Source organism: Lynx canadensis, chromosome X (assembly GCF_007474595.2).
Source record: "Lynx canadensis isolate LIC74 chromosome X, mLynCan4.pri.v2, whole genome shotgun sequence".
Taxonomy (NCBI): domain Eukaryota; kingdom Metazoa; phylum Chordata; class Mammalia; order Carnivora; family Felidae; genus Lynx; species Lynx canadensis.
The window spans coordinates 56,422,720-56,554,220 of record NC_044321.2 but is presented as its reverse complement, the minus strand read 5'-3'; the positions used below and the strand labels follow the sequence as shown (position 1 = coordinate 56,554,220).

The window sequence follows — 131,501 nt, the reverse complement described above, 5'->3', positions numbered from 1 at the left end:
GATTGTGTCAATCACGTCCGCTCCACAAATGACCTGAGAACCTTCCGGGCCTCTCAGACCGGAAAAAAGGGTCTCGGTGGGCGGTCTAACGGCTTTGAAATCGGAAAAGACCGAGCGCGAGTGGCCGTCCCCGGGGTCTGATAGCACAGGCAGGCTTCTCAGAAAGATGGCGTTTGCCATCAAGGTCACATTGCCGCTTTAAGGGACTAGACGAAATACTAGCTGAGAATAATAGGGACGGCCCCCGTAGGATCCAGATTTTCAGAAGCAGGCTCAGATCAGAACATTTTCCCTATGAGACCCAGAAGCACACTTTTTTGTCAGAACACACGTCCTATGAAACATCAGAACAGTATGTGAAGGGGTGGAATTTCACCGGGGCTCTTCTCTCTCAAGGAGCAGGCAATGGTCGGGGAGCCCAGGGGCCAAGGTGACTGCAGAACCAGAAGGCAGCACCTAGGGTTTAACCTGGGACCGCCAATCTCACCAGATCCACGTTAGGCTAAAGGCTAGGCAACTTGGTCTAACCTCTGACCTCTCACCTGTTTTGAAAGATTGCCTTGTACATTGCACCAGAGAAGGTCACGTACAGTTAGGCATTAGTTGATCCAGGATAGAATGAGAAATGTGAGTTACCCCATAAACTCATTTGTTTGTATGTGCTTTTGTTCATATTCTTAGCCCTTAGTCTCCTAGCACATGTTACTTTTGAAAAGTGGCAACCCTGTTGTTACTGAACTACGGGATAAAAAGGGATTTGTTAACTTCTTGGCCTGCCCAGATAGGGGGCCTCTGCTCCTGCTGCCCTGTATTGTAGACACCAGGGAAGAGTGGGGCATGTAAAAGTAGTGATCCAAGAATGGAATCACTCCAATCTGAGTCCTTCCTTTTGCACTTAAGCCGTTTTCATGCTCCCGCCCACAATGCACACTCCAAACCGAGCGCTGGCCCGGGACTCATCAGCACTCAGAAGAGCCTGAAAAGGCAATGTCTGAGAGGGTAGCGCACAACAGAAAATAAGACTTCAAGGGTACCTGAGAATGGAGGCAGCGGTGTGTGTGGGGGGGGGGGGGCGGAATTAGCCTTTTCACTAGCTCAGTCTTGTGCTTACTCAGCTCTGGCCATCCCAATTCAAGCCACCCCCTCAGTCTACCCTCTACTGTTGTCCCATTGTGAGGCATCCTCAGACCAATCTGCTTTTAGTTTGATTGATGGCTTTGAATCTATTCAAGAATGGGGCTTGAGGGGAAAAGGGGCCACCATGTATTCCATTCGGTGAGGCCCTGGCTCTCCCTCCCCTAGCCTTGCGGAGAGAAGGGCTGCAGGAATGCTAAGTGTGGCCTCAGGAGTGGATTTCTTTTGGGCTCATTCTAGAAGAGCTCAGGAGGAAACAAAGCGTAAACCCCAGCTCAGGGAGGGAACAGACCCTTTTACTATGACTCCCTTGGCCGCCCTGGGGGCACACAACTATTTCTCATGGTCAAGTCTGAAAGAGAGCTTCTATCATCTGTCACAGATATTCAAGCCATCAGGGGAGTGTGTGTGAGTGAGTGGTGGGTGGAGGGGGGGGGACATGGCAAACACAATCCTGTAGTACTTGGTGGGGGGAGGGAATACACATTCCCAAGGGTACTCTGAGGAAAAGAGAAACTTTGGTGGCAGAGGAAAGGATGGTTATGAGGCCTGGTGTAGCACTTTTCCTTTTTCTCTTGTATTTTCCCTTACCCAGACCCCAGAGTGCCCCCTAAGTGAAGGAAGCCAGCCCTATGTCTAGTAGCTGGGCGGCAGCTCGGTGCTCCAAACATGGGAAGGAGGCTGCGGCAGCAGCATGCTATATTCCATCTCTGACACCAGGTGGCACCAAATTATAACCATAACTCCAAAGAAACAAGGAAATGGACCTTGAGAGCCCTTGAACTATTTTCCTCTCCCTCCCTGCTCCCCACATGGAATTGAAGAAAAAGAAGAAGAAGAAGAAGAAGCAGCAGCCTTTTGGATATGGTGGAGAACTCTGCCTCAGCAGAAACGCTTGAATCCTTGAGCTAGAGCCACTTCCTGCTAAAGATTCCTAGGATTTAAATGTGGCCTTGCTCTCTGCCCTTCCTGGAGACCTGTTTCTCAGCTGCAGATAAGGAAAAAGGTGATTTTCCTGGATTCTTTCCAGATGCCTCCACCCTGCAGAAGAGTTTTTCTCCGAGGAGGTGAGCTGAAGAATAACAGACAGGAGACCGAGGAGGCTCTGCTCAAATGCCAATCCCCATTCGGAAGGACTAAATGCTCCATTGTGGGGATGTTGCAAATGACCATGTCCACAAAGGTGGAGATATAGCAGGCCAGCTTCATCGCCTCTTGCAATCAGACAGGACTGCTTCCAGCGCCTCAAACACACTCTTCAAATTGCCAACTCCTAGGCTCCTGCACCTCAAATGTCCTCTCTCAGCCATTTCTATTTGTCGGATCGGCCCACTAGATTTCCAAGAAGCCCTCCTGGATTTCCTCCGGTCTGAAGGAACCCCCACCTCTTCTAAATTACCATAACAACTTGTGCCATTTGCCCTATTCTTTTCCTTCTTAGTATAGCTATTTGGGAACAGACCTCCCCTACAAAATTGTGAGCTCCCTGGGGGGAAGGGCTACATCTTGTCTTTTTATAAAGACATGAACTTGGTAGTCATGAACTTGGTAGGTACTCAATAAATAATAATAATAATAATGTCTTACATTTGGATGGTGCCTACTGTTTACAAAGCACACTGACATCCGTTTCCCCCACTTAATCCTCAGGACAGCCCTACGAGGTAAGTGTTCCCATCCCTATTCTACAGACGAGCAAACAGAATCAGAGAAGTGAAACAACTTTCCCGAGATCACACAGCCAGGCAGAGGCAGAGATGGGTCTGAATGCAAGTTTTCTGACCCCAAATCCAGCTTTCAGCTTCCTACAGCTGAGCTGTTGGCTGGAAATTGCTTCGTGGAGACTGAAGGCAAGGGACTCATGGCGGTGACTGGGGAAAAAGAAGATCTAAAGGCCACATTCCTCTTGTTTCATTTCTGCTTCCTTCTCTCCTTGGTCCCTTGTTTCCTTTCTGCTTTCTTCTCTCCTCAGTCCCTTGTTTCCAAAGAGGATTGCAGAATGCAACCTTATTTTGTTTAAGAATGTCCTGGTGTGAGATGTCCTTGTGGATAAGAAGGGAAAATGTGGGGTGAAGACAGGACAGTAAGGTGTATTCACAGCTGGTGACTAATGGATCTTTGTCAGCCTGGAGGGAGGTCCCTGGCCTGTCCGATAATTTAAGTAACAACTCGGATCAGGACACTGATGGCATGCTGATCAAATTTGTAAATGACATGAAGCTGGATTCCGGAAGATCCAGGGACGCCATAATGAGCCAGGCAAAAGAAATGTAAAGCTTCATAGTCTAGTTTGTCAAACCAAATGCTTAAGTGCAAGGTAGGGGAGATGTGACTTAATGATCTGTGTGAAAAAGGTTTCAGTAGTTTGAGGTGCCTTTAAGCTCATTATTTTTTGACAGTCACTACCCCAAATGCTAATATGGGGGGCGGGGGGAGGCCAGGATGCAGGAGATCACAGCTGTGCTTTCTTCTCTGCTCTTTAGACCACAGTGGAAGGTTGTCTTCAGCCTCGGACACTACACAGGAACAGAGGCACTAGCAATCTAGAGCATGCACAAGAGAGAGAGACCAGGAGTGTGGGAGGATTTAAAATCATCATATATGAACTACCGGAGCTGTTTAACCTGGAGAAGGGATTGCCAGGATGGTGGCGGCAGTTCAGGAACTAGTTTTCAAATATTGGAAAGTTCATAATATAGTAGAGGGATTCGCCTTGTTTTCCTTTGTAAGCGGGTGCCATCAGGAGCAAAAGGGCGCATGTTATGGGGAAACGTATTTTGACTCAACCCAAGGAAGAACTTTATAATAGTTTGAAATGCCCAAATATTGTGCAATGGTCTGCGTTGAAAGAACAAGATTTTCACATCACTGGAGGTATTTAAGCAGAGGCAAGATAACAATTTGGCAAGGAGGTTGCAGAAGGGAATCAAGCATCAGATCATAAGGGAGGGGAATTAGGCAACCATTATGGCTGCTTTTGACACTGTAATTTTGAGATGGGGGGGTGCTGGAGGTGAAAATAGTCTTAGCCTTCAGAGTAGGTACCTCTTAACCTGTTATTATCTCTGCTTCTAGTTTCTCCTTCTCCAGCCTGCCCTGCACCTAGACTCCAGAAATATTTCCCTGAATACTCTACCATGAGACCTTCCAGCTCAAGTATCATAGAATCTCAGTAACCCTAGTCATCTGGTTTGGTCCTTTATCAGATGCTTCCATTGCCTTTGCATCATCCGTATGGAGTGGTTGTCCAGTCACTGCTTGATCATCTCTGGAGCTGTCTACCTTTTGGGACAGGCCATTCTAATTCCAGAGAGTACTACTAATCATTAAAAAGTTCTTCCTGGGGCGCCTGGGTGGCTCGGTCGGTTAAGCGTCTGACTTCGGCTCAGGTCACGATCTCGCAGTCCGTGAGTTCGAGCCCCGTGTCAGGCTCTGTGCTGACTGCTCAGAGCCTGGAGCCTGTTTCGGATTGTGTGTTTCCCTCTCTCTCTGCCCCTCCCCTGTTCATGCTCTGTCTCTCTCTGTCTCAAAAATAAATAAACGTTAAAAAAAATTAAAAAAAAAAAAGTTCTTCCTAAACATACCAATGCGCTTATATTAGGATGTTGAGATTAGGATCTTTTTTCTGCTGTGTTTTTAAAACTGTTGGTAATAAATTCTACAAAGACTTCAAGAGGCTGAGATCATAAGCTGAAACTTTTATTATGATTTTTTTTCATTATAGAAAAGAAAGAAAAAAAGAACCTTCCTTATGTTGAACCAAAATCTGCTTTCCCCTGACTTTCACCCATTAGATCTCAGTGCCCTTGGAGTCATACACAGAACAAATCTGCAGCTTCCTCTTCCCCCTTGAGTCCAGCAATGATTTGCTGACAGTAGACAAATCTCTCTCTGGATTTGCCAGTTCCCTCGCTGCTCTCACCACTTTTTCTCTGCGTATACTTTTGTTGACATCTACTTTGAGGTGTGATGCCTGCACTGAACAGAGCAGTGCAGAGTGGCACAAGATGATCACCTCCTTTATTATGGACAATATACCTTCAGTAATACAACCGAAGGTCAGAATACTTTTTGTAGCAACAAAACCGTGCTTTTGACTCATCGCTCATGATGAGCGCTCATTTACTCTGAAACCCTTTAAGCCATCCCTCACATCCTACGTTTGCAGTATTACATTTAGGAGTTCAAATAAATGACTTTATATTTGTCCCTAGTAATTTTCATTTTCCTATAGTGTGTCCATTACACCAGCCTCTTGACATCTCTATGAATTCTGGTTCTGTCATCTCACCTTTTGGGTCTCTCTTTCATTACATCATTACAAAATATATGTAATTTTCAAATTTGATCTAGTGACATGAAAACAGAACCCTTTTGTGTGTAGTCATTCGACTGGCTAATAACCCGCCTAAGTTTATCTTTATCCATTCCACATTTCTCCATATTGTCTCAAGACTGTCACGAGAGGACGTTTTGTTGCACTCCAGATACATTGGAGGTATAGGATTCTCCTCATCTACCCATCCAGGCACCCTAGTGACAGAAATGAGCTGAGTGGGGAATTATTTGTTTGGCCTCCAGGCGAGGGCCGAGAGATCTTTGCTTCCTTCTGTAAGTGCTCACCAACTGTTCTTTTAATCATTTGTTCTAGAATCTTGCCCTTGATCAATATTAAACGTATTGATCTGTAACTTGTGGGATTGATCTCTTCCCATTCCTAAGAGTGTGGAGTCACATTTGCCCATCTCTAAGCTGCAGTGTGCATCTTCTTTGCTCTCCATGGGGTTTTCTAACTTGAGGTGCAAGTCTTTGCGATGCCCTGGGCTGTTATCGACCCACACTATGAGATGGAGTTATCCAGAGCCCCTAAAGTCCCTCTTGGCCTAGACTGCCTTCAGGAGTCTCTCTGTGGTGCTGCTTTGTCCTTTCCACTCTGAAAATCCTTCTCCTTGCAGGAGAGAAGGGACAAAAGGGGAGCTGAGGGGATTCTGTTTTCTCTCTCTAAAGCCATTAGCAAAAGAGTGAGGGTGTCCTATCCCGTGTCTGATGACGGTCAAACGCTTCTGCTGCTTCTGCTGTTATGAAGACCTCCACGACCTGCCTTTCCCATCTGATTCCCCACCCTTTAACTTGAACCCTCTGATTCGGTGAAGCCAGTCCCCTCACTGCTCCTCAAGCGTGCCTAGATTTTCTCATCTTCCAAGCTCAGGCTGAGGCCTTTCTCCCAGTTTGGAGTGCCCGGTCTTCCAGCTGCCCACTCAAATGCCACCGGAGAAATGTCTCCAGCTACTTTAACCTTCACCATGCAACTGAAGTCACATGCTAGACTCTGCACTTCATTTTATCATAGTTCAGTTTTGTATTCCTTTTTAAAAAAACGTTTACTTATTTTCAGAGAGAGGGAGAGCATCCTAAGCAGGCTCAGCGCTGTCAGCGCAGAGCTCGATCTTCGGAACCGCGAGATCATGACCTGAGCAAAAATCAAGAGTTGGGTGCTTAACCGACTGAGCGACCCAGGCGCCCCTCAGTTTTGTATTCCTAACAGTGTACACCCCCAAAGGGGCTGTCTTCTATCCCTCATAGTATAGAAACTAGCATCGGGCCAGGTCTACAGTCCTGATAATCGTACTCACTTCCTATGGAGACTTCCACAGTGACCAACCTCTGGCCCTTCACACACACCAGTGGCTAAAATCCCAAGGTAGCTGTGTCCAGCTCCCCGAAGGACTAATCTAGAAACCAGATAAATTGAGGGATGCAGGCTGGACCCGGTCTAGGCACTAATGAGTTTTGGATTGTGAAATGAAATCCAAGTACACCCTTAGCCCCCCTGCAAACAAGGGGCTGGGTTTTTAGCTGGGACTCAGGGCTGGTAGTAATGGGGCTGAGAACACTCAAGCTAGTTGGGCACAGCATTGACTACCAATTAGATTGAAACCTTGCTGTCTTGAAGCCTACCTCTTGGAAAAGTGTGAAAGATTGACTGTAATGTATTATTGATGGGTCCGAAACACGATTGGATCTGGGTTTGCTACAGCACCTTCAGTTCTTCAGGGAGAGGCAATGTCTAAATCCTCCCCCAAATTGAGAGCCTTCTAATTTGCAGGTACGCACATGTGCGCGCACACACACACACACACACACACACCAGAAAAGGAGGCCCAGTTTGGTAATACCTGAGATGGAGCAGTCACAGGATCATAACAACAAAGTTTCTGAATTGACCTGAAAACTTCATGTAATCCAGCCCTCTGCTTTTAGGAAGATGAACACCAGTGCTTTCCTTAGTAAGTCATTTCATTTAGTCACTATTATAGAGGACTTACTGACTGCCTTAGCAAAATTTCTCCTCATGTCTACTGTAATCTTTTCCCTTCTGCCATTCTCAGAAAAAGTGGAGAAGAGACCATCAACTCTGTCCTTATCGAGGAGTTCAATTTTTGAAGATGATAGAGCACACTTGGCACATAGTAGGTCTCCACAATTATTGAGGTTTGCCTCATCAGCTTCTTCCTTTCTAAATAATAATAATAATTTATGAAGACCTAGTCCTTTGGCACATTGGTTTTGGTCTTCTCCAGACCCTCTCCAGCTTTTCCACATATGCTAGAAATGTGTTGACCAAGGATAGACCCATTAATGCTTTAAAAGGCCAAAAAAAGAACAAAAAATGACCATAGGAAAGGTCATATATGATTGGACTGGATCCTAGGTCTGTTTCTAACACTAACCGTGATGTTGGGCTTTTCTGGGCTCATTTCCCCAATTATGAAATAAGTGGGTTGTACTATAGTATGATTCTGAGGTGATTTCTAATTCTAAAACTCACACTCCGATTACTTCCTAGCAACTCCATGCCATATTTTTGTTATTATAAGCTAGTATTCACATTAGTTTGGGAAAGAAAAAAAAGGAGGGAAAAAGGGAAGGAGGAGAGGGGCAGAAGGAGGAGGGAGGAGAAAACCAGTTCTACACTATGGACTCATTCAACTTGTGACCCATCCTGTCACTCTCCCCCCAGTTCTTTCTTTCTTTTTAACTAAAGTGTGTCCAGCCAAGCATTGCCCAACTCTCTCATCCCCATGTACCATATTAGCATATTAGTTCTCAGTTTTGGTCTTGTGTTGATCCCATCTGAACATCATCCTGTCGTGTTGGTTCATCTCCCTCATTTTGTCAGGGTCACTTTGAAGAATTCTATTCCTGGTTTCTGAGGTGTCAGCAACCTTGCCCAACTGTCACACTTGATGAGCAGACTCCTGGTTCAGTCCTTCAAGTCGCTGAGAATAATATGAACTACCATAATGCTAACCCTGTGGAGCCCCACTGAATCTGTCCCCCGGGGTTGACAGGGAGCTACTGATGATAACCCTGGAGAGAAATCTCTTCCAGGGGCCCCAGGGCCTTCTCCAATTTTAATTCACCGACCAGGAAACAAGTATCCCTGGGGAGGAGAGGGCCCCTGCTCTGTCAGTCACCCAAGGCCAGGGGGCATCCACATATCTGATGCTACACTGGATTCAGTCATGTATGAGAAAAAATTTCAGCATGTTAGAGGTCACACCTCTTCCTAGCCTGCAGTCTAGGATGAGGGAAGGATGGTGGTGATGGGGGCAGTGGCAGAGGCATTGGTGAGAAAGTGGGGGAGGGGGAGGAGAAGGAGGAGGAGGGGAGGAGGAGGAGGAAGTGTTATTTTTGCCATTTCATTAGGAGACCTGTGGTGCTGAGAGAAGGCTTCAGCTGCAGGAACCCAGAGTGTTGGGGGGACTTGGTGGGGCGTGTTATGGGGGCAGCAACCTGCTTAAGATTGGACAGGCCTTGATGTGTGCTGGGGGGCCAGCAGAGTGCAGCCCAGATTTGTCTCAGCTTAAAGGCACGGGATGCAGAGGCAGGCTGGATTCCGAGCCCACAGGGGTGCCCTGCTGGGGGCATCTGTTGGGGCAAGGCCTGTGCAAGGGAGGCAGGTTGGGAGTGCTAACTGGATTTTTTATTTTTATATCAAGACACTGTGTTTAAAATTTTACAAAGGACAAACTCCATGGGTTTCCGTTAGTGTTTTAAGAACTTTTCTTTAAAAAAAAAAGCCAACAACAACAAAAAACACTGCCTTTTTGAAAGAGAAATGACAGACACAAAAGAGACTCTGTAAAGAAAATGGGGTGAATTTCTGATACCATTACCCCAAGGGCAGAGGCGGAACCCAGATTACACCCAGGGGCCCAATAATGACATGGCCTCCACTAGAACCTCATTCACCAAATCTAGGGTCCCCTGGTCTAGCCAGGCCAGTGCGTGTGGCCTTTGGGGAAAGCAGGTCACCCTGCAGTCTCTGCAGCCCTCCACGGGGGCACAGAGATGGCTGGAGGGTTCTCCCCCTATGGCCCTCCAACCCCATCCAGCGGTAGCCCCTTCCTCCTTCCACCCCATGGTCTTGCTCGAATCTGTTTCTTTCTTGGGGTCATGTTTCTTGGTCGGATTGTGTGAGTGCTAGGGGTTCCAAAGACAGAGAGACCTGGGCTTGGAGCCTCCCTTCCAGAGCCTTTTGCACTCATGGGTTGGAGAGGCATTTGTTCCAAAATTGTTTTAAAAATCAACAAAAACAAGACCCAGAAAAAAGACCAAGTCTGGGGGAGAAAGAGCTACCCTGCTCTTTAAAGCTCCCAAGTCTGGAGTTGGTCGGTGGTGCAGTTCCAAGAGAGGCGGAAGGCGAGCACCAAGGGGGGTGTCCAGCTGGTGCTTTCAGGCCCCCAGGAATGTCTGTGGTCAGGCTCAGGGAGCTAGCTTCAGCTGCTGTTCCACGGGTCCTCAGTTTCCCAAGGACTCATTTGCGTCCCCGTTTGAAGGGTTTGTTCAGGTTTACTTCCTTATTTGTGTTTTTGTACATGCGGGTGCATGTCCACGTCCATCTGTTTGTGCAGGTGGGTCTGCTGTTGGGTGTGGGTGCGTGCGTATACATATATGTCTGAATGTGTGTGTGTGTATGTGTGTGTATGTGTGTCTGTGGCTGTGTGTGTGTGTGCATGTGTGTTTGTGGATCTGGGAGGGAGGGAGCCAGGAGATAGGCTGTGCTCTAGGCTGGAGCTATACCCGGGTAGTGGAGTGTGAGTGGGGCAGGCCAGTACTGTTGAACCCTGCGGCAAAGGTGTTATAAGGGTGCAATGTCTGCAGCCCTACCAGGGAGTTGGGAATCATAGTGATGGTGTTGGGTGTCATGAGTGGGATGTCATCAGGGGAGCGTCGCAGGGTCAGCGTGTAGTCAGGCAGTGCAGTGAGGCGCAGTGTGTCATGGGGGGGACCAGACTCACATTCATGGTGGGTGGGGCCCAGTTGTAATGCTGCCAGCTCCTCCTCAGGAGCAGCTCCCAATTCAGGGGCCCCGGCTCCCCTCTGAGGGCTAGGCTGCCGCAGGGGCTCCTGACGCCGTTTGTCCTTGCGGTAGTAGAGGGCAGCGAAGGCCAGAACGTTAAGGAACAGGAGGGAAGCCCCCACAGCGATGGTGACACTCAATTCAGTGGAGTAGTCACGAGGGTTCTCCACCAGGAGTGGCCCTGCATCCTGGTCCCCGTTCCAGGACCCTTGGGCATTCTCATTGCTGTAGGCAGGGGAGATTGCTGGCCGCTTGGTGCTCCAGGTCTTGCCGTTAGGCCTGCGGGTGATGTGGGAGCTGTGGGTGGTATCCGGGGGCGGCACTTTGGTGGTTGTGGACGTATAGTGGAACATGTCATGCAGGTTGTATAGGTGGGGCACCAGGTGTTTCCAGAAGGCCACCTTAGTGGCCCGGTAATGATCGCGGACCCTTGGTTTCAGCCCGATGTGAAGGTAGAGCTGGTCTCGGGGATTGTATTTGGACCAGGCCACTTCCTCAAAGCGGTTGGCCTTGGTGTGAATGAACTTGGTATCTTGGGGGACCGGCTTGTTGGGATCCCTGAAATACCACATGGAAATCTGGGGTCACCACTCTACCTACATGAGGAAAGGGCCCAGAATTCTTCCTCTCACACCCACTTCTGAACCTCGTCCCTAGTCTGTAACTGCCCACCATTTCCATGTTTTTCAGGGTCCCTCCTTCTGTCCATACCCCTCCTCTTCCCCAAGCCCTGAATTCCTATTGCCCACTGCATCATGGAAACTCATCCTTCCCTGTGCCCATCCTGTAAAGTCATGCTGTAGATGCTTTTTCTTCTCACGTGCTACGTTGCATCCATCAATCTTTTCAGCTGCCTAGTTTTTTCCAAGAACCCTCGAAAGGCTCTTTATGCATGTACTTTATTCCCACCTCACCAGGCCTCTGACCATCTAACCTTGAACCCCAATAGGTCTGCTGGTAACTCTCATTCCTGCTTGGTCCTAGTGCTAGGTGAGTTCTGAGCCTCAACAAAATTTTCGAGAAATGGCACGACTCAAAAGGAGGAAGAAGGAAGGGGGTGGACGAGTTTACCAAGCAAGATTTTGGGAGTATCTTTAAAAAAGGAGATGATGGAAGAGGTTCAGACAGAGGAGCAGAGGGGAGGGCATGCTGGGGTCCCAAAGAAGAACAACCCCCCAGTTTCTCCTTACCCGGTCTTGGCAAAGTTGGTCCAGTAGGTCATGACGACAGCGCTGAGCATAACATCATTCTTGGAGAAATTGCAGGGGAAGAGGTCAGTGGGACCTACCATAGGGACACCAAAAACGTAGGGTACTTCATCCCCATGAGCTGCATCTGACCAAGCAGGCTTCATGAGGCTCTGGCAGTGATGGTAGAAGGCGTAGAAGTAGGTAGGTGAGCCGTAGCGGGCATGCAGATCAGCGGTCACCACCGAGGGCTCCACCCACTGGTGGTCAGTGAAGAGCGCCACCAGTGTTTTGCGGCGGGTCTCAGGATTGTCACGGTCTGCCCAATCTGTGTACATGAACTTGATGGTCTCCCGCAGGGTGTCCTTACCCTCAGGATAGCCATACAGATTGTCTACGAAGTTGGAGACTGAATAGTCAAAGTCAGTGCCAGAGACACCATCCTCAGGGTCCACCACCCCTTCCACAAACTTGAGCCCCTCGCCCTGGTTGACACCTAGCATGATGTCATAGTTGAGAAACTCGCCCTGCTCCATGAGAATCTCAGGGTCATCAGGAATGACATCGCCATCAATCACAGGGCCAAAGGCCACGTGGTAGCGGGCTGGCTGGATGTCCTGCTCTACCAGCTCCTTGGCACTCTTTTGACGAAGACAGTCCACCATGTCCACCGTGTCTAGCACGTTACAGCCTACCTTGTCTGCCAGCAGGCTGGTATACTTCACTGGTTGGTAGTTCACAGCCCAGCTGGACAGAGCAGAACCACTTTGGATGATGGCCCTCTGGAAAAGCCCTGCAGAAGACAGGCGGCACCACATCAGACCTGTCATGTCACCCACAGCCTAGGCCTCCCTTGCCTGTCCCTGAGGGACACACTACAACACTTCCTCACTCCTTTGTTACTGAGGCTGCCCTATGGGTGGAATGAGCTACGCAAGAAGAACAAACCTTTTGGCTGGGATGATGGATTAGGACCAGCAGAGGGGTTGCCGGGCCCCTGCGCCGACTGGACCCCTGCCTGCTTTCTTGCTTCCTTATTCTGGGAGGACGGTTGGTAACTTGAGGGTTAAGGGAATGCCAGAAAGAATTAACCCCTTGGGTCCCAGACATCAGCTTCCTTATGCTCCCTCTCTTTATCTGTCCTTGTCTTCCCTCCTTGCTTCCTGCCCAGCTGGGCCCAGCTCTGTGCCAGCGCACCACCAGGGAGCTGGCGCTTCTGCCACAAAGGGGTCTTTTTCATGAGAGATGAGAAATGCAGGCAGGAGAGAGCCTCACATTCTGGGAGTTTGGGGAACGATTCCCGAGGGCAAAGGCCTTGGGGTCTGAAAGTCTCCAGGGAACGTGCCCTCCCAGGGTGTAGTCTCCACAGAGAGTTTCCTTTTGCTGAAGCTACTGATGCCTCAGATCCAGTTTCCCCCTGGCCAACAGAGAGCCAGTCCCCCAAACTCAAAAAGTGGGTGATTTGTCCCCCCTCCCCGGGGGGGGGAGGGGTATCATGATCTCCTTGGCCCCAACATTCCCAAGTGAGGGATAATAATCTGGCCCCCAGGCACACAATTCCTTTCCTCTAAGAGAAAGGCAGTTTGCGTGGGTAGAAAGAGAGGGAAAGAAATATAGATTGCTACTTAAGAGACAGCCTTGCTTTTCCTCCATGAATCAATTGCAGAAAGGCAGAGACCAACCCTTTGCAGCAGCCAGGACCCTTAGGAGACAGAATACAGCACCACTCCAAGAAAGGCCTTCTCTTCTCAGGGAAATCGGAAGAGCCACCGTTCCGCTTTTCAGACAGGGACACCCTCACAGCCAGTCACTTCACCCTCCTTTGTGGAGAAAGAGATTCCCATCCCCATTACTGTCACCTAGAAACACATTCTAAGGCATGATGCAGGTCCCACAATGGTGTTCCCTCACCAGGGTAGTCCCTGGAGGGACAGAGACAGAATTTCTAGGTCAGAGAAGGTGATTTTTCTCTCTCAGAGTGACAGGCATTCTTCAAAGAGAGACTGAAAGTCTTCCTGTGACAATATCACTAACTCACAGGGTTGACTTCGACAAAAAACCTTGTCCTCTCCCACAGATTTCCTCACTTCAAAGAAGGGCACCTATTTCAGGAAGACCTCTTCTTCATGAGAAGCTCACGTTTGCCTCTCAGAGATAGAATGTGCTCTAGAGTCCAGAGGTGAAGAGAACTTTTCTTGCTGAGCCAAAAAGGGCCTGTTTGGCTCGCTTGGAAGAGTCACTGGCAGAGGGACCCATGGCAAGGATAGAGGCTTTCCTTCGGGTAAAAATGAGAGTCTCCCTTAGGAGGGTAATACAGCCCTGGGAGGAGGTCTGGAGTTTGCTAACAGACCCCCAATCCCTTAGAAAAAGCCACCGCGCAGGTCAGTGATCCTCACTTCAGACCCATCTCCTTGCTCAAGGACGGTTCCCCTCTTGTACAGACTTGCTTTTCAGAGAAAGGCAGAGAATGAGTGTTTCTTACACCTAAAAATGAATTCCCACCCCGGATATCTACCCTGAAGTCACATGTCCTTCCCAAACTGAAAGATTTCCCCTGCCCCCCCTCCCCGGCCTCCCAAAAACCACTGTCCCTTCAGAGAGACTGTCTGTTCCCAGTCACCCAAATCTGACTCCCACATCAGAAAGAGGATCTTACTTTCTCAGGATATAAACAGGATTGTCTCTTTCCCTCTCTCACACTGGGCGAATTCCTTCTTCCCCCTAGAGAAACATTTCCAACCCACATCTCCCCACAGGGATACCAAAATGTCAGAAGAGGGCCTGCTGATCCCCCTGGGCACGCCGGAGCCTGGGAGGCGCGACACTTCTCTAGTTCAGGTTTTGCCCCAAGTGTTCCTCACCCTCAGAGTGATGCGACAGCGTGAGGAGGCTGACACAGGATGCGCCGATGCCTGAGCCAAAGACGGTAATTCGGCGGGGATCACCACCGAAGAAGGCAATGTTCTCGCTCACCCAGCGGAGGGCCTGGATTTGGTCAAGGAGCCCATAGTTGCCCTTGGCAGCCTGATCGCCAGTGCTCAGGAAACCTGGATTCAACAGAGGGCATGAGGACAGTGAAGGCAGAGGGATGGCAGATTTGGGTTATAATGGCAGGCAGGAGATGGGGGCACAAGGACAGAGGATGAGCACGCAGCATGGTTCTTTCTGCCTAGCTACCGTATACCATTGCTTCTTTCTGGAAGGCCCAGCACCATCCATATAGGAAGGACCGGCTCCTGGTCCCCTGCCCCCCATTCTCCAGTTTGAAGGGAGGGGTCTGCACACTATCCAAGGGGATGCTTCCAGCTGCGAGTTGGGTAACATGCAGGAAGTGAAGAGCAGGGGCCCTGGAGTCAGATGGTCCTTGGTTCGAGTCCTGGCTCTACCGCTTACTAGCCATATAGCCTTGGGCAAGTTATTGAAAATCTGTGGGCTGTAATTTCCTCTTCTGTACAATGGAGATAAAAATGCTTCAAAGGGTTGGGTCACCCAGGTGGTTGAGTCAGTTAAGGATCTAACTCTTGATTTCGGCTCAGGTCATGATCTCACAGTTTGTGAGATCGAGCCCCGTGTTGGGCTCTGTGCTGACAGCACGGAGCCTGCTTGGGATTCTCTGTCTCTGTCTGTCTCTCTCTGCCCCTCCCGTGCTCATGCTCGCTCTCTCTCCAAATCAACAAATAAACTTTTAAAAAATGCTTCAAAGGGTTGTAGCAACCATAAAATGAACCTAAGCATCTCTAATATGCTCAGCACTTGGTAAATCTAAAGTTACTTCTCTTTCCCCTTCCTCCCCTCTCTGAAGGAAGTGAAGATCCCAAGAGGCAACAATCCCTAAGCTCTCCCTGCCCTTCCTGTATGAGGTAGTCCATATGCACCTCATTCCCGGGCCTCAGGTGGCCCCTCTCCTCTCATTGTCAGGACAGGTTCTCATTTCCCTTCCTCCAAGACCTAATGAACCAGAAACTCTGGGGAGGAGGCCCAGCAATCTGTGTTTCTAACAAGCTTTCAGGTGATTCTGATGCCTGCTAAAGTTAGAAAACCACTGGGTTGGACCATGTTTTTCATCTGGTGGAGAAATGGGGAAGTCGGTGCAGTGTGTTACCACAGAAACAGGCCTTCCCGCCCGCCCACCCACTGGGATTTGCTGCTGAGGAGACATGTCACCATGGAGACTACCTTCCCACCCACCTGCTGGGATTTGCTGCTGTGGAGACTTGTTGCCATGGAGACTACCTTCCCGCCCACCTGCTGGCTATCCCACAGAGATGTCCTATATTCCCCCCCACCACCCTGCTTCCATTTCAAACTGATCCTGCTGTCTCATTTCATCTCTGTTCCTTGATCCCTAGGCTCCTTGGAAGGCTCTACCTTCTGCCCTGGGCTTTCGGAAGGGTTCTTCCTAGGTGCATAGCTGTGGTACTCCTACACGTTAGAAACCCATACCTGGCTCAGTATTTTTTGACCCCACATTTCAAAGCTCAGTGGCAGCACCTGGGATGAACTTTGTGCGAGGCCATGTTCGAGGAGGCTCCCTCCGCTCACAGAGAGCTCTCTGGCAGTCCAGGGGCAGAAGCCAGGTTCAAATGGATTCAGGCAGGCACAAGACCTCATCACTGTCTTTCTCAAGTCCTTCTGTTTCTAGCTTCTGCAGAAGGGCTCATTTCACCCTCTTCAAGTGTGTTATTAATTTATTTGGTACAATTAAGTATGTAAAACACTTAGTTATTCCTCTCAGGACCTAGTCACAAGCCCTCTTTAGCCTCAGGTTCCTGGCGAGGAAACGTGAAGGAATTAGAGAGAGCCTGAATAAGGATGAACGGAGGAGCCCTTGTTCCTCTAGACAAGGGAACCAGCTTCTCCTTTGCCTGGCCCATTCACAAACTGAAGCTTCTGCTGCGAGTTTTAAAAAGTGTGCTGACCAAGACCCAACCCAGCTGTCTGAGCCTGAGACCCTCTGGCAAAAACCACCATGTGCTTCTCTTAGCCCGCCTGTCCTCTCTCCCTTCCTTTCTCCCTCCTCCATATTTTCTTTCCCTTTTCTCTTATTTAAGCAACAGTAGACTTGGCTTCAGCCTTGGCCGAGGTGAGGTATCGTTCACTGAAATGTGTCAAATACATCTGTCCTACCAGAAGAGCCTGCGCTTGAATGTGGTAAAGGAGATTTGTGCAACATGTATCGATGCCCTGGGTTAGGAACAAAGGCCTGAAAGGGCTGGGTGGAGGAGTCGACCATCACTTTCTGCTCCCATGGCTCCCATGAACCTCGGGATGAGAGGCATAAAGCACGCGGATGACGCCATGTCAAATGTCCCTACTACAAACAGTCCTGTGTGAAGAGCTATTATCCGACGGGATCAAGCTGGATCTAACGTGACTGACCACTAGCACACAAAACCTGGCAGTCTGGGAGAGCAGTCACTCGCTGCTAGTTCCCCAGTAACTCAGCCATCCACGGAAACCACGTGAGGGTGAGGGCTGAAATCCCAAACTCCGTGAACTGTCAGAACAAATCTGAGACAGTCTCCCTGGGTCCAAGTTTAAACTGCAGTACATGGTTAGCTGCTTGTCAACAGGAGATGAGGGGATCTGGCACAGTGTACCCAAACCAGATATCTCTGCCACTCAACGCTTGACGTTCACCAGGTTTTCAGTTTGCCTGGAGGGTACCTGAGCAAAGATGTAGGATTAAATTCTGGCACCCAGAATTGGCAAGCCCCTACTTCCTCAGCCCCAGGGATGTCCACATCCTATATCCTGCTGGGGTCCTTTTCTTTTGTTGGTCTCAAGCCCCATGGGGGTTCCTCAAATAATAGGATGGGATCCACGGACTGGCCTGTGACATTCTCCAAATAAATGAATCACTCAAGATGTCCAAACAAGCACCTCAGAGTAAACCATCTTTTTGGGCTCAGTGCTTCCAGAGAAGCCAAAGGGAGACTGAATGTTTGCATGTAACTGGAGTCCAAAACTGGCCGCCTGATCTGGGATGCTTTGAGAAACAAAATGACAGTCTCAGCTACACAGCAAAGTCCCCAAGTGTCAGGGACAAATCTATGTTCTGCATCTGGCATCAAGAGACAAAAACATCTTGTATGGGCCCAGAATCCAATCAGTGGCTCATTGATTACATTTGTGTTCCAGAGCAGGCAGTGTAGCATACACAGGAAGGGGTGGGGAATTTCTGACCGAATCTCAGTTTATGACTCCTGAAGTCTGGGTAATATTATCATGATCATTAACTGCTGAAGTCCAAAGAATAATACGGTGGAACCTTGGATTGCGAGTAGCTTGTTCTGTGAGTGTTCCGCAAGACGAGCAAACACCTCTAATAAATTTTAACTTGATAAACAAGCGATGTCTTGCGTTACAAGTAGTACGTGATGCCAAACTGACATTCATGATCACAACTGGAGCCAATGGTTCTTGAAATTCACTTTGATATACAAGTCCTTTGGATTATAAGCATGTTCCCGGAACGAATTGTGCTCGCAAACCAAGGCTTTATAGTATTCCTGCCCCCAGATGTGCTGTTCTGGTTATCCAAATGAGAGGAGGTGGTAAAGTGGCAGTGGGGGGGGGGGTCTTAACCTGAGTTCCAGGGATGAGTTTTGGTGGTATCCATGGAACCATTTCTATAGGTTTGTGTGTGCACATTTTTATGGGGCAGAATCCATAGCTTTCACTAGAATCTCAAAGGGGTCCAAGACTCCCCCAACGGTTAGGAAGCCTAAAGGATATAGAAGCCCAAAGAACAGTTGTGCAGTAATCGGCAAACCAGAATACCACAGGGAGCACTCACTCGCAACAGCCTTCTGTGCAGCCCACAGCTCTCAAGTGATGCTTCAAATCCTGAATCTCTCCTTCTGCCTCCTTTCTCTGTGTCACTCTTTTCCCCATTTCTCCCCCCGCCCCTCTTCTTACTTTTCTCCCCTCTTTTCCCCGCTCCTCCACTCTTTCTTCTCCTGCAACCCTAGCTGGTCCAATAATATGGAACTGAAGCATATTCTTGGTACTCTCTGGGCTTTCCAATAAAAACAATAGAATGGAGCTTTGTGTTCCTAATTTTTAAAAGCAGCTGAGGCCGCCTGGGTAGCTCAGTTGGTTGAGCATCCGACTTCGGCTCAGGTCATGATCTCACAGTTCATGGGTTTGAGCCCCACATCTGGCTTTGCGCTGACAGCACGGAGCCTGCTTTGGATTCTCTGTCTCCCTCTCTCTCTCTCAAAAATAAATAAACATTAAAAAATTAAAAAAAATAAAAGCAGCTGAATGGAATATTTTCTATCACTCTCACTAAGAAAATAAAGTAGTACAGGCGCCTGGGCGGTTCAGTAGGTTAAGCGTCTGGCTCTTGATTTCTCCTCAGGTCATGATCCCAGGGTCGTGGGATCGAGCCCTGCATCAGGGCTCCTTGCTGAGTGTGGAGCCTGCTTGAGATTCTCTCTCTCTCCCTCTCACCCTCTCCCCCACTCGCAGTCAATCTCAAATAAATAAAGTAGCAAATTTTACTTTTGGCCTTCAGCTACTGGGTATGTGTGCCTGTATACCTGTGTGACCTTACTCCTGAATACCCTTCAGGGACTGTGCAGCCCGAGTGTGTGGATTTACAGCCACCTTCATGGTACCATTGTTACTGTCAGAGACTCAGATCCCCTTCCTCAACAGGACAGAACACTTAAGGGAGCCTTCCTGTGATGTCTGGGGCAACTCATAAAGACGGAGGAGCAGCGGCAGAATCACGCAACACAAACCCAGTAGCTAGCCAAGAGAGACCAGGGAGAGAGGCCCTGCACGCTTCATGCCCACTATCCAGATGCCACTGAAGGGACATGGGCTCCACTTTTTTCAGGGAATATCATATCTCCAGTCTGAAACCAAAAAAAGGTGTCTTGCTACCCCACATAGCGTTAAGAGTAAGTCAAGAAAAGTTTGCCTTTCTGTGTTCATAAACTGCTCCCAGAACTGAAGCACCAGGGCCTCTGGGATTAGAACTGGCAAAAACAGTACACTCAGAAGCAAATTAAAATAAGGTCCTGTAAGCTTGGAGCCTGAGCCTGCTTCCGATTCTGTGTCTCCCTCTCTCTCTGCCCCTCCCCGCTTGTGCACACTCACGCTCTCTCTCTCTCTCTCTCCCTCTCTCTCTCAAGAATAAACATTAAAGCAAATTATACAAAAATAAAAAGTAAGTAAATAAAATAAGGTCCTGTCAGCCAACTGGCCATGGAATAAATCATGCCCTTGCTGGTGCGGCATCCAGGCCTACAGACCTGATGTACAGCCTAGACCCCTCACTGGAACTTTGAAGATACAAGCCCTCCAGTGAAGAAGTTGTCTTCCTCATGAAACTACAGGATATGTGACCGCATGTGCCCTCTGAGGCCTGAGTGGGCATCTGAAAGGGAGCAAGACCCTGTATGTGTAGTCACACGCTCTAAGGTACTTGTTTACCTCAGGACCTTGGCCACAGATAGGCATTAAGAGTCACCAAGGAAAAATAAAAATAAAAAAATAAAATAAAATAAAAAGAGTCACCAAGGAAGATACAGCACAGATTTAAATGCATATACATTTAAATCACCCAAACAAGCGGGTGGACGGCAGACTACAGGTGCGGAAGGGCACATGGGTATAGATGAGGAGGCGTTTGGGAAATTAGTGTGTATGTGTGGCGGTGCATTTGTATAATGGGGTGGGAGTATAAGGGGAGGTAGGCATGGAGAGAGTAGTAGAAATGTGTCTGTGTGTATATACAGGGTATGGACATGTGGGGTATGCTCAGGTGTGGGGGTGAGTACAGGCGTGTGTGCACAGATGGGTTTGGATGGCCAGGTGTGGGTATATGGATGTGTACGTATTTGTTGGGTAGGGTGGGGGAATATGTACATATGTACACTGGCTGTATGTATCCAGGGTATGTATGGGAAGAGTGTCTATGTATGTATGTGTATGTGAGAATGTGGGTACATGTGCTGGAGGCCTATGGGTATCTACATATGGTGGGGAGATACATAAGTGTAGTGTGCAGGATGCATACATAGATGTGGAAGCAAGGATAGGAGGAGTGTGTGTGTGTGTGTGTGTGTGTGTGTGTCGTATTTGTGTAAGTGTAGGGTGGGGAGGTGTGGATGTGCAGGTATGGATGTATATGCATAGGGAGGGGGGAATGTTGGTTTGTATTCATGTGGGGAAGGTGAGGGACATATGTGTATGGGTGTGTTGGAGTAGGTGTGAAAGTGGGCTGTGCAGGGGGATACAGGGATGTGTGTGTATGTGTGGAAGGAATATGTATATGCATTTAAGGTATACGTGTGTGGGGTTTATGTGTAGATGTGAATGTGCGGGGTGTGGGTCTTTGCATCAAGCATATACATGGGGGTAGAAGGAAGTGGGAGTGTGGGCTTGTGTAGTGTGTATGAGTATAGATGTGGATACGGAGATGTGGAGGGAGAGATCTATGGGAATGGGGGGAGTGGGAGATAACTGTGTACGTATGGGGTACGGATGTAGAGTGTACAGAGGTATATGGGTACGAGGATATGTGTGTGTGGGAAAACTGTATGTGTGGAGAGTATGTGGAGTGGCAGGGGAACGTGTGTATGTGAGAGGGAGTTTGTAGGTGTGGATGTGGGGGGCCTATATGTTTACAGTTGTATGTGTGTATTTGTGGGGTACGTGAGAAATGATCATAAGCATGGAGGTGTATGGTGGGAAGTGTGGATGTGTGAACATGTGAGGGTACGTGGGTGTGTGGATATGTGACTGGCTAGGAGGAATATCTCTGTATGTGTGGAGGTTTTAGGGATGTGGGCATGGGTGGGCAGGGATGAGGGAAGGACACCAGAATATTAATGGGCCCTGAAAAACTCAGCCAAGCAAAAGTCTGAAAGCAGAGACCTGGCTTGAGACTTAAGAGAAGGGGTGAAAAAAAAAAAAAAAAAAAAAAAGAAGGTGTGGAGGTTGCATCGGGCTCGCTGCTGTCAGCACAGAGCCCACTTAAGATCCTCTGTCCCCCTCTCTCTGCCCCTTCCTCACTTGGGCTCTCTCAAAAATATATAAAAAACATGAAAATAAAAACAACAAAATACATTTTAAAAAAAGACAGAGAAGGTGTGGGGGTCGAATTGAATTTCCAGTGGCAGCTGAACATTCCAGGAGCTTCCAGCACTTGGGGAGGGGCCATGTGATAACAACATTTTGACTATGGGCATTAGTACCAGCTAGAGAACCAAGGCCAGCATTAAGTCCCCAGCATTCTTTCCTCCTTCCCTGAGAACCCAGGCTTCCTTCTAGGCACCTAGCAAGGAACCGTACCTAGCACCCCAACACGATAGTTGAGGGTGATGACGATGACGTTGCCATAACTGGCGAGGACGCTGCCATCAATCATGTTGCCCGTCCCTTCCATGTAAGAGCCTCCATGGATGTAGACCATGACGGGCTTAGCGCCACTGTCCCGGATGTCTGCAAGGAGAAGGGGTAAGACACAGGCTGGGTAGGATGCCCTTCCTCCCTCACCCCCGCCAGCCAGCCCTGGGGGGGTGTGGGTAGCAAAGCTATCCCAGGTGCCAGGACACCACTGCCAGCTCTGAGGGCAGGACTCGTGGGGACTGCTCAGCCTGGAGCTCAAGCATCAGCCAGAGACTTGGCCAGAGTTGGACTTGAGTGATGTTTGTAAAGACTCTGGTTTCAGCCTCACAGCTGAAGGCAGTCAGCCATGCCTGATACATCCAGGCTCAGGTAGGCCATGGCTGGGCTCTGGGGACGGGGAGCAGGAGGAAGAGGAAGGGCTGTTCTCTTAGGTGAATCGAGTGAGTCCCTGCCCTGGGCACCCAGGGGTCCTGGGACCTGACATGGCTTCAGAGAGCAGGGGCTGGGGAGCCCTGAAACCCCCAAGACTAGACCAGTTACATGGAAATACGGCCATTGGCAGCAGCTGGCCCCCCAGTGCAGACAGAGACAAGAGGGGTGGGAATAAGGGGTGGCACAGGGAGAGAACAAGGAAGGGTGTGGGTAAAAGGGGGTGAATGGCAGAGATGGGGTGGGGGGAACCTTACTGACATGGTTTCTCAGCCATGTGCTCATTTACCCCATTCTCCCCGGGCACCAGGCAGACTTAACTGGAAGCACAGGGGATGGGGAAGAGGAGAGGGCCGGAACTAAGAAGGAGAGAGACCCCCGCCCCCAGTCAGCATTAAGATGAAGGTGGAGCCTCCCCAGAGGCCATTCAAGGAGAGACCTTCAAGCCGCCTGCTCCTAAGTCCAGGCGGCACAGCGGCACTGGGGCTGAGCCGTCTAGAGAAAGCTCTCCACCTGACCACCTCCACCTGCAGCCTCTCAGTGTGTGAGCTGGACCAACAACACTCTTCCCCAGCGGCACGGCCCTACCAGCCACCAGTGGGGCTCCCCCTGAGCTGCTTGGCCCCCCCCAGGGGTGGGGGGCAGGGCCAGGGCAGGGAGGTGGAAGGGGATGTTCCCTGCTGCCAAGCAAACACACCCTGTTTTCCCAAGGAGGAAGGAAGACTGGTTCAACCATCACGCAAGGATCTCATGCCATCTACTAACTGGGCTGTGGTGTCCTGGCCTCAGCCTGGCACTGTAGCCCTCAGCCTTTCTGGCCCTGTCCTGAGCCTATCACAGCCCCTGGCCCTGAGGCCGAGTCTCTCTTTCTGGGAGATGGCCGGGGAGTTCTCGGTAGTGCTATGCTCCAGCCCCTTTGGTTGTCACTGCCTCACTCCTCAGTGCAACATCCTGCTGGGCCCCTCTCCCAGGAGCCAGTCTCTCCGTAACACACAGGGGCCTCCGCAATGAAACACAGGTATCTCCTCGCCATCCGGTTTTCTTCACGCCTCCGGTTTTCTTCACGCCTCTCCTCGCCCTCCCTCAGCCCTGCTTTCTCTCCACTCTCCCTGCTGATCAGTAGGGGCAGGTGCCCATGAACCACAGAAGATGGGGGAGGAAGCTGTCTCTGACAGTGGCTGCTTCTACTGGAGGACTGAGGACGGGGCAGGGGGCGGTAGGGGACTGGGGCGAGGAGGATGCCTTCCCCATGGCTCTGTTTGTGGTCCCCTGCTCCAGCCAGCCGTGTCCATCACCCTGGAACTCCCAGCGGCCAACCAGGCCAAAGATGGATGAACAGCCCAACAGCCTCATAGAGGAACAAAAACACACCAACGGACGGACAGACAGACAGACGGGGCTTCTCCCCATCGAGAGGGGGAGGGGCTCTGTGCCATGCACCAGCCGCCGCACCCTGCAGCCCCCAAATACCTTCATCTTCATCCCCGTCATTATCCGCTAAGTCCTCGCCCTGTTTCTTAGCGCCGGATCCTGGGGACCAGACACGGGGAGACACAACAGCACAGAACAGAGAACAAAACAGAGAGAGAATTCAAAAACAGCATGACTGCAGTGTGGCCCAGCAAGCCAGCTCTGGGCTTGGGCCCAGGACAGGCAGGAGGGATGGCAAGAACTGAGGGAATGGGTGGGCTGAGGCCCAGACCTTCATCAGGAGGATGGTGTTGCAGGCCCCTGCGGTGCTGGCCTCCCTGCACCTCCCTACCCCGCCTCCCTGCCCCCAACAGCCCATCTCAACCAACTACCTTCCCGGTTAGGAAGGAGGTAGCAGCCTGTGGGCCAGGGCACAGAGCCAGAGACCCACTCAGGGAAAGGATTTCCTCCGGGTGGGAGGGGCTGCACACATGTACGTAGGCAGGCTGAGCTGGAGAGCAGGGGCAGGCACTGAGGGTGAGAGGTGCCGTCGCCAGCATGTTGGACATGGACATGAGCTATTCGGGCAGAGACGGGTACTGGGGCGCCCAGCCCTGAGCTACCTGGGCCCAGTGGGAAGGCTCAAGCTGGGCCTCAGCTGACCCTGATTCCCAGAGGAAAAAATTGGGAGATGAAGCTTTCCCTCTGGTCTTCCTCATTGGGGCCCCCTGCTCTGGCTAATGGCAAATGGGGTTCCTGCTCACAGGAACCAGGCCTAAGAGCAATAAGTGCTGCTTTGAGATCTAGAGAGAGCCAGAGAGGGAGGGAGGGAAAGAAGGAAAAGGGAGAAGGAAAAAGGGACGAGAGAGAGAGAGGGGGGGGGAGGGAGGGAGACAGAGAGATAGGAATAATGGTAATAGCTCCTACCATCTACTGAATATTTACCATGTGCCAGACACTCTACTTCTGCCATATGGTTTGATCCTTACACCCCAATGAGGTAGGCACTGTCTCTATTCCTGTTTCACTGATGGGGAAACTGAGGTTCAGAGAGGTAAAGTGACTTGCTCAAGATCACATAGCTAGGAAGTGCTAGAGGTCAGATTCAAACCCAGGTCTACTTGACTCCAAAGCCCATGGTCTTTCCACTGCACCATGCCACCTTTCCAGGACGGGGTTGGTGGGGGGTGTGGGGAAATGGAAGGAAAACATCAGTGAGAAAGAGGTGGAGCATGGAGGGGAGGGGAGAGAAGGGAAGGAGAGAAAAGAAGGGACCGGAGGAGAGAAGAGAGACATTTAGGACCTGTGGGTAAGCTGGCACCAACTCTCCTTCCTGTTCTAAGTTGATGAGAGGTGCATCTTGAGTGTGGCTGTGAAGGAGGACCTACTGCCTGGAAGCTGGTCAGAGTAGGGAGACTGAGGTCATTCTGCCAGCACCCCAGGGCTTACCCTCTTGTCTATGACACCAGATGCTCTCAGCTTGGAGGCAGCAAATAGCCCTCTTTCTCAGCTGGTCCGGGCTCTGGTGACTGAATTCCCTCACAGCTATTAATCAAAACAGGAACCGCCCTCATATTACAAAATGGCTTTTCGACTAGGGCAAGAGCCCGGACCCGAGGGGCAGAAACTGCCTCCTGCTTCCCGAACTTTCAGTGGCACCTACCGTCTTAACACCTGCCAGTTACTGCCCTCAGAAACCCTGTGGGGCACGGGACAGCATCATCCACGCAATGGACAGAACCCCACACGGAAAGGAATTCCTCATCCCTAAACGTGAATTCCCTCCAGCTTGATGGGGGTGAAAGTGGGGGGATGGGTCAGGTCTTCCCCCGGAAATCCCTTACTTCCTGTGGGCACTGACTTAGAAGGTGAGTCCGCTTTGCCCCCACCTCCTCAGCACCCCCAGCCCCCGCCCCCCCCCCCAAGTGTCCCTGGGTTGCCGCATGGTCCCAGCCTCCTCTGCACAGATGCCTTTGCTCCTTCAGCTTAGCACTTGCTGAGCAACTCCTTGTTGCCATGGCGGTCACCTGGGCCAGCCCGACTACCATACCCCGTCCCAACACTGTGCTGCTGCAGGATCCCAACCAGGCCAGTCCTGCCTACCCTACGCACACCACAATACTAATGACCTCTGCGGGCATATCTCCCCCAAGAAGCAGGGACTGTAATTCCGTTCCAAATGGCCACCAGGCCCCAGATAAGGAACTGATCTAAGCAAGGAAAATGACCAAATGCCCTCCCCCACACTGTCTGGAACTCACTTCCCAGCTTGGCCTGTGGGGCTTAGCTAAACCAGCTGAGTTCCAATACCAGGATAGGAGCTTCTTTGGAGTAGTGGTGAGGCCTTTACTTATTTCTAAATCTTTCCTCTGCCTCATATCCCTCCACAGCCCCACAGTGCCCAGCTCGCGGGCATTGCCCACAGTCAACAATAATGATAGGGAAATGTTTGCATTTGAGTGGAGCTGCCAGGGAGTGCTATAGCCAAACTCTCAGGACCGGACAGCCCTGGGCTCTCGCTGGCACCCCAGGGAGATCATTCCTCCTAGGAAATGGTTACCGTGAATGTCATTACTGTCCTCTCGCCCACCACCGCCCCTGGAAGTAACCCATGAAGAGCTGGTTTACAAGACCCTCTTCCTGAATTCATTCACAAGCCAACGGAATGTTAAGGCCACAATGGTCCCCTATGCCCTCCACGCCCCACTCCCCGCAGAGGCAGATGCAGAGGCTCTGACGGGGGAAAAGTCGTGCCTGAAGTCTCTCACTGTGAGTTAGCAGAAGAGCTGAGACTCAGTCAGGCTTTGTAGGTCACAGACCTGTAGTCTTTTTTGCAGCACCGTGAATGCTCCTTCCTTTGTGCAAAGAAGCGTCTACTGATGGCCTAGTGTGTGTGAGGTCCTGGGCAGGGTGTGGGGATGTAGTGGAGCACTATCCCAGAGCAGCAGGCCTGCCCGGTGCATCAACAGTGCATGGAGAACACACTCAGCATGTGGCTCAGCATGTGGCTTCCCGGAATCTGCCCCTGGAGACACCTCAGCAGGGGAGCATCCGGGCGGAATGAATCCTGCTGGCCCCACTCAGGGAAACCCTGCCCTAGGATTTCAAAGGAAAACAGAATCCAAGCTTGCCAACAGGTTGTACGGAGCAGGCTGTGATCTTCCACTTGTTCCTTAAGTTGTTCCCGGTGCCAATTTGGCCCAGCTCATCCACATTTCACCATTTTTTCCAGAGGCAGGGAGGTGAAAATGAGCAGATGGGAGTTGCCTTGCATTCTACAGTGGAAAGAACACTGCCCCAAAGGTCAAGAGACCCAGGTTTGGGTCGCAGCTCCGCCACAGACAGGCAACAGGGCCTCGAGCAGCAGCAAGTCACTCCCCTGGGCCCGTTTCCTCATCCGTAAAATTGGGAAACTTATTCCTGCCTTAGAAGCTTCCGGAAACGTGGGAGGATTTTATGAGCTAAGCATGAAAGCGCTTTGCGGAAAACAAGACACGGTAAACGGACGGGAAAGATCCTTGACCCAGGGGGACCAAATTCCTCGCGAGCAAGAGGGTAAATTTAAAATTCAGGATCTCATGCCTCCTTCAGAGTCCTTAGTTCCCAGGGACCCCCATGGTCTGCCACCAGACTAGCCAGGGTCAGTCGGCCAGGCTTCTGGCCAGACGTGGTGGCAGGACAACTTTGGTCTAAACTTCAGGGCCAGAGAGCTGAGTCTAGACTTTGGACCCAGGAAAAAGCACGGAGGGATGAGCTGGTGGCTCCCCAGCCAGGAAGAGAGCAGGGTCCCTGGCTCCTCTCAAATGCCTAGAGTTTCCCCCGAGGTGGAACTACCAGGCTCTGTCTTTGGCACATGCACTAAGGCAGAACTTGGGGCGGGGGGTGGGGGACCGGCAGAAATGGGGTTGCTGCTTCTGCTCTGAACCTGCCTTAGGCCACCAAATCCTCCCTGAAAAGCAGCCAGGGCCCTTGGATAAGGTAGAGCTTATGCCTGCTCACCGACCGCCCCCTGAGCCTGGGCTACTTGAAGGAAGGCTGGGTCTTCAGGGGCAAGGGCAGGTGGGCAGGCAGCCCTCCCTCTCTCTCTCTCTCCCTCCCCGCCGGCTCGCTACCTACCTCCTTTCCTACAAATTTTCTTGTTGGGCTTTCGGGCGCATTCCTTGGAAATCCGCTTTACTGTAAAATGAATAAAAAACTAAAAAATAACAGGAGGCCTCTGCCCAGGGGCATGCACCCCCCACCCACCCCCAGGCCCCAAGAGCTGCTCTGCGGGGCGGCACATGGCAGAGAGCCTGTCTGCCATCTCCTTGTTTCTGTCACTTACCTTAGTGTGACCCCCGCGGGAGGAGGCATCGGCTAGCCAAAGAGGAGGCACCTAAGCAATGCCCACCAGGCTTGCCCCCCGCCCCCCACACGCACCCAGCTCCCTTGGCCACACACACCTACCACCTTTCAAAGCAGGCGGAATGGCAACAGGGGGGCCTGGTGGAGCCAGCATCCTCCCGCGGGCAGCTGCCAACAGTGACCCATACTCCCCCGGGGAAACCCCATCCAGCACTCTGGCCCTAGATCTGTCAAAGCTCTCAGGCCTGTCCAGGCCCCTCCTGGTAACAGTGTCACTCACACATGGGAGCTCAGACAATGCTGGGAGAGGGAAGAACAGGGAGGAGGAAGGGGGAGGCCGAGCAGAGTGATGGTTAGAAGCATTTTCACAGACAGACAGATGCATGCTGCAGGGCACACGACCACATGCGAGCCACAAACACAACAGGGCGGGTTGGAGGCGGGGAGGGCACAGTGCCTGGCCACAGCACTCACCATCCTCCGTGGGCACATAGACATTCAGGTAGAGGCAGTCTTCATTGGGCTCCTGGATGTAAGTAGCGACAATATCCAGGTTGGCAGTGAACCAGACGGGCAGCATGACTTCGGGCACAGCCGTGTGGATGTTCTGGGGGCACACTGGGGGAAAGTGCGTGGCGTTCCGGATGCCCGACCAGGATGGGGGTGGCTCGGGGGGCAGGAAACGTTTCTCGCCGATGGGGGGAGCTGCGTAGGGCACCCCCAGGTATTGGTCCACAGGCCCCAGGATCTCACTGGGCAATGGTACCCGGGCACCCCTTAGCTTCCCAAAGTGAGTATTGACTGTGGGCGCTGGGGCCTGGGTACTGGCCCTCAGCACCAAGCTGAGGAACCACAGGGTGAGGCACAGACTCCGGCCAACGGTGGACTTGGGGCTCAGGGACAGCGAGGGCGGGCCAAGCCGCAGCCACATGTTCCGGGCAGGGGGACTGGCAGGAAAGGCAGACTCCAGGGTCACAGCATCAGCCCCATAGGCAGCCCCTTCATGGCCACACTGACTTGAACCTCAAGACTGAGCTCTCGAGGGACACCTACAGGTGCCCCGCAATGCAGAGAGGTCGTCCAAGCACCACAGCTTCACAAAGGGGACTCCCTCAGGGCCAGACAGGCCTGTGGAAAGAGGGAAGCATGCGTCATCCAAGATGGTCAGGGAGGGCTACGGAGCCTAGGAGCCTAGGAGCCTAGGATGGGTCTTTGGGGCCCTGCTGGGCTCGGGCTGCTCTCCTACAGTTAGGAGAGCGCTCCCGTGCCAGGGCTTCGAGGGACCCACGGATGATCTCCACTGCTGGTCAGAACCAGTCTAGGTGCCTGGCATGGTTGGAAAATCCTAGGGAACTGGTACGGTGACAGTTGTTGCCACTGCAAAGCTCCTAGTCCCCGACTCTGACTCCTCAGCTGATGGAGCTCATCGGGGTCAGCTGGAGCCAGAGCAGCATGTGGGAGCAGGGGGTGGGGATGACTGGACATGGAGCCCAGGTTCCTGAGCACGCCACAAGTGAACACCGAACTCTCTAGACCCCGGGACCCAGGAACCCCACATGGGGACCTCCCACATGAGGAGAGGGTAGGATTGTGAACCTTACTCTGGGGTTCTGGAAAAGCAGCATATAGGCAAAAGGTCCCACATAGAGACCTCCTCACCTCAACCAGGGCAAGGGGCAGGATAGCCACTCACCAGAGTCCCCAGACCCTCCTGCGCCCCTCCTGTACATTTCTCTTCAGCCCTCACTGCTCCCAAAGTCTTAAGCCTTGGTCCTTTCTGTCGGCTATCTCTAATTCACACTGAGTGCCAGAACTGAGGCAGGAACCGCTCTGCCTAGCACCCCAGGCATTGTTGATGCTCAGCCAGTGTAAAATAAACAACGGAGTGTGGGGGACACACACTCAGAGCCTCATGGAAATAAACTCACAAAGACTCAAAGAGGGAGTGAGAGAGACCAAGCCAGGATCACAGACACTGCGATATTCACTCACAGAGACATATATTCCAAACCCACAGAGATCCCCTCATATAGTCCCACATTCTGAGACAGAGAGCCTCACAGAGCCAGAGAATCACAGAGAAATACATTCAGAAACACACACAGAGACTTACTGAAGCAGAATCACACACACCACATAGGTAAATATCCAGAGACATACACAGCATAATGGTGACACATAGGTGGAGACAGAAACAGAAATACAGCACACTCAAGATATACGGGCTTTCTGACACACAGTTATACAGTCAACACATAAACACAGGCACACACAGACACTGCTGCATGGACACACACACACACACACACACACACACACACTTTAGTTTTCCCTATTTCTGCCGCCTTCCCAGATTGCCGGCCTGCTCCTTTAAGAACTGGCTGAAGGGGTGGGGGAGGGAGATTGGGAACGCCCGGGAATTGGCTACCAAGAGAGGGGAATGAGAATGTGTGTGTGTGTGTGTGTGTGTGTGTGTGTGTGTGAGAGAGAGAGAGAGAGAGAGAGGGGCAGAGAGAGACAGAGACAGAGAGAGCGGAAGGGAGAAGGAAGGAGAGGGAGGGAGAGGGAAGGAGAGGGAGGGAGACAGAGAGTGAGATAGAGAGAGAGAGAGAGAGAGAGAGAGAGAGAAGGAGAAAGAGAGGGAGGGAAGAAGGAGGAGGAGGAGGAGGGAGGGCGGGCAAAGCAACTGAAGGGGTGGAGGCTCAGAGGAAATGGGGAGCAAAGTATGGGGGTTAGATCCCAGACACTGCCCAGAATGCACCCGGGTTGGGGGGAGGAGGGGAAAGGGGAAGGAAGGGGTAGGAGTAGGGAGGTGGGGCAGGGGGGAGTGGGTGTGTGTGTGTGTGTGTATGGGGGGGGGGGAAATAGTCCGCAGCTGAGTTCACACAATCCCCCCATTCACCGTCTCCATGGCAACTCTGGGGCACAGACCGCTCATTCACACGGCTTCCCCGCCAGCAACCCCCCCACACCATTAACCCCCTCGGTGCCGCCCCTCCCCACAAATTCCATTAACCCTTTCAGGATGCTTCCTTACCCAGTAACCCTTCAGTGCCAAATGCCAGTCCCCCTAGAGTCAATTCCCTGCAGCCCCTCCCCCGCGAACACCTAGACAAATCCACCGACCCCCAAACGCCCTCTGTACCCTAGGACCCGCTCTGAGTCCCTAAGGCCAAGATCTCCATCCTGGCCCAACTTGCAGTTTGGGAGAAGATAAGGGGAGGAGGCAATGCTGGGGATTAGAGTGGCATCTGGGGTACTTTTGGGACTGGAGCAGTATTGGGCGAGGGGCATTGTGCAGGAATGGACTGGTATTGAGAACTGCAGTATTGGGGGCTACGCGGTTTGGGAATGGTATTGGGGGACAGAGCTGCATCGGAATGGGGGAGGATAGGATAAAGGCCTGGGGGGAGGGGGGCTGCAGAGAGTGGGGGAGGGAGCCTGGCTGTGAGATGCTATGATGGAAGAGGGATGGGGCTGCACTGCGGGGGAGGGGGGACTGGCAATATGCAATACAGGAATAGGGCTGGGGGCCCTTAGTAGGGGTATTTTGAGGAGCATGCGGCCAGGCTGTAGAAATAGAGGTACCACGGGTGGTAGGATGATAGGGATGCGGGATTCAAGGAGGAGGTGGAGGAGAGAAGCGGAGGGGGGTTGGATTGGAGGGTCATGGGTGCCGATGGAGAACATGGGGTTGAGAAGGATGGGGAACACTGGCTGGGGAGTGGAGAAGCCCGGGATTGGGAGGGGATAGGATCGGGTCAAGGTATGGGCAGCTAGAGGATGAGAGACCGGGGCAGGCGGCCTCACCTGTTCCCCGGGCTGTTGCGGGCGACTGAACCGGGCCGCGGACCACCCATATCGCCTCCAGGCCAAGGGCTCCGCACCTGAATCCCCGAGATCTGCTCTCCGGCAGCCTGGCTGCTGTGCCCGCGCACCGAGGGGGCGCGCTGCGCGTGCCCGGACACGGGGGGGCGCGGTCCCTGCCATTAACTCCTTTTGTGCCAGAGATGGCTCAAGTCCTGGGGCATGGCCCGATTCCTCCTTTGCTCAAGCACGCTCTGCTCACCCTCTCTCCCTCTCACACGCACACCTCTCATTTCAAGACAGGTGATCATCCAGGGCAGCTAGCTCAAACTTTACCTGCAACCTTGAGAAAAAGGGAGAAACTGAGGCACTGTCTGCAGGAGCCCCCAGTCGTGCTCTACAAAAGACAAGCCTCCACCTGGCTCAGCATCCGTCGCCTCTTCCCTCCTCAGCACCAGCGCAACTCTAGCAGCAACCAGCGGAGGGTGGGGGCACTTTGCTCTCATCCTGTCACTCAAAGGTCAATGTTGTTCCTTCCTGCTGCTTCTGCTGGAGCACGTCAGACAGAGACCAGCAGCCTGACACTTGTCCCACCGAGTCTCTCCCCTCCAGATCCGGCCCTCTTTGGGTCTCAGGGTTGGGTTTCTGTATATGTAGTGCACCTGTCCAGTTTGTTTAGCCCCCACCCCCCACCCCAAGTCCCTCGGAGTGTCCCTTATCCCAGCTAAGCCCCTAACCCTGTAGTTCCTCAGAATGTTCACGGCAGGATAGAATAGACTGGAAGAAAGCCCTGGCCAGGTCTGCCTTGACCCTGCCAGGGAGTTCCATTCCTTGTGCGCACAACTCTTTAACTCAGTAAGTCCCATGTGAGCAAGGGCATTGTGGACCTCAAAGTGGGATTTTACTTTATTGTTTTATTTTTTAGAGCTTGGGTATTGATTGGTGCTCCTGGTTTTGCCAGCACACTTGACACTTCCCAGTGATCCAGTGCAACTATGGCTTGGATGTTACCCTGAAGTCGTCAAATCATCTGGTACCGCCCATCCACGAGGCTGAGGCTGGTCCTCTTCCAGCCCCAGCTGCGCACACCAGAAGACCCCTTTGTAGTAAACCATTTGGCTCTCCTGAATAGCCTTAGATCTAGGGCCCCAAACCTGAAGGCAAAGGGGTTGAGAATGACCCTGCCACAGTTCCAAATGTGACTCTGGAGCAACAGTTTTGGGTTTTCTCTACAGTAACAAGGGAGTAAGCAACAGTCACCCTGGGAAACTGCCAAGGTGGGTCACTGGAAAAACAAACAGTTCCAGCAACAGAGCAGAGAGAGGAAAGGGTCCTTCCTGTTACTGGGTCTCTCTTCCTCCTATAACCACACCAACCTTCAACCACCAATTCCATGGGGACACTTGCCAAATGAGGGCAAGTCTTCATCCCAGAAATGGAATTCTCAGGAAAGTGCTCCGTCTAGGATACTGCTTGGTGCCCAACAGGGACCGCACAAGGTGGCAACAAGTGTAGGCAGTGTCTGTCACACCCTCCACCCTGAAGCTTGTGGGATGGGTGGAAGAAGAATCAGGTTCCACCAATTCCTACCCCCCCACACACACCCCCCACTGGCCTTCCCCCATCCCAGTGGTATATCTCTCATGGAGAGAAGCTATAGAGAACCTGCAACACCTCACTGAGAAGGTAAGCTGCCCTTCTTAAGAAACTAAGGGCCCTTGGGGCACCTGGGTGGCTCAGCCGGTTAAGCATGGTTAAGAATCTGACTTAGGCTCAGGTCATGATCTCGCAGTTCCGGAGTTCAAGCCCCCAAGTCAGGCTCTACACTGACACAGAGTCTGCTTCCGAGCCTCTATCTCCCCCTCTCTCTGCCCCTCCCCTGCTTGCGTTCTCTCGCAAAAATAAATAAACATTAAAAAAAGGAAAAGAAAAAAACCTCAGGGCCCAAACCTATATAATATGTTGCCAGGCTGGAGAAGGAAGGAGAGAGTAGCAATCCAATTAGAATCAAGGAATTTAGGGGATAGATGGCAAACAGGGGACTTGATCTGAACGGAACAGAGGCTCCGACTGGTTAGTCCAGTCCCCAGCACTCTCCCGAGAGCCCGCCCTTACTGGACATGCAGAACTCACACACTCCCTTTGCAAAGAAGCTCTGTGTATTGGGTGCAACAGCTCTGGGGTCTCTATATAAATAATATACAAAACCCAACAGCTCAATGCCTCACGTTAACAAAAATACTAAAAACTTATTAAAAATGGAGCCTGAGGGAAGAGCCCCAACCATTACTGGTGCTAGCCCCAGAGGGGGATTGGGAATTGAGAGGAAAGGGTGGGGCCACATCCAGTGCACAAGCGGTTCTTCCAGGTGGCTCAGTAGCGTCCAAATATGTTGGTACTGGGCTGTGGCTGGGTATCTGTGAAAAATCAGAGATTATCAGGGGTGGGAGACCAAGCAGGGATGTGGATATGCACGAGGAAAGCTACTCAGGTACCAAGGGAAGGGATGGGACGCCATGCATCCCCCCACAACCTGGGCCTGAAGCATTCAGCTCGGCTCCTCCCCACATCCTCCTTCCCCCTCCCCCCCTCCCCCCCATTCAGTCCCCTGGGGGGGGCACTCTTCGGGGAGGAAAGCAGGCTTACTGGAGAGCTGTTGTTGGAGTTGCCTGACCAAAGCTGCTGTCTGTTGCTGTTGCTGTGTCTGCTGAAGCCCCTGGCGCTGGAACTGAGGAGGAAACGAGGAGTGGAAGATTGAACTTGAACTTTCTGTGTCCTTCCCCATCTCCTGACCCCCTTTTTGGAGCACTAGGCCTTTGTCTCCCACCTCTAACCCTCTGAACACTGTTCCCATCCCAGTTCACTGGCTGTGTGCCCAACCTGGGCAGCTGTCCCTGAGCCAGGGGTCGTAGTCCAGCAGCTACCTGGGGCTGGGACTGGGGCTGGGGCTGGGGAGGGGCCGCCTGCTGCTGCTGCTGCTGTTGTTGCTGTTGCTGCTGCTGTTGCTGCTGCTGCTGCTGTTGCTGCTGCTGCTGCTGCTGCTGCTGTTGCTGCTGCTGCTGTGAAGACAAGAGATACATCTAAGGGGAGCAAAGGAGCTGAGCCCCAGAAGCGGCAGCAGGGAGGGGACCCGGGGCCACTGCCCTCCCTCCTCCCACCAGACAACTCCCAAATCTCTCCCACCAGGAACCCCGGAAAACAGAAGGGGGAGGGGAGGAAAGCAACTCCTTAGGCCCCTGCCGCTTGCCACAGCCACTCTGCCAGAAGGAATGACCTGGAGGGGCTTGACCTGGAGGCGCTTGCGGCCTCTTCCCCTCCTGAGGCTATTAGGGCCCAGCTGCCATCCCAGGGCCTTACCCGCAGGATCTGCTGCTGCTGCTGCTGCCGGATGTGGTACTGCTGCTGCTGCTGCTGCTGCTGCTGCTGCTGTTGTTGCTGCTGCTGCTGCTGCTGCTGTTGCTGTTGCTGCTGCTGCTCAGGCAGGATGGAAGCCGATCGGACGCCAGCCTGGACGCCCTGCGCGCCCAGCGGTGTCATGGTACCTATCATGGGTGTCTGCTGCAGGGTCTGGTGTGAAAACCTGCAAAGACCAGTGGTCCAAAGGTCAAGGCACTGGAGGGGGGTAGGGACATAGGAGTAGAAGTAGAAGTCCTGGAACGGAAAGAAACATCAACAAGTCATTTCATTCATTTCTCCTGTCACTAACCAGAAGGACCCCTTGGGTTCGGACAGAATTCGAGGTTGGGGAATAAGGGGCAAAGACAACACCCCATTTTAGTGCCTCATAACCTCCACAGTTAAGAATCTTCCAATCCTGTTTTAGCTGTTTTTCTCTTACAGAAACAAAAACCGGCCTCAGCATAGGATAGGCATTCTATAAACACCCACTGAGGTGGTTTCTGTTGCTGTTGATGGTGGTCCACCAATAACGTTCCAGACTATGAAACATATGAGTTCTACCGTTCTCATGCCTTCCCATGTACATCACTGCAACAGGCTACCTACCGGCTGGGCCCCCTTGTCTCTGGTCTTCCTTTGCCTTCCCTATGCATCCTATCCCTGCATCCTATGTCAATCTGTCAACACACCAACATACCATATGGCTTTCCTGATCAAAAGAGCTCTTGGTGGGACTGTGTCTCAAGTCTGTATCGGGCACCCAAGGCCCCATACCAGCCTGCCCATCCCTGGCCTGTCTCCTGATACTGCCCCAGCATGAATTTTACACTCTATCCGAGCTCTTCTTCCTATCCTCCCAGCCACCCCCCTCACTCTGGTTCCTATGTCTCTGTTCATGCTATGTCCTCTACCTGGACTCCACTTCCCGATCCTCCACTCAACAAATCCAAATCACAGCGATCCGTCAAAAGCCAACTCAAGGGGAGCTTGGGTGGCTCAGTCGGTCCAGCATCTGACTTTGGCTTAGGTCGTGATCTCATGGCTCGTGAGTTTGAGCCCCGCTGCTTGGGATTCTCTCTCTTCCCCTCTCTCTCCCCCTCCCCTGCTCTCTCTCTCAAAAAGAAATAAACTAAAAAACAAAAAAAGGCCAACTCAGATCTAACCCCCTTCGTGAAACTCTCTGATGACTCAGGCCCACGATGCCATGATCTCATACCTTCTCTGAATTCCCATGTACTTCACAGCACACGACTGCGCACCTGATTATATCTCTCCTCATCGTGTTTTTAAAATGTTTTTCCGTGTCTCATCTTCCCAGCTAGACTAAAAATTCCCTGTGGTGAGGGACTTTGTATTTTCTAAAATCTCTACTCACCTTACCCCATCCCAGAGCAGTGCTGGCCACACTGGCCACACAGCGGGCAGCTGACACATATCAAGTATTTATTTATTTATTTTTGAAAAAGAGAGAGAGAGAGAGAGAAGACAAGCAGGGGAGGGGCAGAGAGAGAGGGACACAGAGAATCTGAAGCAGGCTCTAGGCTCTGAGCTTTCAGCACAGACCCCAACACGGGGCTCGAACTCACAAACCGTAAGATCATGACCTGAGCTGAAGTCAGATGCTTAACCTACTGAGCCACCCAGGCGCCCCAATTGATACTTCTAAATTAAAGGACTTTTCCTCCAGTCCACTCCCCAGCATTCTAAATCCTAAGCTGCAAAGCCTCAAGACATAATTCCCATGTCTTAACTAAGGCGTGAGGAGCATTCAGCATGGTAGGAGGGCTGGTTGGCTAGCCTGTTCCAGTGTGGAACTGCTCTACTACTGGCTTGATGACTCCTTACCACACAGTACATCTAAGAACCCAGGATCTTTCCTCATCATAGTTGTGTGAATGATTTCCCCTCTCTGGGCCTTGAAGAAATATCGGGCAAGCGGATGTGAGACTATTGGTCAGCAGGGTCCCTTCCAGCTCCAGCATTTCGCGGCCAGGTAAGTGTTCTTCGCCTTTCTGAATGTTCTGACTAGTCCCGTCACCTCCTGGCATGGGTTTTCCCATTTCAGATGCTCCCTGTCATCTCAGTGTGTCTCCATGGCCCCCACTGCCCTGGGTACCTTTGAGTGGAGGTCAGCCCGTGTCCGTAGGTTGGGGCCTGCTGGTGCACATAGCCACTGGGCCGCTGTTGCAGGTGGCGAGTAGGATCTACAAGAGTAGGATTGGTAGAAGGGTGGGTGCTCTGATAAGGCTGGCTGGAGTAGCTGGGGGGCACCATGGTACCTGCGGGGCCTGCGTGTTGCTGCAATCCCACATGAGAAACATAAGGAGTATAGCCCTGCAGAGAAGGACAGAGGGGGTCAGGGCCAAGAGTGTGCACAGCAGCCTGCCTTAAGGCCCCTGGCTCATCACCCTCTGTGCCCTCACCTGGGAGGTCTGCAAACCGTAGGAAGAGCTGGGAGTCATCTGATGGACAGATGATTGTCCCAACATCCCCTGACTCTGCTAAAAGGAAAAAGGAGACAAACTCAAACTCAGGAAATGCTTTCCGCCATCTCGTTTCTCCTATCTCCCACTCTGCAAGTCCTTGTGAAGATCCCATGTGTGTCCTCAGTCCCGTGACCCTCAAAAGCCCCTCTCCCTGACGGCCCTCCCTACTGCCCCTCTCACTATCTTTGCCTGGAGCTGTTGGCGAAGGCGCTGTCCTTGGGGCACCGCGGGCTGCTGCTGTCGGTAGACAGATGTCTTGTAGGAGGAGGGTTCTAGTCCCATGACTCCAGTCATGGCCGTGGGCATCACTCCCGGGTAAGGTGGTCGGGTTGACAGCTTCTGCATTGGTAATCGCACGGGGCGGTATGGGTCCACACGAGGGCCACCTGGAAAGGGGAGTTGGCTGATCTCTCTAGGCTCCTCATCCTCCTTCATCCCCTGCTCGGTGTCCAGGTCATCCACAGATCCTCACAGATGTGGCATCTTCCCTCAGGCAGGAGGAACATTTGGGTAACCCTCCGTCCTAGGGGCTGGCACTCACCTGCCGGCAGCGGCTGGTTCTGGGTGTACAGGCCTATGGAGCCCTGCCTGTAGCTAAGGTGGGATATGGATCCAGGGTTCGCATGGTGCAGGAGGTCTGGAGGCACTGTCACACCATACGGGCCACTCCTTCCTGGGCCCATTCCATAGTCCTGTGTGAACAGCAGAGGACAAGGGTGAGTGGACCGCAGCGGGGTGGGGTGGGGTAAGGGGTATCCGGGGTCAAGAGGAGCTAGACCCATGTGGCTAATCTTCTTAATTCCAATGGCACCTCATCCCCACCTCCCTACTCCCGCCCCCAGGAATCAGAAACTGTACAGAATCACGGAGAGAGGGGGGCTGTGGAAGAAGCATAACAGGGGAGTGGGGGGCCGTGCTAACCTCTGTCTTGGCGGCTGGCTGGCTGCGTTTCTTGCCCTTGGTGGACTTCTTCTTGCGTTCCTCAGTACTAGGTGGAGCGGCCCCAGGTTTGTCAGTTTTGGGGGGCTCTGGAGCCTTTTTCTCAGGCTCGAGCAGGGTGGGAGCAGGGGGCTCCTCATCTTCCGGTGGCAGTGGCAGTGGTTCCAGGTAATAGGCACGGGGCCGGGGCCTCAGATGCGTGTGGTAGAGCAGCAAGCGCTGCTGTTCCTCTCCTCGGGCTACTCGCCGGTCGACCCGGACTGTTCCAAACCAGCCCCAAGAGAGTGGCGCTGATGGCTTCAAGCCTTCAAAAAGATCCCAGGGAGAGATCTTTTGTTTGGTGGAAACCTGTAGACCCTGCTCCAGAAAATGAGAAACAGTGAGCTGCTGAGACCTGGAAAACAGAAGATAGACCTTGAGGACTGGTAAGAGAGGGGGAAATGTCTGTTGGCAGCAAAAGAAGAAAAAAGTCAGGGGTAGATTCAGGGGAGGTGGTGAGAGAAAAGACAGCCGGACACGGATATATATACATATACCAGCACACATGCACACTCATGGGGAAGACAGAGAGGAGGGGAGAGGGCGATGGGCAGGGGCAACAGAGACAGACACCGACACTCAGAGGAAGACATGGTCAGAAACAGGAAGGTGGTGAGAGACTAAAGACAGGCAAAGACAGAAGTAGAGACAGGGAGACAGAGAAAAACAGGAAGAGAGAGACAAAAAGGTGAGTGAAGAGACACAGAGAAAAGCAAAGTGAGAATCAGGCAGAGAGAGAGAGAGAGAGAGAGAGGGAGGAAGAGAGAGAGAGGAGAGAGACTCAGAAAGACAGATGGGCCGGGAAAAGAAATGAAGACAATGTATATATGACTGGGTTGGACTGTAGATTTCAGACTCTGCATCCTCCTTCCCCTCTCTCTCTCTGCTCTCCACAATGATTATGGTTACTCAACAAATACTGCAACTGACAGAGGGTACAGAGAAAGTTGTGCAGAGATGGGTGGGTAGGGGCAGAGGAGTGCAGGGATAAAACAGATATGGCAGTTGGCCAGATGGGCGGGGTACAGGCAAGGGTGGAGGCGGCCAGGAGGCAGGTGGGGCAGAGGAAAGAGGAAGACAGGGTGCTGGGAAATGGGTGGTACGTCAAAAGGTGGGTGGGGATGGTGGGCAGAGGTGAAGGGAGAGACTGAGGAAAGAGGATGAGACTCCCAAGATGGGGAGCAGAAATGTACAAAAAGTTCAGTGATCATGGGACGCCTGGATGGCCCAATCAGTTAAGTGTCTGACTCTTGACTTCAGCTCACGTCATGATCTCACAGCTGGTGAGTTTGAGCCCCGCATTGGGCTCTGCGTTGACAGTATGGAGCCTGCTTGGGATTCTCTGTCTCCCTGTCTCTCTGCCCCTCCCTGCTCACACATACCCTCTCTCAAAAAAATAAAGAAACATTAAAAAAGAAATTGAGTGATAAGCTGAACACCCCTGAGATGGCTCCCACCAGCAGAGCCCAATGGATTCCCTGGCCTGATGAGCCTGTCGCAGCCACAAGGTTAATGCAGGGAAAGTTCTTGCCCAGAGGGGGAAAAAGGCTAGGTGTGGGGATGGGAGGAAAATGGAACGTGCCTCCTTCTTGAAGATGGAATCGAAGCCGGCAATCTTGTTGCCCTTGGTGTCAATAAGGGAGCCTTGTGGCTCACATGTGATGACATCTCGGGTCTGCTTGGGCAGTGGCAGCAGCTGGCGAACTTTTTCCAGACTGTCCGACTGGCGCTCCCCCAACTCTTTCTGTGGGCAGAGAAAGATGGGATGAGAGCTCAAGGACATGGAAAAAGAGGTATTAGAAGTCTCTGGGGAGAGCCCAGAACCTGGCAGGAAAAAGACACAGAGCAAACCGTCGCCATACAAATACCAACGAGAAAGCAGATGTCAAAGGGGAGGGTGGGCGGCTCTGGCCAGGACGAAGTCCCTGAGGCTACTCGACACCCCCAGAGTCAGGGGACAGGGAGCCCAGATCCCAGTCCCCTCAAGCCTCGCCCTGGCCTCCTCTACTCACCCGCAGCTTCTTCACCAGGTTCATGTAGGCACGTTTGTTTTCCTCCATGCTGCCTTGAGAGATGCTAGACATGTCCGCAGCCAGGGTCCCATTGATGAGCACGCTCAGCATGTCCAACACGGTGGTGAAGAGCTCGCTGTGATGAGAAGTCAGGGAGAAAACCCGAGAAGGAGAGAAGCTAAGACACAGACCAGGGCCTCAGGGTGGGACGCGAGTGGGGACACCTACACGGATCGCAGCGGGTCGGCGGGTCGTGCACCTGGGGTGGGGGAAGGGAGTTCCTCTCGGGTAAAAAACTGAAAGGAGGGGGTGGGGATGCTTTACTTGTTGGACTGCATGTCGACAGTGCCGCTGATGATGATCTCCAGGAGCAGCACAGCCCACTCCGTGGTCTGCTGGGTGCTGCGCTGCACCGTGTCAAACATGCCCCCCACCTGCCAGGGCCACAAGTCAGTCAGATGGCTCAGGGGCAAAGGCTAGCATTCAGGGAAAGCTTACATTAGAACCTGGCTTGGTTGCGACTTAGGACACATTAGGCCATGGTCCAGCTGTAGTTATGATTTGTTACGTGATTTCAGGCCAATGACTCAGTTCTTGACACCTCTGGGCCTCGGTTTCCTGACTTCTAAAATGATGGGAGCTGGACGAAAGGATGTCCAGAATCCCATTCAGCGTTCCACAGTGGGTTTCTAGGGCTTAGTATCCAGAATCTGGGACACCGAGGCAGGGTCCCTGTAAGGATCCAGTCCCTCAACCACTTTTAGGTCCTGCATCCTTAGGAGGGACAAGTTAATACTTGAAGACCCAGAAGAACTTGGGCCCTCCATCTCTGTGCCCACCCTCCCCCAGGCAGGGGGCTTCTTTGCGGTGTAATTCTAGTGCTACCCGCTTCTTTCTTGTCCCCGGCTGCCTTCTCACCAGGTTGAGCCGCAGCTTGAGCGCCTCGTGCATTAGCTGCTTTGGTTTGCAGTCATCTAAGTACTGGTCATCTCGCCAATTATTCACAATCTGAGACAGAAACAAGGATAACACAGGGCTCAGGGATCTTCTCGCTTCCATCCCCAAACACCCAAGGCATTGATGAGAAAGTATCGAAGGTTCCTGGTGTACCTTCTCTGCCCTCCCACCCAGCTCTGCAGTCCCAGAGACCTGTACCTGGTGCACCTGGCTGTAGAGGGAGGTGAGGAGTCCCTCACGCTGCTCATCTTGCCCTTTCAGACATGTCAGCACCAGGGATAAGAAGGGCTGCTGGCTCAACAGGGACATGCTGGAGAAGGGAGGAAAAGAAAAAGAACGGGGGGCACCTGGGTGGCTCAGTTGGTTAAGTGCCTGATTTTGGTTCAGGTCATGATCTCTCGGTTCGTGAGTTCGAGTCCCATGTGGGGCTCTGTGCCGACAGCTCGAAGCCTGGAGCCTGCTTCGGATTCTGTGTCTCCCTCTCTCTCTCTCTGCCCCTCCCCTGCTCACGCTCTGTCTGTCTCTCTAGAAAATAAATAAACATTAAAAAAAAAAAAGAAAAAGAAAAAGAAAAAGAGAGAGAAAGAAAAAGAACGGGACCATGGGATAGAAGTCAGGAAACTTCCAACCCTATCACTCCAAGCCCCAAACTCCACTCTCCTAAGTTCTAGCCTCTTGCTCAACCATGCCCACCTCCTACCCTCTGGTTTTCCACTCTTCTGTGGTTTTTATTCCCACCCCTCTGTCCCAACTCCTCACAACTTTTCTTCTGCCCTGGGCCTGCCTCCTCTCCTGTCTACCCCTCAATTCCAGTCCCCTCTGCTTTACCTCTTCTGCTTTTGGCGATCACGTTCTTTGCGGGAAGAGGACCCCAGATGCTGACCCTTCTCCAATTCCTCCCCAGCAGCCTTTAACACATGCCCCTGGACTGAGGTGGGCAGTTTGGCAATGAGGGGGGCCACCAGCCATACACCGGAGCGCTCGAGAGAGCTAGAAGACAGACAGAGTACACAGGGTTCCAGAGGAGTCAGGCAAGGGATGGGACATTCCATCTTTGAGGGACATGCCTAGTAGCTCCATGAGGCTGAAATAATTTACGCTACCGGAACAAAAACCCATACGGGGAGGGTTCCTAACACGTTTCTACCCAACCTGAGCACAGGCTTGGTCTTGCTGCTGCTAGGCATGTTGCTTGCAGTGTTTCCAGAAGACGACCCTGTCTCTGCCGACTGTTGGAAAACCTCGATTGTGGCCTTAGCGATGTTCTCTAAGAGGGAGTTCATCTCCTGGGGAGGGTAAAAGGCACAGGGGTGCTAAATAGTGACTGGGGGTGAATGGAAAACAGATGGTAGGAGGGATAGGAAGTGAGGGCAGAGAAAGGCATCAGGAGGGTAACAGGAGGGTAGAGACACAACTCTGCTGGGAGCTGTGCCCTTCGGCACCTCCGTATTTCTCCAATTAACCACTGTCTATTCCTTGTATGCCTCCTTACCGTTGTGACCACAGAAACCGCCTCCACCACCGCCTCCGCCATCAACCTTCCCCCACAGCTCAGAGCCCCAACCCTCCCAACCCATTTCCCTATTCATCGGCCCCATGTGTCAGCCATCTTCCCACACTCTCTTATGTCTCCCAGCTCAAGAACCCAAGGGCAGGACACAGGTTCTTCTATGGTAGCCCACCTCCCTGGCACATGGAGCTGGACATGAGCATGGGAAAGAGGGTGCCGGGCACCACTCACATTGTTAGGGGTCTGCTTGATCATCAGCTGCAGTTCCAAGGAAGACTGGCGCATGGTCCACTGGTCCAAGTTCTGTGACAGAGACACCACCCCCACACTAAGTCACCACTGACACCCCCAGCTATTATCACCCCGAGGCCAGTTCCTGATCTCTCATAACCTTGAGACACATATGCCTACGAGTCTGAAAGGAACCTCTGCGTCCCAGTCTTTGGGAAAGACTGCACCGAAATGATCCAAGATGGTTGAAAACCCTATCCTATTTCAATTTGTTTTATGTTTGTATTTTATTTTATTTTTTTCAACGTTTATTTATTTTTGGGACAGAGAGAGACAGAGCATGAACGGGGGAGGGGCAGAGAGAGAGGGAGACACAGAATCGGAAATAGGCTCCAGGCTCCGAGCCATCAGCCCAGAGCCTGACGCGGGGCTCGAACTCACAGACCGCGAGATCGTGACCTGGCTGAAGTCGGACGCTTAACCGACTGCGCCACCCAGGCGCCCCTGTATTTTATTTTTGAGAGAGAGAGAGACAGAGCATGAGTGGGGGAGGGGCAGAGAGAGAGGGAGACACAGAATCTGAAGCAGGTTCCAGGCTCTCAGTTGTGGGCACAGAGTCCCACGCAGGGCTCGAACCCATGAGTCGCGAGATCATGACCTGAGCTGAAGTCGGATGTTTAACCAACGGAGCCACCCAGGCGCCCCGAAAATCCTATCCTATTTCAAAAGCGGTTCGAGAAAGGCTTCACATCTCTCTCCAGTCTCCTGTTCCAGAGCCTCACATTCCTTAGCATCAGGAAGTTCTGCCTAACGCTTGCCCTAAATCCTTGAAAGTTGAAGCCTGCTTCTCCTGTTTTAAACCAGCTGCTCAAAGTCCTTTACAGACCCGAAGGCTACTGTGAGTTAATCTCTCTTTGACATTATCTCCTCTGGGCTGAAAAGACCTCATTCCTTTAGCTCTTCCTACCTAATGGCTTTACTTTCCCACCCCCCAGTTACCTACATGTCTGAAGCAGTACGGCGAGGCAGAAAGGGCACAGGGACACCTGGGTTCCCATGCTGAGTCTCAACTTACTAGTGTGGGACCTTGGGCAAACTATTTAACCTCTTCAAGCCTCGGTCTGTCCCCTCATTGGTCAAACACAGCTACTCCTACCTACTTTACAGGGTTGTATGAATTAAACGAGAAAATGTGCACAGAGGGCTGAGCATGATACTCGGCACGAAGCAGACAGTAACTGGGAGCTATTCAGTAGTACTCGTGTTAGTTACCGAGCTGCCAGATGAGTGAGGCCCAAAACTAGGCTTCCCAGATGTCATGCCTCCCACTGATAAGCTATGGTCCCACTCCAGGTAGCTGTGCCCTCACCCGACAGTTTACTCCAGAGTCTAAGCCATACGAGCTTGACTTCTAAACCCATGTCGGGGCTCACCACCTTTTGCCCACATCCTTGTTCACCTTCCTACTTGACTCCTTCCCTCTTTTTCTCTCAGGGTTCCCATTGTTTCACCCCAGGCCCGGGCCCCACTGCTTCCTCTAAGACCCCCATCACCTTGGCCTACCTGGAGAATTCGCTTAATGCGTTGCCGCTGAGGGTTTTCCCCATCCTCGTTGTCCAGTAATCGATGTGGGTAGCAGATGAGCTGCATGAGGCGCTGAGCCTGGGCGCTACTCAACACCGGGTCTTGTAGGTCATTGCTGTCTTCACACAGTGATTTAAGGCAACGTTCTCCTACCCATTCCTGAAGAAGCTGATAATCAGGGGACTGGGGCAACCAGTGAGTGGGGTAAGGAGTAAGGGGGGGAATGGGCTGGGGTTTGGTGAGGGACACGACGTATGGCAGGAAGGTGGCATGATGGTGGCTGGAAACAGGACTATATTGTATCAAGGCACTTAGGAGGTATGGGGGGAAGGTGAGACTGACCTGTTGGCAGATGCTGCGTAGCACGTACTTGGCATAGACATCCAGACTGGCTGTCTCCACAGAGATGTTGCGGCCACCCTGCCTCCGACCGCCACTGCCCCCTCCTCCCTCCTCCTCTGGAAGTTCTTCTGTTCCTCCTGTCACAGTGAAGCCTGAGCCCTTCAGTTCCGCATCCCCTGTGGTTCACGGGCAGGAGATAGGGAGGGCAGAGTAAGATCTGAACACGGTGTAGAGACCCACCCCGAACCCACAGAAGCAGCAACTCCCCAAATCCTGCCCTACAGGACAGAAATATACTTCCCTCCCTCCTCGCCTCCCCCAAAGGGCAGAGAGACCACCTTCAGGAGAGAGAAAGACTGTCCTTTGTAGTTTAGCTGGCACTCCACCCTACACACACTTCTGGCACCACTCCCTTCCTACCCCCATACCAAGTACAAACACAGCCTTGAGAACAGCAAACACAGCTCCATCCACTATGCGGTTCTGGGAGGCAGCCAGCAGGTGGCGGTCACAGGAGGACCGGATTCCTACGGTAGGCTTGTCTGCGGAGGGAGCTCAAATCAGGGGAAGCAAAAGTAGAAATGGCAGGGGGTGGGGTAGCCGAGCTTTCTATTGCCCTGCCGCCAACTCAGATCCGGGTCACTTACTCCCATCTGACTGGCAAGGATTGAGTTGAGGTGTCTTGAAAAGGTGGAGGAGGATGCGGCAGGTAAGCCGAGCCCCCGGCTCAGAGTCCTGTTCGCTGCAAGCTAAAAAAAGGAAAACAGAGCCAATTGGACAGGGTGAAGGCAGACCGTAAGTGGTTTTGTGGGCGGTGAGGGCCTGAGAGGGAAGATGAGGTCACGCAAAAGGAGAAATAACCAGATAATGCTGGAGGAGAGGTAGAGAGGTGAACTGTCTTGCAGTATAAGGGGAGTACCTCGCAAGGTCAAAAAAAAAAAAAAAAAACTGGAAAGATCAGGGCAGCTGACACCGGGTTAGAAAGAGGCCGCTCCCAGCCTGAGACACACCACAGGACTGGCCTCTGGTGAAAGCAGGGAGCCCCGCACCAAACAACGAGAAACGGGGCCATCGAATGCATAGTAAAACTCGGGGTCCAGAAATTCTAGGGGTTACGGATTGGCAGTTCACCAGCATTAAGGAGTGAAGGGATGGCAGCACAGCGAATCAGATCCTCGAGGAGTAAACACTGGCGAGCGATGAGGATGGCGACAAAGGTAGCCAGGGAGTCGTGAAAAGACAGGTCACTAACCTGGAGGAAAAAGCAGATGGACACCCCGGACTCAGTGTGCAGACAGGGCGCCAACTCAAAATGGTACGCCTCCACTCGATAGCTCTGCCCCCCTACTACCTTGATTACTGTGACCGGTCCCCTGCCCTGGTAACAGTTCTGTGCCCCAGCAGGACCCCGGCCCAAGTCTCACATCCACATTGCAGAGAAGGTCGTTGAAACCACAAGTGCCATTGTTAGAGGAGCAGCACAGGGCCTTAAGAACTCCTAGCCATTCGGCACTCAGTGACTTGCAATAGCCAGTCAGCTCCGCACACAGGATTGCGATGTCATTCACCCTGGGGAGAAGTACAAATGCCCTCAGGAAAGCCCTTGTTCCACAAAACCTCAGACTCACTAACTTTCCATCGCCACCCCAGCAATAACCAAGGTTGCAGTACCTCCCAGGCATCTCATCCCTCCCAATATCAGGCAGGAGCACGGTGCCCGTTCCTCACTCAGTACGCCCCATACCTATCGGGATCATGGTGCCCCACACAGACGTGCATAAGGGCATTGCAGACAAAGCTGTAGCGGTTAGCAGGGTTCTCACTAAGACTCTTGCCTAGCCCCGTGTATGTGAAGGTGTGAGCTGCAGGGTTCTCCAGAGTGTCGATCATGAACTCGGGCGCCCAGCGCATGTTGGATTCTGATGGCTCCACGTTGCAGTAGATAGTGTTCTTCACCTTGGAGCAGAAGTCGCTGCAGTGGGGGAGAGAAAGGAGATAGTAGTATCGAAGAGGATCTGGTGAGGTAGTGGGGATGGTCGGGAGAGGGGAGGAAAGAAAAAAAGTGAGGGACCAGCGACCTTGGGACAACAAAAAAGGAGATGGGACAAAGCAGATGGGTCAGGAAAGGGCCTCAGGGAGAGTAAGGCGCAGGGGCCTCTGCAGGCAGGGAGGAGGACTGTGGGCCCCGCAGAGATGGGCTGGAGGCCAGGCTGATAAGGAAGAGAAGGAGGCAGGCCTACTTTTAGGAACCAAGAACTTGTGGAGGACACAGTTCCCAAATGGCCCTGCAGGGACAGCAGGGTCCCGGGCTGTGCTCTGTTCCTGAGTTCAGTGGTAACAGAAAGGAGATGGGACAGGGTCCTGCTCTCCACTCTCACCTCCCACCTCTCTTACCTGAAGAGTTCCCCAAATTTGCTCTTTAAATGGCTACAGGAGGTGTACAGATCATAGAGATAAGCAAGGATACAGCGTTCTGCAGAGGAGCCATCTGACCGGTTCATCCCATGCTTCACTACACCACACAGCCTGTCACGAGGGAGCAAGGTCAGGAGGTTCAGCGGGTGGTGCGCACGGGCCAAGGCACAAAGGTCCCCACACATGGATGGGCTCAAGGCTCTTGGCAACCTTCTCGCCCTGTCCACCCAAACGGCATGCACTTCCCCACAGTGAGAGCCCCCCACGTTCTGCCGAAGCCCTGCTTACCCCTCAAAGACCTGTGCCATCTGGTCCTGGTTGAGGATAAGGCAGGCATGATAGTGCCGCAGGACAGCCACAATGCACAGGCACAGGCTGGTAGTGTAGCTGCCCACCAGATCCGAGGATTTGAGCAGCAGCTCGGCCTCAACTACGCTCAGTTCATTCAGCAGCTAGCAGAGTGAGTGTGGGGGGTGGGGGAGAGGAAAAAATGAGAAGAGGCCCTACATGGTATAGGTAACCCCTCCTTCCTGCTAGGACACTGCCAAGGCAGGCCTGGGCCCCTTCCTGCTGGAGTTGCCTCAGTCTAGAAGAGCTCTGTTGCCATATGCCACTGTCCTTTATTCTACTAACGACACAAGCCGCATCAATGATCTAACCAGTCTCTAGGATACAATTCTATGAACTCCGCAGTGGGAGAACAGTCTGTGCCCAACGCTCTAATCCATCTCCTAGGCCTCCCTGCGGATCACTTGAGCCTCTATTCCTGCCTTCTTAGCTCATATTCCACTTCACCTTCCAGCCCCCACCACGCTAGCCTTTCTGCCCCTCCAAGTAGCCCCAGGATACCGGCTTGAGCCTCTACTCCTGACCTGGTGGCCCTATCCGGCACAGACTCCTTCCTCCACCCCCGTCTCCCCCACTTCCCCACCTGAATGGCAAAGTCGATGAGGCCACTGATGCTGAGTGAATATTCCATGAGGTCGAAGATGAACTGCACATGCTGCACCAGAGGCAAGTGGTATGACATGCCAAGGGCAAAGCTCGTGATCTGCTCCAGAACATTCCGGGAGACCTGATAAGGGCAGTGTGAGTGAGACGGGAGTGGAGAGAGGTGGGAAGAACCAGGGAAGCAAGAAAGGATGGTGGTGGAAGGGGATGAGACCGGGAGGCTTAGCCTGCCAGCGGGGGGGGGGGGGGGGGGGACAAAAAGATAAGGAGAAAAGGAAAACAGGGCAGGACGCCAGAATGTGGGAAGGGGGCTGGACTTAGGCCCACACCTGAGCTGTGACCTGGTGTTGGTCATAATGTGAGAGGTGCTGGAACTTAGCAAAGATATCTTCAGCAGTGGGGAAGGCTTCAGGCCGGTTGCGCCTCCGCTTCTGCCCGTCCTCCCCACCTGAGGGGACAGTTGAAACGGACCAGTCAGGACAGGGAAGATAACTAGTTGACTGGGGGTAGGGAGGGGGGTATGGAGAGAAGGCTACAGGTGGGGGAGGGAGGGACAGGGGAAGGAAGGGAGGGAGGAAGGGTGTGAGGGAAGAAAGGAGAAGGGAAGGGAAGGGTCAAGGAGGGGTTGGGGGAGGGATAAAGGGAAGGGGACAGTGAAGCAAAGGTTTCGAGGACCACAGGCTACGTGGACCTTAGAGGCATACATACAGGGAGGTGCTAGGTCGAGGGAGGGAAGGGAGAGGGAGGGCGGGCAGTATGGGGCTTACTGTGAGGTACCTAAGAATGTCAGGTCTCCAGGATTCAGAGGCACAATAGGAGCAAGCTGGTCTGCAGAGGGGGGGAATGAGGGGGGAAGTTTCAAAAGGACTAGAGCTCTCAGGAGACTCTAAGAGACAGGACATTGGGATATGACTGGGGGTTCCCTGTGCTGGGGAAGGGGAGACTGACTAGGGCACTCTTTTGGGGAGAGCTGTTCAAGGAGCCTCAAACCCACCAGTTTCCGCTGTCCCCTTGCGGTTCAGAACCTTCAGGATATCCTTGGTTATTTTCTTGATGGCATGGCGGGCATCATCTCGCTGCTTTCCCACCCCAAACAGTACGACCAACCGCTGGTTGCACTCATGGCTGCATGACTCCTCCTGCATCCCAGCAGCACCGTCAGACTCCAGCATGGATCTCCTGCCCTCCTCTTAAAAGCATGCTCCATGCCCCTCAGCACCCCAGTGCTCCAGTCCTTCCCAGCACGCCACACCCTCAGGACCAGCTCCAACCCCTCGGCACACTGCTTGGACAGAAACCTGGGCTCAAAATGGATGGTCTCAAGGTGCTTGGGGAACGGTACCTGGGGGATGGGAAAGTGTGTGGCGTACTGCACGTGCCGCGGCTGGTCATAAAGAACCCCGAGGGTCCCTTCTATCTTCTCCTTGGGTGGGGGCTTCACCTCCTTCTCAACATCTGGTTTCTCAGGGGACGGACTGCCCTTCCCCTCACAGGGCATAGTAGGGGAGAACAACTAAGATAAGGCAAAAGGGCAGAACATTTAGAAGAAGAAAAGGGGGCAAGGGGCATAAAGAAACTCCCCAAAGAGGTGTAACAGGAGGACCTCAGGAGCTGAATTCTTCTACACAGGGATCTAACTAACTTACTGAGAAATCAGGTTTCTCCATGTCCTCAAAGAGCACACTGGAACCAGGGTCAATGTCCATAGATTCCGAGAGCCCTGGGTCCTGAGGGCACAGAATATAAGCAAGGTTGCTTTAGCCCCAAGGAGCTATTCCCCACCATCTAGAAAAGTTGACAGGTAAGTTGGAGAGAGGAGACCATGTTGGGAAAAGCAATGGCTCTGTGCTCAAGCTTTTGATGGGTCACATAAGCGCCATGGGCCATTGCCTTCAGCTTTAAAATGGGTGCAGGCGCCTGGGTAGCTCATTCAGTTAAGCTTCCGGCTTCGGCTCAGGTCATGATCTCGCGGCTCATGAGTTCATGAGTTCCAGCCCCGCGTCAGGCTCTGTGCTGACAGCTCAGAGCCTGGAGTCTGCTTCAGATTCTGTATGAGAGGGCTTTGCCAGCCCCAAAGCACTAAGCAAACACTACCCTCGCTATTAGGTAAGAGATTCGCAGAGGACGCTGGGAGCCAGATGGGAATGTCAGAAGAAACTGGCTAGCGCAGGCACAGCCCACTCACCTCCAGCTTGCTACTGCTGCTGCCCTCAGCCTCCTTGCGCTCGGAGTCATCAGCAGGGTCATCAAAGGGAGAGGGGGGCCGGGGACCAGGGGCTCCAAAGGCAAGGTCCCCTCGGGAGATGAGAGTGCAGGTATACATGTTGTGGGAGAAAACATCATGTCGAATCAGTTCACAGAACAGCAGTACCAAGTTAAAGAACTCCACTCGTTCACTCTCACTTCGGGGGTCCGCTGCAGGGAGGGAATGAGAAAAAAGGAATTGAGATCACAAGAGATGGGTAGCAAGGGAGAGAAACACACCTAAGGCACAGTGTTCCCAGAGTACCTGAGATAGGCAGGAGAAATTATCCCCCAAAAAAGAAATACCCCGAAACTGTTGAGGGACAGAGCACAGTTGGTTACCACCCCCTCCTGCCCCACACCCCATCTTGGAAAGGAATACAGTATCCTTGCTGCTATTTATATGTGAAAATGCTTCCATCGTATGTTCTTGTTTTTATTCTTCTCTTTATTTCTTTATTCCATTAAACTGTAAGATGATCAAACACTAGAATTATGTCCAAAAATCGTTCTGCATGAAGCCCAAGACAGAAATCTATACCAGAAGCCCTTAGTTATGCTTCCTGGTGACAGTGGCGGGTAAGTGGGTCTAGGCAGAGGTAACCAGAGAGTGGCAGGGGTCCATACTCAGCATGGGAGCCTGGGTATCCAGAAACTGCAGGAGGACATCCTGGAAAATGGGAGCACTAGGAGCCGAAAGGGAGCCAGAGGCAATGGAACCCTTCTCATCTGCAGCTTCTGATTCTCCACAACGCTGTAAGATGAGAGAACAAACCATAGCATTGCTTTTGACCCGGGTCTTTACTTCTCCACGTGTAATGCACGAACTACCACCTGTTTTGCCTCCACCCCAAGCTTTTTCACTCCCATCTCTGCTTTGACCTCCATTTTCATTCCTGCCTCCCAACTGAAGCTTTGACTGCTTCCCTAACTCTAGCACCAATCTACTCCTTTCTACTTTGGCCTTATGTCCTCAACTTTCCCTTTAGATTTCCTACCACTTCTTTATCCCACAACTTTATTTTTTTAATGTTTATGGATTTTTGAGAGAGAGAGAGACAGAGAGAGAGAGAAAGAAATGGTGCACAAGTGTGGGGGGGAGGGGCGGAGAGAGAGGGAGACAGGATCCGAAGCAGGCTGCCCGTTGACAGCAGAGAGCCCAATGTGGGGGCTCAAACTCACGAACCATGAGATCGTGACCTGAGCCACAGTTGGATGCTTAACCGACTGAGCCACCCAGGCGCCCCTATTCCCACATCTTTATTTTTTTTATTTTTTTTTCAACGTTTACTTATTTTTGGGACAGAGAGAGACAGAGCATGAACGGGGAAGGGGCAGAGAGAGAGGGAAACACAGAATCGGAAACAGGCTCCAGGCTCTGAGCCATCAGCCCAGAGCCCGACGCAGGGCTCAAACTCACGGACCGCGAGATCGTGACCTGGCTGAAGTCAGACGCTTAACCGACTGCGCCACCCAGGCGCCCCTATTCCCACATCTTTAACTTGGGTTCCACTACCAGCTCAGTTGGTCTCCAGCCCCAGTTGCCCCTGCCCCATCAGCCAATCGCATTCTCTTATCTCTGTCCCCTAACCTCAGCCTCAATCTCGGCCTGTCTCTTCTCCAGTAGCTTGGCGACCACCATAGCACGATGCCGACCAGAACGCTTGCAGCTGACAGCCCACTCACACAGTAATGATACTACGGCATCATCATCGGAAGAGATCTGGAGACCAAAAGGAGTTGGGGGTGAGTAAGGTAGGGCTGAGGATAAAGAACCAAGCTCCACTTTCTTCAAGACTGGGCCCCATCTTAACACCATCCTAGGCCCAGTAAGATAGTCTCTTCGGACATCCCTGGTCTTGGTGCCCCTCCATGTCTTCCCCTCATATATACTGCTGCTCTTGCAATGCTTTTTTCTCCTTCTGTTCCCCTTCTCGCTTACCTCATGCCCATCCTTGCTAGGTCCCAATCCAAAGATTCGGTTGCAAAGGGAGTCAAGAGAGTTGCTGAAGTCAGAGCGCTCAAAACTATGGCTGTCCAACACTTCCAAAGTATGGAGCACCCGTCCAATGGTGAAGCCTCAGGAGGAAAAGTGGTAAAGGGGCCTTAACTAGAGACCCGATGCATTCCAACTCTCAGATCTATATGTCCTTACCATTCTTTCCTCAAACATCCTTCTTTCTATCTGTCCTCTGGCACCCACCTGCAGTAGCTTCCTGGCACTTATCAAAAGACCAGCGAACCTCAACTGCCTGTCCTCGCTCCTTGATCTGCTGTTCAATCTCACGCAACTTTGCACGGACCTGCAACATGGAAAAGGAAGGCTTTAAAGATGCACCAAGGCATGCATAAGGCCAGGGCCCAGGCTAAGAGAATAGCACCAGACTCCGAGTCATTATTTCTTTTGTTTTTTTTTTAAGTTTATTTATTCTGAGAGAGTGTGCGTTTGTGAGTGGGGGAGGGGTGCAGAGAGAGAGAGGGAGAGAGAGAATCGCAAGTAGAATCCCATTTGTGCTGATAGCGCAGAGCCCGACGCAGGGCTTGATCTCACAAACCATGAGACCATGACCTAAGCCCAGATCAACAGTCAGACACTTAACAGACTGAGCCACCCAGGCACCCCCAAGTCACTACTGCTGAAAGAGCAATTCACCTTCACATCCCAATCCAGGGGTACCAAGCTTACCTGCTGAGTAAAGGCACTGTTGCCCTCTGGCATGGGCAGGTTGGAGGGGGCAATAGGCAGGTGGTCAAGTGGTGAGCCAGTCTTAATGCGGCTATCAGTCAGTGAGTAGTGCCAAACCAAGGCACTAGGACAACACAGGAGGATGGTCTGCCAGACAGGAACAGCTAAGTTAAACTCAGTTACCATGTCTGTGTCTCCAGAATCCCATTATAAGAGCCAACCCTTAGGTTTCAGATCCAATGTTATTCTGAGCCCTGAGAGTAGTACCACTCCATCTCTGAGCCCCTCCCCTCATCCACTCTCCTAAAAGGCTTTGGGCCTACTATTTCATCCCGGGAAGAAACTAACTGAAAAGGAACCAGCACCCCATGAATGAAAAGCAGCAATCCCCACGCAAGTACCCGGTGCCTGCTTTCACCTCCAATTTAGAATCCCCCTGTTCTCCAGGACAAACACCCAAATCTTCTCAGAATGCTTCTCCCTACTTCCTTGGGCCCACCCAGTACCTACCTGAAGGATACAGCTGAGGCCAAAAACCAGGGGCCGGTGCTGAGGGCACATCAGCAGGTCACTAAAGGGTGTAGAGGGTGTGCTGCTAGTTGGGGGCTGAGGAGTGGGGGTGGTGGGCAGTGTGCTTGTCGACTGAGCAGACATAACGTGGGAGGAGTGACTGCTCACACCGTCCAGTTGCAAGGCCAGTCTCCGGGTACAGAAGTAGGCAAGGCGGCGGGAGAGGTATGCAGACTGAACAAATTCCCCCGAGTACTGTGAAGACATGCCGATCAAAACCCCTAGTTCTCCCCACGGGACATGGCACTCACATTTTATTCCTCCTCCTCCAAGCCTCCCTAGACGCCCCCACCCCACCCCGCAAATCCCAGGCCTTACTCGAAGCAGCAGGGGCAGCAGAAGTTTAAGCAACTCATCTTCTCCTGGGCGGATTTTCTCAAAACACTCAAGTACCCAGGTCAGGAACTCATGTCTGTCCAGCATTCCATCCTATGGATGCAAGGGGTGGGAAGAGTATCCATGTACCCAGGGACTGTTAGAGCTAAGGCAGATAAAGTAAATGAAAGGAGGAAAAGAACCATGGCTGGGGCAAACTGGCAGGCAGATTCCATCCTACACTGGCAGAATGTGAGGCCAGGCTCCACCAAGGGCTTGCACGACATGCCCTTCTTCCTACCTGAAACATGAACATGGCCAGCTTCTCGTTGTAGTCCCACTGACGGATTGCCACCTCTACATCATGGGGCAAGGGCCCTATAGTGGAACCACAGCCCCCACTGCCTGCAGGCCCTGGCCGGTAGTATTCAGCCATCTTTTGCAGCTGCTCCCATAAGTACTTGGTGATGATCTGAGTCCACTCTAGGAGAAAGATGGGAAAAGGGCTATTTTATACCCTCTCTCCCCTTAGGACATCTTCTGTCTCCCCTACCCCCCAGCACCCACGCCCCCAATTACCATACTTCTAAAATCGTATTCATCATCTTAGGCTCTGGTCGAATGCCACCTTCCTAAAGCCTTCCCAGGTGTCCCCAGAAGAAAGTAATCTTTCTGGGGCACCTGGGTGACTCAGTTGGTTAAGCATCCGAGTCTTGGTTTCGGCTCAGGCCGTGATCTCGCAGTTCGTGAGTTCCAGCCCTATGCTGGGCTCCAAGCTGACAGCGCAGAGCCTGCTTGGGATTCTCTCTCTCCTTCTCTCTCTGCCCTTCCCCTGCTCACTCTCTCTGTCTCTCTCTCAAAATAAATAAACTTAAAAAAATTTTAAGTAATCTTTCTGTCCACTGAAGTCTCAAAAAACCTTCTGCTTTCTCTTTTGACACTTAAATATATATACTGTATATATACATACACACACACTTCCTACATATGATTATGTGACTCACACATATGCCTTACCATTCTTACCCGATTATAAGCATCCTAAGGGCAGGAATAAGGTACCGGTCACCTTGATAGCCCAGTACATGCACACAGTGGATAGTCAAGATACCCAATGTTTACCGGGTGAATGCAAGATACAGCAGAAGCAAGGAAAACAGGGGCGCCTGGGTGGCTCAGTCGGTTAAGTGTCCGACTCCTGATTTCAGCTCAGGTCATGATCTCACAATTCATGGGACCAAGCCCCACGTCGGGCTTGTGCTCACAGCACAAAGCCTGCTTGGGATTCTCTTTTTCCCTCTCTCTTTGCCCCTCCCCCGCTCATGTGCGTGCTCTCTCTAAAAATAAATAAACTTACAAAATAGTAAAAAAAAAAAAAAAAAAAAAAAGAAACAAGAAATACAGAGGAGGAAGGGGAATGATTCCAAGCATCTATCACTCCTTGATGCGATAGGTGGTGGGACCCCTGGTATTAGGAGTTACTCACCCATGAAGGGGTCAATGACATGTCTCTTCTTAACCTTGGTCTCACTGATTGCTGCATAGTAGGCACAGGTCATCTTAATGAGCCAGGCAGCCCGCATCACAGGCACTGTGTATTTGGCTAAGTACCCAAACACTTCTTCCTTTTTACTGAAAATGGGGACCTGGATGGACATCGCAAATAGTGAGACCTCTATTACCTCCACAAGCTGGCACCCACATAGCTTAATCTGAGAATAGGATGGTACTTCGTACCCATGCTCCTAACCTTGGCCTGAAGAAGACAAAACAGTACCTCACCTTTTTGGCTAGTTGTGTGAGTGGCTTGGTGCCAGCCAGGTCAGTGAACCAGGTGTTAATGGCACTCTGTGATCGTGCAGTCACTAGCCAGAAGTTGTCCTTTTGGTTCACTTGGGGCTTCCTGCGACCAGTGTCGGGGAGGGTGTTACAGCGTAACTTCTCTGCAATGATGCTGCTGAAGTTGGAACTGATCTGAGGGAATAAAAGTATACGTCAGGGTGGGAAAGAAGGGGCAGAGGGGTGGTCATGTCTTTGATGGGCAAATGCCAATGTGGCAGCATTAGGTTACGAAGGAAACCTCAGCCATTTAGGTCATCCCTTCAGGTCTTCCTAACCCAGGGCCTTTGCTCCCTCTCAGATTCTTCCAGCCTTTTCCCCCAGCCTGGCAGGGTTGTCTCACCTTGGCAGGATTGAAGTTGACGTTCTTGGCACTGCCATGTTCATCCCCAGAGACGGCAGGCTGGTTATTGAAACCTTGTTTTACATTCAAGGCCGTCAGTTCATCCTGAGGCAGGAAAACGTCATTTTAGCTTTTTTTCCCCCTTGGGGGTGGTGGTGGTGGGAGAGGAGGGCAGGAGAAGAGAAGGGAACAACGAGGGAAAAAAGGTAGGAGGAGGATTCTGAGTAGAACAGATTGTTATTTAAAGCTAGGCCCTTATATTCATTTGGACCCCACCCTCACCCCCACAGCCACTAAGATTTCCAATCACCCAGCGCTCTCTCAACATCACTCTTCCTTGCGAGCTTGCGAGCAGCTGCAGCTCACCAAGCTGCCTCAGACAACTTTCTGAGGTGTGTGTGTGTGGAAGGGGGCGCCTCCAGCGTGGCCCCTACATCATTCCCTGTTCACACCCGGGAACCCACCCCCACCACCCAGGTCGCACTCTCCCACACCAGCCCACTTTACTCTTACCCCTTTTGGGACTTTGGCTCTCACCAAACCGCCCCGCCCCCCCCTTCCCCAAACCATCAACGCTTCCTCTTATGCCGATCGCTTGCCTCAGGCCCCTCCAGAGCCCCGATTTTTGAACGCACCTCCTTCTGTTTGGGATCTTGAGGGTACACATCGGGAGGCCCCAGCCGCGGCCGCTTCAGGGGCCGGTGTTCGTAGCTCAAGATCCCGAAGGCCGCCATCTTGCCCAGCCCGTAGCGCCAGAGGCGCCAGCCGGGGCCCGCGGACGGGGGAGGGGGAGAGGGAACAGAAAAGGGGGGCGGCGGTTGGGAGGACGGCAGCCGAGAGACAACAGGGGGCACGTTAGAAACTCTCGATCGTTGCCGGAAACTACCGAGGGGAACCGAGGGACGCCGGGAACCGTCGGACAATACCGACTGCAGCGGGGGCGGGGCCCAGCCCGGCGTGGGGCGGAGCTCCGCGGCCGCGGAGCATTTGGGCCCGCGCGGCTCAAGATCGATTTCATTCCCCAAGTATCTGCGAAACGTCCTCGGGCCGCGCAGTGTGCCGCGGGGTGCGACCCCTTGAGGCGGGAGGCGGCCGCCGCGCCGAGCTCTAGCTGGAACTGGGTTCCCCATGCCTCACGCAGTTCTTGGCTTGGAATCGGTGCTCAAGGGTGTTTGCATTGGTGAGGAACTCTGCCTTCTTAGTAAAAACCACTTCTTCGTTTCTGAGTTTATGCATCTGAAAAATGGGTGTACTGTTCCCTCTTTCAAAGGCTATTGTGAAGATTAGAAACTGTTTGCATAAGAAAGCACCTATTAAAACCCTGAAAGGCCAGCTCTAATCCCTCAAGGTCGTTAGGTTCTGGCACTGAGGTTCTTAACCTTTTCTGGTGGGTAACTCCTTTAAGATGCTGATAGACGCTATGGCCCTTCTTCCCAGAAAAATGCAGAGGTGTACAAAATGTTACCTACTTTCCAGGGAGATTCTTAGAGCCCTTTAAAGCTTATCGATGCATCCCCTAAGTGTCCATGAACTCCAGGTTGAGAACACTCGCTCTATCGAAAGACGCACCTACTAAGTGTCAGATACTTTCCAGACATCATCTCCTTTAATCTGCAAACAGCCCCACTGTTAGGGATTGTAATTGTCTCCATCTTGTGGATGAGGAAGATGATTTTTCAAAGAGTAAAATTTCACTTGTGCGATATTATCCAGGTACTAACAGAGCTGAGACTAAGATGTCTCCTTGACTCTTGGGCCAGTACCCTTTCTGCAATGGCATCGCCCGTTAAAAGACAGAGTGCTATAATAAAACTCACAGACAACAATTAAAAAAAATAAAACTAGCAAATAAATAAAAGTAACACTAACAAAATGCTATTGAAGCACAGTAGAAAGACAATATTATTTCTGACTGGGGAGAGGAGAATATACTGGGGGAGGTAACACTTCCTTAACCCTAAGGAATTTTAACCCACAGAAAATTAAGGTGCGTTAGAACATAAGCACAGTGCCTGGCACATATTTAGGGCTTAATAAATGTTTGCTAAATAAACAATTTCTATAAACAGCATCTCCAATCAGATCTTGTGTTTGGGGGAAGAAAAATCTGGCAATAAGATGAAGAATGGGTTAGAGAGCAGGGGGCCTTTAGAAAGGGAGACCAGTTAGTGGGTTCTAGGAATAATCACAACTACAGAGCATGAGAGGCTGACTTAGCACAGTGGCTGTGCTCATGGAAAGGAAGACACTTCTGGGAAAAAAACACACGTAGAGCTGATTGGGTTCTCAGGATGAAAGAGAGGGAGGAGTTGACAACGATTTTGAGGTTTCAAGTCTGGGTGACTGAGAGGGTGATGATACATTAACTGAGATAGGGAACACAGGAAGAGAAGCAGATTTAGGGGAAGATGAGTTCGGAGCCAGTATTGTTGTTCCTCCATTTCCAGAATCTACTTCTAAGTCAGACCTCCTCACCAGTCTCAACAGGGACCCAGATCAGGCGGCAGCTCAGGGTGGATATTCTGGTTTGGGTCAGGTCAGAAGAAAGACAGCTATACATGTGCCCACAGCAGCCAAGACTGTACTTTCCACCCAAGACTGTGGGGCTTTGACCGAGGTTTCAGGGTGACTGAGTCCCGGAAAGAGCATAGCACAGGAGGGGGAGGAAGGACCAGACCCTCCACTCTACAAGATAAAATGACTTAGATGAGAAGGTGGTTGGGAGTGGTCATGGTGATGCTGGTGGTGGTGAACAGATCCTTCCCAGGATCTAGGTGGTCTGAGGATTCTTGAGTCTGTGACAGTATTGTGTGCCCACCCTCAGTCTCTACTTATAATGCCACTTTACAGCAGTGGTGGTACACCTACAGATTAGATTAACACTTAATCTCCCAGAAGATTTAGCCTGTGTCATAGCACACATTTGCCACACCCTCTGTAAAGCCCTGGTTTCTAAGGTTCTTTCCACCGGAAGCTATGACAGAAGGAAATGTGTGGGTGGGGAGGGGTAATGGGTGAGGGGCCCAGGTTCCTGACAGTCAACACCCAGGGAACGAAGAGCAAGCGCCATGTTGAAGCCACCATTGCCACTCAGATCCCTCTTATTCCTGCAGCTGCCTCTGCTGGGGGTGGGGCTGAATTCAACAGGCCCCAAGCCCAATGGGAATGAAGACATCACAGCTGGTGGGAAACCTGGGACTGAAGGGGGTTGGTGAGAAGAGAGGCTGTGGGAAGGGGCCTTACGGAAAGCTTGAACCTGCCATGGGACGTTAGCATGATGCGGGTAGAATTTAAGAGTAGTGTGTAGAAGGAAAGGGGAAGGGTTCTCTGCCTCCTGCTGCTGCTTCTCCTGACCATCATTTCTTGTCTTCCCCTCCCCCACTTCGTTTTCTCCCCAACCTAGATTTCTTCCTGACCGCTACACCCCCTGCGGCCCTCAGTGTTTCCACTCTGCCCCTCCCAGAGGTCCAGTGTTTTGTGTTCAATGTTGAGTACATGAATTGCACTTGGAACAGCAGCTCTGAGCCCCATCCCACCAACCTGACTCTGCACTATTGGTATGAGAAGGGAAGAGGGGAGCACAGGGGAGTAAGAGGAGGTGGGCTGGATGGCACTTCGTGGGGACCAAGAAAGAGGGTAGCCAGCATCCCAGCCTCCCTACCATTTTCTCATGGGGTAAGTCATACGTCAGTTCGGAGATGAGGCTGGGCTGTCTTATCTGTAGTCCCCAAGTTTATACCACTGTTCCCCTTCCTCTCAACCCTCCTCTAGGTACAAGAACTCCAATGATGATAGAGTCCAGGAGTGTGGCCACTATCTGTTCTCTGGAGAGATCACTTCTGGCTGCTGGCTGCAAAAAGAGGAGATACATCTCTATGAAACATTTGTTGTCCAGCTCCAGGACCCACGGGAACCCAAGAGGCAGTCCACACAGAGGCTGAAATTGCAGAATCTGGGTAATGGGGAAAGGGCATCAAGAATCCAGGGATATATTGTGGGGGTGCCGGGGAAATATTGTGGTGTGCTGGAGTGTCCGGAGTGGTTTTCTTTCACCTTAAGGGTACTTAAGCAGAAAGGAGGAGGTGAGGGATCCAATAGGGAAGGGAGAAGGGATCAGGGGTACTACCTTCAGGATCCTAACTTGTCTAGGCCAGGGGAATGACCACACACACACACACACACACACACACACACACACACACACACGCATATCTCCAGTGATCCCCTGGGCTCCGGAGAACCTAACGCTTCGCAACCTGAGCGAAACCCAGCTAGAACTGACCTGGAGTAACAGACACTTGGACCACTGTCTGGAGCACCTTGTGCAGTACCGGAGTGACTGGGACCGCAGCTGGACAGTGAGTGACTGGGGTTATGAATGTAGCAGCTGAGGCCAGGCAAATGGGGATAAAGTATTCAATCAGCCACATAGGGGGGCCTGCTGTCAAGCTCCTGTCCTCTGCCTTCCAGTTCCTCTGCTCTGTCCATCCTCATCCAACTCCCTTTCCTATCATCACCGGTGACTTTCCATTAACATTTCCGTACCCATACTTTCCTCAATGCCTGTTAAGCAAGTAAACAAAAGGAAGCCTTCAAGGGGATCTGGAGGGGAGGGATTAGATTCTAGTCAGTGAAGGGAGCAATGTGGCTTGAGCAGTCCAGAGAGGAGAGAAGAACTGGGGAGAACCAGATGACATGTGGGGAGGGGCAGCAGTTTTAATTCTTCCTTCTTTTTTAGACACCCATCTCTCCCTCACCCTCTTTCTCCCCAAGGAACAATCAGTGGACCACAGACATAGCTTCTCTCTGCCTAGCGTGGATGGGCAGAAATTCTACACGTTCCGTGTCCGGAGCCGCTATAACCCACTCTGTGGAAGCGCTCAGCGTTGGAGTGAATGGAGCCGCCCGATCCACTGGGGCAGCAATACTTCAAAGGGTAAAATGGGCCTAAGGCACCCCCTTACCCACGAACCCAGCACCCCAACCTTTCTAGCATCTCTGCCTTTTGCTCTACCGCTCAACCCCTAAGCCCCCAATTTTGGTGGCCCATCTCCCCTCACTGTTGAACCTCAACCCTCAGGTAGCAGGGCTTTTCTGTGTAGGGTTGGGTCAGTATGTTGTTGGAGTGTGTGTGTGTGTTGGGGGGGGTTGTTGAGAAGGAGACAGAGGGGATATAGAATGTATAAGATTCCCCTACAGCACTCCCAGAAATAGTGCATGGTAAAGATGGCTTTGGAAGCAGACAGATCTAGGGTTTAAACCTGCCTCTGCTACTTACTGCCTCTTTGACCTGGGGCATATCACTAACCTCTTTGATTCTGTTTCCTCATCTGTAAAGTGGAGATAACAATTGTTTGTCCCTCTCAGGAGTCATGAAGATTAAGTATATGGACAGTGTCTAGCACTGCGCCAGGCACCAAGTTGGGGCTATACAAATGTTGGCACATAGTAGGAACGCTACAAATGTTAGGTCTCTTTCTCCTCCTTTTTTTTTTATAGAGAATCCTTTGTTGTTTGCAATGGAAGCTGTGCTTATCCCCCTTGGCTTCGTGGGATTGATTATTAGCCTTATCTGTGTGTACTGCTGGCTGGAACGGTGAGATTTCAGATATACCAGGAAAATGAGGTGGGGGGTTGCCGCTGGGAATAAATAGTAGAGGAGGATTATCACAGGGTCTCCAGGAATAGAGGGCAGGACAGTAAGGAATGAGGGATCACTCCAGTGCGCATGCTGCTAGAAGGAAGCCACAGGAACAGAGAACACAGAATCCCTTCTTCATTCCATTTGGGAGAACTGGGAGACGGATAATAAAAGAGCATAACCTGCTGTGCCCCCTCTTTCTCCTCTGTCAGGACGATGCCCCGGATTCCTACCCTCAAGAACCTAGAGGATCTGGTTACTGAATACCACGGGAACTTTTCGGTGAGAACATTGTCAAAGGCAACTGCAGTTTGTCAACTAGCGACTGCCTGCCAGCAAGTCAGACAGAGTATGGGGAGCAGAGGGAATGGGAGGGGGCCTGCACTAACAGTCAGGATGTGGCCAACCGATTGGGGGATGGGCTGGATGGAGACACACAGAAGAACTGGTTACAAATTGGTTGAGGCAGATGGAAACAGTGGTACTGGGGGCCCCAAGGGTCTGTGTGTCCCTTCCATGATCACTGCAGTTGCAGACGTTGGTTGTAAGAGCTCCCTTGGCACAGAGCATGGGTCTTTTACTCCCTGCCCCTAATTGACCCCTGACCTGGAGATATCTGTCTTTAGGCCTGGAGTGGAGTATCTAAGGGACTGGCGGAGAGTCTGCAGCCAGACTACAGTGAATGGCTCTGCCACGTCAGTGAGATTCCCCCAAAAGGAGGGGCTCCAGGGGAGGGGCCTGGGGGCTCCCCCTGCAGCCAGCATAGCCCCTACTGGGCTCCCCCGTGTTACACCCTGAAACCGGAGCCCTGATACCCTGACAGAACCCCAGAGTCCTGTAGTCCTAAATTGTACTAACTTCCCCTCATCCAGCCAGCATGGGTCCAATGCTCACCTCGCCCCCCCGTGGCTGATTCTGAATTTTATGCCCCCTATAACACCCCCCCGCCCCCGCCAACCCGCATTCAATTTCTCCTATCATCCAATTGGCCCTTTGCCCCAAAACCGAACCGGGTTTCTCATCTTCCCCAATCCAGCCCCTCTTCCTCACAGGATTGTTTCTCCCCGCCATCCCTCCGTCCTTCTGTCCCTCTCTTCCATCTACTCTTCAATTATTCTTGAATCAATGAGAAATAAAGCTTCTGTTGATAATCATCAAGAATGTCTGTTGTTGGGGCAGGGGCAAGGGAAACGTGGGGTGCAATAAGCGGGGGAGGCATGGTGCTGACGGTAGGAAAAAGGAGTTGTAGACTCACGATGTGGAAGCAGTAGTACCACAAATGAACTAGAGAACAGGACTGTTCCAGAAACTTGGCTTTTCTCTAGGGGTCCTGCACTCCTTCCAGGATGCATTCTAGAATTAGATTTACCAGGGCACCTGAGCGGCCCAGTCGGTTAAGCGTCCGACTCTTGGTTTCAGCTCAGGTCATGATCTCATAGTTCGTGGGTTCGAGCCCCACAGCAGGCTCTGCGTTGGCAGTGCGGAGCCTGCTTGGGATTCTCTCTCTTCCTCTCTCTGCCCCTCCCCTGCTCATATTCTCCCTCTCCCTCTCTCAAAATAAACAGATAAACATTTAAAAAAAGAATTAGATGGGGCGCCTGGGTGGCGCAGTCAGTTAAGCGTCCGACTTCAGCCAGGTCATGATCTCGCGGTCCATGAGTTCGAGCCCCGCGTCAGGCTCTGGGCTGATGGCTCGGAGCCTGGAGCCTGTTTCCGATTCTGTGTCTCCCTCTCTCTCTGCCCCTCCCCCGTTCATGCTCTGTCTCTCTCTGTCCCAAAAATAAATAAACGTTGAAAAAAATTAAAAAAAAATAAATAAAATAAAATAAAATAAAAAAAGAATTAGATTTACTGTGGTGCTCCCACTCCCAGCAAATCTTTCACAGACCCCACTCAGGTTCTTCTCTCCTCATCCTTACTCCACCTTCTGCCACACATACCACTTCTGACCTCATAATCCCTCAACTGCAGCCTCAGGCCCCACCCCTAGGGATGCTGGTTATCCATAACTGCCAGTAGCTCTCTCTGGGCCCCTTCGGCCTATGCAATCCATCTACCTCTCTAGATCCCCAATCCTATGGGCCCACTTCCAGCATCCCCAGGACCTCTAGAACACTCTCCTTCCAAATGACTCATCAGGCCTCTATCTGAAGAGTGAGAAGATCTTGAGAGCATGTTCATTTTCATCACACATGGAGGTGAGGGGCATCACAGAGCTGGAGTCTGTGTGTAGGGCCTGGGAGGTTTGAGGGCAGTGGAGATCACAGGGATAGCATGTATAACTAGAGAAGGGCCACATGGCCCATCCCATGTCTTCTCAGATAATCAGCAGTTTCTGGCCAATATCAATTGCTCTGTCCTTCTGTTGATGCACTACACCCGCAGAAAAGTAGGGTTGCCTAAAACAGGTGAGGAGTTGGGGGAGGGGACTGATGGCAGATGGTCAGAAGTAAGTAGGATCATTTCTAGCTCCCAAGCCCTCTGACTGGCAAGAAGAGAGCTCCTTGAATCTAACAGCTCTCTCCAACCCATTCAGGATAGGATCCCACTCTCCTTCCTTAACTGCCCCAATTACCCTATGGCCTCCCTCCAGACACCATCGACTTGTGTGATGAAACAGGGACAATGAAGATGTTTTTCGTGATGAAGACCCCTGGAGACTATGCCAGCAAATTCCTTACAGCTCGAAGCACCTACTACGTTTGTAAGGTGGAGCGTGGAGCACGAGGTAGAGGCTTGGGAGCACTCCTGAGAGAGCAAGGCCCTCAAAATGGATTGTGAACCTTGTCCTTAGCATAGGGTCCGCTCAACCAGATCCAAACTGACCATCTCTAGTCAGCCTAAGAAAGAGCACTGCCTCTATGACAATAGGGTAGGCTTACACATATTATGCCCCCCACCTAGAATTAGTCTTGAGGGGAGGAAATAGGGTACATCAGCTCAAGGTCGTGTTGAGTGCTAGGGTCCTGACATCTTGGGTTTTGGAAGAGTGGAGACTGGGTGGCAGGGGCTGGGGATAGCACACTGCTGTGTTCATAGGAACCCGACTAGAGAATGCCTACAAAGCTTTTGTGCCCCTTCTGAAGAATCCAGAACCTGAGCTAATCGGTAAGGAACATGATGGAGGAAGGAGAAACATGGAAAAGACCTTATGTAGCTGGATGATATAGTATATTCTCTGTATAGAGTGGGAATGGTGTGATATGGCAGGTAGGATCACAGGATCCTAGGAAAAGGGGAATACAGCCTAGGTCCACTTTAGGATGGATATGTAGCTCAAACCAGATGGAGTTGTATGTGGCACTCACCCCTACCCCCACCCCCGTTTCTCAAGCATTGTCTTGATATATTTCCCTATCAAAACCCTATCGTTTCCATCTTGCTCTTGATCCTTTTCTTTTGGAGTCTTGGTGACCCAATTCGCAATGAAAAGAGCAAAACCTAGGCACCTTCAGATCACTCCTCAGCCTAGCTTTAGGCCCATTACTCCAAGTGATCACCGGAATTATGGGAGGGATGGGATGGGTAGATAAGATATCTAGTCCTCAGAGGCAGGGGAGATGGGGGGGTGCCTTTTCCTGGTTCTTAGAAAACTTGCGCTCACAATGTGATGTCATGGAGAAGAATCGATTGAAAATGCTTAAAATCCAAGAAGCCAAGAAAGTCGTTGCAATCGAATCCACTGCGAACGCCCCAGTAAGGCTCCCCAAATGTGCTCTGCCCCCCCACACACTCTCCCCTCCCTCCCAGCCAATACAAGCCTCCTGCACCTTGGCCCCCTGGAATGAATTTCCTTTCCAAGTCCAAGGTCCAAGCCCAAGACCTACCTCCAACCTCTTTTGGCCTGCCTCTGGCCCTAGTTTGTAGAAAGCTTCCCTGCAGGGGCCTCTTTATCTACTTATGGACGTTTTCCTTTTCCAGTCTAAGTCTACCGGAAGATCAGATGAAGAGGGGCCCCCTCCCCCTCGCAGGGGTCTGACATTTAAGACCAGAGCAGATGTTTTCAGTAGAAGGGATAGACATCGCTAACTGAATAAAGTGACCAAGTGAGAGCAGTAATATTAGGTATGGAATTGCTGGAATTTTATATGAGGCCCCTTTTTCAAGAAAAGACATCGTCTCCCAATATCTGTACCAAGACTTGAGTGTGCCCCAGGCACCATGGAGGTTCTGAGGGTGGGGAGGAGTGGCAGGAGAGGGCTGGGGTGGGGGAGCACATGGGTGGGGGTGAGGAAAAACCGTGAAGTCTCCTACAATGAGCCTTTGAGGGACAGAGTAGGGGGTGGGGTCTTCTCCAACCAAACTACCTCCCCTCCAGAGAGGCCTATCACTCTATCCAGAGAGCCTGCCTACTATTGCTGGGGTTAGGTGACGGATTGGCATCTTCCCTCCCGCCACCACAATCTACCGACTCCTCCTGCTGAAATTCCCCAACCCCCTACTTCTCTGCCTCCTCACTGTCCCTCCCGCCCGTCCTCTGCCTTTTCCCTACCTCCCCCCCACCTCTTATCCGAGGGGAGCAGAAAGGCAGCAGAAACCAGAGCTGGTTATAGGCATTTATTGAATTTATTCATTTATTGATTTGACACACTTCCCCACTCCAATCTAGCACATGATACAATCTGGGTAGGCCAGGCGCTGACACAGGAAATGATGGGAACCCACAGCAGGGGCGGGGGGGGGGGGGGGGAGGGGACAATGCAAAGGGGACTGGGGGAGGGGCTGCTTTGGGGGCTGGGGTGGAGAAGGAGCCCCAGATGGCCACCCTGGCAGGTGCTAGTAAACCTGATCCACATTCTCCTCCATCCCGTTCATTTCCCAGACCCTCAGCCAAGCTCCCCAGCTCCCCCTTCCCTGTTCCGCCCCTCCCCCTGCCTGCCACCACACACACTTCCACATAACCCCTGTAGTCAGGCAAGGGGAAGAAGGGCAGGAACAGCTGTCAGGGGCCTGGAACAGGGAGGTCTCTGTGCCTAACTTTACCACCCTAAATCCTTCCCTCTTCTCCCCCTCCCCTTCCCCGGCCGCAAACTAATTCCAGGCCTTCAATGCACTCTCCCACCATAACATTAACCCGCAGCGGGTCATTTGAGAGTGTGGCTGCATCCGAACACCACATGCTCCCAGACACAAGGTGAATGAGGGGGCCTGGCTTAGCTTTTTCCATAGGGAAACTCTAAGCTAGTTCCGCCCAGACCTCGTTCTCCACATCTCCACGTCTCCATGTCATTGTCGCTGGAGTTCTTTCCCCTGCTCTCCACTGCTGCTCCCCTGCCCCCTGCTCTCTGTCGGCCTGGTGTTCTCTCATCCCATTTCCCATGCTTCCCCGAGTGATGTCTGTAGTGTTTGTATCATGTCACTATGACAAAGCCTTCAAAAAGAAAAAAAAAAGCATTCTCCCCACCACTAGCACCTTGCCACTGTTAAAAATCTCTATATTTGTGTTTATATTTCTTTAAAAGTTTATAAAAAGCCTTTCTGTGATCTGCAGCCTTCCAAGGGTGATTTGGCCTGGTGAGCCTCTCCAGTGCTCAGACCTTGGCCCTTCCACGTCCCTATTACCCTCCCCCCCACCCCACACCACTGGCCTAGGGGGCCACTGCATAAAAATCCAAGGCTTAACCTAGCCTGGACCAGCTCAGATAAGACTACAAAAAATCCTGCTCCCAAAGGCAGGGGTAAGGCCACTGGTGACTTCACATTTCCAACAGCATTGCCCACCCCTGCTATAAAACCTAGGGAGTGGGAATCGGGGGGAGCCTAGGAAGGCTCCCAAGAGGGGGCCTCACCCCCTAATTGGCACAGTGAGAATAAGCCCTTTCTCCCTTTCCCCCACCCCTTTCCCTCCCTCCCTCCCCCCATAGTTCCCATATGGGGCAGTTTTATCTTTCTAATTTCCTCAACACCTGTGTGAGCAGACCCCACCCTAGCTCTAAAGCAGGGTCCCAAATTCCCAGGGAAGGGTCAAGGGTAAAGAGTGGATATGGGCACGCCTGGCTCCACCTCTGAAGCAGGGGACAAAGCTTCTAGCCATGGCTCAGGGATCTGTGGGAAGAAGAAAACAGAAGACAAGGTAAGAGGCTGATCTGGGGCGTGACAACTTTCCACCATTAAGGTCACACGCCCCCAAAACAGAGACAGCCCTTCCCCACACGTTTTCCTGTGCTAATGCTAGGGGTGGGCTTTGCTGAAGGGCCTGGAGGTCCCATCTGGAAACTCTGCCTCTCCACTATGATACCCTCCCAATTCCCCAGGAGCTCCAGCTACTCTTGCTCTAAATCTCCCTCTTGCTCAGCTCATGGGACTAGCTGGGCACCTAGGGGGTGGCCAGAGGTTGTGAGATGCTACTGTTGATTAAGAGGTACCATACCTGGCTCAAAGTTGAAGTCCAATCCCTCACCCCCATCCATGAGGTCACTGATGATGTTATCCACGTCACACTCCAGGTTCTCCATGTACATATCGAGATCTAGATCCTGAGGCATTCTGTCTTGGCTTGCAGCTTCCGTAGCAGGTGTGAGCACAGGAGTCCCCAGGGTCTTGGGGATGGGAGCACCTGCCATGACTGGAGGTGGTGCTATCATAGAGAGGGTGGGAACCAGACTGCTAGGGCCTGGGGCCTCTAGGGGCTTAGGACACAGGCCAACCCCTGTGGCTAGCTTACTGGAGGAAGGTATGCCCCCCAGCAACAGAAGTGTCGGAGCCTGGGACAGAATGGGATCTACCTGGGTCATGAGGACATCAGCAGGGGGTGGTGGCGTATCAGAGGTGAGCAGGGCCTCCAGAGACTGGGAGCTTGAGAAGCACCCTTCTCCTGCTGAGAGGGACCCCTCTGCTGGGCTGAAGAGGGAGGTGCTGTAGGTGTGTAAGGGACCTGTCACCCCAGGATGCTGCAAAGAGAAGCCAGAGAGACTACTCCGAGATAGCAGGGAATGGGAAGATGTGAGATTGAGCCCATCTAACAGCTCCAGATCTTCATTTAGGGTGGGAGGGACACCCCCTGCATAGCTGCTGACAGAGGCTGGTATCTCCTCCTCTGCCAGCACCTCAGACTCTCGCCTCATGGGGGAGTGCCTTGTGCTGACACTGCTAGCATTTGAACTGCTTCGTGGACGGAAGGTGGTCCACACATCTGCTTCTTCAGGGTTTCGAGAGCAAGGGCTGCCTGACCACTTGGTGAAGTGGCCAACGGGGCTGGTTGGAGTGGCACCTTCAGGCGGAGCTGGCAGCACGGCTGGTTTCTTCTTGGGGGCCTTGCTGCGGCCCCGAAGCAGCTTGCTGCTGCTATCCATGGAGGCTGCCCGGCGGCGGGGAGCCTTGCCGCTCTTGCCTCCCTCAGGGTTCAGCATCCACCAAGAGCTCTTGCCAGTAGCCTCGTTGTGAACCTTGATGAACTTGCTGTGCAGGGACAGGTTGTGGCGGATCGAGTTCTGGAGGGGGCAGAGGCAGCAGGAAAGGGGCATGAGGTACGTGCAGGGGAGGTCAGTGGCCAGCAGTCCAGCCTCAAAGGATGCTGGGACATAGCAGGGGCATTCCTCGAAACTCAGAGCTATCCAAATCCAGAGGAGAACAGGCACAGGTAGGGGCAGGGAAGGAGGGTGTGTGTGTGGGGAGACCATACACAGTTCCCACCCAAAGGCAAGACACTCAGCCTCTGCTCCAGACTTTTTGGCACAAGGGCCCAGGAGACAGCCTGAGTAACAACCTACTGCAGAGGGCACTGGGCCTGCTCTGGAAAAGCTCACAGCACTACACTCCTCCCAGGTCTCTGAGGGGCTGTCTGGTGTTGGTGGTCACTGGGGAGACACACTCCTGGTTCAGCAAGAGCTAGGATTAGGTGGGGAAAGAGAATTCCACAGCTCCAATCTCTTTCCTTGAGCGGAGGCTTGGGTGAAGTTTACGGGAAAGTGGCGTAACACCAGCCCAGGACTGACCGACCCTGTGTTGAGCCAGTTCTCTGAATAGGCTGAGGGGCTGGACCCTCAACAGAGCTGGCGCTCTACTCCCCATGGGGCACTGGAGCCCCAGCTCTCCATAGGATTTGCAGATTCCTTTGTTCCTGATTCCTCCCGATCACTGGGCACACACCCTCAACTTCACTCAGGCCAGGCTTCTCACCGTGCCTCAAATCCACAAGGCACATTCCTTGTCCTAGGAAGGATCTCCCCTCAGTAAATTCTGCTAGTTCCTCAAGACCAAGCAGAAGTCCCCTCTCTTCTATTAAGTGGCTGCCTGACTGCTGCTGCCAAATTTCTTGTGTGGTATTTTTAATCTGTTCTACACCACCTTACCCAACCTATATTGTACTATTTACCATCTCATGCAATTACACGCATCAAGTATAAGTGCCCATGGCGCAGGCCATGTTGTCCAGTCAGGCAGCCCTCAAACGGTGCCCCCCTCAGAGTGCCAAGCTGCCAGTACATAATCGATATGTTACCTTATTGGTGGGTGGCCCCTTGAGGCTCTATCGGCTTTGGAGTGCCTTGGGTATTGGAAGCTCCATGTTCTCCCTTCCTCCTTTCCTCCCTCTGTTCTCCCTTTCTCCCTCACTGCTGATATTCTGAGAGAGATAAGTTTTTTTTTTTTTCCTCAGGGGCCTAGGGAGCTGAGATTGGTAGCTTCTTGAGCCCCCAGAGCAGCTTATTGCTACTGGTTGCCCCAGGCTAGTTACACCATCCTTTTGTGTCCCCGCCCCCCCCCCCACCTCCCTACTCTTTCCTACCTCCTTTCCCCTACTTCTTCTCAGGAATTTGTGCCTAAGATCTCCAACCTTAGGGGCATTTGACCTCCCACATGGAGCTCTTCAGTGTTTGGAAAATCAGGAAGGGGCCCAGAAGGGCTTGGAGCAAAACTAGAGGCTGAGGCTATGGACAGTCAGAAACACATGAATTGATTTCTGACTGGTGCTCCAGATAAGGAGACCCTCTGCCTGGGGAAAGATGCTTAAGTAGCTTCTTGTTCCAGGGCTCTTGAGGCAAAGAACTCCTTGTCTCCCTGGGACCCTTCAGTAATGGCATTCCTAACCACACTGACTGCATTGGTACTCCTGGTTCTTTCGAGGAATCCCACTTGTCCACCTACACAGTAACCGTCCATCCTTAGTAACTGAGAACCACTGTGACTTCTGGCACTGTGACTCCCCAACCCTTCCACCCTTTAACTCTGGGTCTGCTGAGAAGGTCCGTTCCTTTCTCCACACTCAATACCCATGAGGCCCATTCTTCTATCCCCTCTCCTTTAGGCCTCAGAACTAGTACAACCTCCTACCTGGAGAGGTCAGCTCCTTATAATTCTTACCTGTTAGAAGTGGGGGGAGTGACTCCCTATAATTCTTACCTGTTGGAAGTGGGGGGTGACTGGTAATTGTTCCCCAAGCCACCTAAACTAAGCTTTCTTGTTCTAAGTGAGTGCCACCCCCCCCCCACCGTGGGGTGGGAGTAATCTCAGCACATCCCCAGAGAAGCCAGTTCAGGCTGTGAAGCTTACTCCTTGGAGTGGGGGTGGGGGGTGGGGGTGGGGGATGAGAGCCTTGAAGGCCCAGCACTCAGCCCAATGAAGAGAATTTGGTAGCATGGGCTAGCAGAAAGAATATATGATTTATAGTTAGACCTGAGTTCAAGTCCTCACTCTGCTGATATTAGGCGAGCTTCCTGACCTTTCCATACCTTAGTTTCCCAGTATGTAAAACGTGGAATCTCAAGAATTGCTGGGAAAATTAATAAAACAAAAAATGTCAAAACTACTTTGTAAACTAAAAAGCCGCAAATAAGTGTAAATTATAAGGAGGGACTACACTCCCACAGCATAACAACTCATGATTATTTCTTCTACCCTGGAAAATGAACCTAAGGGAAAAGAAAAAACAGCTGTGTAGGCTGGGTCCAAGGAGGGGAGGGAGCTCTTTATGAGCTGAGACTGTGGCATGGCAGTCTACCCAGAAATAGTGCCAAGGGTCTCAGTCAGCTGTCCTGTTTTCTGTCCTGCCCAACTCCTAGGAATACTGCAGATCTGATCCCTCCGTCCATCTACTCTACGTAGGGGAGGACCCTCTGCTCATTCAACCCTCTGTACTTTCTTGTACGCTGATGTCACCACCTACGGGGGTGCAGGATGTCAAGGAGTTGAAGCTCCCCGTTTCACGATTAGGGCCCCTTCTCAGGACAAGTTTTCCGAGCATCTAGTGAGATCTTTCCTCACAGTTTCTTCATGGAAGGCCAAGAGAACTCCCAACCTTTTGCTCTAAAGTCAGAGCCTTGTCTCTCTCTCTCTCTTTTTTTTTTTTTGTAACTAACATTCCTCAACAGTAAATGAAAACTCTTCCCCTCCCAGACTTAGATAGCACCTTACTAGGGAGTTTCTTAGCACTACCGGGTAAACTGAGGCAGGTAGCAGCTCATGCCCCCTTTTTTCCCTCCTGGTCCGTAAGATCAGCTACCTTACCCCATGAATATCACCTTTTTTTTTTTTTTAACCTATGCCACTCTACCTCCTCTTCTTGGGTAGAGGAGTTCTTGAACAGTACATCTACCCTGAGGTATTGAGAAGCAAGCAGGGAATCCAAGTAATCCCACAGGAATGGGAGAAAAGGTGTTGGGGTGGGAGGTGGGGGAGGAGGGAAGGCCAGGTTCATGTGGGGAATCCACACAGTTCCTGCTGTACATAGGATAAAGACTTCTCTGTGGGAATAAGTGTTTGGGGCAGCTCAAGCCAAAGTGCTGGGAGTGCTGAGCAGTGAGCAGAGAATTCAATTTTCTCCAAGGCAAGGACAGTGTCTTATTCATCTGCGATCCTCCAGCATCAAGCACTGAGCGTGGTATATACTATGTCCTAAGTAAATGTTTGTGTAATTGATGATTGAAGGTGGGTCTCTCGGGTGGGGGCGTAAAAGGGGCCCCAGAACGGCAGCAAGGAGGCTAGGGATCCCAGGGGCAGATGGTATTGGGACAGAGGTAAGGGGGTCATAGTTACCTTCCATCCTGCTGAGCTGTTGCTGTCACCCTTGTCCTTGAAGTAGGGCACAGTGCGGACCATCCACTCATAGATCTGGGCGAGTGTCAGTCGCTTCTCGGGGGCGCTTTCAATGGCCTGGCTGATGAGTTCTGCATATGACTGATTTCCCCAGGCATTCCGGCGGGAGCCTCCCTTCCGAGGACCTGTTACAGCCCCCAGGATCCCGGGCTGGGGGCCCCCTGCCGGCTCGGGGAGCTGGGAGGGCAACAGGATCGGGTCTGAGCGCCCCTCCGTGTGTACCTTCTCTCCCAGACCCGGCTCCACCTCGGGCGGCTCAGGCTGCTCGGACGCCTCGGTAGCGAGCTCTGGTCGGGGAAGGGGCCAGGTGCAGGAGCGGGGACGGCTCTGGGGTTCGAAGTCGGGATCGAGGTCTATGATCGCAGCAGCCTCTGTGGCTGAATTCTCATTCCTTGGATCCATACGTGGAGTTGGACCTCCGCCACTCAGCGTTCAGAGGAGCCTGCCACAGTCCCTCACGATGCCTCCCCCCAGGGGGGAAGCACCGAGGGCCAGGAGGCACATTCCTGCCGGTCCTCAGAAAGTCGCGAACTTCCCCCTCGCCCCAGGACGCTAGCCCCCAAGCTGTCCCTTCTACACAGTTCTCTGATCCTCTTCTCGACTACAAGCGGACAGCCTCAGAGCTCTTTCTGAGACACCACCTGTAACCTCCGCCTAGCGAAGGCACTTTTTTTCCAACCTCTCACTCAGCTTCCTGCTCTTTTAAACCTGAGGCACCGTATCCCCTCATACATTGCGCTCCCATCACCAAACGTCTCCTTAGCCGCGGTTCCCTCCCCCTTTTAAGTTGCTGCCCCCCGGACACTCCTCCCAAATTTCCTCCACCCGGATCACTGCCCTCCCCCACGCCCCGCTCCCCCGCGTCACTTGCCCCTCCCCTAGCTGCCCCTCCCCCCGCCTCTTCCTTTCCCTCCACTCTTAATCGGGTCCACTTCCCCGCGGCCCCAGCCTCTCCTATTCCCGCACCAATTCCCCTATCAACCCCCCCACCCCCCGCCCCCCGGGTTTCCTTTTTGTTTTGCTCCCAGCCGCAGCCCCCGCCTGACGTCTCTGTTTACCACTCGCCGGGGCAGCCATCTGCGCACGCGCCTGGAGAGCCAGTTGGGAAACCGAGTTCTTCAGTCGTGCCACCCTAGTCGGCCTTAAGGACTACATTTCCCGTCCTACTTCGCGGCCAGGAGCCCGATAAGGGCGGCTGGAGAGCGGCGTGGCAGGATATAGGGAGGTGGAACTTTAATTAATAGAGGTCGTTGCGGACTTTTTCTTTTCTTGAAAAGTCGTTTTCCTCCTTTCTTCCCCCCTTCCCACCTCCTCCCGTGTGACTCCGGGTCGCCTAGGTGACCATGTTGAGGGGTGCTAGACCCTTCCTTCTTTTAGTGGAGAGAGGGCAGGAGGGAAAAATGTGGTCTCTACAAGAAGCAGAAAACCGAGAGGCAAGAAGCAAAGAATGGACGGGCTTGTGTAACATAAACAAATACTGATGATAGTGTTTCCTCTACCCGCCTCTCCCCACCCCCAAGCCCCCAAGTGCAATTCACGGTGACCGTGCGGTGGCTGACCAATCAGTTTTCTCCACTGGCTCTTCTGGCCTGCCCTTAAATATTGATATTTTCCAGATTCCCGTCTTGGGTCGCTTCACTTCTCATTCAACAGGTCCCAAATTTAACTCATCTGTTCTTGCACCCACACCCCTATGCTCTGGCTACCCTTATCTCTGAATTTGGTCAATAGTTGTCCCGATCTACCCAGTCTTCCAAGCTAAAATACCTTTTGCCTTTTCATCTCTTTAACTTCTCACATCCAATTCGCAGTTGCATACCTTATTTATCACAGGATTAAATTGCAATATCATCTTAATTGCACCTCCTGCCGTCAGTCTTTTCCCCCACTATGGTTTTATGTTCCATGCTGCCAACAAATCACCCTTCTAAGAAACACTCCTGGTAATAATAGTTAAAATGTATGGAGCGCTTATTATGTGCCAGGCACTGTGCTAATTGCTTTACATACATTAGTTCATTTACTCCTCAAATCCACCCTGTAAAGCAGGTACTGCTATCAACCCCACTCTACAGATGAAGACACTAATGCTCAGAGATTCGGTGACATACCCAAAGTCACAGCTAGGAGGCAGGGGAACTAGGATCATAACACTGATTTATGACCATAAAATCTCCCTGCTTGAAACTTCCTTTGGTTTTCCCTATTGCCTATGCGATAAAGTTCAAACTCTCTAGCAAGGTACACACAGTATCTTCAGTTTCAGGCCACTTCCCACCTTTCCTGCTTCATCTTTCACTGGGCACACTAAGTTCCAACCAGAGTTTTGTACTGTTTCCTGGAAATGCCATACCCTTTTATACCTCCACCTCCTGGGGTGTCCTCCCTCTCATCGTCCCCTCCCCAAGTCTCTTATTTTGGAACACTCCTATTCAGCCTTCCTTGTTCCCCTCAGGTGGAGTTCTCCCTTTTCTGCATTCCCAAGCACTTTCTGCAGGCTTGTGTTTTATAGCACAGACCATATTGTATTGTAATTATTTCTTTTTTAAAAAAAAATTTTTTTTAACGTTTATTTATTTTTGAGACAGAGAGAGACAGAGCACGAACGGGGGAGGAGCAGAGAGAGAGGGAGACACAGAATCGGAAGCAGGCTCCAGGCTCTGAGCCATCAGCCTAGAGCCCGACGCGGGGCTCGAACTCACGGACCGCGAGATTGTGACCTGAGCTGAAGTCGGACGCTTAACCGACTGAGCCACCCAGGCGCCCCAATTATTTCTTTACACACACATCTCTTCCACTAAACTGAACTCCTCGAGGGCAGAGAGACAAGTTTTATGTATCTCTGTGACGCTTAGCAAGGGGTCACATTGGACAAATGCTGGCAAAATGAACGGGATCAGGAATTGAATGACATTACATTTGTACATTTGACAACTTTTTAAAAAAAATTTTAATGTTTAATTTTGAGAGAGACAGACAGACAGAGCATGAGCGGGGGAGGGGCAGGAAGAGAGGGAGACACAGAACCCAAAGCAGACTCCAGGTTCTGAGCTGTCAGCACAGAGCCGGACACGGGGCTTGAACCCACGAACTGTGAGAGCATGACCTGAGCCGAAGTCAGATGCTTAACCACCTGAGCCAACCAGGCGCCCCTTGACAACTTTTTAATAAGCATATCATGTGTACTTTCTGTCTGGCCATGTCTCAATTTTCCTGCTAGACAGCATAACTTGTCTGTACAGTGCCTAGCATTGTACCATTTGCAGTGTTGCTTGATATGTGCTATGTGATGACAAGGCCTTCCTCTTGTCAGGAAGGACAGCTATACAACTTGGCATTTTCTAGAGGTGGCGGTACATCGAGGCTTCAAAGAGATATTAGGCTACTCACGGTAGGTAACGTAACCATCTTGGTTCTATATATTCCTGCCTCCTTCTACTCCAAAGTGCATTTGTGCTCCATTTGTCATGTACAGGGTAAATAGAAGACCATGTATTCCTACCTGAGGTCCAGACTAGAGAGATGGGACATAGTTGCTCACAATGCCTGTAAACATGTCCTGTGTGTGTCTCTTCCTCCTGCAGTACACAGCCTGGTAAGTGCCGCGGGAATGGTGAGTTTGATAGAGGAGAGGGCCTGGTGGCCACTAGGTCACAAGGAGCTCTCTTCGAACTGAAACAGGTGTGGTGACAGATCATGCAGAGCTGCTGAGCCAGGGAAATGGCAAGGGTGGGGCAGGCATCTGTCCTGGCTTGAGTTCTATCTTGTGTTGTCTGTGTATTTGTTTGGAAAGGTCCACCTCTCCACCAACTCATGTCCATCACCTCCTTAAATTTCCAATTCAAAGCTCAAAACTAACATGCACTTGGAAACTTTCTCCAACTAGCCCAACCTGACAGATCACTTATCTGCTTTGTGTCTCTTGAACTTCTACGAGCTCAGTTTGTATTCATTAATTTTGTCCTTGTGGTTACATAGTTTTTCATCTCATGAGGGCATATTGTCTCCCCCACTCGATTATAAACTCTGAAATAAATCAACAAATACTTCCTGAGTCTTTACTGTTAAGATGAGAGTATGGCTTGAAATCCCAGAAAGACAAAAATGACCATAACCCATAAGACCAGATGATTTAGGAGGGAGAGTTAAAGAATCTGTGCAATGGTAAAAAACACTGCTACTTTAAAGCATGTATCCAGAGAGGTCAAGGTTATTCACCTTATTACTGTGGGAATGTTAGAATATACATTAGAGTCACCTGGGTGGCTCAGTTGATTAAGCATCTGACTTTGGCTCAGGTCATGATCTCCCAGTTCGTGAGTTTGGACCCCATGTCGGGTTCTGTGCTGACAGCTCAGATCCTGGAGCCTGCTCTGGGTTCTATGTCTCCCTCTCTCTCTCTCTCTCTGCCCCTCCCCTGCTCGTGCTCTGTCTCTCTCTCAAAAATAAATAAACATTAAAAATATTAAAGCAAATAATATACATTAGTTGAGGGACAGAGTTAGCAAAGTAGCCTTGGAAAATAGAAAAGACATTGGTCAGGAAAGAAGACTAACAGGAGGCCTCCATAAAACCACTGTAGTAATAAATTATGAACAGATATGGAAGGATATGGGGGGGTTACACAGGCCTTTTTCCCAGTTGCAATCCCTGAGTTTATGGACTCAATTGGCTCCCCACTCATGACTTGCTTTTTCCCTCTTGAGGATCATAGAGGGGTGTGACTCTCTTGCATCTTTTGCTGCTACTGCCCACTTTTCTACCTGGGTGCCACCCCCCCAACCCTGCTGCCAAATTGGCTTTATTAATTTGAATTGAGATAGATATTTCCCCACTTCTTTATTATCCTGCCCAACTCTGAAAAATCACACAACCCTCACCGAGGGTTTGTATAGGATTTTTTTGCTAGTAACTATAGGGAAAGATGCAAGGGTTAACCAAAATAACAATGAGAAAGTTCGAGGAATCTCAGAAAGCACAACCTCTACTTGTCTCTGGTCTTCACAGACACATATGGAATGTACATAGTTTTGGTAGCCCTCTTCCCCAAGTCCTTCTTTATGTGCTTCTGTGAAAGATTTCTAGTCCTTCTCTTAGAAACCAGTACCACCCTCCCAACCCTGTCACTGTTTTTAAAAATCTTCTTAAGATTTTAAAAATCTTAAGTTTTTAAAAATCTTCTATCTATCTATCTAATTAAAATACTTTTTGATGTTTATTTATTTTTGAGAGAGAGAGAGAGACAGAGCATGAGCAGGGGAGGGGCCGAGGGAGAGGGAGACACAGAATCTGAAGCAGGCTCCAGGCTCTAAGCTGTCAGCACAGAGCCCAATGCGGGTTCAAACCCACAGACCGAGAGATCATGACCTGAGCTGAAGTTGGACGCTTAACCTACTGAGCCACTCAGGCTCCCCAAGAAACCTTTCATAAGAGCCTACTGTTTTCCAGACACCAGGCTAAGTGCTTTTACATAAAGTGCACCCCAGACTAAAGTCTTCAGGTTTAGCCCCAGGTAGATTTGAGTTGGTACCACTACTAAGTTCAAGGCAACTTTCAGTCCTTTCTGGACCCTGGAACTTAGTTCAATACAGCGAAAAGAACACTAGGGGCTCCTGGGTGACACAGCTGGTTAAGGGTCAGACTCTTTGCTTCAGCTCAGATCGTTATCTCACGGTTTGTGAGTTCAAGCCCCACATTGGGCTCTGCGCTGGCAACATGGAGCCTGCTTGGGATTCTCTCTCCCTCCCTCTCTCTCTCTGCCCCTCCCCTGCTCTCTCTCTCTCTCTCTCTCTCCTCTCTCTCAAAATAAATAAACTTTAATAAATAAATAAATAAATAAGCCAGAAATCTGGATTAAAAAAAAAAAAAGAGCACTAGCTTGAGTCAGGATATCTGATACCTTGTCACAGTTCTTTGTTTTAATGTTTATTTATTTTTGAGAGAGAGAGACAGAGACAGAGCACGAGCAGGGAAGGGGTAGAGAGACACAGAGACACAGAATCTGAAGTAGGCTCCAGGCTCTGAGCTGTCAGCACAGAGCCGGATGTGGGGCTCAAACTCACGAACTGGGAGATTATGACCTGAGCTGAAGTCAGATGCTTAAATGACTGAGCCACCCAAGCACCCTGAGACCTTGTCATAGTTCTGTCACTAACTAGTTGAATAATGATAATAATTACACTACTATTAAAAAGTAACATTTATTGAGTTTTTATTAAGTGTTGGGTACTGTGCTCAGTGCTTTATGTGGATTATCTGATTTAATCCACACAATACACATGTAAGTTAAATGTTTTGACTACGTTCCTTTCACAGAGGAAAATGAGACTTGGAGAGAGTAAAGACATCTACCTATTGTCCGCTGTTACTAAGTGGTAGAGCACAGGGACAGATCCAGGCATTCTGACTCCAGAGCCCACACAAGTCAATTTGTCTGCCTTCTGGCTTTGGTTTCTTCAGTTGTAAATGAGCATATTATGTTAGATGACAGCTAACATCTTTCCTAGCTCGAAAATCCTATTTCCTGTGATCTCCGATCTGGGTACAAGACCCCGGATTGCCCTTCTGGCCTCAGGCTTCCCTGAGATTACACTTCACACCCACACAATTCGGTTCTGGCCCCCTGCAGAAATAAGGTCTACAAAGCTTCATCTCTCAGTTTTTGGGCTCACCTGAACTTTCTGGCTCTTTCCGGCTTTGTCTTTTTTTTTTTTTTAATTTAATGTTTATTTATTTTTGAGAGAGAGAATGAGAGCAGGGGAGGGGCAGAGAGAGAAGGGGACAGAGGATCCAAAGCAGGCCCTGGGCTGACAGCAGAGAGCCCGATGTGGGGCTCGAACTCACCAACCATGAGATCATGACCTGAGCTGAAGTCAGACACCCAACAGACTAAGCCATCCAGGTGCCCCTCCAGCTTCGTCTTTAACCCTTCCTGCAGCCTCAGTAGTTCCAACCTTTGGAAGTCCTACTGGGGAAAAAAAAAAAGAAAGTCCTACCAGCATGATATTTACCAGGGTTATTAACCATAAGAGTCTCCAATACAGGAAAACATGTTTATGTTTTATTTTATTTATTTATTTTTTTACATGCTTATATTTTAAAGTTATATGAAAAGAGCAGGATGTGGTACTTTATATGTATATACTCATAATTTTGTTTACAATACATTGAGGAAAAAATAGGAAGAAATACCAAAAAGTGTTACCAGTGAGTAGCTTTTTTCTTGTTACTGTCTTATATATTTCCAATTTACTATGTGTATAATTTTTAAAGTGGGAAAAATGCAAGAAAGAAAGAAAGAAAGAAAGAAAGAAAGAAAGGAAGGAAGAAAGAGAAAGAGGGGGAAAATGCTTTATATATATTTTGCCTCTTTCTATAAGGGATTTGGGCACTTTACCAAAAAAAAAAAAGTACAAACATTATAAGATTGTAGAAATAGAACATCAGAAGCATGGAAAGGAAGAAGGAGCTAAAGTGCCATGACCAGTCATTAAGTCCATCTTTTGGGGCAGCCAGGGGAAAGGGGGGACATAACAAATTGTTATTGGAAAGAAAGACACATAGCAATTCCTCAACACAGACAGAGATTCTCCTGTCACTAAATTCTTTTTTCTCCCAATTGCAAAGACAGGCTGACAGCAAGCAAAAATTCTTCAAAAAACAAACATTTGCAATCCCATTGCCCTCGTACAATTTTCATCTTTGCCTATCAGCTTTCGGTCGTCATCCACAGACACAAATAATTTTACATGGCTGCAATTAGAGTTTATCTACCATTTTGTGTTGTTGTTGTTTTCAAAGAACATATCATAAACACGCTTTCATATTTAGTCTTCCAGAATTATAATTTTTAACAGCTACATAATGGTTCATTGCTGGCACTAAATTCCATAAGAAATTTCTCATGTGGGATTAACATAAAGGACAATGTCCTCAGTAACAGTTTCATAGCACATCACAGAAGAGATTTTCGTATTACTTGTTGGTAACTACCCTGGCTAAAAGCCAAGGGTGTAACATTAAAGCATTTCTGCAGAGGCTGAGCTAATATGGTTCAGGCATGTAACCTTCTGGTGCTTTAACTTGATCTGAGGGCACAATTTAAAATGCCACCTAAAGGAGTGGATGGATAGAATGTCCCTTACAATATATTCCATAAATATCTCTTCCCACAGCCAAGCTTTTGACAGGACCTCAGAGGCTGACTACACTTCTCTGGTGAAGGCCAGAAGTGTTGGTATGCTCTGTTGTTGACTGAGGCAGGATCCATATGTTTTGGAAGCCAGCTGAACAGGTGGTTGGGTGACAGGGTTTACATTCCGGCTTGAAAGTTGAGAAGACTGACCAGCGTTGTTGTCTTCCACGGAAGTTTACCTCACGTCCCTGTGGAGGTAGGGTGCAGGTGAAAGCCGGATTTTTTGTAGGAAGCAGCTTTTGGATCTGAGTTCCACACAACAGAAGAGGGATTTTTGATTTGAGCAATTTTCAAAGCCCATAACCAGTCAAGTGGTCTGTTGTATAAGAAGGGAAGTTTCATAAATATTCTAATGGAACCTCTGGTTTTACGAACTGTAGGGTCCCAGTGTGCCTGCCGGTATGAATTAGCTGCAGAGTGGGGTTTTATATTGACCAATTGAATTTTGGAGACTGCCACCAAAGACAATTAACTATTTTTTTTCACATAAATGATGTTGAACTGTTATTTCTGGCACTAATCATGTACCAGAGCCAATTGCCTCTTGAGAGCTACACCTGATATGTGATAATACTATGTCTGCAGCAGAAAGGTGGATTCATTTGTTGTTTAAAAAATTTTTATTGTATTAACATTACAGCCACAAGACAAAAAACTCTTTAAAAATAGGGAAATAGAAGAAAATACCCACAATCCCACCATTTCAACATGATTGTCATTAGAGTTTGTGTACTTCTCTTATTTTTTCACAACCATATTTTTTCATGTTTATATTCATATTTTGTATATAAATTTGTGTCCTGTTTGAATAATTATAATTACACAAGTAATACATGAATATGTTTTCCTTTAAAAATTTAGAACATTACAGGGGTGCCTGGCTGGGTCAGTAGGTAGATTGTGCGGCTCTTGATCTTGGGGTCGTAAGTTCGAGTTCCATATTGCGTGTAGAGATTACTCAAAAATAAAATCTTTCTAAAAATGTAGAACACTGTAGAAACAGTTAAATGTCCCTTTGGTCCCTTATCCCATTTACCTTTACCCCTCCATTAAGTTACCACTGTCATGAGTTTGATATGTTTTTGTCCAGATCTTAAAAAATAATCCCATGGAGACAAAATACAGTTTTGTTTTGTGTGCAAGAAATGATTACAATCAGCAACTGGCTTTTTTCACACAAACAGTTTTTAAGATTTATCCTTATTGATACATGTAGTTCATTCCCCATAAATGTTATATAATATTTCATTTAATGACTATGCTACATTTATTTAGTCATTCCCTAAAGGAGAATTAGTGTGTGTGTGTGTGTGTGTGTGTGTGTGTGTGAAGAGGGCTAACAAATCTGCTGAACTTCCTCAACTTCCCTAGTCACTCTGAGCATATCAATGCAAAGAGACAATGTGAAGTAAGAAAAAATAAGTCACGTTACTTGCAGTCACAGAAATGCTTCGTCCCCACATATCACCATTCTGTGAGGCTAGATTCACAGTGCTGTCCAGTAGAACTCTGTGATGATGGAAATGTTCTATATCTGCCCCGTCCGATATGGTAGCCATTAGCCACATGTGCGTATTGAACATTTAAAATGTGGCCAGGAAACTGAGGAGCTGAGTTTTAATTTTATTTAACTTTAATTTAAACTTGGTCACATGTGGCTAGTGGATACTGTATTGGATGGTACAAGACTCTTGCACAGCTCTTGCATAGGATAATGGAAGCCACAATTCTATATACTACAAATTATATGATCAGGAACTCTAAGACAATTGCGTCCACCCTCTAAAAGTCAATGGATGATGCTAAGATCTTGTATTGGCACTTTTACATGTCCTTCTTTTAAGGTTAAGTCTCCTTGTTCCTAGTTCCCAGATGGGTTAAAAAGATGGATTATCAGATGGAAAAAACAAAGTTGCCAGAAATCCTGCCTTTCTGGGAATGACAATACTCAAACCAAACCATGTAGAAATCATTTCTAATCCTAACACCTTCCTTGACATTTAATAAACTAAAATACCCCATCAGTCATCCCACTAGCCCAGTAAAATCTTCAAAAATGTCAGAAGTAGTATATAAAATCAACAGAATAATACAAACATCTTACAAAAACAGTCTAGGCTACGAGTCAGCATTGTTCAGTTAGTTGAGTTGTGTGTCATTGATGGGGTTTAGACCCAGATGGAACTGATGTACTTTCTTGTTTTCCACAAACACCTCTGGGACTCCCTGAATCCCCATCCAGATCTCCTTTATCAACCAGAAGGTTCCTGACTGTCCCATATAACTTGCTAAATCTATAGCTCACACAGATAGGCACGTGGTTATGCAATTTTCTCTTAGAGTAGGCTCCAGAATGTCCAGATCTAATGTCTAGCTGATCTTCCCTGGCAGCATCAGGCAGATATGACAGCACGTGTTGGCTGAAGAAGTACACAGCCTGCCCCTGGAAGGAATAGTGAGGCACAAAGCACAAATACACAAACTTTTAATACAGACAATAATAAAATAACATGAAAAATATGCTAGCTATGGCTGTCATAAAAATCCATGACTAACTCCTCTTTTTCATTCGGATGACAATGTATGAAAGTATACCTATCCTCTTGTCTTTCCTTCCCCCCTCCCGTTTCCTGTTCTTTTATGTTTACTTTCTCTGATCTCTTTGCTTAGTCTCTTTTTTTCCTGCCTCTGGCAGTTTCCACTGTTGATCCCCTTTTTTCTTTTCCTGAGGCCAGTCTTCTAGCATCCTTCCATAAGGTCATGCACCCAGTTAATCCGTAAGTGGTATGAGGCCATTAAGATAGAAGTTAAAGAGAAAGAAGGCTTAAACACAGTCCTGTTTTCCTAGAGACTGTGGTCTGGTGTATACCAGGGGACTTCTACCTCCCTTGAGACTTTCTCCCCCACCTACTATAGGAGTGATGCGTGTTTATTAAAGAAAAATTGTAAAATGCAGTGAAAAATATTTAAAGTACCCATAGTGCCATCACCCAATGAAAACTACAGTAACTTTCACTATATTTCTTTCCATTGTTTTTTTTTTTTACTTCTACATAGATATTTTTTAAGTAAACTCCACCACCAATGTGGGACTTCAACTCATGACCCTAAGATCAAGAGTTGTATGCTCTGCTGACTGAGCCATAGAACAGGCGCCCCTGTTCTATGTAGAGTTTTAAAAAACATTGTTATAATCGCACTATATGAATAATTTTGTGTTTCAGGTTCTCCCCCCAACATATAAGGATGTTTTCAAATTATTACACAGGTTGATAAATATAATTTTAGTATTGGCATAATAGTCTATCAGTTGAATGTACCATAGTTATTCATTAGCATGTTGCTAGCCATTTATCTTGAAGTAGTATTAAAATGAGGATTTTCACAAGCATTAATTGCCAAGGATCTAAGTTAAGTACATATAGATTGCCCCCAAACAGTAACTGCCCATGTAATCATAGGATAATGATAGTTCAATCAAAGCTGCAGTTTTTCGGAAAACAGTATATTTCTCCATAAAGTTTAAGACAGTATAGTAATAGTGAATCTTATAGTAGTGTCAGGACCTTTAAGGACCTTCAGGTTACTTTTCATGATGACAGCATGGTGTGGAATCAGATCTTTTTTTTTTCCCCTTTATTCAATAAATATTAATTGAGGGCCTATTACATGCCAGGGACTGTAAATACACCAATAAGAAAAAATGCTTGCCCTCATGGAGCACATAGTCTAGTGGATTTCACAGGTAATTAAACAAGCAGTTACATACAGCAGGATAAATACTAAGACCGGGAAAATATGAGGGGCTAGGTGTATAAAAGACGGGCATCTGGGTTGCCTGGGTGGCTCAGTTGGTTAAGTGTCTTACTCTTGATTCTGATTCAGGTCATGATCTCACGGCTGATGAGATGGAGTCCCACATCAGGCTCTGTGCTGACAGAGCAGGGCCTGCTTGGATTCTCTGTCTCCCTCTCTGCCCGTCCTCTGCTCACATGCTCTTTCTCTCAAAATATATAAATAAACATTTAAAAAATAAAAGAAGGGCATCTAATTTGGCCTTGGAGGATCAGGATGGATTCTATGAGGCAAGCTGAAGATAGGGAGGGGAGTGGGGCAGAGACTGTTCCAGACAGAGTGAACAGCAAGACTAAAGACTTACAAGCATTTGGGGTGCCTGGGTGGCTCAGTCGGTTGAGCATCTGACTTCAGCTCAGATCATGATCTCACGGTTTGTGAGTTCAAGCCCTGCATCGGGCTCTGTGCTGACAGCTTGGAGCCTGCTTCAGATTCTGTGTCTCCCTCTCTCTGACCCTCCCCTGTTCATGTTCTGTCTTTCTCTGTCTCAAAAATAAATTAAAAAATTTAAAAAAGACTTATAAGCATGAGAGAGACTCTCTTTTACCTGAAACTGTCTTTATTTTGCTTTTGTTCTTGAAGAATATTTTTACTGAACATAGAATTCTGGTTGACAGTGATTTCCCCCCCAGCAATTTATAGATGTTTTTCTGCTGTCTTCTAGTATCCATAGTTTCTGAGAAGTCCATTGCTATTTGGATCATTATATGTAATGCATTTTTTTCCTCTCATTGCTTTCAAGATTTTCTCTTGATCTTTGGTTATCAAGAGTTTGACTATGTTACACATAGGTACAGTTTTCTCCATATTTATCCTGTTTGGGCTCTGCTGAGCTTGAATCTGTAAACTTTTTTTTTTCTTTTTGCCAAATTTGGGAAGCGTTCAATCATTATTTATTCCAATAATGGTTCTGACCCCATTTTCTTTTTCCCCTTCTTCAGGGACTCCAATAACACATATTTTAGACTTCTTGTGCTGTCCCACAGGTCTGCAAGACTCCGTGCACTTTTTTCAATCCTCTTGTCTTCAGGTTACTTTCTATTACTATATCTGAAAGCTCATTGACTCCTTCCTCTGTTACTTAAACCTGCTTTTAAGTCCATCTAATTTTTTATTTCATATATTGTGTTTTTCAATTCTAGAATTTCCTTTTAGTTCTTTTTTATATTTTCTATTTTGCTGCTGAGGTTTCCTATCTTTTCATTCATTGCCGGGATATTTTTCTCTCTTCAAGGGTCATCACCTCAGGGTTAGCTTCCATCAGTTGTTTTTTCCTTTGAGAATGGGTCACATTTCCCTGATTCTTTATATTTGAATAATTTTAGAGGGTTTCCAAGACCTTGTGAATGTTCTATTGTGGAGACTTGATTTTGTTATATTCCTCTGAAGAGTGTGGATTTGTTTCAGCAGACAATTAGCTTAGTTAAATTGTAACTGAAAACTCTGCCTTGCCTGTCACAGGTGGCAGCTCAAATCTCAGTTTTGTTTGTCTTAGATTGAAGCTGCTTTGAGTCTGCCCTATCAATGCATGTGTGGTTCAGGATAAGTCTTGAAAGATTTCATACAGATAATGTAAGGCCCTTTTCTCAGATCTGTTTCTGAAATATTCCCTCACTTTCTAGAAACTGTGGTTGCCCCAGGCCCTGTCCTCTTGTTCTTCAGGTTAGACAGATGAGGGTTTCCTGATGTAGTTCTGGTGGTGTGGATGATGACTGCTGTCTGCCCTCAGGCTAAAGCCATAAAAATGGGAAACTTGTTCTATGCTGTTCCCTTGTTCTAAACCCCCTTCAATATCTGCCTGCTTTTTGTTCACTGTCTGGAACTTTCAGGTGTGTGTGTGTGTGTGTGTGTGTGTGTGTGTGTGTGTGTGTTATTCAGAGTTTATAGTTGCTATCTATTGAGAGTTTACTCAATCAAACTGAGAATGGAATCTGTGAGAGATTCTCAGATGAGCTTACTTCATATTTTGGGGGGAAAATTATAGCCCTCAACTTCTCTGTTTTTCACCTTAACATTTCTCTGAATTATCACTCATACTCTCTTCAGAGGAAAAAGGGGTAACTTGTTTTTCCCATCACCTCCTGTTTTGGGCAGGAACTACAATTCATCCATCTATTCATTCAGCTATGCAACAAATATACATTAAGTCAGGCATTGTGCCAGGCATTAGGGGTAGCAAGAGTAAGTAAAAATAGAGCCTACTTCACTGAGACTGCTCTCTTTAAGGTTGCCAAAGGTCTGTCCTCTTAATCACCAGATCAAATAAATTTATCTCAGTCTTAGAACTGTAACTTTATTGCTCCATTCTCCATTGACTCTGGTGACCAGCCTCTCCTTACAACTCTCTCTTTTGTCTTCCAGATCTTCCACCTCATTGATTTCTCCTCTCATTTTCCAGGTAGAGGAATTCTCAAAGACTTTGTCCTTGATGCCTTTCTTTTCTTGTCCTTGGCAGTCTTACTCAATCTTAGTGTTTCAACTACAACGTACATGCATGCCAAGACTCCTAAATCTCTATCTTCAGCCCTGACCTCTCTCCTGAGATTGAGACCTGAATTTAAGCTGTTTGTCTCCACCTGGTTGCCTAACAATCACATTAAACTGCACGTAGTCAAAAATCCAACTCATTATCTAGCCCCTGAACCTACTCTTCCTCCTATGTTTCCTATTTTGGTTAATTCCTGATACTGGAAGCATATAATTAAATAAGAGCTGGATCAGGGCTGTTGAAAAAGGGACTCTTGCGCTGGGTGGGAAGTTTGACAATAGGGAAAGCTCTAATGTCTCTTCCAATTCTATGATTCTATTATGTTCCCAGCACAGTGCTATACATTTCCTTTGAGGAGCTCACAACCAATTTGGGGGAGATAACAACTGAGTGATCACTAGTCCTGACTTCAAACGCAGCAGGAATTCAGAGAAAGGAGATAGTATGCATTGAGTTAGTAAGAGAAGACTAATCTAAGCTCTTCAAAGGTAGAAGCTGTATTCTTCTATTTCATTTCTGTCCTCACAGAACCATTCTCTACACACTGTAGAAACCCCATGAAGACTTTTTGAATGATTTTGTAATCATTATTAATGTTTAGTAAGTACACATTAAGTGCATAGTTCTTTATTAAATGATGCATGGGTTAACCAAGATTTGATACAGACTCTGACATTTTTCAATCACTCAGCCAACCAACAAATATTTACTGTCTATTATTTGCAAGACACCGTGCTATGCATTATGGGGGACACAAGATGCAAGAGAAATAGAAGTTTTAGTCTCTTCCCTTGAAGAGTTTACAGTATGGTTGGTAAGATGAGACATAAAGGCACACAAGGTTAATTAAGAATTCCAGTCAGGGGTGCCTGGATGGCTCAGTTGGTTAAGCTTCTGACTCTTGATTTTGGCTCAGGTCAGGATCTCATGGGTTCGTGACATCAAGCTCTGCATCTGGATGGAGACTGCTTGGGATTCTCTCTCTTCCTCTCTCTCTCTCTGCCCCTCCTGTACTCAAGCGCACATTTTTTTCTCTATCTCTCTCTAAATAAATAAACTTAAAAAAAAAGAATGTGAGTCAGATGGGCGCCTGGCTGCCTCAGCTGGTGGAGCATGAGACTCTTAATCTCAGGGTTGTGAGTTCAAGCCCCACATTGGGCATGGAGCCTACTTAAAAAAAAGAAAGAATGCGAGTCAGAGCCAAATGAACATTACAGACAAGAAGTCTGTAAAAATTTTAAAATTTATTGTAGACTGGACGGATATGGAGGCTTTATGGAGGAAGTGGGATCAGCACTTGGCTTTGAAGGATGGGCAGAAATTAAATAGGTTTGAAGTTCCCATAGTTATTAAGAAAATAGAATTCAACACAAAATGTTTCCAGCAAAAGACCAAACAGATAAAGAACAACATCTAGGCAAGAGTAGGCAGCTTCTACCAGAATGTTACTGAGCAGTTGTTAGTAACATTCTACCCCTTCCCACTATATACACTTTTACTCTTTCTCTCCTTTTTTCCTTTTCTATTTTTTTCATATTATTCCCTTTATGGTGACATACAGGGCTAAAAGAATCTTCTTTGAGAGGCAGTTTAAAAACCTGAGCTCCAAAACCAGACTGCCTGGGTTCAAATCCTGACTTTACCACTTATTAGCTGTGTGATTTTGAACAAGTTGCTTAATCTGTCCATGCATCACCAATAAAATGCAGATATAAAAATAGCCCACATGTCATATGCTTGTTTTGAGGATTAACAGAGTCAAAATATATAAAGTACTTAAAAGAGTGTTTGGCACATAGTAAGTGTTCAATGTTAGCTTTTATTTTTTTAATTAAAAATATTTATTTATCTTTGAGAGAGAAACACACAGAGCGCTAGCAGGAGAGGGGCAGACAGAGAGGGAGACATAGAATCTGAAGCAAGCTCCAGGTTCTGAGCTCTCAGCATAGAGCCAAACACGGGGCTTGAACCTATGAACCATGACATTAGCCAAAGTCAGACACTCAATCAACTGAGCCACCCAGGCGTCCCAATGTTAGCTTTTATTAAGGAAAGAAAGCTGACTGAAACATTATTATCTTTTCAGGTCTCATTGTTGCTGGATAATTCATTATATAATTAACAAACATCTATACGGAAGCTGCAGGACAGACAGACTCATATCAGCTAAAGAGTTAGGTCTTTGGCAACCCACCCTTGACAAACCTGCATAGATGCTCACACACTTAGGCCACATCACTTTTCCCCAAATTGCTCTCAACCCTAGGCCAGAGAGATTTTAGTAAAATAAATACAAAACCAACTTAAGTAGACAAGTTGGGTATTTAAAGGACACTTCATCAACACAGAGAGGGAACTGACAACTTCAGAAGGGATTTAAAATACAGACTTATCCCTGGGGAGGTGCCAGTTGAAATTAGGGTTAAATGAACTTCAGGAAGGGGAGAAGTCAATAATAGTAGTAGGCAGCTAGATAGGTGTGTGTGTGTGGAAAGAGAGCAGGGCTCTATAGAAAGGCAGCTAAACTCTGGATCCACATTCCCTGGAGTAGAGATTGTATGTTATAAGTGCTGCTCTCCGGTTTTCCTCACTGACCTACCTCTTTTACACTCAGACCTTCTCCCTATTCCCTCCTTGCAGTTCCAGACTCGTACTCCCAGGAACACAAACACCCCAAATTATGGGGACTTTTGGTTTGCTATTTCCTCAGGACAGCCTGAATAAAGACTAGAAAGAACTTCTTGTCAGTATGATTGCATAACACTGAGTTGGAGATTGTGCAATCTCCTTTTGGAAAAATTGAAGAGCAGGAAGATGGATAGGTGTTTTTTTTTTTAAATGCCTATTTATTTATTTTGAGAGAGAGACAGTGGGGACAGGGGGAGAGAGAGAATCCCAAGCAGGCTCTGCACTACCAGCCCAGTGCCCGAGGCAGGGATCAATCCCACGAACTGTGAGATCATGACCTAAGCCAAAACCAAGAGTTGGATGCTTAACCGACTGAGCCACCCAAGCACCCTGATAGGTGTTTGATTAAGGTGCAGTATTCTTTATGGGCAGGAGGGTGAGATTCCTTCAAATTCAAGGGTCCGACATCTCTGTCTTTTGTGGGTTTTTTTTCCCCGCTCTGGACTCCTTCTAGCAAAGAATGAGTGTGATCAAGGAAACCCAATGTGACCATTGAGTTTTGATGTCACCTGTTTGCCAAGAGATTTGACTGGGCTATTTTTTTCTTGGTGTGATAATTGAAGTACACAGGATAACTGTGCCTTGTTCAACATCACTTGGTAACTGTGAAGCTCTGTGCCTCTCATGAAAAGCAAAAAATTATGTGTGTGCGCACAGGCCCTGGTAAGCCAGCTGGTAACAGCTGTTATCTGTTGTTACTGCAAAGGATTTAATTAGCCCAGTACCCTCTACTCTGCTCTCCCTCCCCATCAAATCTTCCTCTTAAAAAAAAAAGAGCATGTATTTACACCTCATTATGAATTTAACTTGCACAATTCTCCTAGGTCTATTTGATTTTAAGCCTTATCCCTTCACTTACCTGTATATTCAACTTCCCACTTTCACTGACATCCCTCCTCCCCACCTCCGCTTTTAAACACAGTCAAGTCTCTCCTCCCTTTAAACAAACAGACAAACAAACAAACAAACCCTTTTTTGACTAAGCATTGCCCTCTAGCTACTACCTTTCTTTCTTAGGCAAGCCTCTCAAAAGAACAGTCTCTACTAAATGTTTCCACTTCTCCATCTCTGATTGGATTCTCAGTCCACTGCAGTCTGGGTTCTACCTCCCATGCTCCACTGAAACTGCTCTCATTTAAGCAATTATCAAATTTAGTGGACAGCTCCCAGGCCTTATATTATTTGACAGTTGCACTGTGTTAAACACTGTTAACTACTCACTTGCTCCTTTTGGAAAATTTCTTATCCCTCCCGCTCGGATCACTATTGTCTCTTGGTTCTCTTTCTACCTCTTGGACAACTTATTCCTTCCTGGTCTCCTTCACAAGCTTCTCTTCTGGTGCCTATCCTTTAATATGTTTCCCAAATGGAAAATTTTTTTCTGATTAAAAAAGAAATACATGTTCAGGGACGCCTGGGTGGCGCAGTCGGTTAAGCGTCCGACTTCAGCCAGGTCACGATCTCGCGGTCCGTGAGTTCGAGCCCCGCGTCGGGCTCTGGGCTGATGGCTCGGAGCCTGGAGCCTGTTTCTGATTCTGTGTCTCCCTCTCTCTCTGCCCCTCCCCCGTTCATGCTCTGTCTCTCTCTGTCCCAAAAATAAATAAACGTTGAAAAAAAATTAAAAAAAAAGAAAAAAAAAGAAATACATGTTCATTATGTAAAAATAAGACCTTTTAGAAAATTATAAACATTCCAATGGAAAAATTCCAACGGAAACCTCACCACACAGAAGTAACCACTATTAACATTTTGGCTTATATCCTTCCAGTTGTTAAAAATTGGTATATATATCCTATCCAGTAATACAAATGGCATCACATTACTATATGTTCTACCAGGTTTTTTCTTTTTTGTTTTTTTGTGGGCATCATTCCACCTCAATGAGTATAGAGCATTGTTTTAAATGGATACAAAAGAGGGGGCTTGACTGGCTCAGTCAGAAGAGCATGCGACTCTTGATCTTCGGGTCGTGAGTTTGAGCCCCACGTTGGGTGTAGAGATTACTTAAATAAATAAATAAAAACTTAAAAAAGAGAAATTATAAGTGGATATAAAAGAGAACACTGAATTTGGCCATTTACACAAAAGACTGTTTTATGATGGAAGTGACTGAGATATGAAGTCTGTAAAATGTAGGACCCACCACTATGTGAGACTTGCCATATAAACAAATTTGCAAGTTAGGGGAAAAAATGGCTACAAAAATATTTCATTGCATAAAATGAATAATTCTTTACTCTTAGAGACAAGCTCTGTGTACTTGTATCTTTGTGTGCCTGATTATTTTCTCAGGATAAATTATTGGAAGTGAAATTTCTAGTCAACAGTTTCAGCAAATAACATTAAAACTTTAAAAAAATTTTTAAGTTTATTTATTTATTTATTTAGAGAGACAGAGCACAAGCAGGGGAGGGGCAGAAAGAAGAAGAAACAGAATCCCAAGCAGGCTCCATGCCATCAGTGCAGAACCTGATGTGGGGCTCAAACTCACAAACTGCAAGATTATGACCTGAGCTGAGATCAAGAGCTGGATGCTTAACCAACTGAGCCACCCAGGCACCCCCCCCTCAATTTTTAAAATACAGGGGCACCTTGGTAGCTCAGCCAGTTAGGCATCTGACTCTGGGTTTTGGCTCAGGTCATGATCTCACGGCTTCGTGGGTTCGAGCCCCACATCGGGCTCTGTGCTGGCAGCTTGCAGCCTGCTTGAGATTCTCTCTCTCCCTCTCTCTCTGCCCCTCCCCCACTCGTGCTGTCTCTGTCTCTTTCAAAATAAATAAAACTTAAAAAAAGTTTTTTTAATACAAAAGTGCTTAAACATAAATGCAATGAAAACGAAAAAACAAGTCTCCCTGCCATCCCTGACTTCTGTTCTCCAGAGACAACCAGTACTACAAGTTTCTTGATGTCAAGTTTTTTTTTTAATAAATACTGCCAATTTGCCTCCCAGAAAAATTGCACAGATTTTATACTCTCATCAACATTGCCTGCTTTCACTGATTTTTAAATCTTTTGTCCTTGCCTCTTCACATTTTTCTTTCTGCACTGTATGCTAATAACTCCCAAATCTCTATCTCTAACCCTGATCACACCCTCAAGTTCCAGGCCAGTATTTCTAGCTGGACATCTCCACCCGGGTGTCCTATAGACATCCCAGATTTTTCTAGACTGAACTCATGGTCTTCCTTCCCACACTTACTCTTCTTTCTGTAATTCCAATTTTGATTGGTGGTGCCAGCATCCATCTCATTACCTAAATCAGAAACCTAGGAGTCATTTTCAATTTCTTCCTCTCCTTGCAAATAGTAATAATAGCTAATAGTTACTGAACACTCACCATTCACACATATTTTGTTTCATTTAATTCTCACGAAAGCCCCAGAGGTGGCTTTTAGTCTTATCATTTCCATTTCACAGTTGAAGAAAACTGGATAACTTGCTCAAGGCTATACAGCTAGGAAGCAGGGATTTAAACCCAGGCAGTTTAAGTCCATAGCTCACACACTTAAGCCCCATACTATACTACCACCATATTTCATCAGGTACAAGTTTTACCTATTTCCTCACTCTCAGTCCTGTTTCCTTTTCTCCATTCCCACCACGACCAACTGATTCCAAGTCTTATTATCAGTACTCTCATCATTAGTCTCATTCAATTCATCTTCCATGTTGCCTGAAAAATAATCCTTCTTAAACACAAATATGACCATGTCTTTTTTTCCTGTTGAAAATCCTTTAGTGGCTCCCTATCACTTACTTTGTAAAGCCAGAGATCCTTTGCTTCATAAAGAAGGAGCACCCTCATTGCCTGTCCCCAGCCGGCCTACCTCTCTAAGCACTTTCTTTACAGGATCTGAATTGGTCACAATTGCCTAAAAACATGCTGTTTCTTATTGGGATGACTTTGCACATGCTATTCCCTCTGCAAGAAATTGCCTTTCCCCATTTCCACTCCTATTTGTCCTTTATGTCTTTTCATGTCTGTCAAACTCAGATGTTTCCTCCTCCAGGAAGCCTTCCCTAATTCCTCCAATTATTCATGTCCCATGTGCTGCTTTAAACATTCACTTATTTTGTATTTGTCATTAGTTTTATTTTCTTGTCTCCCTTTCTAGAATGTTAACTCTTTGAGGGCTGGGTCGCTCTTCTTCAACTTTAGTATTTAGCATGTTGCCTAGCACATAAGTAGTTGCTTAGTAGATATCGGTTAAATTGAATTAAATAACTGTGAAAATTTGGGCCTTGTACTCTGTTGAAAGGATTTCAGGCATCAGTGGTACAGGAAAAATCAGAAGAGGCAGGTGCAGGGAGGAGAAAGGATGACCTAAAATCACCACTGTTAGTGTGGGGCACCACCCCTTCATGTGTGCCATGTATAAATTAATCATATAAATATCAATATGTCTAAAAAATATCAATATGTCTATGGATATTTTCTCATTTAGATACGTACTCTTTCTCCATTATGGGCTGCAAGCAACCTCAGAGCAGTGCCAAGTATGATGTTCTGCACAGTAGAGACAGAACGTATGAAATAAATGCCTTCAATATGCTGAGAAATATATCTGAGTACATCTGGGCTTAAGCTTTCTGTGGTAACAAGTGGAGGATGAAGCTATGCCCCGATTTTCCTGGAAAGGGAGAATGAGCAATCATATTTACCCCATCCCCGCTGCTTCCCTGGCACCATTGTGCAGAGTGCTCGGTTGCGGGTGGAATGAATTGAAATGATCAGTGGCACAAGTGGCAGGGCTGCGTTCTAAGTTCTTAGTATTATGGTTGGAACCCCTCCCTCTGGAGAACACCCTTCTATTTTCGCGCAAAACCCTGACTTATTCAGGTCACGGGGCTTCGGCCTATCACTGCAAGGTCCCCGTTTGCGGGGCAGTGCCCGCTGCCGATAGATACTGGGTAGAAGACAATTTCTTGGGTTGAGGAGCAGCGATTGGCGGATCCCGCCTCTAATGCTTCCCAGGACATCGGGCGCTGCGTGTCCGAGATGCCGGTTCCGGGGCGGCCACAAATACCACCCGGAAGCCTGAATGAGGCCTCCGAAGTACAGGACTCACAGCCCTCAGAGTGGCCGCTATTCAGGGTGCCGGGCCCGGGGCCAAGGCAGCGTGCGCGTGCTTGCGTGCGTGCGTGGGCGCGCGTGCGCGGCGCCGCTGTCTGTGGGTTGGCTGGTTATTTTGCAAGCGGGAGGGGCTGTGCGCGCTCCTGCCTCCCGCCTCTGTCCCCCACCCCCTTCCCCGGTCCCAGTCTCTCCTTCGGAAAGATGTCGGACACGGCAGTGGCTGACACTCGGCGCCTTAACTCGAAGCCGCAGGACCTGACCGACGCTTACGGGCCGCCAAGTAACTTCCTGGAGATCGACATCTTTAATCCACAGACGGTGGGCGTGGGCCGCGCGCGCTTCACCACCTATGAGGTTCGCATGCGGGTGAGTCACGGGGTGAGGGAGACAGCTGAGGGAGGACCGGGCGGCTGGGCGGGGGCTTCCAGAAGGCGCTCGAAGGGGTCATTTGGGGGTTGGGGGCAGAGGTCTCCAGACTCGGTTGTGGCCCTAGGATACAGAAAAGTCCAGAGGGGGACATCGGACTGGGGTGAGGGAAAATAAGTACCTATGAGCAAGAAGTGAAGCCTGGCTGGATAGGGTGGGGAGGATGGGGAAGATTAGAGTGGGGAATTCAAGGAAATAGGAACCCTGAGTGCAGCGACAGAAGAAGGGAAGGAAGAGTGACAGAGGGCTGGGGAATGGAAAGACAAGGTGATATATCGCTGGGTCCCATAACAAAACTGGGTTGTGGGAAGTCAATCCGAAGAGGGAGGGCAGGAAGCCCCGATTTCTTCCTCATGAAGTCTCCCTGGGATGATGGAGTTAAGCAAAGCCTGCATTGAAGGGAAGGTAGACCCCAGGAAAGGGAGAGAGTGGGCTTGGTAGAGCAGAAATAAGAAAGGGAGTCTCCCTGACACCGAGTGCTTCCCAGACTTGTGTGGAATTAGCATCTGAAGGAGAGAAATGTTTTCTGCTTAAGTTTTCTCAGGTATCACATGCTGTGTCTTACGGTGAAATCTGGCCTTGCCCTGGGATTGGTGGATTGTCAGTCGGTACTCAAAACATCCTGTGCTGATCCTTTAGATTTGAAGTAGCCAGTATTTCAGTATTGGCTCCCATTTGGGCTTTCTGTATACAAATGGCCATTTGCCCTTTCTGTTCTAGATTAACTTTTTGGATTAAGACTGTTGTCTGCGATTACTTTAATGTATGACATTTCGGGACTGCCCAGGAGTGGCTTCTTCCAATGTGCACTACAGAGGACTTTATTCTCTAGTTCTTAGTCCACATTACAAGGATGGAATGTGCAGATAAAGTAGTGGTTTGCACGTTCTTTAGCCCAGTTGAAGTGGTTACAGGAAGAAAAGTTAGAGGCCCATTTTCTAATTTTCCTTATTTTTTTTTTTTCTCAGACTAGAGGGCCAGAATATTCTCTATGGACAGCATGCTGCTCAAACAGCATTTGAAGACCTATAAAAGAGTGTATGTGCTTTCATTTTTGACTGAATGAATTGAATGAGAGAGTGTGTCTCCTACATGGGCTTTGAAATTTAATTGAGAAATGGTGTCCAAATTCCGAGTTTCACAAAGTCCAAACTGAAGAAAGAAAATCGAAGCAAAAATTGAGAAAAACTCATCTATATAAGAACTACCTGAAATCAACTCTTTGGAGAAGAATGGAAGTTAGATCCCTCAAAATATGATCAAAAGTCTGGAACTGTTAGTGATAGAGAACTTAATTACCTGAGGAAGCTTGGGCATAACTTGTTCAATGTGAGGATTCTCTGCTGTGGGGTTTTGGAGACAACATCTCCATCCATTACCCAAGAGCCTTAGGGATTATGAATGAAACAGCTCTCTTCTTAAGGCATTCTAATAACAACAGAGACTGTTCATCCAGTGCCTACTATGTGCCAGGCACCGAACTAGGGTTCAGTTTCTAAATCCTTACAAAAATGACATTTTACAGATAGGAAACTGAGGAGGAATGCAGTTTAAGTAACTTGCCCAAGTACACATAGCTAGTAAGTGACAGGGCTGATATTTGAACCCAGATCTGACTGACTCCAAAGCCCATCATACTCTTTGCATTACACTTCAGTCTCTTTGGCAATGCTTAGTTGCAAAACTTTAGTGCACAATATTTTTTTACCCACCAAGCTTTCCATCTATCCTTTTCACAATTTCTAATTGTACAGTGATGATAGGTTTGATGGCAGTTCCTAGTTGTGTGAATTTTAATTTGTATTGTTTATATTAATTTGTATGGCTATCTAGACTTAATATTTTAATTTAACTCTGTGTAGGGGAGAAGTTGGTAAATTCATTTAGTTTTTAGTTGCTATATTAGGTGATTGATCATGGTAGGCATTTTAGGGAGTATGAGACTCAAGAGACTGGGCTTTGGGAATTAAAATTTGTGTATGGTAGAAGCAGATGGCACTGACTTTCTTCTTTATATAATAACTAAATATTTCTGAAGGTGTTCTCTTATTTTGCTCAGGAAAGAATTCCCCCCTCCCACCCTTCCAAGAAATTAGGAATCTGGAGAGGTATCCTGGTGACTTCACATAATGTGTGTGGAACTTTTCAAATGTCAGTTGTCCTGTGGACTTGAATTTTGTTTCTGTCTCTCCTTTCCCTTGACTTTGTGTTGATCAGAGCCAACGACTCTGTATATCCTGTACTACACAATCCTGTCTTCCTCAAATGATTTGTAGGTTGGAGCTGGGAGACTATCTTAGTACATAGTGGCCCCTTCCTTACATGGCTAGGTGTGAAGATGAGAGGTCATTATTGTCACCATCCTGTGGGGGTAGGGGAAGAATAGGAGTTTTGTGAGTCAAAGGAAGAAGTCCACAAAATGGCAGTGGATGGTTTCACTATGCCTTGGAAGCAGCTACTCAGCATTTTCCCCCCTTTGTTCTGTTCGCTTCTGTAAAAGCCTACTTGTTAAGGTTCTACTCTTTGGGGATCACAGTATTTGTAATGAATTCTGGTGGAAACCTAGAATTACATGATACCAAAGCACTTCTTTTTTTCTTGCAGTATTATTTTTCTCCCCATCTTTGTTGAGATGTTATTGACATATAACATTGTGTAAGTTTAAGGTGTACAATGTGATTATTTGATACTCATACAGATTTCTTGCAGGGTTCTGAGTATTTTCTTTATAATGTTTTCTTTTAAATGGTTAAAATATGCACATGGTACAAAATTCAAAAGATACAAAAAAGATGTACTGTAAAAACTAAGTCTTCCACCCTCTGCCCTCTAGAGGTTCCCTTTTCCAAAGAAACCATTGTTTCCAGTTTTTTCATTTATTCTCCTAAAGAATAGGTTGTAATAAAACATTGCTTTACCTGTATCTCACTCTCCTTCAACTCATTGACATTCCTTGGACCTTGATCATAGGTGGAGTTGTAACTAGTGTAAGTTGGCTAGTTATTTAGCTTTTGATGACCTATACCTAGAACTGGATCCTGGAAAGACAGTTTCCAGACGTGAGGACTACAAAGCATGATGTAGTGAGGACTGTGTGAAGCTCTAGCATAACTGGGAGATGTTCTTTTCCTGCCCTGAGGCAGTTGTGGAGGCTCAGGTCATAGTTCAGGAGAGAAACTAGTTCCTTTTATTTCCATCTGCTGATACGAGTTGGCTGGTGGAAAATACAGTCAACTTTAATACATGTGGTTGGCCATTTCTATTTGGAACTTGTAGACAGGAGTGAGGATTAGGGCTTTTTGTTTGTTGGTAGTTCATGTTGCCATTAGAGCCTTGGGAAAATTATCAATGATTAAGATGTGGGAATAAGCTGATCTATATGAGGGAGCAAGATATGGTAACCCAACTTAATGTAATTGCTATTTCTGCCGTACTTTCTAGACAGGGAGAAGGTAAACATACCTAGGGCTTCTATTAATCAGTTGAGTATTTACTGAGTAACTTGCATAGTCTGCATTTAGGGAGATGCAGAAGTAGTGACAGCTTCTGATTTCAATGAAATTATAGTTTAGTTAAGTAGCAAGACTAACATGATGCATAAAACAATAGTGTGTCAGACACTACTAAAGTATAAATGTCATAGGAGTTCAGAGGAGAGGGAGACCAGTAAATTAAGCTGGTGTGTTCAGGAAGATTTCCTGGATGAAATGGGACTTGAGCTCGGACTTGTAGAATGGGGACAATTTGAGGAAATTTGAGGAATGGGTATGATTTGAGGAAATCATACCTTGGAGGTGCTTTTCTCTTATTCTTTTACAGGGAACTTAAATTCACTTTTGGGGACACCTGGGTGACTCAGTTGATTAGGTGTTTGACTCTTGATTTTAGCTCAGGTCATGATCTCACTCACCGTTCATGAGTTTGAGCCCCATGTAGGGCTCTGCGCTGACAGCATGGAGCCTGCTTGGGATTCTCTCTCACCCCCTCTCTCTGCCCTTCCCCCGCTCACGTGCACTCTCTCTCAAAATAAATAAACATTAAAAAAAAACTTTTCAATTGAAAATGTAATACATGCATGTGACAAATTCAAATTGTTCAGTGAAAAATGTGACCCTCCACCCATTCCAGTTGTTTAGTCTTATACTCCAAAACCAATCACTGTTATGAATAAATATTTTATTCATAAATACAAATATATACACATATACATATCCCTTTTTAAATTGAAGTATAGTTGACACACATGGTACATTAGTTTCAGGTGTTCAACGTAGTGATTTGACAAGTTTATACATTACACTATGCTTACCACAAGTATATGTGGTATGTATACTGTGTGTGTGTATATATATGTATATGTGTGTGTGTATATATATATATACATATATATATATGTATATATATACATATATATGTATATATGTATGTATATATATATATGTGTATATATATATATATATATATATAACTATATTTCCTGTGTTCTTATTCCCATGCCTTACTCATTCCATAACTGGAAGCCTATATCTCCATTCCCGTTCACCCATTTTGCCCATACCCCTAGCCCCCTCCCCTCTGGCAACCAACAGTTTATTCTCTTTATTTATGGGTCTGCTTCTACTTTTGTTTATTTGTCATGTTTTTTAGATTATACATATAAGTGAAATCATATAGTATTTATCTTTATCTGTCTGGCTCATTTCACTTAGCCTAATACCCTCTAGGTCTATCCATGTTATCACAAATGGCAAGATCTCATCTTTTTTTCTAGCAGAGTAATATTCCACTGTGTGTGTGTGTGTGTGTGTGTGTGTGTGTGTGTGTGTGTGGCACATCTTTATCCCTTCATATTTTTATTTTATTTTATTAAAGTTTATTTACTTATTTTGAGAGAGAGTGTGAGCAGGGGATGGGCAGAGAGAGGGAGAGGGAATCCCAAGCAGGCTCCGTGCTGCCAGTGCAGAGCACAGTGTAGGGCTTGAATCTGCGAATAGTGAGATCATGACCCCAGCTGAAACCAAGAGTCCAATTCTTAACTGACTGAGCCACCCAGGCGCCCCCGTATTTTCTTTTTAAAGTTTATTTCTTTTGAGAGAGCACGCACAGTGGAGGAGGAGCAGAGAGAGGGAGACAGAGAGAATCCCAAGCAGGCTCTACACTGTCATTGTGGAGCCCAACGCAGGTTTCAAACTCACAAACGGAGATATTGTGACCTGAGCTGAAATCAAGAGTCTGACACTTACCTGACTGAGCCACCCAGGCACCCCTCATTGTTTTTTCTGTTTATTTATTTATTTTTGAGAGAGAGAGCAAGCGGGGGAGGAGCAGAGAGAGAGGCATACAGAGAATCTCAAGCAGGCTCTGTGCTATGAGCACAGAGCCCAACACAGGGCTTGAACCCATAAACCATGAGATCACGACCTGAGCTGAAATCAAGAGTCAGACGCTTAACCAACTGAGCCACCCAGGTGCCCCACATGCATTCATCTTTTGATGGACACTTGGGTTGCTTCCATATTGGGTTGCTTGGCTGTTGTAAATAATGCTACAATAAACAAAGGGGTTCATATATCTTTTAGAATTAGTGTTTTCATTTTCTTTGGGTAAATATACATAGCCTTTTTTTAAACCAAATAGGGGTAAGCTGTATGTACTGTTCTGTAACTTGATTTGATGCTTAATATATTTTCATACTGGCACATGTATATTTCACATTCTTTTCATAGCTGTATAGTAATTCTACTGTATAGGCATAGCATAATTTATTTAACCAATTGTCTATTGATGGACATATAATTATTACAAGTACAGTACAGTGAAAACCCTTGTATATACATATTTGCATACAACTTCAAGTCTATTTAAAATTTGTTTTTACGTTTTATTTATTTTTGAGAGAGAGAGAGCACAAGTGGGGGAGAGGCAGAGAGAGAGGGAGACACAGAATCCAAAGCAGGCTCCAGGCTCTGAGCTATCAGCACAGAGCCCGACGCACGGCTCAAACTCACAAACTGTGGGATCATGACCTGAGCCAAAGTTGGACGCTCAACCGACCGAGCCACCCAGGGGCCCGAACTTCAAGTCTATTTATAGGATAAATTCTAAGCAGCAAGTGACTTCTAGTCACCATCTGTGACAAGGCTGGATGTGGTAAGGATTGGTATTTACCTGGTGGTATTTTAAAGGAGTTATAGGAGCATGGTCCACAGGAATTATTTCTTCATTGGGACCTAAGTGGTTCTGACAGGTGGCCACTACAGGCTGAACGTTAGTTACCATCTCTCTTCTCTCATTTTTCCTTCCCTGTAGACAAACCTACCTATCTTCAAGCTGAAGGAGTCCTGTGTACGGCGGCGCTATAGTGACTTTGAGTGGCTTAAAAATGAGCTGGAGCGAGATAGTAAGGTATGACCCATTCCCTGTGTGGAATCTTTGGAGGAGGAGATCTACATAGGCTCATAAGGAATAAGATTCTAGTCTATAAAATATTTAAAAAATTTTTTTTAATATGAAATTTAGTATACTCTGGTTTCTCTTCAGATCGTCTAAATCTTTCGCCTTTTAATATGAACTTTATTGTCAAATTGGTTTCCTAAAAAAAATTTTAATGTTTATTTATTTGTGAGAGACAGAGAGAGAGCAAGAGCAGGGGAGGGGCAGAGAGAGAGGGAGACACAGAATCCAAAGCAGGCTCCAGGCTCCAGGCTCCAAGCTGTCAGCACAGAGCCTGATGCAGTGCCCAAACTCACAAACCGCGAGATCATGACCTGAGCTACAGTTGGCCTCTTAACCGACTGAGCCACCCAGGTGCCCCTGTGGTCTATAAAATCTTAAAGGCAGTGGAGAGGCTGAACACTATCAAATCCCAGCACATTGGATCTGGGTGATACCCTTTGAAACTTGAAAGTGGTAAGTTCAGGACAAATTTTAAAAGAAAAAATATTACTTGAATCAGTGGTGAGTAAAGTCATAAAACTTAACTTATATAGGTACTAAAAATGTAAGTGTAGATCGTGTCAGAAAAGACCTAGCTAAATTCTTGGATACTAGTGGATTGTTAAAGAAAGTGAGGAATATTTGGAGTTTATTTCCTTTTTTTTTTTTTTTTGAGGTGGTAAATCTGTCCTTCCATAAAATCACTTGGATTTTTTTATGTTTGTTTATTTTTAAGATAGATACAGAGCACGAGCAGGGGAGAGGCAGAGAGAGAGAGAGAGAGAGAGAGAGAGAGAGAGAGAGAGAGAGACAGAATCCAAAACAGGCTCCAGGCTCTGAGCTATCAGCACAGAGCCCAACATGGGGCTCGAACTCAGAACGGTGAGATCATGACCTGAGCTGAAGTCAGACGCTTAACCGACTGAGCCACCCAGGTGCCCCTGGATTCATTTTTTACCTAAGCCATCTTTACTGTTCTTATGGCCTCAGTTCTTACAAGTTGCCAGCTGTGGGATAAGATAGACCCTGGCTAATAGTCTAATAAGAAATGAGGTATACAGTGCTTCACCATCTCGTTCCTTCTTCATCCTCTCCCATGTGGCTGATATTTTGTGTCTGCCTGCAGATTGTAGTACCACCACTGCCTGGGAAAGCCTTGAAGCGTCAGCTCCCTTTTCGAGGAGATGAAGGGATATTTGAGGAGTCCTTCATTGAAGAAAGGAGGCAGGGCCTCGAACAGTTTATTAACAAGTAAGCCAAGTTCCTGGGGACTCCTCTTGCTCCTTTTGCCATCATGGTCTTTCTGTGTTTTGTCTGTCTCCTCTTTTGTGATGTGTAATAAGATGTGTTGCCGGTTGTGTGGTGAGCTGACTGGACAGTAAAACTCCATTCCTTTGAGCAGAATTCTGATCCTGTACCTCAGGGCCTGAAAAGGCCTTGGATGTGTTTGGGGATTTTCCCCTACCTCACCTGTCTATCTCCCTTCTCCTACAACATCAGGGTTGGAGTGGTGCCTCGTTGCTGTCCTCTACTTACTTGAACCTCTGGAAGAGCTGATGTTGCCCTTTCTCCCCTGTCCACACCCCCATTGCTCTGTGAATTCTCTCTGATCCCAGATACTACTGATAACCATCTTGGTCTCTTTATAGAATTGCTGGGCACCCACTGGCTCAGAATGAACGCTGCCTACACATGTTCCTGCAGGAGGAGGCAATTGACAGGAACTACGTCCCTGGGAAGGTGCGCCAGTAGGAGCCCCTCTCACCACTTGCCCTCTACTTTCCTGCTGAAATGACATTGATTTTTACACTAAGCCTCTCTCTCTGTCTCTTTGATCTGAAGTTGGCTGCCCATCCCCTGGCCTGATAGACTGTCTGGCATTGTGTTTCTTGGTACCTGACTACACCGTGGGCACTCTGCTAGGATCCTCTTCTCTGAGAAGAGGTGGGAGACCACAGGCAGATGCTCTTTGCTTGGGGTGCGGGTGGGGGGATTGGACTGGAAGGCAATTCCTTGGGCATTTACCCTTGCCAGAAGGCTAATCTTATGGGGGGTGGGGGTCTTGTGCTGGTAGGGCACTCGGATACATACTGATGCTGCAAGTCCAGGGGATTTTCTTACTCTTAGGTTTAACCAGAAACGCTGAGCAGGGAAAAACCCTGCCTTTCCTACCTGCATGAACTTTTTTCTTTTGGGGAAGGTGGTAGAGACCCAGAAGTTCTTGTTTTCTCTAGGCCTGCTCCCAGTTTTCTCAACGGTTTCTTTTGTTCCTTTCTCTCTCCCTTGTTGCTTTTCATGGTAGTAAATCCTCCTGAGTCTAAGCAGTCTGTTGTGTGGAGCAAGGTGTGTGGGTTTTCTGGGCCCCTCATCATGGCTGCTTCAGAGTCAGAAGAAAGCCATAGGGCAGTATGGGAACTCTTGTTGTCTAGCCCTCTCCTTTGTGGCTCCCCACTCTGGCTGCCTGTTCTCGCTCATCAGCAGGTGAGTCAGTACAGGCCAGCAGTTTCCACCCCCCCCCCCACAAGCCCTTGCTACTTTATAGGTTACCTTTGCGGGTTTGATGGCTTGAGGGGTGGGGACAACTCACCACTGCCAGGTAACTTCCTAAAGGGTGGGAGTGGATCATTTTCTAGGTACCTCCCAGTGGTTGGGAAGGGCATCACCACCCTCTTCCTTCCATTCTTCCTCCCCACCCCACTCCCGCCATCCCATTTAGTGCTGCCACAAGGCCGAAGCACATGAACAAACCACACAGTCTCTGACTTCTCCTAAGCACTTTGAGCTGTTGAATGGGGCTCAGGGGCAAGAGTTGTCGCTGCCCTCCCCAGCTTGGTCACAGGGTTACTGAACTGCCTGTACCTGTTTCCCATGGAACTCCAGTAGTCTTCCCAGAATTTGAGCTAGAGGTAGCAGCTGGGTATGCATGTCCCAAATCTTAAGAGTCTGAAGCAGCTTTCCTGGGCTTCTATCTGGAGGATAGTGGTTTGTTTGCTGGGGCCTGATATCTCTCTCCAGTGGTGGGATGGGAGCAAGTTAACTGGTGTCATGTCAAAAGTGGGGACTCTTTGCTTAGACTCTATCATGGAAGGATCGGAATTCTCTGTATGGTCTTGGGGAAAAGGATTGTGGAGTTGGACAAGACCCTGATCAGAGAGTTTAGGATTGGATTTTGACATGGGATTTGGAGTCTTTCTCAATGTTGAAGTTCCCTGAGACAGATCAGCTCTCCAGCTGCTGAGCCTGTACCAGGGGCTGAGCAGCCCCTAGAGAGAGGCTGTGCTCCCTTTCCCACCTCCCAAATGTTGGTGTTGTTGCTGCCTTTTTGATTTGTATCCTCTGTTATTGACTTTTTTTTAAGAATTCTTTCATTGTGCACAAGTGCTGAAAGCCTGAGGCCCCATTTCTGCTGTGTATATATCCTGACTCGGGGCTTTTATTCAGCAAACTGTTCATTCTTCTGTCAGACAATGTCATATTCAACTCTGTTCATATTAAACCACTGTGAAGCAAGCCTCTGTTTTCCTGCTTAAGTTGTAGTATTTTTTAGTGTCTAGGATATTCTTGGTATTGTGCAGAAATCATACAACATGGTCAGTATCCTGAGGTGATAAGTTAAGTTTGGCATTTAAATTAAAAAAACAACAACCAGAATCCTAGCTGCCTGTAGCGATATTTACCTATCCTTGCAACTCCCAATTGACTTTGTCACCGAGGTAATGTGTCTTCTTGCAGGAAGTAGCCATAGGGCTCAATACCCGTGGTTTGGTTCAGATTTAGCAGATTTGGTTTTTAACCTTGTGGGTTTCTACTAATTTGGGCAGAATATATTTATAGTGTGTGTGTGTGTGTGTGTGTGTGTGTGTGTGTGTGTGTACATATATATGCATATGCTATATGTGTACATAAACACGTGTGTGCAAGTGCTCATCATCCAACCTACCACCTACAAACACTATTTCTTTTATAGTTTTTTTTTTTTTTTACCTCAATTGAGACTTTTTTCTTTCAAATAGATTTGATGCAGGCAGAAAGGTGAGTGAACTTTGAGAACTTTTTTTTTTTTAACTCTGAGAACATTTTTTTTAGGTTTACTTATTTATAAATATAAATTTATTTATTGAGATAGAGACAGTGTGAGTTAGGGAGGGGCAGAGACAGGGGGAGAAAGAGAATCCCAAGCAGGCTCCACACTGTCAGCGCTGAGCCCGATGTGGGGCTCAAACCCATGAAACTGAGATCATGACCTGAGCCGAAACCAAGAGTCGGACGCTCAACAAACTGAGCCAGCCAGGTGCCCCTCTGAGAACTTTTGATGGGTGGATATTTTCATCTGACCGATGTGTTCTGAAATGGCTTCCTACACAAAGTGGCTTTTAGTAAAGGTTTGGAATGAGAGGAGGTAGGAGTCTTGTCATTTGGGAAGTCAAAGCAAGTTTTAATCATGAAGTTGAGCATGGAAAGAAGGTATAGAAAGGGATGTGGTCAAAACACGAATTAAGGTGACATAACAATGTACTTGGGTGTAAGTAGAAGAGTGGGGGCTGAATTGAAGTTAAGAGGTTTTGGTAGTTCGGGAATTAGATGACTAAAGGTATCTGAGGGGATAGGGAAGAATAGAAGTTTCTGTGAGATAAAAGAAAAGAAGAATAATTAGAGAAATGCAACCTTCATAAACAGCAGTGTTAGAGAATGAATTAGAGAATAACTAGAAAAGGCAACTATAGAATAAAGTTTCAAAATTTTGGACAAATGACATTCATTTAACAAGTACCAATTCCTAGCCTTCTGTGTGCCCAGTCTTATGCTAAAAGCTGGATGGGGTGGGGTGGTTGTGGTACAAATAAAAGAGGATTGCATTCTCTTTTCTTCATAGACTTTATTTTGTACACTTTGTAGACTTTATTCCCTCTTTGGAGTCAAATGGGTCATGTTAGCATAGTAACTGGGTCCTGAAAGAGCCCCAAATCCAAGCCCTCGTACCTACCAACACCAAGGAGAAGGTTTCTTTCATGAGGAATTCACATTTCTGCATGTACCTAAATGTTTATCACTAATTAATTCCTTTTATTCATAGCACTGAAGCAGCTCAACCTTATACTGGGACCTGGGCGACAGAGGCTAACCAAAAATTTTAAACATAGTAGCTAGACCCAAAAGAAGTCTAAATCTTCACATTCTGGAGATGACTTATCTACTACCCTTTGACCCATTCTTTGACATGAGGAGTTGAGCTGGTAAAGGATGGAAGAGGTGAGCGGCCTTCAAACTGCGCTGGAGTTTTTGTTTGATGTGACATCCTAGCTGAGACAGTTCTGTCTTCAAATATATGCTGTCATAATTTAAGTAAAATTATTTTTACTGTGGAAATGCAGACCGACTGCTCACTGAAATGGATATTTCTTCATATCCTGAAGACTTTTGAGTCACCTCTGGTCTTCTCTTCTTAGACACAATAACAGTTCTAATTTTTCCTCACTTGGCTCGTTTTTTACCCTTTTAACTTTATTATTCTGAAATCTCTCCAAGGTCCTTATATGTCCCTAAGTCATAGAGTCTAAAACTGGACACCACTTTAATTATAGCCTGAAGGTTAGGTGGTTGTTAGTCCATTTATACATCGTAGTATTCAAGTTTACTTTTAAAATATAAATACTTTGTGACTAATTTAGCTTGTGGTTCTCTGCCACTCCCTTCCCGACCATCCACCACCCTTCATTCCTCTTATCTTTTGTTTTGCTTTGCTTTTACAAAAAGAAATAATTGTTCTTATTTTTATTTTCTCTTGCCTGCCTATCTATCTATCTATCTATCTATCTATCTATCTATCTATGCTTTTGAGAACAGAAAGCTCATTCCTTACAAAACAAATTGGATAATTATTAACATTACACGGAATAAAGGATTTTTTAATTCACAGCAGGTTTTTGTTAAATAGGTGTTTCCTGCAGTGGTTTTAAGTGTTTGTATATAGATCATCAATTACCTGATACAGAGAAACTGAATGTACAGGATTAAGAGGTACTGCCAATTGAAGAGCAATCAGAAATTAGATAAAACAGTTCTTAAGTGAACAGTGAAATACATTTAGAGTCACAGAAATTTATACATTACTTTTCAGGAAAATGTTATTTTACCCATAATGTTTTTTATCCAAATACAGTCAACTTTTGATCATCTGTGCCAATGGAGAGCTTTTTATTTTGTTATGCATAAGACTTTAAAATATTTCCTAATATGTCATCAGAAGAAGACTCAGGAAGATCTGAGAAGTAGAAAAGGAATAGTAGGCCCAGAATAGAAACCTGGGTCCTGGAACCAGCTATGCTAGTTAGCTGGCTATATAGCACCTACAGGCAGGTTGCTTCACCCATCTGGACCTGTTTTCTCAACTGTAAACTGAGGGCATTTGACTGAATGGTTTCTGAGGTATCCTAAATCTCGATTTTTTTTATGATTTCCAACTCTTGCCCTAAGGAACTGAGTAAACCCTGGAGGTGATGCTACCAAACAGGTGGAAGCAAAGTTTTTCCCATTTGATGGGGTTTGCTGTAGTGTAGTTTTCTCTCCCAGAAATGAATGACCCTTCACTTACCCTGATTAGAGTTTGTTTGCCCACATCCTGTAGTATCAAGTCATGAGTAGTACCACATTGAAACTCGGTGTTGAATTGATTTACAGTTGCCCTAATTTTATCCTAGGTCTTCTAGTTGAAATTTTTTATGTATTTGTTTTTTAAAGATTTTATTTTTAAGTAATTTCTATACCCAGTGTGGGGCTTGAACAACCCGGGCTTTACAACCTAGACAGGGGTCGCATGCTCTACCCAACTAAGCAGCCAGGCACCCCTAAATTGAAATTTTTAAATGAAATAGTCACCTCATTCCTGTATGGAATTATTCTTATTTAAAATGTAGAAATTGTCATTTTGTTCATTGTTCTTATTACAAAAGTGTCTATTTTGTTAAAATGTTTTATGTGGTGATAAAAATTCAAAAGTAATTAATGGTAGTTGACAAAGTTGAAGAAAACATAAATGTGTAAAAAGTGAGATTTCTCGTGCTCGCTTCGGCAGCACATATACTAAAAGTGAGATTTCTCTTTATTCCCCTCCCTACACCCATTCTCCAAAAATAACTTAATTTGGTATGTGTCTTCCTGGACTTTTTTCTATGCACAGATATATGTATGTGAATATATACATATATGTATGTATGAATATACACATACTCATACACATGTACATGTATGAATACCCACACACTTGTATGTCGTGTTTTTTTTTAACAAAATGGGATGCTGTATGTATGCAACTTATGTTTTTCACTTTGCAGTGTTTTGTGGACTTCCTCTCACATTAGTATATGGAAATTTACCTCATTTTTAAATATGGCAGCATAACATTTCATGGTATGGTTGTAAAACAATTTAGTGATACAGTTACTGTTGGAAATTTGTCTCCAATCATTCATTATTACAAGGAATGCTACATATAACTTTGCTCATGTGTTTAAGTATTTCTGTGGGATAGATTTTGAGAGAAATAAATGCTGGGTCAAAGGATGTGTGTTACATTAGGCCCCCGCTTACAGCAAATGACAATGTCTGTTTTCTTACCAAAAGTGGAGAAATTGCCATTCACCCCTGCCCAAAGCTGCTTTACCCAAATGGCACAATATTAAACAACTGGTAATTATGCAAACTATTTAGTGAAAGTGATATTTCTTAGTTTTAATTAGCATTTTCTGATACTTTTAGTTGTAATGATACCACTATCAGGTTTTTAATTTTTTCCCCCTTGCACGCGCGCACACACACACACACACACACATCATAATAAAAATTTCCCACCCATTTCATTTTAGTCATTCTGGAAGCAGTATTTATCGCTGCTAATTGAGCATCCTTAACGTTCCTCACTGTAGATAAACCAACACTTCATTGAAGCCCCAATGTTCCCACCTGACTTTGGGGGGAAGTGAAGCAATAAGCCTGGTGGCAAAGCAACATTATCTGAAGCGCTCTCGTGACGGATACTTTTCTCAGGTCGGCACTACTTGGGGCAAACGCCAGAGCAGCACTGACAGCTCAATTACAAACTCTTCAGACCTCGGAACCAACCTCCTTGGAAACTCTGGGAAATATTACTTTGCCTCTTGAGCCACCATCTAAAAAGCTTGTACCTCCTTTTTGGTTATTTCTCTCAGGTCCAAACCTTAGATTCCAGGCAGGGACGGGACAAGGACAGGGACCTAGACCGAGATGATGACTGAAACAAGAGGCCGTATCACTAGGCTCTTCTGGTTGGCTGTCCACACGTCAGTCAGAAGTGAGCAAGCTTTTAGTTGGTTCTACACAATGGGAAACACAAGACCCTCTTCTGATTGGCCTTTTAACCGAGGGGCGGGCCACAGAGAGAGCTGCTGGTTGGGCTGGAATGGAAGACCAATGGGAGCGCTATGGCGCTGCTTTCGAAAGCGAATCCTACCCGAGGGCACCTGGGAGAGTCAGCGAGTCTGGCCTCGGAGCTCCTGTGGCTTACTTGGTAACTGCGTCCTCCTGCGGCGTAGCTGCCGGCTACTCTCCGCCTCCTGTCCCTCGGTCACCGTTCCGGTGTTTCAGTGTCTCCCGGTGTGCCGTGGCGATTCAGCGCCGTAGTCTCCTGAGCCTGCAGGTCTCCTTTCACCACCGCCTGCCCAGAACTCTTTCTCCGATGTGGCCGCCGAGGTCCTAGATCAGGGCCGGGGAAGTGGGGATCGGAGACGGGGAGTAGTATGAGAGTTACAGGGCCTCAGGGCGAGATTCATGATGGAGAAAGCGGGAGAAGATGACCTCTGTGGCCGTGCAGGCCTTCTTTGTATTAAGTCCCTGGAAGGAGGTGGGAAGTGTCTGACCCGGAAAGTTCCGCCATCTAGGTGGCCCTTACCGTTTCAGCCAACCATACCCTCCGTCGCCTGATTTCATCCCTCGTGACTCCCTCCTAGACTTCACAGCTGCAGAACAGCTGCAGCAAAAACACTGGTCCTCTCAGCCTGGACTCAAAGCGAGTTCCCTTTCTTCCTCAATGTCTGGGCTTGATCTTGTTGCTTTATTCCTTTCTCCCAAATATTTTTAATTGCACTAGTACATTCTCCTTTTTAAGAAAAAACCCTCAAAACATTGCACAAAGATGGGGCTAAAGTATGCTTTGGTCATTACCCACACTCCTAGTCCTTTACCTTCCCAAAGGTAGCCGCTCTTTACAGTTTGCTGTGTATCCTGGTAGCCTTCCAGGTTTTGTGTTGGTTTGCTAAGAAAACACATTGTGTTGTGTTTTTATTTCTACAAAAATTATACCATACTGTACATATCCTGCAAATTTGTTTATTACATGTTTTGGAAATATTTTTATTTTGCTACATTTAAATGTTTTCATTTTCTACTGGCATAATATGCCACAGTATGGCTATAAAATGGCTTATTTAACCATAGCTTATTGATAGACTACTAGATTTTTTCAATTTTTTGCTTTTCTAAGTAGTACTGCTATGAACATTCCTGCTCACAACTCCATGTCAGAGTTTCTCTAGGGTAGTGGTTCTCAAACTTTTTGATCTCAGAACTCCTTTATACTCCTAAGAGAAAATGTTTATATAGGTTTATATCTATCACTAGTAAATGTGTTAGAAATTAAAAGGAAAAGTTTAGCTGTTTATTCATTAAAATTAACAGCAATAAGCCCATTGCATGTTAACAAAAATATTTTTAAATGAAAAATAACTTGTCCAAAGCAAAAGATATTAGTGAGAACAGTAAAATTGTATTGCATTTTCTGAAAGTCTCTTTAATCAGCTTAATAGGAGACATCTGGGTCCTCATGTCTGCTTCTGCATTTGATTATAGTTTTGGTTGAAGTATATATCACACAGATGTGTACTTAGAAAAACAAGGAGTAGTTTAATAGCCTTTAAGATAATTGTGGCTATTTGTTAATACTACATCAATCTTTAACAAGTGGTAGTTTCTTAAAGATGACTTTTAATGTGAATTTTGAAACCATATCAATCATATAAATAAACTTGTCATACTTGGTTACATTGAAGTCCATTGGTCTGCCTTGTACTTTAATATGTTGTGTTTTTTTTTAACCTGTGCATGACTTTTTAACATAATGCATTGACAATTTGGAAGATATAGGTTCACTGAGTCATGCAGAACTTTCAAATGTTGATACAGTTCATTATACGGTGTCAAAAAGTTGCATTCATTAATATCACCACTGCTTTCATCAGAGAAGTCTTAAAAGTATTGGAAAGCTGCTAAGCCTATGGTAGCGGTACAAGTTTTCCAAAGTTCTAATTTTTGCTTAAAAACTCAAGTTTTACCATTAGCACCAGATGCTATCAGTTCTTGAAGTGACAGGCTCACTTTGTTTATTTCTGAGAAAGTGTCTGCCAAATACCCAAGTCTGAATAGCCACAGTTTATCTGTCGGTCATTGTTTCAAGAAAAATGGTGTTCCATGAGAAAAGTGACTTCAGCGCACAACTCAGTCTGACAAGTGCTTTTCCTTGGGACAAACATTATACTTGAGTATGCAACAGAAGTGCGTTTTCTGTACTTTCTGTTTTGTGACACAGAATGTTACAAAGCCATGCATTTAGGCATGGAGATTTTAACAACTTTTACTGCCTTATCAAGGACATTCTTAAGTGTGTGATGAGGAAAAATACAATGGCACAGGACAGTTTGGTGACACCACTATCTTTGATGAGCTTTAAGGCACCAGCAGTTTTATACATCTTTGCTTTTTTTTCCTCCCACTTTTCCTTTTGCATCATCAGTGCAGATGTCAACACAATAAAAAAGGCAAACAACATCTTAATACTATTATGAAAATAGCTTTGAATCTCAAAGACCCCCTGTTTTCAGGGGGAACCACCTGGGAACTATGGACTACCTTTTGAGAGCATCTGAACAACTCTTCTAGGGCATATACCTAGGAGTGGTATCGTAAACTATGTGCACTTATCATCTTAGTAGATACCGCCCAGTGCCCCTCCAAATGGCTGGATTTGTGTTATCTTACAGCTCTGGAGGTCGGAAGCCTAAAATAGGCATTATGGGCTAAAGTCAACCTGTTGGCAGGGCTGTGTTCCTTTTGGAGGCTGTAGAGGAGAATCTTCCTTGTCTTTTCCAGCTTCTAAAGACTGCCTGCATTCCTTAGCTCACAGTCCCCTTCCACCTTAAAGCCAGCAATCTCTGCTCTAATCTACTTCTGTCTTCACATCTCTTCTCTCGTTCACTTTAAGGACCCTTGTGCTTATGTTGAGGCCACTAGGATAGTCTCCCTATCAGATCTTTACCTTAATCATCTCTTCAAAGCCTTTTATTTTTCTTCTGCAAAGTCTCTTTTGCCACGCAAAGGAAGATATTCACAAGCTCTGGGGATTCAGACTTGGACATCTTTTGCTATTTGGCCTACCACAGTGAGTTACTTCAGAAGGCTATGCTTATTCATTTGATACCAATTCACAGTGAAGAGAGAAGTATCTTTCTTTTAGGTTTGCAGGATTATTTGCAATAGAATCTGTAACCCTTCCATAATAATTTTCTAATATTCTCTCTGCCTTTGGTTGGATTATAAGAGGAAGCAGGAGGTAGAAGAGCAGAAGTTCACAAAGGAAGCTGAGGAATGGGAAGAGATGGAGGAGGAAAAACAGGAGAATGAGATATCCTGAAAGCCAAGGGAACAGTATTAACGGAAGGAAGGGAGGAGTACATTTAATACTGTATTAAATGCTGCTGAGACACCAAAATAAGATGAGGCCTGAAAGGCATCTGTTAGATTTCGTGACCTTTGCAATAGCTATTTTCGTAGAGTGATGGGAAGTGGGAAGAACATTGAGTACACAGCTCAAACAAGAATATTCTTTAAAAAAAAAAAAAAAAAGAATATTCTAGGGGCGCCTGCCTGGCTCAGTCAGTAGAGCATATGAATCTTGAGTTCAAGCCCCAAGCCCCAAGCCCCACATTGGGCCTAGAGCAAATGTTAAAAAAAAAAGAAAGAAAGAAAGAAAAAGAATATTCTATTTTAATTTTTTTTTAACATTTATTTATTTTTGAGACAGAGAGAGACAGAGCATGAACGGGGGAGGGGCAGAGAGAGAGGGAGACACAGAATCAGAAGCAGGCTCCAGGCTCTGAGCCATCAGCCCAGAGCCCGACACGGGGCTCGAACTCACAGACTTCGAGATCGTGACCTGAGCTGAAGTCAGATGCTTAACCGACTCAGCCACCCAGGCACCCCGAAAAAGAATATTCTAAATTTTTCTATGAAGGAGTAGAGAATGACAGAATGGATTTGAGAAAGGACTTTTTCCCCCATAATGTTGAGAGATACTTGAGCCAGTTGAGAGGGTAAGGTTTATGATATGGAAGAGACTTTGAATTCTCATGGTTTCAGTAACCTGATTTACAAATGTGTGGTTATAATCAGACATCTCTTCCATGTTCCAAACATGTATAATCCAACTCCCTATTAAACATGTCCACTTGGAAATCCTTCTCAAACTTAAAATGTCCAATATTAACCCTCTCTTGTTCCTTGCCTGCCCCCCTTCATCAACTCCCACCCCCTTTTATCATTTCTCTTCTGGATTACTAAAGTAGCTTTCAAAGTAGCCTTTTTGTGTCTATACCTACTATCTAATTCATTTTATGCACAGCAGCTAGAGTGATCTTTCTAAAACATATAGGCAGGGGGACCTGGCTGGCTCAGTCAGAAGAGCATGTGACTCTTGATCTCAGGGTTGTGCGTTTGAGCCCCACATGGGGTGTAGAGATCACTTAAATAAATAAAACCTAAAAAAATAAAATAAAACATACAGGCAGATGACTTCTATCAGCTTAAAAAATTTCCTGTTGTTTACAGTGTAAAAGCCAGATTCTGTACTTATCTACATAGATTCTATGCTTTAAGCCTGGTGGACTATTTCCAGTTCTTAGAGGAAGCTATGTTCTTTTGTACCTCCATGTGTTTGCACATACCATTCCCTCTGCCGCTAATACCCTCTCCATCTTTGTGTTCCCACTCACATTTTATTTTTTGGATAATTTCTAGTCATCTTTCAAAACTCATTTGAGGCTTTCCTTTCTACTTCCTCTGAGAAGCCTCCTTGTTTTTCCTAGGATGGGATTGGATACCTCTCTGTATGCTTATAGCACGTGTACTTTCTTGTATACCCCTGTATCCCCACAGGACCTGTGCCGTCTTTAGTTACCATACTACATGTTTTCTGTGGTTGACCCATTCTTTTATTTTTTTATAAAAAGCATGTTAATTTTTCAAATAATACATGAATATGTTTTTGTTATTGTTGTTAAGTCAAACATAGTTCTCCTTTCCAACCCCCTGATGCAGGTCCCTGTCCCAGAGGAAACCAATGTTATCAGATTGGTATTTGTTATTCCAGATCATTTTCTTTGTATTTAAAAATAGAAATATAGGGGTGCCTGGGTGGCTCAGTTGGTTAAGTGTCTGAGTCTTGATTTCAGCTCAGGTCATGATCTCATGGTTGGTGAGTTCAAGCCCTGCGCTGTTAGTGTAGAATTCTCTTTCCCTCTCTCTCTGTCCCTCCCCTGCTTGTGTGCATGTGCTCTGTCTCAAAGTAAGTAAATAAACTAAGAAATCCCCACACATATATGCTTATTATTTAATTTTTTAATGTTTATTTACTTTTGAGAGAGAGAGACAGAGCACAGCAGGGGATGGGCAGAGAGAGGGAGAGAGAGAATCCTAAGCAGGCTCCATGCTCAACTTGGAGCCTGACACAGGGCTTGATCTCACAACCAGGAGACCACAACCTGAGCTGGTGTTAACAGTGGGACACTTAATCGACTGTGCCACCCAGGTGCACCCATTTTAAGAATTTTTAAGTATGCAGTTCAGTAACATTAAATACATCCACATTGTGGTGCAATCATTACCACCATCCATCTGCAGAACTTTTTTTTTCATCTTCCCAAAATGAAATTCCTTACCTATTAAATAATAACTCCTACTACCTCCTCTCTCCAGCTGCTGGAAACCACCATTGTACTTTCTGCCTCTATAAATTTGACTATTCTAAGCACCTCTAGTGGAATCACATAGAATTTGTTTTATTGTGACTGGCTTATTTCAATTAGCATAATGTCTTCAAGGTTTATCCATGTTGTAGCATGTGCCAGAATTTTCTTCCTTTATAAGGTTGAATGATATTCCATTGTATTTATATACCCTGTTTTGTTTATCTGACTATCCATCAATGAACACTTGGGTTGCTTCTTCTACCTTTTGGCTGTTGTGAACAATGCTGCTTTGAACATGGGTGTACAGATATCCTTTCAAGTCCTTGCTTCTAATTCTTTTGGGTATATATACAGAAGTGGAATTGCTGGGTCATATAGCAATTCATTTTTCCCTTTTGCTGGACATTTAGATCAGTGCCATTCAAACTGTATTCCAGGGACTGGTGCTGGTCATGAGCAATGAGGTAAGTACAGAAGTTGAAAGTAAGCATTTAAAACATTTGTAGTGGGGTACCTGGGTGACTCAGTTGGTAGAGCATCTGAGTCTCGATTTCGGCTCAGGTCCTAATCCCAGGGTAATGGGATTGAGCCCCACGTTGGGCTCTGTGCTGAGCATGGAGCATGCTTGAGATTCTCTCTCGTTCCCTCTGCCCCTCTCCCCTGCTTTCACTCTCTCTGTCTTGCTCTCTAAAATTAAATAAATAAATAAATAAATAAAACATTTGTGGCAATTTAATGTTGCTGTGACATCTGAGCACATGCTCACTCTTCTAGTAATTCCTTTTTCACTTGGAAATTTACAAAAAACAAACAAACAAGGCAACCCCACCCCAAAACCCAGGTCCTTGACTGCACATAGCTTGAGAATCCTGAAGGGTAGTTTCTGGGTTTTTGGTTTTTTCCCAAAAAGCACACAAGTGTTTCTCTAGGATGGGTAAATGAAGAATAGAATTCCTGGGTTGAAGGGTACACACATTTTACATTTTAAGGTAATACAAAATTGCTCACCAAAGGCCAAATACTTCTTTGTTTTTTTTAAGGCCAAATTAATAACAACAGTATGTGGGAGCACCTATTTCTATAGACCCCTGCCAATACTATCAATCTTCTTTTTTTTTTAATTTTTTAATGTTTATTTATATTTGAGAGAAAGAGACAGAGACAGAGCGTAAGTGGAGGGGGTGGGGAGGAGGGAGACAGAATCTGAAGCAGGCTCCAGGCTCTGAGCTGTCAGATGTGGGGCTCAAACTCACGAATCCCAAGATCATGACCTGAGCCAAAGTCAGATGCTGGATGCTTAATCTGACTGAGCCGTCCAGGTGCCCCTCGCTATTGATCTTCTTAAACTTTTGTTGATCTGTTAGGCAAAAAGCGATGTTTTAATTCATAATTCTCTGATTGCTAGTCAATTTATGTAGCCTCCTTTCCTGTGTTTATTAGAATTTGCATTTCCTCTTATTGGTTGCTTGTTATATATTTTTCTCATGTTTCTATTGGGTTGTTTTTTCTTATTGATGTGTAGGTGTTCTTTATATGTATGTTAATTATCCATTGTCTATATATGTTACAAATATTTTCTTCTTTATTTTATTACTAAAAAAAATTTTTTAGTCTTTATTTTTGAGAGAGAAACAGTGTGAGTGGAGGAGAAACAGAGAGAGAAGGAGACACAGAATCACACAGCAGGTTCCAGGCTCTGAGCTGTCAGCACAGAGCCTGAAGCCAGGCTCGAACTCATGAACCACAAGTTCATGACCTGAGCCAAAGTCGGATTCTTAACCAACTGAGCCAACCAGGTGCCCTGAAATTATTTTCTTCTAATATGCCTTTTCATTTATATTTATTTACAGTGTCATTAAAATAGAAACTTAAGGGGTGCTTGGGTGGCTCATCAGTTGAGCTTCCAATTTCGCCTCAGGTCATGGCCTCAGGGTTCATGAATTCAAGCCCCAATATGGGCTCGCTGCTGTCAGTTCAGAGCCCACTTGGAATCCTCTATCACCCCCCCACCCCTCCCTCCCTCACACTGTGTCTCAAAAGTAAATAAAACATTTAAAAAAAGAATAGAAACCTAAAATTTTGATATAGTCAAATATATTATTCTTTTCCTTTATGGCTTTTCCTTTTATTGTCTTGTTTAAGGAAGCTGTCACTACTCCAAGGGTTTAAACATACTCACTTGTATTTTCTTCTCATCCATTTCTTCCTCCTTTAAAAAACTTGCTTTTAATGTTTATTTATTTTTGAGAGAGAGAGAATGTGAGCTGGGGAGGGGCAGAGAGAGAGGGAGACACAGAATCCAAAGCAGGCTCCAGGCTATCAGCACAGAGCCGGACGCGGGGCTCGAACTCACGAACCTTGAGATCATGACCTGAGCCGAAGTCGGATGTTCAACCGACTGAGCCACCCAGGCGCCACTTTCCTACTTTTCTAACCTTGTATGTGTGCTGGCGGCTCAGAGACTGCTTCGGATTCTCTGTCTCCCTCCCTCACTGCCCCTCCCCTGCTCACGCGCACACACGCACACTCTCTCTTTCAAAATAAAGAAAGAAACATTAAAAAAAATAAAATTTAAATTTTCCTAGTGACTAGTGATGTTGAGCATCTTTGGTATAGTGTGTTCAAATCTTTTGCCCACTTAAAAAATTGGATAATTTGGTTTGTTATTACTGAGTTTTTAGAATTCTTTTTTTTAATGTTTATTTTTGAGAGAGAGAGAGCGCGCGCGCGCGCGCGCGCGCGCGTGAGTGGGGGAGGGGGAGAGAGAGAGGGAGAACACAGAATCCGAAGTGGGCTCCAGACTCTGAGCTGTCAGCACAGAGCCCCATGCAGGGCTTGAATCCACTAACCGCACTCAGGTGCCCCGTGAGTTTTTAGAATCCTTATATATTCTGGGTACAAATCCTTTATCAGATGTGTGGTTTGCAAATATTTTCTCTCCATCTGTAGCGTGTCTTTTCGTTCTCTTACCAGTGTCTTTTGAAGAGCAGATGTTCATAATTTTGATGCAGTTCAGTTTATTAATGTTTTCTTTTATGACTCACGCTTTTGTTTCATATCTAAGAAATCTTTGTCCAACACAGGTTGTTCCTGAGTTGGTTTTTTAGGTTTTATTATTTAAACTTCAGCAGCACGTATACTAAAATTGGAACAGTGCAGAGAAAAAAACTGTCTAGAATTTGTTTTTGTGAATAGCGTGAGATATTGCTATAGCTTTTTTCCAAAAAAATAGCTGATTGTCCCAATACTGTTTATTGACTTTCTCCAGTGATTTGAAATGCCACCTTTATCACGTACCAAATTCCCTTATACACACGAGTCTGTTTCTGAACATCTATTTTGTTTCACTGATGTATTTGTACTTACACCAATATCAATGTCATATCAATATTAAAACAACTACTGTGGCTTTATTATATATTTTGATATGTGATAGGGCAAGGTTTTCCTTGTTGTATTTAAAACATTTCTTCGCTAATCTAGCTCATTTTTCCTCCACAAGAATTTTTAGTATCAGTCAATAAATTCCACAAAACATCTTGTTGAGATTTTAGTTGAGATTACACTGAACTTTCAGCCTAGTTTGGGGAGAGTAGATGTCTTTACATTATTGAGTTTTCCCAACTAGAAACATGGTATATCCCTCCATTTATGTAGGTCTTCATTAATGGTATGTGTCTCTTTTTGTTTAGGCTTCTTTTATGTTTTATACTATTTTGTAATTCTTTGCTTACTTCTTTCTCTTTCTTATCTGTAAGCTTTTCAAATATAGGTACCTTTTTGTTTCATATGTGTATGTATAGTGCCTGGCATATATTAGATTGCTCAATAAATGTTTGATGAATAAGTTACATTACAGTAATTCTTTAAGAATTTGATTAAAAACTGTGGGCTTTAAGGGGTGCCTGGCTGGCTCAGTCAGTAGAGCATGCAACTCTTGATCTCAGGGGCATGAGTTTGAGGCCCACGTTGGGGACAGAGATAACTTAAAAAAAAAGAAAGAAAGAAAAAATTTTTAAAAAACAAACTGTAGACTTTCCCCGCCTGCTGAAAAAATGCCCAGAGATACACAGAATTTTTTATGAAGCTTGAAGGGACACGTGGGCGCTCTTCTTGCTGCCCATCCATAAATCTCATGTTAAGTACCCTAATCAGAAGTGATAACTCCTGTAATAGTGGTTGTGTAAGTTGCTGTGGAATTTGAGGGAAGAATTTCATGAACTAACACAAGGTATCAAGGAAAGCCTCACTGAAAGATACTTTTTGGTCTGTCACTTAATGATTGATTAGGGGTTTCTGGACTATCAAGGGTGGGGGAAGGGCATTTTAAGTTGAAGGCTCCAGTTAACTTGAAAGCCAGTTTATCCTGCAAGCCTCTTTGCTCATTTGCCTGTTTATTCACTCTTTTTTGAACCCTTTTGGGCTTCCTGCTACCCTTCTATGCCTTCCTGCTACCCTTCTATGCCTTCCTTTACCCCCATTCATCCACCCACTGTTGTCTCTCTTGCCAGTCTTTGCACTGTGTTTTCTGGAAAATTGATTCCATTGTAAACAAACTCTACTGTACCCTAGATATCCTCCCCAAATTATCCTTCTGCTTTTTTAAATGTTTATTTATTTTTGAGAGAGAGAGAGAGAGAGAGAGAGAGAGAGAGAGAGAAAGAGAGAAAGAGAGAGGTGGAGGGGCAGAGAGAGAGTGAGGGAGACACAGAATCAGAAGCTGGCTCCAGGCTCTGAGCTGTCAGTATGGAGCCCTACGCGGGGCTTGAACTCACAAACTGCGAGATCATGACCTGAGCTGAAATCACACGCTTAACTGACTGAGCTACTCAGGTGCCTCTCTACTTTTTTTTTTTTTTAACTGAAACCTCGCTTCTCCTCCCAAAGTATGCCTCCCTTATTGCTGTGGCCCTCCAGTGCAAGTCTTACATAATGTATTTAACCGATGTTACTTACTGATGAAGGTTTCCATTGCTTTCAGTTTTTTTATTTTGCTATTACAAACAATGCCACAATGAACATCCTTACATGTATGTTTGTGTATGTGTTAATGTATTTGTAGGATAGATTTATGGAATTGGAACTGCTGAATTGGATGGCAGGAACATTAACAAATTTGATAAGTACTGCCACATTGTTATCCAGAAAATTTTTTCTTATGTGCCTTCTTACCAACCTTAATGAGAGTGCCCATATTCTTTTTTTTTTTTTTTAAATTTTTTTTTTTCAACGTTTTTTAATTTATTTTTGGGACAGAGAGAGACAGAGCATGAACGGGGGAGGGGCAGAGAGAGACGGAGACACAGAATCGGAAACAGGCTCCAGGCTCTGAGCCATCAGCCCAGAGCCTGACGCGGGGCTCGAACTCACGGACCGCGAGATCGTGACCTGGCTGAAGTCGGACGCTTAACCGACTGCGCCACCCAGGCGCCCCATGAGAGTGCCCATATTCTAATACCTCACCAATATCACAGAGTTACTAATCTTCTTTAGTCATTGGTCATGGTTATTGGTTTCACAAAAGACATCATTATCATCTTTACCTTCAGATGAAAAGTCTCTCCTTTGAGGCTCCTGCCTTCTGGCAGTATTACCTTTTATTTCTCCTTGATGTAGTCACTTATTAACTTCTTTTTTATTTCCTTATATTTTTTGAGGACTTGGGCATCTGGCTCATTTTCTCCCCTTTACCCAAACTCCTGCCCTTCTTCACCTGCTAGCCAATCACAGTGCTCTGTGGTTGGATTGGCCAAGCAACACTTTAGTTTCACAGGTCCCTGACCAGCTAGTGCTCATCTTCTGCATGCTATTCCTGCAGCAAAATTGTTCCAGCAGATGCAGGATTTGGTCATTTCCAAGAATTACTCTACTGAAAATATAAAATTCCATTATTTCATTCTCTGTCCTCAACTTCAGATTGTTCTAGCTTTCTCACTAACTTAATCCTTTTGTTACTGACCTTCAGATCCATAACCCCTCCATTTTTTCTAAAACGTGCTCTAATTATTTTTAAAGTATCATGTATTATAAAAGATTTACTTCGGAGTGCCTGGGTGGCTTAGTCGGTTAGGCATCTGACTGGCTCACATCGTGATCTCACGGTTCGTGAGTTCAAGTCCAGTATCAGGCTCTGTGCTGACAGCTCGGAGCCTGGAGCCTCCTTTGGATTCTGTGTCTCCCTCTCTCTCTGCCCCTACCCCACACACGCTCTGTCTCTCTCAAAAATAAACATTAAAAAATTTTAAAAATACTTTTATTTATCTATTTTGACAAATAAAAATTGTATATATTTAAGGGGTGCAATGTGATGTTTTGATTTATGTATACATTGTGAAATGATTACCACAATCAAATTAATTAACATACCTTCCATAGTTACCTTTTTGTGTGTGGTAAGAACACATGAGATCTACTCTCCTTTTTTTTTATTACTGAAGTTTTTCTTTATTTATTTTGAGAGAGAGAGAGAGAACAAGTAGAGGAGGGGCAGAGAGGGGGGGGAATAGAGGATCCATAGTGGTCTCTGTACTGACAGCAGAGAGCCAGATGCAGGGCTTGAACTTATAAACTGAGATCACGACCTGAGCCGAAGTCAGATGCTTAACTGACTAAGCCACTCAGGTGCCCCGAGATCTCCTCTCTTAGCAAATTTCAAGTATGTAATACATTATTAACTACATTTGCCATGCTGTCCACTAGATTTCCAGAACTTAATTATCTTATAACCGAAAGTTTGTATCCTTTGATCAATATCTCCTCTTTTCCCTCATCTCCCAGCCTCTGGTAACCACCATTTGTTTTCTGATTCTGTACCAACTAATTCACTTTAACATCTGCATACTGTTCCATTGTATACATGAACCATGATTTTATTTAGCCAAACCTACTGATAGGCATTTGGTTTATTCTAATGTTTATTACAAATACTGCTATGTTGTTTGTACAGATAGCTGTGTGCCTCTGTGAATATTTCTGTAGGATAAATTTTTAGAAATGTATTGCTGTATGAAGTGGTATGCACATTAGAATTTTTTAACTAATTTTTTAATGTTTATTTATTATTTTATGGGGCGCCTGGGTGGCACAGTCGGTTAAGCGTCCGACTTCAGCCAGGTCACGATCTCGCGGTCCGTGAGTTCGAGCCCCGCGTCAGGCTCTGGGCTGATGGCTCGGAGCCTGGAGCCTGTTTCCGATTCTGTGTCTCCCTCTCTCTCTGCCCCTCCCCCGTTCATGCTCTGTCTCTCTCTGTCCCAAAAATAAATAAAAACGTTGAAGAAAAAAAAAATTTTAATGTTTATTTATTATTTTTGAGAGACAGAGAGACAGAGTGTGAGTGGGGGAGGGGCTGACAGAGAGGGAGACAGAGAATCCAAAGCAGGCTCCAGGCTCTGAGATGTCAGCATAGAGCCTGATGTGGAGCTCAAACCAATGAACCGTAAGATTGTGACCTGAGCCGAAATCAGATGCTTAACCGACTGAGCTACTCAGGTGCCCCAACAATGATGACTTTTAAAATACATCTCTAGTTCTACATTTATTAGTTAGTATTCTACTGTAAAGAAGAGCTTTCCCTTTACACCGTGCATTGATTGATTGATTGATTATCAGTATGGACACATGGATTCTTATTTAGTGCATAGGTTGTGTTTTACTGTCATTGTTCAATTTGATGCTTAAATATGGCCAGTGGGAGCCCCTTAAGCTGATGTCTGTGTCCACTGACATGTGCCCACCATTCTTTAGCACTTCCTTACTTTCTGGAACAACAAGAATATCTCCAGGCTTATCCTGTATTTTCCTGCCCCTAGCCCTGGAATCGGCTATTTCTTTAAGGAGCTCTGGCTCCTTTAAGTGAGGAATGATATTTAGAAACCAAGATCTGGGTGCTAGGTTATACTTATTGTTACTGGGGTGTCACAGCTTTTGGGCTTTTGTTGTTGTTAGCAGAGAGACCTAGGAATTATCCTAGGCTTTTGAATCCTTCTCGATATCCCTACCAAGTCATTGCCTAGGTCTGTACTTGAACACTTCATTATTTGAGGATATTGCTCCAGAGATAGTCTCTGCCACTATCAGTCAGCTCTGATATTTGATAACCCTTTGTATATGAAAACAGTGATCATTGGTTTCTTCTACTAAGTCTTGCTTTCTCTGTGCTAAGTATTAGCAGTTCCTTTACAGCCATTATTCTCCTGGTAGAGTTTTAAGGTCTACTCATCATTCTGGTTATTCCATTTTGTTCTGTTCATACTTCAGTTCATTAATATCTCTCTTTAAATGTTGACATCTAGAATGGAATGGACTACTTCAGGTACATGTTCTGATCAGTACAAAGGAGTGGGTCAATGACTTTCTGTGTTCTAGACCTTCTACTACTACTTATGCAGGCCAAGATTAACTTCACTTTTTCTTTGTTTTGACAGCCGCATGAATCACTCTGTTGACTTATATTGAACCTATAGTTAGTTGAAATCTGTAAGACTTTAACTCTGCAGCTTTGTTCATCCGTTTGGTACTTGCACAGTTATGTTTTTTTAAATTTTTTTTTAGTGTTTATTCATTTTTGACAGGGGAAGAGAGAGATACAGCATGAGTGGGGGAGGGGCAGAGAGAGAGGGAGACACAGAATCCAAAGCAGGCTCCAAGCTCTGAGCTGTCAGCACAGAGCCGGACGCGGGGCTCGAACACACAGACCGCGAGATCATGACCTGAGCTGAAGTCGGATGCTTAACCGAATGAGCCACTCAGACGCCCCTGCACAGTTGTTTTAGGACCTAGCACAAGTCTTCATTTCTTTCTTTTTGGCTTGTTAAATTTAGTCTATTATTCCTGCTTGTCAAGCTTATTGTGGATCTCAAATGTCATCCAGTATACTAGCTATCTTTTCCAGTTTACCATTTGCAAGGTTGATTAGTATGCCATTAATGTCTTTATACAAGTAACTATATAAAAATATCAAGAAGGGCAAGGTGGAGCTCAAATCTTTTTAGCCTGACTTGAGACTTTCTCCCATGTTTAAGTCAATCCATCCAATAAGGGTGGCTGCTATTCATCTCCCTTCAGCTGCTGTTGTGTATAGGGTATGAACACACAGACCTGTCACAATACAAAAAAAAAGATCCAATCACTAGTTTTTTCATAGGGTCAGTGCTTCAAGATCATAGGAAGGCTTGTTTATTGTAAAATGGGGATCTTTCACATAGTCCAGACTTATTCTTGAGTGGAAATTGGCCAGCCTGGCTCAGTCTGTGTCCTCTTTGTTGCCAGAGGCTAAGAGAAATGTTTCAGAGACCCTAGGCTATTCTACCTTAATCATAGAAACTTTGTTGAATCTAAGGAATTTTAGGGGTCAACTAGTTCAAGCTTCAAAAATCTGTCTGATAAAGCCTCCTATTAATGTGCCCTTCATTTTAAATCTGCTGTATCAGTCACGAATACTTACACACTTTATTAAAAAGGAGGAAAGGTGCCTTATAGAAAGGTGCCTCAGAATTACAAATAAGGATTGGAAAAGGTCATTGTCTTAAAGTAAAGTAAAATTAAATGTAATGGATAAAAGTAGCTATCTGAAAGCATACATGTACAGAATTTCTTTTTTTAATATTAAATATAATTTATTGTCAAATTGGTTTCCATACAACACCCAGTGCTCATCCCAACAGGTGCCCTCCTCAATGCCCATCACCCACTTTCCCTCTCCCCCACCCCCCCTCAACCCTCAATTTGTTCTCACTATTTAAGAGTCTCTTAATATATGTACAGAATTAACCTACCCTAAGAAAGAGCTTCTAAGTTTTCTTTTAATGAAACTATTTTTCAAGTTGCCATCAAAGACCAGAGTATAGTTTCAGGAGGAAGAGAATGAAATGTAATAATGCAAAGAAATCCTAATTTATTCAATTGCCTTATAACTTGTCCACCTGAGATAGTGTTCTGTGAAGAGAAGGGTGATGGGTGGTTATCTGAAAGGAGCTTGGAGGGGAAAGAATAACATTTGGTTTATTTAGCCTTTCCTGGGTGTTCTTGTTGTTTATTTTTAATTATATAGGTAATATGTGAATACTTTTTTTTTCATTTTTTGAATGTTTATTTATCTCTTAGAGAGAAAGAGAGAGAGCGTGCACACGCAAGCAGGGGAGGGGCAGAGAGAGGGAGACAGAATCTGAAGCAAGCTCTAGGCTCTGAGCTGTCAGCACAGAGCCCAGTGCGGGGCTCAAACTCACGAACTGCGAGATCATGAGCTGAGCTGAAGTCATTTAAGTGACTGAGCCACCCAGGTGCCCCACCTCCTCTTGTGTTTTTTATCTTAGTGAATGGCACCACTGTTGACTCTGTTGCCCAAGCCTGAAACCTTCATATCACCCTCCCTCTAGTTATTCTACTACCAAACCCTTTCAGAAGCATTTGCTAAATATGCGTTGAATCCATACGCTTCTCTCTATTCATACTGCCACAACCCTAGTCCAGCCCACCATCACCTCTCACCTGAACTATTGCAACCGTTTCCTACTTTATCTACCTACCCTTTCTACCTATCTTTCCCTTTCCTACCCCAATTCATTCTCTGTACTAGAGCCAGGGAACGCTTTCTAAAACACACCCTTCAGTGACTTCCTAGTCCCATTAAGAGAAAGTCCAAAATTCTTGGAGTAGCTTGCAAGGCCCTACATCTTGCTCCTGCCTCAGTTCCATTTACCATAACTCTCCATCTTAAACTCTGTGTCTCAGTCATTCTAAACTCTGTTTTGCATTCTTGGAGAATGCTATGCTCTTTTCCTCAGAATCCAAACCTTCACACGTGCTGTTCCAATGTCTGGTTGCTCCAATTTTAGTGATGTGGTTAAGGGATGAGTACAGATTGGTGACCTCTTGACTCTTCCATTGTAAAGTTTCTCATTTGTCTTTCTCTTACTGGTTTTAGCATCCATTGATGATCATCATTCAAATCAGTGATTTTTCTAGTCCTGTCATTCCTTCTACACCTATTAGCTGGAATTCTTTTGTATAGAATTTTCCTTATTGACTAGATCTATTTGGTATCCTAAAATACAGTGTGTACATGATTGGAAAGGTAAGTGTTTGATTCTTTTGTGATTATATCTTTTAAGTTTATTTAAATGAATGATTTGGAGTTTGGGGCAATTTTATCAGAGAAACCATTTACAAGTGGCATTTATGTTTCCAGAATAGCAGATAAAAGCCTACTTAACCCACAGCATAAATGAAACATTACACATAAGCAATGAAAAATAAAAATATTTTTGTAATATTAGTTATTAACATAAAATTGAATATGTTTTTAAAGTTTAACTTAAGTACTAGTACTTGAGAGAAAGGCAGCCTTAATTAGAGGAAGAAAAGGTAGATGGATACTTATGGTGATTTGAAGGGATCTGCTGAGTGCTTTCAAGAGCTTTTAGAATTTGATGGTACTTGTTCTTATGCCTAATTTCACTAAGGTTTTAAGCTATTTCCATTTTTGTGACTGGTGTAATACCAACACTGCTCTTAAACTCAGCAACCAGGGCCCACAATCACGGCAAAATTTCAGCTTGCAAATGGAGACAGGCACATTTTCCAGCATGCCACGTATTAAAGGGCAGTTAGGTGGATGTAAGTGAGTGAAACTGAGCTGAGAGTGGTAAAAGATAAGAGAAAGGACTTTAATGCTAGGACTGTAAGGTCTGAGGAGGGACCAAGGCCAGGACTAGGGAGAGACAAATGAGATGCCTGTAGTGCCCATCCTACACTCACTTGGACCTGAGGGTGAGTGCCTTCGTAAATGTTGTGCCCTATGATAGTGACTCTGAGGTCCGTCAGTGGGAAAGAGAGCAGTGAGAGCCATGGAAGGACTAGATACTAAGGCTTCTATGAATTCCAGTAACAGGGGTCCTAGGGACAGGAGTTCAAACCTAAGCAAAGACTCTAAAGGCTGCAGATAGGAGCCTAGGCATTTTGTGATGGGAGAATAAGTTTCAAAAAAACAAAGTAGACTAAACATTGGAGGTCAAGAAAGGCTTCACGGAGGAGGCTTGTGTTGGAATCAGAAGACTGTTCTCAGGCCAGAAAGGTGTGGGAGGAAGTGTGATAATGAAGATGGAGGAAACAGTAGATGCAGAGGCATGGAGATATGAAATAGGTTTAGTGGCTGTAATTTAGGGCGTGGTAAGTGGTGAGGCTGGGGACCATGTTATGGAGGGCTTTCTAGACCCTGTTGTAGATTTGAACTTCATGTCTGTGAACCTTGAGGAACAACTGAAGGTTTTTTATGATTGGAAGTTACATGGTCGGATTTGTGAATTTAAAAAATTATTAAGTATTTTCAGGGGCTGGCTCAGTCAGAGGAGTGCATGACTCTTGATCGCAGGGTTATGAGGTCAAGCCCCACATGTGTAGAGATTAATTAAAAATAAAACCTTACAAAAAATTAAAAATAAAAAATTATTAAGTATTTTCAAATGTGCTCATAAGTAAAGCAAATAGTACAGTGAACCCTCATATGTTAACCACAATGTTAACCACATTCAGTAATTATCAAGATTTGGCTGATCATGTTTCAGCCATCTCTTTTTTTTCCTTTCCTTTCTTTTTAAAAATCTGCTGAAAGGGGGCGCCTGGGTGGCTCAGTAGGTTAAGCATTTGACTTTGGCTCAGTCATGATCTCACAGTTCGTGGGTTCAAGCCCCACGTCAGGCTCTGTGCTATCAGCTGGAGCCTGGAGGCTGCTTCGGATTCTGTGTGTCCCTCTCTCTCTGCCTCTCCCCCTCTCACATTCTGTCTCTATCTCTTGAGAATAAATAAAATGTTAAAAATTGTCAAACAAAATAAAAATAAATAAAAATTTGCTGAAGTATTTTAAAGCCAATCTCAGACATTATGTTCTTTCATCCCTGCTTATTTCATACGCATGTCTCAGATGTAGACATTTTCTGGTGTAACCATGCTGTCATTATGCTGTCTTACAAAATTAGTAATAATTAATGATAATAATTAATTAATATTAATTAATTAATTAAGAATTCCTTAATAGACTCTAATACCCTAGTTCATTATAAAAATTATCATATTATCTCAAAAGATTATCTAACAGTTGGGGCGCCTGGGTGGCTCAGTCAATTTAGTGTCTGACTTCTGCTCGGGTCATGATCTCACGGTTCGTGAGTTCGAGCCCCATGGCAGGCTCTGTGCTGACAGCTCAGAGCCAGGGGTCTAGCTTTGGATTCTGTGTCTCCCTCTGTCTCTGCCCCTACCCCGCTTGTTCTCTCTCTCTCTCTCTCTTTCTCTCAAAAGTAAATAAAATATTTTTAAAAAGATTATCTAACAGTTGGCCCATACATTACATTGCGTTACTGTCTCATTTTTTTCCAACTTTATTGAGGTTGCTCTAGACTAAATGTTTGTGTCTCCCACGCATTCATATGTTGAAGCCTACCCCCCCCCCCATGTAATGGTAATCCCAGGTGGGGCTTTTGGGAGGGGATTAGATCATGAGGGTGAGCCCTCATGAATGGCATTAGTACTCTTATAAAAGAGACCCCAGAGAGATCCCTCACCCCTTCCACCATGTGAGGACACAGGAAAAAGAAAGTCAGCTATGAACCAGGAGGCAGGCTTTCACCAGACACTTAATTTACCAGTGCCTTGACTTTAGAATTTCCTGCCTCTAGAACTGTGAGACATAAATGTTTATTGTTTATAAGCCACTTAATATATGGTATTTTGTTATAGCAGCCCCGACAGACTAAAATAAGGTATAATTGACAATTAAAACTTGTATGTATTTAAGGTGTGTAACTTGGTGATTTCATATATTTGTGAAACATTCACCACAGTCGAAGGGGAAGGGGGTAAAGCGGGAAAAGTTGGTCAAAGGATACAAAGTTTCAGTTATGCAAAATGATTATTACTTTTTAAGTTTCTTAATCTAGAGCAGTCTGCACCTCACTTTTCCTCTTTTAAGCCATTGACTTATTGCATAAAGAGGGTCAGTTGTCCTAGAGAAAATCCCACATTGTGGATTTGTCTCTTCTCTTGCTTATGCTGTCATTTACTCTGTTCCTCTGTACTCCATATTTTTCTATAATGGATGTTAGCTTTAAAGGCTTGATCATATTCAGATTCAACTCTTTTTTTTTTTTTGGTTAAGAATACTTCACAGAGGTTGCTGTGTAATTCACTTAAAACATTTTTTTTCACTCTTATGTGGATCCTGAGAAACTTAACAGAAGACCATGGGGGGGGGGGGCGGGAAGGGGAAAAAAAGTCACAGAGAGGGAAGGAGACAAACCATAAGAGACTCTTAAAAACTGAGAATAAACTGAGGGTTGACCGGGGGTGGGGGGAGGGGAAAGTGGGTGATGGGCATTGAGGAGAGCACCTGTTGGGATGAGGGCTGGGTGTCATATGGAAACCAATTTGACAATAAATTTCGTATTAAAAAAAATAAAAAATAAAAATTTTTAAAAATTATTTTTTAAATGTTTATTTATTTTTGAGAGAGAGAGACAGACAGACAGATTGTGAGCAGGGGAGGGGCAGAGAGTGAGGGAGACACGGAAGCCTAAGCAAGCTTCAGGCTCTGAGCTGTCAGCACAGAGCCCGATGTGGGGCTTGAACTCACGAACCACGAGATCATGACCTGAGCCGAAGTTGGATGCTCAACCGACTGAGCCACCCAGGCACCATAATTCACTTTGAATCATACCTGGAGGCA

The 131,501-nt window shown here is 47.3% G+C and overlaps 6 protein-coding genes across 17 annotated transcripts; 3 read left to right on the top strand and 3 right to left on the bottom strand.

Moving 5' to 3' along the window:
- Positions 1–9,936: 9,936 nt before the first annotated feature.
- Positions 9,937–36,699, bottom strand: NLGN3 (neuroligin 3). 4 transcript variants are annotated; one of them, XM_030304686.2, is made up of 9 exons: positions 36,688–36,699; positions 32,050–33,591; positions 28,714–29,367; positions 28,012–28,071; positions 23,956–24,015; positions 22,000–22,149; positions 14,550–14,735; positions 11,692–12,481; positions 9,937–11,059 (listed from the first exon to the last, which is right to left on the bottom strand). In XM_030304686.2, the coding sequence occupies exons 3-9, from the start codon at positions 29,168–29,170 to the stop codon at positions 10,216–10,218; spliced, it is 2,547 nt and encodes an 848-aa protein (XP_030160546.1). In that variant the 5' UTR covers positions 29,171–29,367; positions 32,050–33,591; positions 36,688–36,699; the 3' UTR covers positions 9,937–10,215. The 4 variants fall into 4 exon arrangements, with proteins under 4 accessions (XP_030160546.1, XP_030160547.1, XP_032448166.1 ...); XM_030304687.1 differs by lacking the exons at positions 32,050–33,591; positions 36,688–36,699 and adding an exon at positions 29,933–30,722; XM_032592275.1 differs by lacking the exons at positions 28,012–28,071; positions 36,688–36,699 and having other exon boundaries at positions 32,050–33,838.
- On the bottom strand, positions 34,188–57,836 carry MED12 (mediator complex subunit 12). Of its 5 annotated transcripts, XM_030304684.1 has the most exons (45): positions 57,544–57,835; positions 56,909–57,013; positions 56,509–56,700; positions 56,213–56,372; positions 55,028–55,209; positions 54,730–54,840; positions 54,352–54,606; positions 53,842–53,988; positions 53,359–53,458; positions 53,098–53,234; positions 52,747–52,878; positions 51,783–51,909; positions 51,097–51,326; positions 50,558–50,638; positions 50,254–50,424; positions 49,906–50,050; positions 49,689–49,739; positions 49,241–49,359; positions 48,892–49,035; positions 48,249–48,412; positions 47,940–48,071; positions 47,290–47,517; positions 46,970–47,114; positions 46,677–46,797; positions 46,193–46,294; positions 45,974–46,087; positions 45,546–45,721; positions 45,183–45,362; positions 43,620–43,691; positions 43,031–43,164; positions 42,707–42,868; positions 42,077–42,188; positions 41,840–41,929; positions 41,246–41,355; positions 40,922–41,057; positions 40,492–40,653; positions 38,853–39,227; positions 38,473–38,623; positions 38,121–38,317; positions 37,869–37,946; positions 37,562–37,779; positions 35,404–35,626; positions 34,971–35,105; positions 34,693–34,774; positions 34,188–34,463 (listed from the first exon to the last, which is right to left on the bottom strand). In XM_030304684.1, exons 1-45 carry the CDS (start codon positions 57,640–57,642, stop codon positions 34,420–34,422), a joined length of 6,531 nt encoding a protein of 2,176 aa, XP_030160544.1. In that variant the 5' UTR covers positions 57,643–57,835; the 3' UTR covers positions 34,188–34,419. The 5 variants fall into 5 exon arrangements, with proteins under 5 accessions (XP_030160544.1, XP_030160543.1, XP_030160538.1 ...); XM_030304683.1 differs by lacking the exons at positions 34,188–34,463; positions 34,693–34,774; positions 34,971–35,105 and having other exon boundaries at positions 35,260–35,626; positions 37,562–37,649; positions 37,725–37,779; positions 38,112–38,317; positions 57,544–57,836; XM_030304678.1 differs by lacking the exons at positions 34,188–34,463; positions 34,693–34,774; positions 34,971–35,105 and having other exon boundaries at positions 35,260–35,626; positions 38,112–38,317.
- A 2,105-nt stretch (positions 57,837–59,941) lies between these two features.
- On the top strand, positions 59,942–63,707 carry IL2RG (interleukin 2 receptor subunit gamma). Of its 3 annotated transcripts, none has more exons than XM_030305410.2 (8): positions 59,942–60,115; positions 60,312–60,465; positions 60,680–60,864; positions 61,127–61,266; positions 61,682–61,844; positions 62,408–62,504; positions 62,762–62,831; positions 63,176–63,707. In XM_030305410.2, exons 1-8 carry the CDS (start codon positions 59,977–59,979, stop codon positions 63,359–63,361), a joined length of 1,134 nt encoding a protein of 377 aa, XP_030161270.1. In that variant the 5' UTR covers positions 59,942–59,976; the 3' UTR covers positions 63,362–63,707. The 3 variants fall into 3 exon arrangements, with proteins under 3 accessions (XP_030161270.1, XP_030161271.1, XP_030161272.1); XM_030305411.2 differs by having other exon boundaries at positions 59,943–60,091; XM_030305412.1 differs by having other exon boundaries at positions 59,984–60,119.
- A 59-nt stretch (positions 63,708–63,766) lies between these two features.
- Positions 63,767–66,686, top strand: CXHXorf65 (chromosome X CXorf65 homolog). The gene is made up of 6 exons (XM_032592061.1): positions 63,767–63,778; positions 64,783–64,957; positions 65,143–65,277; positions 65,589–65,657; positions 66,139–66,245; positions 66,471–66,686. The coding sequence occupies exons 1-6, from the start codon at positions 63,767–63,769 to the stop codon at positions 66,576–66,578; spliced, it is 606 nt and encodes a 201-aa protein (XP_032447952.1). The 3' UTR covers positions 66,579–66,686.
- Positions 66,687–67,091: 405 nt separating this feature from the next.
- Positions 67,092–74,428, bottom strand: FOXO4 (forkhead box O4). Of its 2 annotated transcripts, none has more exons than XM_030305224.2 (3): positions 73,521–74,426; positions 68,920–69,979; positions 67,092–68,594 (listed from the first exon to the last, which is right to left on the bottom strand). In XM_030305224.2, exons 1-3 carry the CDS (start codon positions 73,980–73,982, stop codon positions 68,587–68,589), a joined length of 1,530 nt encoding a protein of 509 aa, XP_030161084.1. In that variant the 5' UTR covers positions 73,983–74,426; the 3' UTR covers positions 67,092–68,586. The 2 variants fall into 2 exon arrangements, with proteins under 2 accessions (XP_030161084.1, XP_030161085.1); XM_030305225.1 differs by lacking the exon at positions 67,092–68,594 and having other exon boundaries at positions 68,926–69,126; positions 69,275–69,979; positions 73,521–74,428.
- Positions 74,429–95,961: 21,533 nt separating this feature from the next.
- SNX12 (sorting nexin 12) lies at positions 95,962–109,407 on the top strand. 2 transcript variants are annotated; one of them, XM_030305441.1, is made up of 5 exons: positions 95,972–96,245; positions 102,615–102,710; positions 103,867–103,991; positions 104,390–104,480; positions 107,815–109,407. In XM_030305441.1, exons 1-5 carry the CDS (start codon positions 96,081–96,083, stop codon positions 107,818–107,820), a joined length of 483 nt encoding a protein of 160 aa, XP_030161301.1. In that variant the 5' UTR covers positions 95,972–96,080; the 3' UTR covers positions 107,821–109,407. The 2 variants fall into 2 exon arrangements, with proteins under 2 accessions (XP_030161300.1, XP_030161301.1); XM_030305440.2 differs by lacking the exon at positions 107,815–109,407 and having other exon boundaries at positions 95,962–96,245; positions 104,390–106,250.
- The last annotated feature ends 22,094 nt before the right edge of the window (positions 109,408–131,501 follow it).

Bases quoted from the DNA above. Each gene is read 5' to 3' on its own strand.
- NLGN3 (XM_030304686.2), bottom strand. From the start codon at position 29,170: ATGTGGCTGCGGCTTGGCCCGCCCTCGCTGTCCCTGAGCCCCAAGTCC. The intron at 28,072-28,713 runs GTGAGTGCTGTG...TTCATTTTACAG, and splicing joins CTATGTGCCCACGGAGGATG to TAAAGCGGATTTCCAAGGAA. The intron at 11,060-11,691 runs GTAAGGAGAAAC...GTGGTATTTCAG, and splicing joins ACCAACTTTGCCAAGACCGG to GGATCCCAACAAGCCGGTCC.
- MED12 (XM_030304684.1), bottom strand. From the start codon at position 57,642: ATGGCGGCCTTCGGGATCTTGAGCTACGAACACCGGCCCCTGAAGCGG. The intron at 53,459-53,841 runs GTAAGCTTGGTA...TCCATGTTGCAG, and splicing joins ACAGTGCCTTTACTCAGCAG to GTCCGTGCAAAGTTGCGTGA. The intron at 46,798-46,969 runs GTGAGACTTGGG...TTTTTCCTCCAG, and splicing joins ACCTTCTCTGCAATGTGGAT to GTTAGTGACCTGTCTTTTCA.
- IL2RG (XM_030305410.2), top strand. From the start codon at position 59,977: ATGTTGAAGCCACCATTGCCACTCAGATCCCTCTTATTCCTGCAGCTG. The intron at 61,267-61,681 runs GTGAGTGACTGG...TTTCTCCCCAAG, and splicing joins ACTGGGACCGCAGCTGGACA to GAACAATCAGTGGACCACAG. The intron at 62,505-62,761 runs GTGAGATTTCAG...CTCCTCTGTCAG, and splicing joins GTGTACTGCTGGCTGGAACG to GACGATGCCCCGGATTCCTA.
- CXHXorf65 (XM_032592061.1), top strand. The intron at 65,658-66,138 runs GTAAGGAACATG...CCTGGTTCTTAG, and splicing joins TCCAGAACCTGAGCTAATCG to AAAACTTGCGCTCACAATGT. The intron at 66,246-66,470 runs GTAAGGCTCCCC...TTCCTTTTCCAG, and splicing joins AATCCACTGCGAACGCCCCA to TCTAAGTCTACCGGAAGATC.
- FOXO4 (XM_030305224.2), bottom strand. From the start codon at position 73,982: ATGGATCCAAGGAATGAGAATTCAGCCACAGAGGCTGCTGCGATCATA. The intron at 69,980-73,520 runs GTAACTATGACC...TGCCCCCTCCAG, and splicing joins ACAGCTCAGCAGGATGGAAG to AACTCGATCCGCCACAACCT.
- SNX12 (XM_030305440.2), top strand. From the start codon at position 96,081: ATGTCGGACACGGCAGTGGCTGACACTCGGCGCCTTAACTCGAAGCCG. The intron at 96,246-102,614 runs GTGAGTCACGGG...CCTTCCCTGTAG, and splicing joins CCTATGAGGTTCGCATGCGG to ACAAACCTACCTATCTTCAA. The intron at 102,711-103,866 runs GTATGACCCATT...GTCTGCCTGCAG, and splicing joins AGCTGGAGCGAGATAGTAAG to ATTGTAGTACCACCACTGCC.